The 121,896-nt window shown below is 38.1% G+C and overlaps 4 protein-coding genes across 4 annotated transcripts; 2 read left to right on the top strand and 2 right to left on the bottom strand.

Moving 5' to 3' along the window:
* The first annotated feature begins 9,666 nt into the window (after positions 1–9,666).
* On the top strand, positions 9,667–47,627 carry LOC139743634 (uncharacterized). Its single transcript, XM_071654101.1, has 12 exons — positions 9,667–9,711; positions 34,328–34,494; positions 37,539–37,677; positions 38,623–38,780; positions 39,377–39,533; positions 40,183–40,279; positions 40,659–43,035; positions 44,289–44,338; positions 44,893–45,058; positions 45,643–45,817; positions 46,857–46,945; positions 47,534–47,627. The coding sequence occupies exons 1-12, from the start codon at positions 9,667–9,669 to the stop codon at positions 47,625–47,627; spliced, it is 3,714 nt and encodes a 1,237-aa protein (XP_071510202.1).
* Positions 47,628–51,753: 4,126 nt separating this feature from the next.
* Positions 51,754–56,842, bottom strand: LOC139743650 (uncharacterized). The gene is made up of 5 exons (XM_071654116.1): positions 56,768–56,842; positions 55,851–56,111; positions 55,164–55,341; positions 54,258–54,503; positions 51,754–51,816 (listed from the first exon to the last, which is right to left on the bottom strand). Exons 1-5 carry the CDS (start codon positions 56,794–56,796, stop codon positions 51,754–51,756), a joined length of 777 nt encoding a protein of 258 aa, XP_071510217.1. The 5' UTR covers positions 56,797–56,842.
* A 110-nt stretch (positions 56,843–56,952) lies between these two features.
* LOC139743651 (heme transporter hrg1-A-like) lies at positions 56,953–62,916 on the top strand. The gene is made up of 3 exons (XM_071654117.1): positions 56,953–57,417; positions 60,090–60,257; positions 62,189–62,916. Exons 1-3 carry the CDS (start codon positions 57,273–57,275, stop codon positions 62,332–62,334), a joined length of 459 nt encoding a protein of 152 aa, XP_071510218.1. The 5' UTR covers positions 56,953–57,272; the 3' UTR covers positions 62,335–62,916.
* A 26,187-nt stretch (positions 62,917–89,103) lies between these two features.
* On the bottom strand, positions 89,104–115,822 carry LOC139743632 (cyclin-dependent kinase 4-like). The gene is made up of 7 exons (XM_071654100.1): positions 115,593–115,822; positions 100,245–100,383; positions 96,006–96,173; positions 95,045–95,154; positions 94,032–94,082; positions 93,094–93,232; positions 89,104–90,867 (listed from the first exon to the last, which is right to left on the bottom strand). The coding sequence occupies exons 1-7, from the start codon at positions 115,820–115,822 to the stop codon at positions 90,532–90,534; spliced, it is 1,173 nt and encodes a 390-aa protein (XP_071510201.1). The 3' UTR covers positions 89,104–90,531.
* Between the last annotated feature and the right edge of the window lie 6,074 nt (positions 115,823–121,896).

Here is a 121,896-nt window from a genome sequence, read left to right as displayed (position 1 = left end):
AACAAAACAAACTCTTTTTTTTTCCGAAGAGCAGGTTCATAGAAAGTGACAAAACTTGAAGAATTATTTCATTTTTACACTAAAAGAATAGTTTTTAGAAACTATAGTAATAGTAGAGATATTCAATCATAAAAGAAAGAGGAAGCGTTAAAGAAGACATTAGAGAACACTCGTCTTCGTATAGATAGAGCTGATCTTGGGAATCATACCATGAAGATTTATCCAGAGCCATCAGTGATGATCAGTGATGATATATATATATATATATATATATATATATATATATATATGATATATACATACACACACACACACACATATATATATATATATATATATATATATATTATATACAATGTATATGCATATATATATATATATATATATATATATATATATACTGTATATATACAGAGAGAAAGGTAGAGAGAGAGAGAACGAGAGAGAGAGGGGGAGGGAGAGAGAGAGAAGCAAACAGTTTTATCATCTCCTGTATGCATGTCCAGAGAAAAAAGAATAAGGAAATAAGGGGGAGACATTGATATACAAATACATAGAATATGATTAATGCAACATACATTACAGACACATATTAAAGTAGGAGTCCATGTATATATATATATATATATATATATATATACACATATAGTGTAATCTACTTGTTTATTTTTCCTTAATTCCTCTATTTTCGTGTATTCATTCAATGATTTATAATTTGATTCATTAGTTCTTTATTCATCATGATGGTTAATTCATAGTAAAGCAACAATTTATCCTCTTCCTGTGAATTTAGTTGCTAGAGAAGGAGAGAAAAAATATGCCGAAGACAGGCCATGCTGTCCAAATTAAACAAGCATAAACCTGTTGGACTTCTCCGACGTATGGCCGCACGCTTAGGAAGTCTCCCGTACCATCCATGTCGGAAGACATCTAAAAAACGCGGGAAATTCCTCTGGACTCATGTGGGCTGTCCTTGTCTACATCTGGGCTATATTTAGCCGCCTCCTGACTCCTGCTAGCTTCCTTGAGAGAATACACCGGACAATCCCAAAATTAGACAGATTCCACCGAGTAAAGTGACCAATGTAAGGAGAACGCATAATTTATATAAGATTGTGCCTCACAATATCACAAATTATAAGTGCATACATAATTTGTAATACGACACAATAAATACCAGCTTCCGAAACTGGAGTTATCTGTACATGTGTGACATTGATTTAAAAACTTCTCAGACTTCAGCGTCAGTCAAGCATGTATGCACATAGGGTGATAATGGGCAAAAAAAAAACCCAAAAAGAAGGGTGTCTATGCGGGTGTCTATGTTGTTTTGAAACACCTTGTTGTTGCCTTGGTTTGTTTGTTTGTTTGTTTATTTGTTTGTTTTTTCGGGTTTTCGCTTTATGATGTGAACATATACTGATATAATAGAAATTAATCAAATGTGCACTGTACGGATTTGGTATGATATTTGCTCTGTCTCCTTTACAAGGATGAGAGCTGATAGCGACGAGAGTGATCATAGTATTACTAGGAATGTGTACCAGGGAAATTTGTATTTTGATTTTTTGTAAATGTTATGTTCTGAAATGTAAATGAATGAATGAGTTGGGTGTGTCATCACGCCGTAATGCTGCTATACAGCCATAGTTCAATTTATACAGTTAGAATTTAATGTACAAGTGTATGTAAGCCTAATTGTGAATAATGATTATGCTAATTAGGATTACATAAGTTTGATTACAAATAGCCATATTTTGTCAGTGCCTAAGAAGTACTTTGAATTTCATTTCTTTTTTATATTCCACTACGAAATACAATACTTGCCATTTTTGGACAAAGGGGTATAATTAAAAGAACCATCAAAATAACAATACTAAGCGCAAAATTTTACATGTAAAGTAGATGCATTACAGGACTGGACAGTATAAACATGATGAAGAGAATAGTTCATGGATAGACAAATAACCCAAGGCTTATTTCGTAATGACAGAACCAATGTTTTATGGAGAACGAACCCTAATGATATATGGATTGGGGAAATGCAGCAGTAGTAGAAAAAACATCAGAGAATTTTGAGGAAAATCGAACAATCTGTTCCAAAGTTATGAATCTTTAAAGTTTCGGTGCCGCCTTCGCTGAATCACACAGTGGGCATGTACAAATGTATGAAAACTACACATTCTCTAGATTCGTTATTGACATTCTAAGGGTAGTATCATTATAACCTGCTTTCTGAAAGAGGTAAATCAAGTGCTCTTTCAAAAGTGACAATATATGTTAATTCCTTTTTCTTTACATTTTCGCTATATCGTTGCACATCCATGACGTCATGAGCCTTAGTAGTCTTCTCATCCAGCGATATCAGCACTGAAACTTCAAACATTCATAACTTTCGAACCGATCGATTGTGCGATTTTCCTCAAACTTCGCTGACGTGTTCTATCAATATTGCTGCATTCGCTCAATCCACACACATTCTGTATTTAGGCTGCATTCACTTTAGTCCACACACACAGAGAGAGAGAGAGAGAGAGAGAGAGAGACTAGAGAGAGAGAGAGAGAGAGCAACTGTGAAACATCAAGTAAAAGCAGCAATGGAGGACAACCTTAAATCCCATCAGAAAAACAAATTCTAGACAAGTATGCATAAAGAAAATTCAGATATTACAACAAAAAGAAAAAAAGGAAGTATAAGATTAAACAGATATTTTGTTTACCTAACTGTAGTAAGCACGTTTGTGATCAAGGATTGAGAAAAAATAATACATAGACATGCAAATTTCAACTTAATCTGAATGAACACCAAAGAATGAAAAGAATGAAGAATAAAAAGTGTTTCTTTATTAACGATGTTGATTTAGACATGAAGCACATGAAATCTATATCTGACTTGCGTTTTTTACTATACAGATTTTAACTCATTTTTGTGAAATAGCATGTGGCGGGAATTGCTGAAGGTGACTTTGTATTAAGGAGGCAATCCCAGATTTGAAGTCCATTATACGTGATTGTTTTTGGGTAAAGGCTATTCTTACCAATGATAATTCAACTGGCTTTTATTTTTGGTTCAATAAGATGTCGTTTCTTCTGAAAAGCGCACTGTTTGTGCGTTTTATTACTGTGTGTTAAAGCCATCACTGTCAGAAGACTGCGATATCATACTATTAGATTTCCCTTAACACTGCAAAATCTGAAGTAACAAAAACGTATTACCTGATGCAGTTTTTAACTCGAAGGAATAATTCAACTGAGGATAGATACGATGCTCTCAAGCCAGTCTTGCCTGCACAGATGGCTTCCCCTCTACATGCAGGATGTGCGGTTAGTTTAATAACCAAGTTCATCATGTCTGCACAGGCTAACCCTGTACCCACCCCTTGTTGCTCCCAACCAGGTGCTTCCGAAACAGAATGGATGAGGGATAAATATTACTCCTTTTTGACAAAACAGCATCACCCTTCGGAATTTTTCCCCCTTTCAACCCATCTTCCCCTCCAACAAAACCTGCAGCACGATTTCTGTTTTGCTTCTTGTGCATAGTCTCCACTTTCTTCTCTCTTCCTCTTCATCCGCTTCTTCCGCTTCTTGTTCTTCTTTGATCTTGTAGTATAATGGTCAGGATACTATAATTATACGAATCGAGCAGAAGAATTCGTGTTCAATACCCATCAGTCTGTTGGTGCTTGGTGCAACTGTGTCAGCCAGCAAAACTTGTGAGCTACGCGTCTGCCCTCCATCAGGGATTCTCAATAGGTTCTCCAAATAAATCATTACAACGAGTTTTCTTTACTTTGTTGCTCCATATCGCCAGCCAGGAATGGGACGCTTCAAGAACAGGGAAATTGTTCAATAAGTTACATGGCAGTCATGATGGCTGTAATTATTCGATTCTGATTGCTCAATGCGTGAATGAAGCGCCATAGAAGAGCAATCCAGTGCCATTATTGTTACATCATCACAGGTGTTTGACATTTTGATGGGCAGGACCTACTTTTTCATTCTGCCTGAATGCATATCAGAGTGGAAGACTTGGTGAAGATCTGCCTTGCAAAGGTGCTGTAGGTGGGGGGACCGATGTAGGTGACCGATAACTGATGTTCTCGGGAACCCTTATAAGATTTGAAACTCTAACTTTCTATTTCTCAGTCCGATTCCAATAAAATGTATTTCATTTACCATATCTATTAAAGTCAATTTGATATTTGAGACTGAGTCTATTTGAGACTAAATTAACTTGCGGACAACCCTATTACACGCAACAACCTCATTCTTGATTTACAAACAGCCAGTGGCTCAACTCTAAGTTCTTGGAGCTTTCTGCTACCCCTTGGCCTGCAGGGAAAAATGATAAAACATACTTCATCATCAGTTATTCTAATGTATCTGTACATGTGAAATGTATATGCATTCTTCGCAAATTTGTATTCATGTTTAAAAGGGGAAAAAAGGGGAGAAAGATATATCGAAACCAAAGAATTTCCACGAAATATTCTTAAAGGTCATTGCTCCCTTCAGCTCGCATTCCAGGTCTCTAATTCGCCAGAAGGATCAATGGTATCTGTCACCATAAAAAGTTCTTTAACCTTTAGAACAGATGTGACACCAAAGAGCCAAGTTTGAAATAAAGCCACGGACATATGTGATAGGCAGGCGAGAGGGACAAAAACAAAAGGTCAACCCAATTCTCAAGTTCGCTGCTGTCATGAAACAATTCACAAATTTAACACACATCTCCAAGACTATTACCTTTGAGTTTGTATGCAATGCTAAGAATTGGAGATCGTTTATTTTGATTATAATAAAGAACGGTTTAACTTTACCGCACTGTGAATTATACAGTCGAATTTTATGTAGTCTTTAACCGTTTAGTTCAGAAGTTGATTTCCTTTACACATTATTTTGGTGAGTTTTGTGAAGTAGCCAATTGTTGTTATTGTTGTTGTTGTTGTGATTGAACAAGAAGTGAGAGTTTGCCATGGCCGTCTTGATACATATCATTTGGGGCATAAAACTTTTTTTTTAACCTGAGAAAAACTCCAGTTAATTTTCAATAGAATTTTTCCTGTGTAAATTCCATGGCGGAATCATACTAACCTGATTTTTTTTTTCAAGTTCCTTCCAGAGTTTTCCTCAGGTTAAGCGTTTTATGCAACAAACGCCACTCTGTGTTGCAATACCTCGATCTACAAAAGTGGGTTCACTACTGACCAAATAGTTCACTTACTGTCTTCGAAGGGAGACTTACAAAAAAGAACAACTATAAACCGAATGTATCGAAATACGATGAAAGAGAGACTCGGAGAGAATAAGAAGTATGGGTCGACGACTTGTGAGCCTGCCTCGTTCGCCGTGATGTCAACGGAGCAACACCTGTTGTCTTAGCGTGACTCACCGGCTTGTTTCTTGGAGCGGCCCCGTCTGGCACGTTTGCTATCAACAAAACAGCGCGCCCTTTGATTAACAAGCTATACCATCGAGGTCACTGTCAAGTGTACAACCATGACAAGTTAAAGTCACTCGGGTGGCTCTTGTCGCTGATGTTGCTCCAATACCTAACAAATTTTGTGGCGTCATTGCATAAAATGAACGATCATGCTTTGGCATTATTGTATCATCAAGGACATTATTTGTCACAATTTTCGCTTCTACGTATATAGGCCTACTCAAATATGCATCTTTTTCAAAATTCCGTCGTTTATAGCTAACACGCATATCAAAAACACCCAAAACAAAAACAAAAACATTATTCAGTGGGATGGGTGAATGCAGTAAAAAAAAAAATGTAGCATTAAGAGTACTCTTTTGGGTCCCACCCAATTCATACATCTGAGGACGTCAGAAGACGACAGAATACCAGGCCTTCAAAGTCGGACCAAAATTTCGTTTAATTTTTGTACAATGGAATCTAGGTTTAAAGTATTACACTTCATTACTACAAATGCACACTGAAGAAAGTCCGGTGTTAAATATGAAATACCAAGCTGGTGTTGAATTTCCGGTTCTCATTTATGGTGTTAGATTAACACCTCCGGGTGTCATTTCAAAATATAAAACTGTTCTTTGAATAGTTTCTTAGTTACTGCACTTATTGTTGATTTTGAACTTCAACAAGACGATCAAGAATTTTCCGATAAAGTACTTGATTTTTGAAGAAAAAAATGTGTAAACACATTTACACCACGGTAACACCAGTTGATGTGGTCTCCTGTTGAAGCTGGACGGGTGTTATACCATTGACATTACCACCAGCAATATCAAATCAACACCATGCGGTGTCATTATTGAATTAACACGAGCGCAGTGTCAAAAATATCACCAGATACAGTGTCAAATTAACACCACGGAGTGCCAGGTGAACACTTTTTCAACACCGTCACAATACATTTCTACACCTGTGGGTGTGGTCCTCTATTGACACTTGATCGGTGTTAGATTTAACACCCATGATGTTAAATCTAACACCGATGTTTTTACAGTGCATGCAAAGGCTAAATGTTTATTTAAGATCTATTATTTAATCTTAATGCATAAGGTTTTAGGCTTAATGTTAATTGAAGATCTAAGGTTTTATCGTTCCTCTAGATGTTACGAAATGATAATTAGTAATCCGGAATAAAATCTTACTAAATTATTCTGGTATTCAAGGTGACATTTATGAGACTATATTTCTTTTCAAGGGATTATATGCCTCGTTAATTGGCGAAAGGCGGCATTTTGCTTTAAAGGGTGCGTCGCGGGAGAGGCTTGTTTGACTTCGTTAGCGGGATACATAGTTGACATGGTAACCGCATCCTGCGTCCTGAAGCCAGTTACATCAGAGGGTATAAACGCGGATAGCTCAAATGAGTATAGCAAAGATCCACTACTTGCATTACACACGGCCCCCACTCCCACCCCTCACAATCTTTACACACCACACCCATTTCACCAATATACACCCCCAAAAAAGAAAAATCAAACAAAACAACAGCAGCAGCAAACCAACGATAAACAATAAACGATAAAAGTCAAGGAAATTTACCAGTCCATGTTAAACATGTTCTTTGCCGATATAAAACCGAGCAATCAACTTTAATAGCAAGCTTTAGCTCTGCGACGTGAACGCTATAGGACGACACAGTATCTAGGGTTGAACAATAGAAACAGCTATCTTGCGCATGTGCAGAACCCCATTTTTAGCCTAACAGCGTCGTCCTTGGCGTTCGCGTCGCAGATCTAAAGCTCGCTATTATCTTTGAAGGAACTGCCGCCTTGGCATTTACAAATGTGATCACATAATTTTTCACAATGCTTAAGTATATTTTCTTCGTAATTATCTCTTTTGTAATTGTTTAGTAATAAAATTATAGTTCGATAAAGGTTAAGTACAGGATGGTGATATTATGAACTTTTGATGAACAGCTGGTGTTTCTCAGTGGTTCTTTAAATCTTTGGATACCCATCGTTGTATACCAAATTGTACAGCCTGCATGGATACACATCTGTTTGAACCATCTGAAGTATCGCACGTGATTGATTACCTGTCCCTCTTCGCTTGACATTGGCACCCCTTGCACAAGCACAAAATGCATGGACTCGCCCAGCAGACCTTTGTATACATAATAAAGGCAAAATCAACCATATTAGCTGTCATGTGTTTGTTTGTTGTTATTGTTTTTATGTTTTAATCCATTCCGAACGGGAATCTGGTGGGTCCTAGACTTTATTAGGGAATCGAGAATATTGATGCATGGAGGTTAATCTCTGAAGGTAACGAGGACATCGACTTGATCTCTAAGGATGTCTGTTGTTGAAGAGCTTGGATTCCATTCAAGTTTGTCCCCGTCAACCTGTCCAGGGACCTAATAATTGTACGATGGCACCGAGAACGAATGAGAGCAAGAGAGGTAATAGAGTGAAGGCGGGTGGGTATGGGGTTCGAGGGGAGAACTTCTGCGATCATAAAGCGCGCATATCATGATGATGAAGAAATACACTTACAGAGAAGAGAGAGAGATGATGGCAACAGAAAGGAATGCCGTGACGATTAGACTTTTATCTAGAACAGTACGGTATTTTACTCAGTAATCCCAGAAATGACAGTTGTTGTAGATTTGGATGCCGTTCAAAATTTTTCTTAATCCTTTCTGACCAGAGACTTCTTGTTACGTAATTATTTCGATATCACTGAGAACTAAGTACATAACTATTTTCTTTCAGTTTCAGCAGTAATATTAATTGAGCAACTGAGAAGACTACAAGAAACAGGATGACTATGCAGAGGACCAGACGAGGTGGACATTAAAAAAAAAAAAAAGAGTTGAAAGAAAATGACAATATATCAAGTCATGATAATTTTGTGAAATCTAATTTCGCAAAAAAAAACAACTTAATGGATTAAGTTAAGAACACAATCAAGGAAGAAACAAAAAAGAGAGAAATGAAATGAACGGATAAAGGACAAAGGGGACTCCATATCATGTTTACAGCTATAACATACAGAAAACTTGAATGAGATCTGCATGATACATACAAACATATCTGTACATGCAAACAACGTTATTTTTTTGCGACAAGGTTGGCCAATATTGTTATGCAAATGTTCTCTTCACAGTCGCCCTGCAGTTAGAAAGTGATCTTCATTAAAAAGAAATCGGCAATGCTCATAAATATCATAATCAACAACAAATTCCTTAATAAGAGCGAATGAATGGTGTCAGAAATGTACCTACTTATTAGTAAAGTAATCAAAGAAATCAAATTAGAATACAACATTTTACCATCGTCTTTAAAGTACGTCTATCTGTGTACTTTTGTGTGTTGCTACTAGAACGTTAATAATTATGGAGTTACGAGGAAAATATTGGTAAATGCGTTGATACATAATGATTCTCATTAACATCGAAAATATCATTGTACAAACAAAATTAGTAAAACTTAGTAGCAGTGCATTTTCCCATCCCTGAAGTTCAACCCTAAATTCACTGTCTTAAAAGCATATATGTATCTTTGATACTATCTGAGACATCCCTTTCAAATGAGCACTCGATATAGGATTATTCGACAGTTAGAATTAGCCCCCTTTAAGCAGTGAGTCCATTCAATGACTTTCATATGACCGCTTGGACGGCTCGTTGACATTACGGCAGGAGCACAACCTGACCCCCTCACTCGCTTGATTCCGTTAGGCTTATTGGCATTTCCTCCCCCCCCCCCCCCCCCTCACCGCTCGGGAAAGTAGCCGCTCTGCAATCGATCCCCCAAAACGCTAGCCTTCAATTGTGACGTATCCAAGAGCGCGCAACTCGGAAAGGGCGAGAATTGCGTTCGTCTGGTGAGAGGACTTCGGAGGATTTCTTATGACGCGCGGCGCGGAGGCAATTTTTGCATGGGCGAACTTTCCAAAGTTTGACAAAGAAGAAGCAGAAGAAGAACTAAAAGGACAAAAGCAAAGCAGAGTGACGAAAGCAAAGGAGAAGGAAAAGTTGGATACTTTTATGTTTATAATCGTTCCAGGGACACGTCGAATTATGACTACCTTTCAGCGTTGACTTTGCCTCTAGTTTTTCAGTGGGACTTTAACCTATCTGAAAAAGAGTTGAATTCTTTCTGTCCATAAAGTTGTGGTACGAAGTTTCATCATCCTATTGCCTGCAAAAATACTCCGATATGATGTTGCACGGAATGGCAAGTGTGAAGATCCTATCGTTTTTTCTCCTCCTCATTCAGGTAAGAAGATATATGTCTGCAAACAGTCAATTGACAGATCCTTAAGTACTCAAGATACTTAAGGATTACATTCTAAAAGATTTCAAAAGTTGTTGTTTGTTTGTTTGTTTGGGGTGTTTTTTTTTTTTTTTTGGTCGATTGGACCTATATCACAGAAAGCTATAGAGTAAAAACATTAATGCATAGACGAGGCTTTAGTAAAAAATGCTGTTAGCTGTAATAAATACGTAACTTTAGTTGATCAGTATTTTCATCGTATCTATCTATGTGTGTATGGACGTATGGTCATATGCCTCTGCCGAACAATGCAGAAATGTGCAAATGCTATAAACCAAACTACTCAGTTGGTAGTGACCTAGTATTTCGGGATCAAGCCTCACTTTGATGCTGAATAGAAGTGTTTCAAAGATCCCTTGCTTAGCAAAACCTTTTCGGGCTCCACGACCCGATATTCTATCTCTTTGTAACTCTCACATACTTTTTTTTTTTATCTCTTCTCGATCATGATAATGTGTAAAAGATGGTCAATACGTGTATTCGATATTCTAGTGTCAATTTATATTTTAAAAAATGTCTTTACACAATGTCAAAAGGAGGGAAAAGGAATAGATGAAGTTAATAGCAGATACAATAGTTGCTAGGTATTGTCCGTGCAGGGTCTGCTGATGAGCGTTATTCGTGACAAAGTCAAGATGGGACCATCCTACACTAAAACCTGGTAATAAATAGTCACAGCAAAACATGTCAGAAAACCTATAACAAGTTTAAACACAACCCTATTACAAAAGTGTCGAGACCTGGACTCTTGCGTGATATGGTTGCGTCATTGATGTAAACAAGAGACCTGCTAAGAACCTCATTATTTTCTCAATTGTTGCGGAATTAAAACTATAACTAAATCCTAAAATGTATGACAAACCTCAGCTGCCCTTTAATGAATGCTCATCTTTTTCGCCCTTTGTGATGGGAAAATTAACTCGTAGATTTATCTCATATTGTAAACACTGTCAAAAGGCAGTGCATGAAAGCGGAATACAGAATTTTCAGCTGTAATTGCAATCGGAACTTGGCCAAAGCGTTTTTTTTTTTCGAAGTGATTTCAGGCGGGAAATTAGTCAGTAGATAAGGCCATCAAACTAAAGTGTTAGTCTGTGCCTGATGCCTGACAAGACAAGTCTTTTTTTTTTCTCTCACTGTCTCTCTCTCTCCCTATTTGTATCGTGTCTGTTATAGGCACAAGATCCAGGCTATTTGTTTTCTTTTTTTTTTGTTCCTTCATTTTTATTTCTTAATTACTCTTGCTTTCTTCCCATGATAATTCCTGCCTGTTATAGCTAAGATTTTCACACAAATGTTGCGTTTTATTAGGAACATTATCATTCGAAAACATAGCTCTTTTTTGTGATTCGTCATTGAATACCAGCCACATCCTTCTGTAATCATACGTTTATACACTTAATTTTGATTTTTTTTTTTTAATTATAACTTTTGTGGTGTGTATTGCACACACTATATATACGAATGTTTTGTATTCATGTATGCCGGTTTCTGACACAGAATATCGTACTGCAGATCAATCATTTTAACATACATAATGCTAATCCGCTGACTGACTTTGCTTTATTTATTTATTTTATTTATTTCACATATTTTGAAAGGGTTGCTTGCTCAGCAATGTCTGGTTTTCAGCAATGCCCTTTTTAAAAACAACACATAAAATGTACGATACAGAAAATTAAAATTACATGAATAATATACACATTTAGCTGTAAAATGTTACAGAATATATAAATCATTAAACAACAATTAAAATTAAATACAACAATTCAATGGACATTATTAGACATCATAGATGAACTGTAAAATCATCAATATATATATACATATGTAACTGCAATGAAATAACACAATTTCAATTCAATTAAAAAGACAAGTGAAATTACAAATCTGCGAATCCTATGGTAATGTACTGAAGAGTTACGATCATGTAGATGTTGTTTGTGTATGTGTGTGTATGTACAAATAATGCACATTGTTCATTGTTTTAAAACGTATCCCACTTGACGAATATATCCTTTCAATGCCAGCTGTTTTATGACGTCATCACAATTCACAACTTTGTTTGATGCTGCCATGATTCTAAACACGAATTTACAGCGTAGGCCTAATATTAGCCCAACCCATGTTCAGTTGGTTTTTTTTTTTAAACTAATGAATAGAATGAAATGAAATAAACAGATTAGAAATATATTATCAAATTTGACACAAAAATAAGGAAGGTATAATAGGGTCTCTGAAAGTTTCGTAACGAAATAGGCCATGCGACACTTGGCGCTCCATACAAATTGTCCATGGTTTAAACAATGGTTTCAATATTGTACCACGTTCGTGAATTCGGGCCATGTTTCTTTGGACCTTATCGGTAAATGACAGAACCCCTATGGTGTCTTGATTGCCTAATGCATGACACACAGCTTCCCTCCTTGCATAGACGTCACACGCACACATCCCAACCCAATGACATCAAAAGTTGTTGATGGTATGGTGTAAAAAGAAACTTTTGTTTCGTTCTGTCGTGTGGAATTTTGTTTGTTGTTTGTTTCTAACACGTACGTATTAAGATCCTTTGAAAATTCGAGAAAAGCATAAAAATGTGTGTTATTGTTTTTACGTTATCATAAATATGTAAAGGCAAGATCTGTAAATTTTTCTCCTTGTGTGTGTGTGTGGGGGGGGGGGGGGGACATTTTAGATAAATAATGATCTAGCTCACTTTCCGAAGTAAAACACAAGTGCATCGTCTTTGATTCAAATCTTATGAAATAGTATTATGTTGCGTTATGCCTACATCAGATGTGGTTATAGGAGGATGCATCGTGGTATTGCGTAGATGAATGAAATATAAATGTTTATTGCCCAATATCTTGGCAATGTCTTTGACAATGGGAATTGTGTCAGGAACCTTTGTAGATTTGGACTGCGTTTCTACGGCAGCTGTTGACAATTTCGGGCGGAAAATCGGGCATCTCCGAAAATGTAGCTCCCAAAAGTGACTCAACACTTTCTTCCAAGGAATCCATCCAGTGCCTACAACTGATTTGACGGTTTCGACTGATTTGCACCCACCCATGTCAACTTAGATAAGCTTGTAAAGTTGGACAATGTTTTTGTACAGCAGGAAGGAGTGGTTTCAGGAGACGCTTTGGTTTATTAAATTGACTCGACTTCATAAACTGCCAATACTTCGTGCCATCTTTCTAAATGTCAGCATTTAAAGGACAAGTCCACCTTCATAAACATGTGGATGGGGTGAATGCAGCAATATTAGTAAAACACATCAGCGAACGTTTGGGGAAAATCGGACAATCTGTCCAAAAGTTATGAATTTTTAAAGTATCTGCGCAGTCACTGTTGGATGAGAAGACTACTACAGTGTATGATGTCACATGCGTAGAACGATAAAAGGAAAATATAAAGAGAATTTCAAAAAAGGAAAAAGAAAAAAGTGCACATTTCCTCGATTTGTCAATGACGTATGTTAAGGGTATTATTATCCTGCCTTCTGAAAGAGACAAGTCAGGTGTTCGCTTATTATTCGAGAAAAGTGAAAATATGTGGACATTTCTTTATATTTTCTTTATATCGTTTTACACTTGTGACATCACAAGCTGTATAGTAGTCTTCTCATCTAGCGATGGCAACATTGAAACTTCAAAAATTCAAAACTTTTGAACAGATTGTCTGATTTTCCTCAAACTTTCAGTGATGTCTTCTACTAATATTGTTGCATTCTCTTAGTCCTTATGTATATGAAGGTGGAATTGACCTAAGATATGATTCTACTACACACACACGCGCGCGCACACACAAACACACATAATAACTCCGCCTTAATCAAACTACCGTCACTCTTTACCATCACTTTTTTTAAAGCAAAATGATTTGATAATCAAGGGTTATTCTGATATTCATTGACCGAAAACTTCTAAGTGAAAATGAGAGTAATCTGTTTAGGCATACATGAGTGAGCACATATTAAATACAAAATGACGACTTTTCAGAAGCCGCTAAAGTCATTTCGGTAGGTCTGTGGGTCATTCTGCTTCTGGCGAATGCCTAAGTGTTGCTGTTGTTTTATAATCCTGTGTTTGACCCCCCCCCCCTTATGCAATGTTAACAGTACATTTATGCATTTCTTGCTCCTTGATTTTTTTTTTTAAGGGCGCTTACTAAATTACGACACACAACTCTCATTAATGTAATGTTCACATAATTAATGTGCCCTTACGTGTTGGTACCAATATCTGATGTCAATTCTTTCAAAAAAAATGAATGGATTTTGCAGTTTTGTGATGGCTGAACATAGCTTTTCCCCCTAAAAACTGTGATTATCCAACCGTAAAAAAAAGACATAATAGGTTTCACATGTTTGAAGGAGTTGAACGATGGACGACAAAACAACATCACTCAAACATGTGAAATGTTTCATAGACACCCCCCCCCCCTTGTGACTCTTGTGACATTTGAAGAGTACTTCTTAGTAACTGTTTTTCTTTCATGTACGCTTACCCACGCGCAACTGAAGAGGTCTTTTTCATTTTTACACAGAAGCTAGTCAATAAGTGTAGAAATAACGCTGCGAAACTGTTTTGCTCAAAACGTTTTTCTTTGCAAAGTTACGCCATTTTGATTAGGGAAACACTTTTTTTGTTGTGCAACATTTTTGGGTCGTTTCTATATTTTAAAATGCCGTTCTCCATGGCGTAGTATGCAAATGAGATCCTCTTTTTGCCCGCCCAAACTTACTGCAGACTATCCAGTGGCATTTTTCAAGACTTGAATTCTACTCACAAAGACACAAGCATTACTTTGAGGTTATGCAGCTAGATAACTTCTTATTAAACGCGGCAGTGCGAAGAGTCGTGTAATAGCTCGCACTTGTAAAGGATCTCTCAGCAAGCGCACCTGTTTGGGTGCCTCATGATCTGTATCTTTCGAGGGACTGACCACGTAACTGTCACGAAGGATGACACTCCGTCCATCTCATCCAACGACAGCAAGTGGGGAAAATCCCGTGACCCATAATGCAACCCTGACGGACATCAACTTCACGTTATCTATCGACGGGAGACATCTTATCCAGTACGCCATCTGGTTAGATGATATCACCCCTCTTCACCAATCCCTTTCTACTTTTTTTTTGGAGAATCAAACACACAGACCAATACTTAAATGACTTCTTAAAAATCTGTCTTGCGAAAATTTTTCAAAATGTTTAAGCGACATTCCTATTTACATGTCTTAAAAATGATCGCCATGTCATATTTAGTATTTCAACGTCAATTTGCCATGACTTCATCCAGAAAGGAGGGATTGTTTGCAGTCGACTTCGATAAATCGTTGTTTCCCTTCGAACAACAAGCAGGCCATTGCTAAAGCTTATCTCGACTCACAATCCAATCCCTTCGGAAGGAAGCGCAATCCCTCGATGAACTTCGGGGAATTTCTCGCTTGCGTTCCCGCAGTTTATTATACTCTTTCGCTGAGCACTGGAGGGAAGCAGCCGAAAAGAACTAGCTCAAGACCTCGAGAGGCGTAGAGGCAAAACGTCTTCATGCAGATCCAAGAGTTGCGAATGCAAACCAATCTAGGAAATTATCTAACCCGAGTCAGAAACCATTAGTAGTTAGAGTATAGGAAAAAATGATTACATACAGAGCAGTTTTGTTAATATCCAAAAGATTTGAATGCCATAAACACATTGCTTAGCACATAATCATTATAGCAAGTGAAAATACTGACAAAATCAGCAAGCTATATGTGTAGTAGACATAGTTAGCAAGATTGTGATCACATATTTTGGAGGAATCTGTGCGTTTCTTTTCCTGACAGTGTAGCTTGATACCCCCGTGAGAAGGAAGTTGCGTCTCAAAGCAGACACGGCACCTCAGCTCCAAAATCAGACTGAGCACTTCTGACGAGAAGCACCCTTGCTTATCTCCAGTCTGCAATTGATAGTCATCGACGAAAGTAACATACATTGAAAGTTTTTAGATGTCGTGCGCGCTTTTTTAGGGCCTTACTGCGAATGATTCTCAAAGATAAAAGGCTATATTCAAACCCAGACCTAATATTATAACATCACATTAAAAATGTGTTAAATGTTCAATGTAAGAACTCATGATGCAATGGAATTAAATCTGTATATTACTCTGCGTAGTAGCCGTTTTCTATTAATTACCAAGAGTACTATAATCACTCGTTGTCATGAGAGGTTTAAACGTACCACTATTATCGTCTGCTTGGCTTAGATAAGTTTAACTGTGTCAGAACCGCTGTTTCAGTACTCCATTGTAATTTTCAATGGAAAGGTATGTAAAGTATGGAAAGGGTTAAGCTGCAATGGAGACAGGGAAGTGTGGTTAACCCGCCCTAACGATTAAGGGCTGGCCGATCTTCTCTTCTCCCCACATCACACATCGAAGACAGCAACTATCGGAAGTAAACATTTGAGGCTTGCCAACCTTAAAGAGAAACTTCGATCCACGATGAAGTTGATCGTCACGAACCGTAGCAGATGGAGCAAACATTGCAGTGGATATTGGCACTGACATTATTTGACCAAAGCTTCGAAAAATCACACATTCCAGTTTCCAAGGTAGCGATGTTGTCATAATTACGTAATATGCAAATCCTTTCCGCCACTGATGTCATGGCTTCCCACCTTTTCGTCAGATGATTATAAGGGTAAGAAAATGGCGCCTTTTTTCAATCTAGTATGATTTTGAAATACATCTCCCCTCAAATGTCATAGTTGTTGGTATTGAAACAAAACTTCTCTAGAATGTCTTGATGCCAGCATGGCTAATGATATAATTTCTTCCGTTTGAATCCATTACTCTGTGAAAGAGGAAACTAAGGGAAGATTTATGTGCTGTTGATTGATTTTATTAGGGTGCCCAGAAGCAAATGCCGCCACTTCGTCCGTAAGTTGACTCGCCCGTGGTGGATGCGGAAGGCATCGACCGGCGATGCGTGACAAGTGAGAAAGGCCCATGGCCATGGTTAGCGTTGCCCAAACAGGGTCAACCCGTCTGTACACTGTCACCGATCCTCATCTGTATTTGCCCAAGCAAGTTTCTAAACTCTTGATTCTTTTTTTTTTCTCTTCTCCTCTCCAGTAACCTGACTTGAGGCAAATCCGTCGAAGCGTGCACCATATTCTGTAAACATGCATGACCAACCCCAAACCAAATAAATATCGGCGAGACTTACAGTATCACAAACCGTGACATTTGCGGGGCAAGTGAGACATGACATTAAAGGGATCCTCCCCCCCCCCCCCCCAAAAAAAAAAGATCTGCGTTAAAGATGTTCATTTGAAAAGTGAAGATGAAGTGATGCGCGTTCTGAGTTCCTTTGACGGGTTTTAGCTGTTTAGCTGTCATTGTATGTTTCTATACTACAGTGAACAGATTCGTCTCTATCATCATGATCATCACTAACATTGTTCTTATATGATCGCAGGCAAAGACCTATTATTTCATCTATCATCTAACAAGCGGCATTCCTTTCTGTACGAGGTAAAAGCTCTCAACTTTATTAATTCCCTTAAAAGTTGTATAGATTATTTTTAGTCCCCGTCAGTCGCTACTGTATCTTTCACTCGATTCATAAACTTCATCTATTCTATTCACCAACAACATTTATTCACATAGATTTATTTTTTAAAGTACAGTATTCACGAACTGAAATTTACTTCAAGATACTTTACAAGTGTATTGTACCCAGCTAATTCCTGATGTAGGAAGTTCCTAACTACGGGGGAGGGGGGGGGGTGGAAAAATATCAGGCTTACATGCTGGGTAATTACATATTCTCATGAAGCCATCATTTGAACAGTTTACTTTCATCAGGTATAACACGGATATTTGAGGGAAATAGACCAATGGGATTTCTGTTCCTAGCCAGAGGTATAACTTGTCTGTCACATTAGAAAAAAAAAATGATTCTGCCAAATTCTAAAGATAAAGTGGTTCATACGAAAACCACATATTTGAGCCAATCAAGGAAAATGATATCACGTCTGCCATCTGTAAAACATACAATGATCTTTAGCTGCTTTGTGATCAATTACATTGAAATATGAGCGATTGATATGAATAACCACAGCGCACAGTTTTATAATGTGTAGACGATTCTCGAGCAATTAGCTACCTGTCCTTTCGACAGGTTGCAATATAAAAATCTTGGATGATTTCCAGGCATGTCCATGGAAACCGCGCGATGGCTGGCACGCACAGATATATTACAGGCTTGACATGCCTATACCTCCAGGTTTTTTGTCGTAATCTGTAATTCTTTCACTGTAAATGTATTCTAATTCCATATTCTACATGGTTAGTGACATTTTTTTTAATGGCACCAAGACAAGTACGATGATCATTTGGGTCCCTCATAGTCCGATAACAGTGTTATCACAACCTATATGATGGGGCCAGGAATGTAAAATTTATTGCCAAGTTAAGGGTCAGTTGGAGCAGGGGGCAATAAGTAATAGCAGCTAAAAATGAATACCATGAATAAAACGCATAAAATGTATTTCATTCATTGCTGTCCACGAACACTCATTAGTTGATACATTTGATTATATAAAGATAAAAAACAAATGTTTTTGGTACATGTATTCATGGATCTGGTAACTTCTGATTACTGTCATATTTTGGGGGTAAAAATAGGAACGGAACCCCCCCCCCCCCATATCCCCCATTCATCAAATAAACTTTGAATTCCTCTTAGAATTGTATGCTCTTTAACATTTCATAAAATGGTTTCTAAGTATCTCGAAAAAAAAAAAGTTAAAAAGTGGATCCTCATCTCAACCAATACTATACCATCCCTTTAAAAGCTACGTCAAAGAAATATGACTTTTCTTCTTCCTTTTTTTTTCTTAATTATTGCTAATCGATCGAGCCAAATCTTGGATAGAGAACTAGTAACCGTTTTGTTTAATTTATGAATACTTTTGCTTTCTTCGATATTCTACCTTGTACTAGCAACTGACAAAAGCGCTTTGACTTAAGCATGTCAATCTCGTTCCCTTTGTATCAAAACGCAACCATGCAAGAACGCAGTGTCATTTGTCACCTTCAAGTAGCTCGGCAGGTGGCATACCTCGGTCGGACTACCTCTGTCTCTCCCCGAATTTCCCATGCCCGCGAACCGGAAGCATGTAATTTTGATGACCCATAATGCCTCTTGAGGGACAGTTCGGTGTCGTCTGGAAGACAAAGGAATCCTTAATGTCACGTTCTCTCATAGCAGGAGGTTTTTAGAAAAAAAAAATTAAGATCTAGGACTTTGGCATGAGCACTCATCCATCGCTCGTTATTGAGTATGAGAGCAGAGGGATTAAAAGTCGATAATAACTATATCGATAGTCAAATCAATGTTTAACCTTTCATTACATTTAAGCATTTAAAACTGACCTGTAAAGACAATACGCTGTATGCTACTCATCATGATATTTCGCATGACACTCCCTCCGTTGTACAGCAGGTGGAGTCCTCTGACACCGATTAGCAATCTATTGCAGCCGGAAATATCAAATGAGTTGTCTAAATGCCTGGTCCTAATTAGCCGTATTGGTCAGGTGGTGCTGAGCATTATTCAACTCCCATACATAGCCGCCAAATGGCTTCCCACGAAATCTTGTTTCAAGCGATTAAATATAAAGGGCAATAATAGTGCGCCTTGTCCAATGTACAGCAACTGCATAGTTGCATTATGAGCAAATATTAAACTCCTGCTGAACTGCATAAGTTCAATTATCTTTTGTGCAAGAGCATAATAGTATTGCGTATTTAATTAAGGCAAATTGTCAACAATGTACAGTATCTTATTATTATGAATATCACTACATTATGTTCGAGTTTGGACTGTTATTTAGGGCATCAAGTCACTAATTCAGCAACGCTGCACACAATTTGGTCGTTTAGAGCCATGCATCCGGGAAAGATTAACGTGAAATAAGTGTGCGAGATGAACGTGATTATTCCCTTTTTTAAGTTAAGTTTTAAAATAGGCTTTTCTGCATCCGTTTTATTAAGAAAATAATGGTTGTATATCTCAAGATGCTGCGGAGTAGAACACGGAAGTGTTACCACAAATTTCGAGAGATTTCACTGAAACGTTCTAACTTCGTTCTTTTTATGATTTATATTCCCTTCGAATTCAGCAAACTGATGGCACTCTATATAGCTTATGCTCCTCAACACGGTTCCATGACATTTGCTCCTGCAACAAGAATATTTCTCCCATGAAATATCTGCACGCCAAGACAAACATATATTCTAACCACTAACGTAACCCTAACCCTAATCCTAACTCTCACATCAAACTAAACCTAAAATTCTATCATAACCCTAGCCCTAACCCTAAGTCCTTAGAGAAAATAAAACCGGAACAATAATTTTCGCAGGAGCAAAATGTCGTGTCACCCCTCAACTTACACGGGAATACAGTCATGGTTTACGTAAGGATTTCGTTAGAGGAAAGGGAAGTCTTATTACATCTTTTCAAGAGATTTCCTCGGATTAGGCTTGATTTTTAAACCACTGCTTAAACGGGAACGGGAACGGGAACCGGATCGGGAACCGGTGGTGTCACGAATCAATCATATGCGGAGATTTACAATACATCTCTATGGCAACGGGTAAGGACAATTTCCATTCTGCTGTCAATCAAAATAGTGAGAACCTTCTGCTCTGTAACCTTGAAACGTTAACTCTAACCGAGTCTCCTCGTTTGCTCTCCAATCTTGCCTTATTACCGCGGAGCGTACACCCGTTGGATTTTTGTTACACGCTCATCATGCTCAAAGCATGAAGCTATAATAGGAGCTGCTCCCAGCTCTTAGTCAGAAAGCGGCAATTGGGGACTAACCTTAAAATTAACCGCTGATGGGCAGATCACGGATGCGGCCCAACTGGCTTAAATTCAATTAGACATCATTTCTTCTTTCGCACAGGTGTTTCAACATATCTTATGAATATCCGCTTCAATATTTTCTCATTTTGTTTGATTCTATAGTGATGGTAACTAACTTTCAGGTGTAAAATTCTTCCTTCTCAGTTTTTCTATTGGAGTATCATATCAAATGAAACATGATGGGTCTTCCACGCGGACATACGGATTTTGGGTGTGCTTTCTGTTTTTTCATGATAAATGAAATTTGATAATGAAGTGAATACAGTTTAAAGTATATGAAAACGTCGTACCTTTGAACAAGTGTGTGTGTGTGTGTGTGTGTGTGTGTGTGTGTGTGTGTATGTGTGCGTGCGTGTCCATGTGGGGAGGGGGAGGGCGTGGACTTGCATAAGTCTGCGCCCTAGCATAGTGGCATGATATTATACAATACTATTCTCACCCTGAATGACAATGCCAGTGATAGCAAAGAACGAATTAAGGGCGATGGACTGATGGCTAAGCTTTGACAATAGAGCCAAGCCAATGCGCCAAGACCCATTGTACCCTATATGATTTTATGATATTCTGTCCCTCGTCCATCGACAGAAACCTTACACACACACACACACACACACACACACACACACACGCACGCACGCACGCACGCACGCACAAAATTTCATAATGACATAATGGTTTGATTGGCCAATGCAAAGCAGAGACACTTTTGCATATTACATCATCCGTCACACTGGGAGTGTGAAATGGACTTCATCTGATACATGAGTAATGTTGAAGACCGGGATACAATGCATTGTCTTTGGTCATTGCTATGAGATCAATGGAGAGCGCAAAATCTCAGATATATTCTGTTTATAACCTTCCAATATATTTATAGCTATCCTCAGACTCATGTTTTGCTGAGCGTGTAACTGCTTTTGTTGTTTTTTAATTATTCATTTTCCACAAGAATGACAGATGTGAAATAGTGTTGAAGACGTTAAGAATACTGCATGACTTTGGTCGTTGCTATGAGATTAATGGAGAGCGCAGAATCACAGACATCTGTATATAATCTTTTAACTATGTCCTCAGACTCAAATTTGCTGAGCGTGTTACAGCTTTTGTTGCTTTTGAATTTTTGTTTTCCACAAGAATGGCCAGATATAATTATAAAAACCATTTAAAGTATTTTTCCTGTACGTTTTTTTAGGGTTTTAATTTTTTGTTGTAGTTTTTTGTTTGTTTGTTTGTTTGTTTGTTTGTATTTCTTTGAGAGAACGAATCAATCTCACACAGCGATATAGCTGTTGTACCAGAGGATATCTGACTGAATTTTATGATCTATTTAGGGTCTATTTGTGAAATTTCGATGAAAGAGGCAATGCATCTCGCGCTAATTTATTACCCATGGTTCTCTTATCTTTTCCGCTTACTTGATGACGAATCGGCTTTGAGCGCAGTGTCATATTTATAGAACCACTCTCCGTGCTTCAATAGCTGCGCTCGGTACACAATAGGCCCTATAGGGAAGCCATCTTTGACCCATGCAGATTATGGACATTGATGATAGCAGTCAGACATGTTCTCTGTCATTATCATTACATTTTTATTTGTTTGTCATTGTATTAGGTTTTATTTTTCAATAAGTTCTTTTCACTCTGTGAGTGACGAGGATGACGAAAACTAGGAGATGACAATCGTTGTGGCTTAGGTCTAATTGATGTCTAAGGACTGCTCGTCTGTTTTTTGGCAAAACTGACGCAGTACAATAATCATTTTGTGCATGCCTGTTGGCCAGCGTGTTAATAAATCTGCGTCAATATCATAATCGGATGGAGGGTTTCAATACATCTGAAGCCTTGCCATTTTTCATGACCAGGATTGCTTCAATTATCAGCAAATTCTGTAAAAAGGCAATCATACTCTCAGATAATTACAATTACAATCAATTAGTGTGGCTTCATTAAAAAGCTTGTCTCCACGAATCATGAGCAATTTTAGCTGTCCATCTCGATGCTGACGCCAGTCCATCTCGATGCTGCTAAAGGTCGTCAATGGGAGTACAATCTTGTAATCTAGGGTATAGGTCCTAATCATTAGAATGAATAATTGAACGCGAGTGCGTCATGTATATAGTATTCAGCAAATATGCTTTCCTTTAGTTCAATCTTTCTTATGTCTCATCTGGGGGCATTTCATGAATCATTTTGTCAGATATTTTTTCTGACAACTGTTATAACATAAGCTACTGAAATCCTTACATCTGATTGACCAAGAGCAAATTCGTCCGACAAAGTTGTCGGACAAAACGCTTCATTGATTAATGCTCCCCTGGAGTGATCATTAGAATGAATTACTGAATGTGAGTGCAACCAGTTCAGCAAATCCTTTCCTTCATCAGGGCAATCCTTTTCATGTTTCACCGATCAATTTCCATACTGAAAATTATAAGGTGCAATGTCGACAACTTTGAGGAATTTAAAAAAAAAAAATCAATTTCGCCGTTCGGGGAGGTTCACGGTCAGTCAATAGTCACGGTCAGGTGTGTAATAGTTTTACCATTAGCACCTCCACGTAGGTGGTGACGATATCATACGGTTAGTATCACGCCTACTTTTTTAGACTGGGATGAACGTCGTCTAACAGGATGTAAAACGCAGAGTTCCGGGGATCAGGTATTGTTTCATTTCATCTGTGGTCGTCTGTGCTTTCCTCGCGGCAAAGATGAGGTCCAGTTTTCGGATTCACTGTACAGAGTCATCCAGCCGTTTGGAATATTGACTCGCTTATGGAATTAAGAAAGTGTTAGTCATTCATATTTTTCACAACGTCATTGCTCTGTCTTGATGATAGCAATTTCTTATGACATATGTTCCCAGTTCTTCACTTTTCCCAAGGATTTATCTTTCGAAAAGATAGAAAGGGTTTCCATGATATGTGTTGGTTTGCAGGTGTGTGTGTGTGTGTGTGTGTGTGTGTGTGTGCGGGTGTGTGTGTTCCTCCAGTGTTATGCACTTGGCAGTGAATAGCAGCACACAACTATAGCTCAGCCGATCGCTGGGGTGTTTATTAAATTCTCATAATCTAATCACAATCGTGAGTAACCCTCACGTCCCATGCTAGTCGAGACGAGAGACACTTTCCTTGGGTATAAATCTAGTTGAAAAAATCCCAGCCCGATTTCGGCCTGAAAATTTGATTGGTCTAGACTTCAAATAAAGCCTGTCCTTACTCATCACTGGACCCGGTTACTGGGTGCTCCCCACAGTCTCCCGATCATATCGCCATGGAAACACTGCACCTGTGACAGACGGTTTGATGGGGAATGACCTAGTGCGTTCTAATAAAGCAAATGGGCGTTCTTAAGGGATCATTCATTACTTTGACTCTGTCACCTGGACAACCGGGCCATCCCTGGAGAAAGTCCGAAAATTAATCATAGCTTTTTGCTTAACTCGAGGAAATTGTGTCCCTCAACTTTTGCGGATTCCTAAGCACATTCATCTATCATGTCTTATTAAATGTGACGTATAGGCCTACAGGTACATTGTATCACAATTCTTCCACACTCGTTGCAACTTTCAAGATTACATCAGCAGCACCAGTATGACAAACCACTCCCAACAACTACACACACTCTTTCTCGTAAACACAAACTAGCAAGCATTAACATACAATTTTGTATCCCGAAGCGCACAGGGGTGACCGCAGTCCATGAAGCCCACCCACTCCCCCCCCCCCCCCTCCATAATGATGATGATAGTTATGATGATAATGATTTGAAGAAAAAAAATTGAGCAATCAAGCAACAGGCTAACAAACACAAGAACGTCAACGTTACCGTGTGTTGATGAAATATCATGGTTATTTAATTAGTATCACGTTAATGTGGAAGTTATCCATATATTGGCGTCGAATATAACATGAAAAAGTTTCACACGTTTTCGTGAAAAAATGAATATCGGGAGTTTACACATAATCATAACATTTTGATGTAGGTGATAATGTTATCATGTCACAAGTATATCCTATTCACCTGCACTCTAATCTTCCTACATATCTTCTTCTCTTTTTTTATGAAAGGAAAATAAACAAGCAGAGTCTCTTCAATTCAATTCAATTCAATTCAATTTATTCGGCACAAAATAAATCAAAAGTACATTATGTACACAGTAAAAACAAAAACAATGTGTATAAACATACATGCACATATTTTGGAAATTAATGCCGGGACCCCTCTTGCATCAAATTACTGTCGTATAGTAACACCTTTGTAATTATAACTTTGAAGGGAGAGGAGTTGTAACTGCTATAAATTATACACCATCAATTAAAGCACGATATCTACAACACTTTTGTGTACATACCAATCGCAGACAGAGTTGAGACGCGATAAGTTTCTATAAATACCATCTTCTGATTTGCATCGTGTGGTTTTGACAAGTATCTGTTGCTTGGAACATTTAATACTTACTTTCAGAATTTGAGTCCGGCTTTCAATGAAAATAGCTTACTGTTCTGTTCGTTCAGTTTTATCATAATCATTAAATTTCATTTCTGCATGATTCGGCATTGCAATGTGAGGGTAGCATTGACCACTTGGAAAAATTAATGCAGGCGTGCTATAGAGCGCATGGGGAGTATCAGAACGGGTGCTGTTCGTTATTTCGAAGGTTCGCTATTCCGAATGTTCGTTATTCCGAAGGGTCGTTAATCCGAAACACGCAAATTCGCTATACCTAGAGGTTCGTCAATCCGAAAATGAAAAAAGGTTCGTTAATCCGAAAATGTGTGGCGTTATTCCTAAGGTTCGTTATTCCGAAGATTGGTTTATCCGAAAATGAAATTCGGAATAATGAACATTCGGAATAAGGAATCTTAGGAATAAAGAGCCTTCGGAATAACGAACCTTCGGAATAACGAGCTGTAACCATCAGAACAACCCCGTCTGAAGGAGGATCACTATTTTAAAGGGGTGTTTTCTTCGAGCGACCACACGATCGTGTGCACTCTTGCCAAGATCCAAAGGTTAGGTTCGCCAGCACAAGTTGCGATGCGACGTGCACTCTCGAAGGAAATGGGCGTAAGGAGCCTTTTAACTCTTTTAACTGGATGAGAACTTCGGTTGGTTTGAATCACTGTCACGTCTGTCGCTGATGATGGAAAAAAGAACCAAACTGGAAATGGGATGAACTTGATGGCGAAAATCATGTATGGGGTCAATTAGCTTATCAGCAACCTTGATCTGATGTTCCTATGGAACTCATTACCAATGCCTGAAATGTAATCCATTGGTTTGATGATGGTTGACTGTCAGCGTGACGTTCGAGTCTTCCGTTCAACGAGTACTCCTCTTGGAATTGTCTTCTTTCAATGATGTGCCATCTTGCCCCTTCCTTCTTCTTTTTTTAAAGGCAAATCGTAGTTTTTATGCGCCTGCAGAAACTGTTGAATTTTACTCTAAAATGGAGACAAACGCATCTGAAATGTGTGAAGTAACGCTATGATAACATGATTTCAGTTGGGTAACGACGATGCAAAATATTAACAAACTAGAGAGGGGCCGTCAAAGGCGGCAGACCCACGCCTAAGTACAAAGTCGGGGTAAACATAATGTGCATTCGGTCATCTACCAGAATTCGGCCACTTAATTGCCAGTGTGCTTTATCACCAGCCAGTGAGTTCTACCAAAGATCGTACACTGAAGTGTACGATCTTTGGTTCTACAGTCACATCACACGCAAATCACATCATTACACATACGGTATTAACACTCATTCACGTACAGGAAAGTCCTTAAGTCTCCTCCAAAAATCCATCGAAAATCCCAAATTCCACCGTCAAAAGTGCAGAATCGGAACTTTTCCAAGCGCGCGCGAATTAAGTCCAGTTTTAAGAGTATTGTCTACACGACGGGTCGCGGAAAAAGCGCTAAAAATCGAGAAATACGCCGTTTTCTTACGGGATATTTTGATTATAGCAAGCCGAGAGTGTGATGATATCAAAGGTCGTATGAGTGTACGATCTTTGATGGTATCCACAAAAGCAAAAAAGAAAAACAAAATTTACGTACCCCCTAGGCAATTACCCCTCTATGAAATAGTGTCTACGGGAATTATTCAATGCAAGGGTTGAATGCAAATGTCTACTGCACCAGTATTCGGCCACCAACGAGCGCCGCAACGTCCCCGGTGCAATTTTGCACCAACAGTGTAGAGCGCGATGCATTTTCAGCGGCCTTGCACACGGATTGACATTGAGCACGCATATCGTGCAGTGTGACTGCGACCGAGCAAAATGCTCCTCTAACGAAAAAAACAATCAATGTTAATTTGAAAAATCATCAAATATCAAAGGTCGTATGAGTGTACGATTTTTGATGGTATCCACAAAAGCAAAAAAGAAAAACAAAATTTACGTACCCCCTAGGCAATTACCCCTATGAAATAGTGTCTACGGGAATTATTCAATGCAAGGGTTGAATGCAAATGTCTACTGCACCAGTATTCGGCCACCAACGAGCGCCGCAACGTCCCCGGTGCAATTTTGCACCAACAGTGTAGAGCGCGATGCATTTTCAGCGGCCTTGCACACGCATTGACATTGAGCACGCATATCGTGCAGTGTGACTGCGACCGAGCAAAATGCTCCTCCAACGAAAAAAACAATCAATGTTAATTTGAAAAATCATCAAATATCAAAGGTCGTATGAGTGTACGATCTTTGATGGTATCCACAAAAGCAAAAAAGAAAAACAAAATTTACGTACCCCCTAGGCAATTACCCCTATGATTAGTGTCTACGGGAATTATTCAATGCAAGGGTTGAATGCAAATGTCTACTGCACCAGTATTCGGCTACCAACGAGCGCCGCAACGTCCCCGGTGCAATTTTGCACCAACAGTGTAGAGCGCGATGCATTTTCAGCGGCCTTGCACACGCATTGACATTGAGCACGCATATCGTGCAGTGTGACTGCGACCGAGCAAAATGCTCCTCTAACGAAAAAAACAATCAATGTTAATTTGAAAAATCATCAAAATACGGGCCAGTTTGTGATGACGGAGAACGAACTTTCATAAATCTAGAAGGACATAGTCCCTCAAATAGGCCTAAACGTAAATTTCGGAATTCTTACGAACATTTGAGCAGCGAAGTCGGATCGTTGGGGAGTTTATGTGTTCGTATGGTAGCGGAAAATCGCAAAGTGAGAAACGGGAAATTTTCGGAATGGTCACTATACCATGGGGTCAAAACTTCAAGGTCACACAGAATTTGCAAGGGTCAACCGATTATCACCAAAATCTAATCGATTCTTTCCTGTCATTATCCAAACATTCCCTGAACATTTCGTGCAAATCCGTTTACCCGTTCTCTTGTTATCTTGTACACAAACAAACAAACAAACAAACAAACAAACAAACAAACATACAAACAAACAAACAAACAAACAAACAAACAAACAAACAAAAAAAAAACAAAAAAACAAACAAACAAACAAACAAACAAACAAACATACGGAACCCTTTACATAACCCCCTGCCGATTTTCATCGGCGTGGGTAAAGATACGCCGGATTTCCGGAAGTATACTGCGGTCTCGGAGAGTACCCGATCGGGGTTGCTGCGTGATCTATATATCGGGCCATAAACTTATGGCACTACATCCATCGCGTGAGAGTGAATCCCATGCAGCAACTTGATAGCTGCATCATGGGATTGAATATTACTGGTCGCGCACGATTACATGATTATACGACCATCACGCTTCAGGAATAAAAGTGTACTACGATCGAAACTATTTTACTTTTTTTTTAAATCTCAAAATACTCCAAAACAACTCATGATCATGGCAAATCGCCCCAACCAGACAAGTTTCTTGGTAAAGCCTTTTGATATATTATTTTGCAAGCAAGTTCCAACAATGGTGGAATATGAATTTTGAGCCCTTCTGAAACTTTTTTTTTTAATGTTTTAGCTTTCATGCAAACCAAGAAAGCCCACATTGCAAATTCAACTATCTAAATGGATACAATAAAGTGTACTCTCGTGGAGAAAAGTCACACTGATGTAACAAAGAAGAGGAAAGTCGTTCACATAGTCATTTTTTCAAACGTACAAGGAATGAGGAACCTACAAGTCAATTCTAAACGTATCTCTTAATATTAGGATTAGAAAAGTCGTTCACATAGTCATTTTTTCAAACGTATAATAAGGAATGAGGAACCTACAAGTCAATTCTAAACGTATCTTTTAGTGTTGTTTGTTATAATACTTTCCTCATGATGTTGTTGTTGTTGTTGTTGTTGTTGTTGTTTGGGCGGCTTTTCTTTTTCTTGGAGAGAGAGGGAGTGGGATTGCTAAGTGTTCGTCTCAGTATCTGACACTGGATAGATATGATCTCAGTAAAATCAGGATATTGCTTATCTTGAACTGACACCTTTGATGGTTTGAGAAATGTTTATGCAAGGGAATGCCGGTAATGGTAATGCCGGACTATTTTTGCAGCCACACATCAGCTCTGTATTACCTGAGAGTTATATCTCCTTGGCATGTCAGGGTAGAGTTGATAAAGTCGAAAAAGTATGCATGCCAGGGTACAGTTGGTAAAGTCGAAAAGGCTTTTACATTATCCAGGGCTCGAAAATAACTTTTTTCCCTTCTGGTGGCCCATTCTAGCCACTCCATCGGGCCACAACAATCTTTGAATATGAAATCTTGGTGGCCCGAAATAAAAAAGCAATATAACAATGCATTTTGAATTTTCGCTGCTCAATCGGTCCTCCCAAAGAAAAATCGGGTGGCCCGACATCAAATTTCAGTGGCCCAGGGCTACCGCAAATGTCGAAGTCTGTATTACTCATAGTATAATGGGGTAGCTATACCGTCATAATGATGGGGATGTTTTTTTTTTTCCCCTCGCACTGATCTACTGAAATGCATGCAGTAACTTCATGTGCAAGATGAACCGACTTTTAATTTTATTTTATCTTAATCACACAAGATGACCAGGGGTCCCTTTCTTCCTGAAATGCAGTGTTTGGGAAGTAACTCTCGATGAATAGTGAACTTTATTCTTGCCACGCAAGACTGCAGCTTATATCATCCATTTGTTAAGAACAGCTCATGCATACCCAAGGCTATACATCATGACTACTGTACTAGTATTTGAATATGAAATAGATGCGTGAACATCGCACCCGTTTTATCATAGATATACACGTATAAACACTGCACTGTAAGACTGGGCGGCTTCTGTGGAATCCAGGGGTCCGTTTTGCTTTGTGAAGATCTTTTCAAGAATTGATAAATCGCAATAACGATTGTTGCTACAGCAACGACATAAAATGGTTGACAGTTGATTGGTTGTTTCCTGGCTGTTTCTACAGCAACCGCCAGTCAACGACTGCAATCATCTCCTGGAGTTGTCACGGGATCGAGACTGCTCCTTGACCAGTTGACCGGTCATCGTGGTCATCCAGGACGAACTGTGATCTGTGGCTTCCTCCTATTAGTTCCCGATATGCAACTTTTTTTCCCCAAACTTTTCTAGCCCTCCATGGACTATTTCATTATCTCCATGACAACATAATACAAGTTCAAAACATTCAACCATAATCTTTTTTTTCTTAACATTTCTCTCGTAAACATTTACACAAACAAATGTTGGAGTGACTGCCACTTTAAACTGAACTTGTTGAGTGTACCCGATACAGAATAAATATATCTCTCATCTGCATAATATTCAATAATTTTTTTCTTCATTGAGTTAAACCTTGGGACTTTGTTTTGTAACTTTTGTACAAACAGTTGTTGCCTAATCAGAATCACAACACAATTTAGAGCATCGTTTCTCTTTTCTATAAAACCAAAAATAATATTTTTCAGACTAAATTTTATCTGTGCTCTAGAACCTTCATTTATCCATTGTTCAGTTTTATTCCAGATTGACTTACTAGTTTCACATTCATAAAAGAAATGTACAATATCTTCCAACTCTTTTTTTACAAAACGAACATTTATCGCTACTGACTTTTTTCATCTTATACAGTTGCTTATCTAAAAACAAAATCCTATTTACTCTTTTATACTGCGATATACTACGATATGCAACTTAACCCTTTGGGTGCTTTGAGAACTGATTGGCACAGAAAACCCATTAATGTTGTACACACTGTAAGTCCCTGGCACACAACGGGTTAATCAGTGGCTCGCTGGCTTGGCAGATCCTGAAATGAATAGCGGTTCCTCGAACCTTGTAACAACATTTCAGAAAGTTGCGATGCCATCAAACTGAATGAATGCAGCGTCTCATTGTTGCGTAATTTCTTCTAGAACTATTGGAAAACGCACAAAACTTTTGATATGGCGTAGAAAGAAATACAAAGAAAAACACTACTTTGCTATTTGCTATTCTTACACAAATAAACATACATACATCATACACTAGCGCAAACAACCTCAAACATACCAACAACATCCATTATACAATTTGTCTAATGCAAACATAAGGAATTTGATACCTATTCAAATGGTTATTGTTATTTTTTTTTTACTTTATAGTCTGGTATCTTTGACCAGTATATCATACACGGTGAGTCATGACGTAGGCCTATACTATGGAGTAAACGAAGCATAGACTCTCGTCCAGTTCATCATCACCTGATACTAGTATAGTATATAGTTGGAGTCACGTGACACCATGCACCCTGCGTTCAGCCCGTTTCGCTCCACGCCAGCACAAATACGACAAATGAGCTTGGCGAATGCAGAGCTGTCAACAGCAACCAGTGGCGTATCTAGGGGGGGGGGGCAAGGGGGGCACGTGCCCCGGGCGCCACTCCTTGGGGCGCAAAAAACGAGAAAAAAAAAGAAGAAGAAAAAGAAAAAAAAAGAAGAAGAAGAAAAAAGAAAAAAGAAAAGAAGAGAGAAAAAAAAAACTCGCCCGTATAAGGGGGGAGGGGGGGGGGCAGAAAACCAAATCAAACAAGATAAAAACAAAACATGATGATGACGTGGACAAAATGACAATGTTTATTGTCTTCACACAAGAATTCCATGTTCTGTCAGCTGAAATACAAAAAATTTCGGCTCGCTCGCTGCGTTTGCTCGCCAAAATTTATATAAATAAAGAAGGTAAGAACAAAACGTGATGATGACGCGGACAAAATGACAATGTCTATTGTGTTCACACATGTCATATATTTAGCAAGCAAAATGTTTCACGGAGCAGCAACTGCAATTTCTTTCGTTCTGAAGCGATCGCCAATTGGATAAAAAAATGCGCCAACGGTTTCAAACATACTGGGGGGGGGGGGGCGCAAAAAAAATCAAGCAAGATAAGAACAAAACGTAATGATGACGAGGAAATATGCTAATTTCGGCTCACTCGCTCGTACAATTTAGAGTATTTTTTTTCAAGTCCACAGTTTGTTGGTATAAATCGTTATCTATAAGGCCGTCACTATTATCTTGATTAGGATTGTAATATTAAATAAGCAAAAAATGACAAGAATTCAATGTTTTGTAAGCTGAAATACGAAAATTTTCGGCTCGCTCGCCAAAATTTATCAAAAAAAGAAAAGAAAAGAAGAAGATAAGAACAAAACGTGACGATGACGCGCACAAAGTGACAATGTCTATTGTGTTCATACATGTCATTTTATATCAAGCAGGAAAATGTTACACGGAGCAGCGGCTGCAATTTCATTCGTTCTGAAGCAATCGCCGATTGGATCAAGAGAGGACGCCAACGGTTTCGAACATGGGGGGGGGGGCAAAAAAAAAAACAAATCAAAAAAGATAAGAACAAAACGTAATGATGACGCGGAAATATGCAAATTTCGGCTCACTCGCTCGTACTAATTTTAGACTACTAGTATTCAAGTCCTCAGTTTGTTGGTATAAATCGTTATCTATAAGGTCGTCACTATATCTTGATTAGAATTGTAAGATTTAATAAGCAAAAAAGGACAAGAATTCCATGTTTTGTAAGCTGAAATACAAAAATTTTCGGCTCGCTCGCTGCGCTCGCTCGCCAAAATTTATCAAAAAAGAAAAGAAAAAAGAGATAAGAACAACACGTGATGATGACGTGGAAATATACAAATTTCGGCTAACTCGCGCGTACTACTTTAGAGTACTTTTGAAATTCCTCATGCAGTTTGTTGGTATAAATCGTTATCTATAAGGCCGTCACTATATCTTGATTGGAATTGTAAGATTTGATTAGCAAAAAATGACAAGAATTCCATGTTTTGTAAGCTGAAATACCAAAGTTTTCGGCTCGCTCGCTGCGCTCGCTCGCCAAAATTTATCAAAATTCATTACATTTAAATCACCCTCAAAAAGACTCCTTTAAAGTGCTTGAAAAAACATATCATGTAGACTTTGTTTAAAGTCCCTAGACCGGGATGGAGTCGGGGTTGAACACTTTTTGAGAAATTAGGGGCGCAATTTTCGCGCTTGCCCCGGGCGCCGTTTTCCCTAGATACGCCACTGACAGCAACATAGACTACGACATGATTGATACGATACAGGGCCTATATTGTCATTAGCACAGAGTCATGGGACGGATTGTTACATCTATCATTTTGAGGGCCTTTCGAAGTACATACGTGAATGATTTGTTGATCATGCCTTCCGACAAAACAAAACAAAGAATCGATAAGATGCGTTCCGATAAGAGCATCTAAGTGTTGAGATGTAGACGAGGTCATCATGTGCGTGTTGAGACGTAGATAAGGTGAAAAAGAGATTGATAGCCAGTACATAAATAGTACAGAAACCAGAAGAGACTTATCAAGCGGGTCATTCTGATGTCACCATGAAGAACATACACGTCCTTTTTTTATGTTCTTCAAGACAACACAACAAACTCGACAAGAACATGCTTGTCTAAACCACGGACTTGCTAATCACGCATAATTCGTTTCGATTAATTGTTTCTCCCCACTACGTGTAATGCAATAAGTGGTACATGTGTATGTTGTTTTCACCGCGCGTCGCACCCAATTTCTTTCAAAGTGCTTAATCATAAAAATGAGTGTCATTAATAGTCTAAAATTATCTCAGTGTTATTATACCGTAATTTGGCACCTTCTGCACTTGTGACTCCAAGTAAAAGGTAATGCACGTTATTTGACCTAATCTCCCTTTCTTAGCTCATATCTAATCTCCATTCAATCTTACAACACAAGTAATACATGGAGACACTATACCACTACCGCAATATGTATAGACACAATTGAACATGTAGTATTTAAAGGTTAACTTACAGAATCGCCCTTTAATTGAGTTAATTTTTTTAAACAAATAAACGTCTGTATGAATGGTTTGTTGTGGTTGTTATACTTTTCTCTGTATACGCTATAGTAATATCGGGAAATTGGCAATTTTTTTTTCATTGGGAGTTTTGAATCGAGATCACTACCAAACAAAATCTAGCCCTCTCATACGAAAAACGCATTCCCACTGCCATGAATGGGCAATTACGCAACAATGATGAAGTGTATAAACTGCAAGAGAAGGCGTTGTTCTTTCGTTTTCAAATTTCAACCGAACACGTAACGACCATCTGAATGACACAGGATTTAGTCATATTATCTACCATTTTGAATTTCTGTCCTCTCTTCTCTCACCGTCAGGGTGTCCTGTACTCTCGCTCGGAGGTCACGGTGTCCTTCCGACTGGTCAACTACCTCAACGAACTCAGCCGGCTCCTCGACGGCCAGTGCTGCGACAACGCGCCCGACCAGCCCTGCACTGACAGATGCGACAACCGATTCGACGTTTGCTTCGGGCCTCCCGGACGGTAAGAAGAGGGAGATGTCAGAATCAGGAGATACCATCTAGGCAACCCTTCATTCTTTGCCCCCAAGAATAATATCAAGCAGTATAACTTTGTAATACCGTTTTATTCTCGATTGTTGGTGTTTTACACCGCAATGTATTGTTGGTAGATATTGTACCGTCATTTATTACATTTCAATTAAAAGGGCCTTATCATTCAAGATTATCTCAAATTACATCTAAGGGGGTGTTGCAAGAAAGTCGAGTTGCAGTCAATTGCAAATATCTATTGCAAATTTGGCAAATTTGGCAAATTTGGCAATAGACAGATCAATTGCAACTTGGAATCAATTGCAGGATTTGCAATTGATTTCAGGGAGTTGCAATTGATTGCAACTTTCTTGCAACACCCCCTAAGTCTATGATTATCAAGCTAATCAGTTTTGGAGATGCCTTTTTCACACATAGATATTGGTTGTTCCAACAAGTAATTGTATTCAATTTCCCCATGGTTGTGCAATGTATAGATCATGTTGTTTATATAACAGCCCCGTGAGCATCATTTTTTTTTTGTCGGACTTCCAGCGCTTCATAAGAGGTCACTAATATTTTATTCATCTATTATTCATTGTTGATCTTCAGCAGTCACAATAACCGTTGTCTGGTTATGATTATCTGACTCCTGTGAGTTTTAGAATTGGATGTAACGAAGAGGACAAACGAAGGCCAGAGAGCAGCGTTCTCGTCCAGCGGCAAAAACGCATGTCATGCTCCTGCATTGCATTCATGCCTACAAGCGGCGAACTCGAAAATACTTTATGATGATTTTATCTCACAAAAACCTTCTGAGAAACAACCTATATATGGCGCACCAAAGTTCAAACGCTAATACACATCGCTTGTAGGGCTATGGGCCGATGTGGCTATATATATTGTACGTGATAACCTGGAACTTTTTTCTTGGGGAGGGGGGGCATCAGCCGCTACTGATGTGTAGACAGACGAGGGCGTGTCCTGCCCATTCGGCCAACTGATCGAGCCGATAGGGTTCCCTGCAAAGAGAACGAGAGATGGGACACCCTTCGGTTCGAACACGCTTTTAAGAGGAAATCCACCCCAAAAGATATAGTTCAAATGAAAGAGATACCCTCACAATTTTTCATGTATGTTATATATGAAATTCGGAATTATTGTTATTTTTAGCTGATACAAGTCAAAGCATGTTCTCATACCAAGATACATCAAAGTTAACATTTGTTCTTTTTTATTTTGAATGATTTTAAGGTAAGTCCTCCACTCTAAAAACATCCGGGTCAGAACTAACCCGGAAAGGGTCCGTTGGGGTCACACTCCGTTCCGGGTCAGAAATGACAAGGAATGGGGTCAGATATGACCCCATTCAGAGTCATGAATTGGGTCAGGGTGACCCCATTCCGGGTCTTCATGACCAAATTCCAAGTAATTTTTGACCCGGAACGGGGTGTGACCCCAACGGACCCTTTCCAGGTCAGTTCTGACCCGGATGTTTTTAGGGTATACATTTATACGACTGAAATATGAGATTTTGTCATTTTTGTATATGAAATGAATAAGAAATTGTGAGAGCATGACATCGTCAACTTGCTTGCTTGAATATTCATAAGTACTAATGAAGATTCTTTTTTTAAAGATGAGATTTCAAAGTGTCATATCTTCCTTGTTTCTCATCCAATTTTTGTAATTTGTGTATCGTTCTGTAGTGAATATTTTTCTTTTTCTTCTAAAGTTAATTTGTTTTTGGGGTGGATTTCCTCTTTATCAGTAGACAATTCATCTCCATGGAGCTTTGCTACTTGCCACAACCAGATTCTTCGAATGTTGCATAATACACCTTGTATTAATGTGGTGACGCGGTCTGCATAGGCTGAACTGTGCGCTATATACGCAGATTTCTTATACGTTTGAGATCCTGGCCCTCAGTCCGGCACAAATTGCACTCAATATCTTCTACGTCCACGTCCCACACAAAACTTTAATCTTTGGAGTAAGGATTAAAGCGATGTTGGTTATTCTAAGTTGAAGATCATAGGGACATACTGATAATGGTGATGATCATAGATTGTAGTGGTACAAGTATTAATATAATGATGTAAACAATCACAATGCTAATCAGTGCCCATGAATAACGTCGCCTCTCTCGTATAAGTGCATTATGAGAATAAGAATAAGAGAGAATTAACTGTATAACTAGGAGTGATAAAGCTACAAAATTCTGTTGTGTTACATACAGGCATTGAATGACCTGTAGACAAAAAAAAAAACGGACTTCATGTTTAAACGTTAAAGACTTTAGCGTTTCTAAAGGAACCTGATAAATGATTCCAAAAGCATTGCGAAACAGCTCCGAAAATGACAATGATCCTTCAGCCACAAGTAGGTTCTTACATCTAGGAGAAATACTACACGAAAGTTCATAATTATTCAGAACTGGGATTTTCACGGCATGATGTGAACCAGGGAGATGGAAAGAAACACTTATCAGTGTAAATGATCATGTAACACCTACCAAGTATCCAACAGTATCATAACTCTCTGACTGAAGAAGCCAGTGAAGTCTCGGAATCATTGGTTTGATATGGTTTCTATGTAGTTTCGTAGGAGCATATATATCATTACCTGTATCTTTACATTAATGCCTCATATTCAAGATGAAATTCCTCAGTAAAGTTGCAGTATTCAGGTTCTGATGTATCTTGAATCTCACACCTTTATCTTGAACCAATTAAAAAAAAAAGAAGAAGCAGAAAGGACGTTGATGATTGATTCGGGTAAAAAAAAAATCGAAAAAACCCCACCTAGCAGGTTCCTGTCGGGTGGTAGCATCAAACAGGTTGTGTGTTCTGAGTAGGGTGACTGTATTAGAACAAGACTCCAATACATTTGTACAAGTAAACGGATTAACATAGTTAAAAAAAGAATGAAAAAAAAAACCAAATAACAACAACACCTGCATCTCCTCCGAAGGACTCTCATCACGATCTTTCTCTCTCACACACATATTTATCATCTCTGTATATCTCTCTATAGCGATGTAGACATCGCGAACTGCCCGTATGGCCGCTTGCGGACGGGACCCATCTTCGACAATCAGGATAGTTTTTCATTCCCGGAAATCCTCTCTGGAAACATCCCCAACCCGATGCTGGTGAAGGTCCGAGAGTGGGAGGTGAGCCAACGAGACGACGGATTTCTCTATCAGCGACAGATGAAGAGAATAGACAGTCGGGGGAGACGGGATTAAAATAAGAAAATTGACCGTGGGCACGTGGTATCGACGAGTAGCCGTAAATATTCAAGCTGGCATTATTGGCATTATAACAAGAAATAATAATTTCTGGTCATCCTCTTTGGCCATTACGAGGGGAAAATTCGCCGTTCCCCTACCATTCTGAAGTTTTGTTACATGAGAAGGGAAGACAACCTGGCCTTGGACCAGGAGATGAAAATACAAGATGAATTTATTGTTCGTTTCATGTTTTGATAAAACAATTCAAACTATCATTCCAAAGTGTGGAGATAAATACCAATGTCATCATTTATTCAAACCTCTCTGCTAGGACAACAAACAGGAATGAGGTCTTTAAGCATTCAATTTTGCTATTCCGAGCAAATGGTATCTACCATTCACGAGTTCTTTCTAGATTGATAACTAGGCCTCCCTATGGCACCTTCGCCTCATCCATTAACAAAGCTCTGGCATCAGGAAATGCAAAACGAAAATAACTCTTAAACATTGTCACAGACGTCATTAATGTCATGTGTATACTACTTCTAAAAATATTGAATACCCCACTTTACATTCTTAACAACCAAAACATATTAAATAGTAAATGCTGAACAGAAAGATGATTTTTCTTCGTTTACTTCGTTCACGTTTGCCCATTGGTTTTTGCGATGAAACTATCAATGAATTAAATGCAGATACAAAATGTCATATTAAAGGTCTCGCATAATTGGTGTCGTGTCTGAACCGTTATTATCGGTCCCCGAACTATATCTCGCAAAGAGACAACTGGTTGATATCACACTAATTTGATAGTAGAATTCATAACAAGTAATGCAGTTCTCAAACACCCAATGTCTCCTACTCTGTGCTCTTTGCTCCATGCAGAGGGGTATCCGTGTAAAGGTTGGAGTGTGGGATGTTGATCTGGGGCACGAAGGAAGCGAAGTGGACTTCTACACGAGGAATTTCGTCATCCGACCGGAGGCTAACTTATTCGAAGCACCTATCTACAGATATACACTTACAGGAGAAGGATCTACTGAGTAAGTTGAATACACATTCGCCAAGATGTTATCTATACCGTTTAAAATGCATCCCTCGTCATGCTTGTAGCAGAGTATGCAAGGGTTCTGGAAGAGTATATGAATACAAGAAATACAAAATTTTCCATTCAATGCATATTTGTCATCCGAAATTGCAAAAGGCTCAGCATTAGGCTCCGTTTGTTTGAAACCACCATGGCAAGACATTTAGTCTTAAGTGTAGTTTTATTGTTTCACTTATAACTGCCATATGTATTGAATGCTTGTACATTTATTCCGTGTTCTTTATGTTTTGGTATAATATGTTACATTTTTAAATGAAGCAGAATACAGTTCAAATTTTAAAAAAATACGGTTTATTCTTGGCAGTAGTGAAAATAAGGTGTTTCATCGTACAATGTATGAAGGATGATATGTGAATAGAATACCTATAGATGAAATGGAATACAAAATATGAATATAAATATATCTATATATACATACAATATATATTTTTTTTTTTTAAATATACATTATACAATGTGTATCATTATATAGGCCTATATATTGTACTCAGCTTGGCAACACTGTCATTCATGAACATGATTTCTATACAGAACCAAAATTGAAATCCGGGTGTACTGTTCGGATGGCTTCTACGGCGAGAACTGCGACGTCTACTGCAACCCGGGAGAGCTGGATCACTACAGCTGCCACGCCTGGACTGGGGCCAAGGAGTGTTTCCCGGGCTGGGAGGGGCCTCTGTGTGATGTGGTAGGTCTCACAACAGCAAACGTGGGAACTGATGTCAATATTAATCTGTCTTTCATGAGCACTGGGGAGGGAACGTCGCGTGAGACGTTCTATCGTGACAGAAGACACATTTAGCAGACATCAGTCTGTGACGTACGAAATACATTGAAAATAAATTGGAAACACAAAAATAATCCTAAACGAATGGTCAATGAAATACCAAAACATATCCAACCAGTGCCGACTTGGGATATGAAATCGCTGCTTAGATTCTGCGTTTCATGAATTCTGAATTGTGTCTGCAATGCGTAGCAATCAATATCAGCAGAGAGTGAAAGAAAATACGCAGGGCGATGGCAGACATACCTTTGTTAAGAAGAGTCTTCTTAATTTCTTTCCTAAAGATAAAAAGCGATAAGACCTAGTTTCACCTCTCCATGTGAGATCCTGCCCGCGGATTTTTCAGCTTCATCATCCATTCATTCATCATCTCATCTTCATTTTATTTTCATTTCAAACAAGGCATAAAGGTATGTCTCAACTTAGGTCTTGTTCATATTAAAGAATACACGAAATACATTAATGAAGAGAACAAGAAGACAACATACGCAATACTCATGTACGCATTTCTCTCTCTCTCTCTCTCTCTTCTTTATTTCGTTAAACCCAGAACATTAATGAGTGCGTTTCGGACCCGTGTATGAATGGTGGTTCGTGTATTGACATGGAGAACCAATATCGATGTGACTGCGTCGACGGAACTTTCGGTAAGATCCCAAGTGATTCAAGTCTACGATATATCAAATGAAGTGTACAATGTGACCTGGTTAATTGCGAATGAAATTGTAAAGACTTTCAGCAGCATCTGTTGAATAGGTCCCTACATTTGCTACGACTCTAAGACCATATAATTCTACATATCTGATAAAACTAGGATAAAGTACTCATGCAATTGTGAAATCCCCCGTATATCAAAGTTTGAGTCTCGCCTTGAATAAAATGCAACTTCTTGAGAGGGCAGCAAAGTAAACATCAAGAATTATCATTCTCATTTTTGATTTACTCCAAAACTTGATTTAATTTTCCCAAGAAAGGCAAACAGCATTGGCCATTTGGTGATCTAGTCTCCTTGTCTTCTCATCTCAGGGGCAAACTGTGACTTGAACCCAGATGACTGCAAAGATGTGACCTGTCAACATGGTGGTAGGTGTGTTGACGGTTACGCGACCTTCACGTGTACGTGCTCGACGGGCTATATCGGTCGGTTTTGCCACCTCAACGTCGACGACTGTTCCTCCTCTCCGTGCATGAACGGGGCCCGATGCCGCGACCAGGTCAATGGCTACACCTGCGACTGTCGACCAGGGTACTTCGGCACCCACTGCCAGCACGAGATCGATGAATGTCAAGTGTACAGACCCTGCAAGAACGGAGGTACCTGTTACGACCGAGTGGCATCGTACGTCTGTAGGTGTATGCACGGATTCGGCGGAGTGAACTGCACTGAAAACATCGACGAATGCCAGAGCAATCCGTGCGAAAATGGTGCTCGGTGCATTGATTCGGTCGCGGGATACATTTGCCACTGCAGACGTGGTTTTAGAGGGCTGCACTGCGAGGAAAACATCAACGAATGCAGCAGTAACCCATGCCAGAATGGTGGGATCTGTGTCGATATGGTAAACCATTACCAGTGTCAATGCATTAGTGGATATATTGGTAAGGACTGCCAAATCGAGGTAAATGAGTGTTCCAGCAATCCCTGTGGCAACGGTGGAGAGTGTCTGGACGAAGTTGACGGTTATAAGTGTAGATGTCCTTTGGGCTTTGGCGGATTCAGATGCGAAATCAACATTGATGAATGCGAAAGTTTGCCATGTTTCAATAACGGCACGTGTATCGATACTGTAGATGGCTTCCACTGTGAATGCGTGGCTGGTTTTACAGGTACAACATGTCTAGTTAACACGAATGAATGCATGAGTGGACCATGTCAGAACGGAGGCGAATGCGTTGATGGTGTCAATGGCTATGCCTGTCAGTGCAGACCTGGTTTCTTCGGCCGAAACTGTGAAAGCGAGTTCGACGAATGTCGCAGTGACCCATGCAAGAATGGCGCACGTTGTCATAATTTGGTGAATGGTTATTCTTGCCAGTGCTCGGTGGGATTCGACGGAGTCCATTGTGAAACCAACCGGGACGAGTGTGCGAGCAGTCCCTGTCAGAACCGAGGCACGTGTATTGACCAGATTAATGGGTATTTCTGCAAGTGTAGGGCTGGGTTTGCCGGTCAGCACTGTGAAATCAATGCAAATGAGTGCTCGACAGAACCCTGCATGAATGGAGGCAGGTGTATTGATGCTGTTAATGGATTCTTCTGCCGATGTCGGCCAGGTTTTCGGGGACATCGCTGTCAAATCAACAACGACGAATGTGCCAGCAACCCTTGTGTGAACGGGATGTGTCTGGATGGTATCAACCGATATACCTGTTTCTGTATCCAAGGATTCACTGGCAGCCAGTGTGAGATCAACATAAACGAATGCAGATCTCGCCCTTGCACAAACGGAGGTGTGTGTCGGGATGGGGTTCATAGCTACACCTGCTTGTGCCCAACCGGATACGGGGGCAAAAACTGCGAAATAAATATCAATGAATGTTCCGCAGGAGCCTGCAAGAATGGTGCTACTTGCATTGACGGAATCGACGAATTCCGATGTGTTTGCGCGCCAGGGTTTGAAGGAAGATTCTGCGATGTCAACGTAGACGAATGTGCCAGCAACCCGTGCCTCAACCGGGCAAGCTGCGTTGATGGTATCAATGAATACAGTTGCGTTTGTCTGTTGGGTTTCGAAGGTACCCACTGCGAGACGAACATCAATGAGTGTGCTTCCAACCCTTGCATCGGGTTGTCCACATGTGTTGATATGATCAACGCCTTCCGATGCGACTGCGTTGACGGGTACCGAGGAAGACACTGCGAAACAGAGGTCAATGAGTGCATTAGTAACCCGTGTCTGAACGATGGGGAATGCATCAACCGCCTAAACGGCTACCGGTGCCAGTGTAAGGCTGGATACGACGGTCCCCACTGCGAAATAAATGTGAACGAGTGTAGTCAACAGACGTGTCTGAACAATGGCCGCTGCATCGACGGCATTGATAATTTCTTCTGCTACTGCCGGTCTGGGTTCAGAGGAAAACATTGCGAGGAGAACGTGGATGAATGCATCCAGAACAAATGCAAGAATGGTGCCAACTGCAGGGATGCGGTAAACGGATACTCCTGCATCTGCGCTGAGGGATTCACAGGGATATTCTGCGACGAAGACATCGATGAATGCAGCATAATGTACGAGCCTTGTCCTGTGAGCGCTCCATACTGCAAGAATGTGTTCGGAACCTTCGAATGCACGGACATCGCTCCGACAACACTTCCACCACCTACCACAACCGAGGACCCATGCACAGCGATGCCATGCCAGAACGGAGCAACGTGTGAAAGGAAGCAAAGCGGAAAGAAGTGAGAACTAGTTTGTTTTTTTCAAAAATTCGAAAGTCTCCGCTTCAAGAACTCATGCTGTAGGTTCATTACCAGAATGCAGAACTAGTAAATTCGTTCATAGAAAAGGGTTTTCTGGCAAGACTGATTACATATTTTTCCAAACAATTTGAGATCAAACACTATATAGGTCTGTCTGTGAATGTTCTCAGTCATCCAGGTAAAGTATCACATGAACTATATCGGTAAATCTAGTCAACTGGACTTACTTGTAATTTGGAGTAGCGACGTTTCGCGTCCGCTCCGGGACGCTTCATCAGGCCGACTGATCTTTGCCGGCAATTGGTTGTTGACCCGTTACAGGGTCCTCGGCGCTTTCCGAAATTCCACGACCCTGTTACGGGTCAACAACCAATTGCCGCCAAAGATCAGTCGGCCTGATGAAGCGTCCCGGAGTGGACGCGAAACGTCGCTACTCCAAATTACAAGTAAGTCCAGTTGACTAGATTTACCGATATAGTTCACTATATAGGTCAATAGAAGATATCAGGTTATCCTACACTTTTCCTTTCCAAAGTAATAGACGATGGCATAGTCGAAAGTAACAATGCAAGACAAATTATGTCCAGCCCATGCTCTTTAAAGCAAAAAAGCACATGACCAACTTCTCATTGCCATCAACGCTCGGCGCCATCCCCTCAACTTCTTACAAGCAACTACACTATGTGACGATGATGATGAAATAGCCAGACTCTATATACCTTGAAAACAAAATCAACTGAAAGGTGAGAGCAGAATTTTGACTTCCATCTTTAGGAAGAAGATCATGTCGAACCAAACCTGGTTTCAACAAATGCCTAACTGGTTCACTTTCAATAGCGTTACAAACTTTACAAACAATAGGTTGCAAATTTTCTGGCTTTGTACAGTGTAAGTTTCGTCAGTGAAGTACCTTTCACTATCTGATGTCGTGGAGATGCTAACTGATTATGATATCTTTTCTTGGTTCAAAAATGCTCCCAAATTCTTAAGTTTGATCTGAATGAATGAAAATGTAGTACATGTACAGATGAATCTATGGGTTAGGATTTGGTATGGTACGGTACGGAACGGGAGAAATAATGAGGAAGGCTGTGTACCTTAGGATGTACTGGCTCGTTTGGATATAAGTGGTTACAGGGATCAGGAATGTTACATGGTTTTATAGCTTGAAGATATAGTCGTTATAATATGTCGCACTGTGTTGTTTCGTGCTTTTTTCCCTCACCTTTCAGATGTATCTGTCCTTCCGGATTCATCGGAGAACTCTGCGAAATACCTCTCGGTGAGAAGATACTCGTACCTCATTTTCAAGGTCCTCAATTCAGTGCACTTATCATAGCATCTTCTAAAACACGTTGGTTGCAATAGAGTTTGTGTACAAGTTTGTTTGCACCTTTCCCATTTACAGAGAATTTTATCCCTCCCCCCCCCCAAAAAAAAAAACAAAAACAAAAACCAACAACAACAACAACACACAAAAAAACAACACACACACACATACACAAACACACAAAACAAAACAAGCCAGAGCAGTTCTTTTAAATTTGAATTAAACTGAACGCACAACACAACGGCACAAAGACATGAGAAGTCTTGACGATATTTGTTATCACAGTCTGTAACACTTTGAAATCGTTACTCTTTAAAACATGCTCTTAATTATTATTCACTTTAGAAGGAATTTAAGTTTCTAAATCGTGGAAGGCGTTTTATTATATTACATAGCAAACAGCTACACTTTGGTGTGTCCTGCATAGCCAATTGGTGAGTGATAATGGCTCGATACTTCAAAACCTTTCATTTACTTCCCTTTCTTTGCCTTTTCTCCACCTACAGTAAAAAGTGTGGCGGAGATTTCTCTAGAAAATCACATCGATCCAAGTTTTCCCGGCCTGCAGAAACGTCTGGCAGAACTTATCTTCACAGCGACTGGGAAGGACTCTAGTACCCTTATTGAAATCGACATAATCTACGCAGCCAACGAATCTTCAACCATAACAGGGTAGATTGATTTTCTTCCTTTTCCTTTCTCATTACAAATATATTAGTGTCCCACAGATATAATCATTATTGCTATGTTCTAGTTCTAAGAAAATGTCAAACTCCTTACACCATCCTGTATTTACCATCAATCTTGACGAGAGGCTAACATCCTCGTGGACTTTTTCATGGGCCCCACAGGGTTTCATCGGTACAGCACCAACGACGAATGGCATTCATGGATAACATGGGGGCTGATCACGTTGGTCTTCTTGAACACACTGAGGAAATCAATTTCGTCCACTCATCCTGCCATTCATGGCTTTAGCATTCAAATGCGCGCACTCCTAAATTTTAAATCACGAGAAGATGCAAACAGTTCACCCTCAATGTTCACAGGTGGTTCAATTGTTGCCAATTAGTTCCCTCAAGAAAATCACAATCATTGATACGCGATTATTGTGCACTGCTTTCCGAAGCCGGGTGATATGAACGTAAGATGCCTTTGAACTCATTACATTTTTATCCTTTTCGATGAGTTTCAGAGTACATGAAACTTGTGTCTGTGTGTGATTATGATTATGCTTATGATACTCTGATACACAGCCTCCCATTCACAATAATCGCATTCAACACGAGCATCCTAAACTCGACGCTAAAAGAGGAGGCAGTCAAAGAGGCGCTGGCTTCGATGTCGGAGACGGAAAAGAACGCCATACTCAGCCCATACAAGGTGTACGTCGACACCCCCGTGGTGGTCGAACTGACAAGGAGAGATAAGGTAAAGTCATCTTGCCTGCCTTTTAAGCTCCGCCAGAAGGCATGGGATGTTTGTTACACTCCCTCCCTCGTCTTACTCCTGTCATTCCGTTTAAAAACCAAAATGCTGGGTTATGTCGAAGCAATATTTCATGACAGTTCTTGGCATGGCAGTAAATGTCGAACAATCACAGTCAAACCTGTCTTAGCGGCCACCTGGCGCATACGACCATCAAATACCCCCCCCCCCCCAGAAAAAAGCCATATCAAGGAAATCTGTCTAGAGCGATAACCTGTCTATAACGACCCTTTTTCCGTCTCCCTTGGGGCCGCTATATACAGGCTTGACTGTATCATGGTCTAGTGGACGATTGCTCACAGCCCTTTAGACGAGAGGGTTCAGTGTTCGAGTTTTGCTGCGGTGCCAGTGTCCTTGAGCAGGACACTCCCTCTTTCAAGTTAAATATCTATTATACAATAAGCTAAACATTAATGTGGGAAGTGCTAGTATGGTTGTGTGTGTCTGACAATGGCAGCCTACTCGAATACTCCCATTTGAGTGACAAGGTTCATAATTATGTTGTAAAGCGCTTTAACACTCACAACATGAAGGGGACGACCTAGATAATAAGATAACTGTGCTTAAAGTAGTAATCATTGTTATCGACTTCTTGGAGTTGTCTGTTATATGGGTTTCTTATAAATTCAGATCGAATTCCACATAAAAGATTCCCATTTCATCTCCTCATGCACCGTAAAAATTTGAGTTGCTTGGAACATTATATCAGTAGTTCGCACCATAAGAATTTGATAATTTTTAACGCTGACATTAATAATGCCGAATTAAGACATGACGATGTCTCCCAAACCACAACTCTACCCCTACAAAGGCAGAAGTATTGTACGGATACTTCTCACAGTCACCATCTGACCGAGAATGGCTATCATTCTAGTTGGTGATGTGGAGGTTTTGTTGGTTTTTCTTGTTTATACATTTGTTTGATTTTTTTTTTCCAAGCAATAACTCATGTTTTAACGACTTGTTCGTTTCAACATTGCAGACTTGGTCGGAGAGAAATTGGTTCGTTATCTTCCTACTATTCGTGCTCCTTATATCAGCGGCAGTCTTTGGTATTTGGTTCCTTGATAAGTAAGTAGACTTAATAGTGCTATTCAACTAAATGCAAGAAATCCTTAGTTTCTGTTTCCTATAAATCAAAACCGTTTTGGTATCTCTAAGATCTTGGGACTTGGGTTTTGGTGCAATTGTAAAGTGGTTGCTGGTGTTGCACTACAAAAATTAATGCATTGCCAAGATATTTTTTGGCGTCTATGTTTCGTTTGACACGAAACCTCAGAAATGCATTCGCATGTAAAATCTAAATCATGGGGCATCTGAAATTCCTAAGCGATGAGTCACGAGCAAATATACTCATACCATATCGAATGGTCCAAGCCTGCTACTGTATTGGTACTATCGTACGTATAACAGTAAAATATGATGCAGGTTTAGAATTTTTGGTCATGAAAATGTCATTGTGTCAATGGCAACGGCGCACAGGAGACTAGCCTTTGTGCTTTTAATCATTCTTTGATACTATTATGCAACGATACCCTCTTAAAATAAAGTAATAAGAACCGACGTATACAGGAAAATTAGGTAAATATTTCTGTAATTTATCCTTAAATAATTATGTCTGTTGAGGTTTCTCTGATATATATGTAATTTTTTTTTCAGGAAATATCCCTCTTGTGACGGTGAAGACAAGATAACAAAATGGAAGAGACTGCTCAAGATTCAACAAACACAAGCAGAAAAGCAATCTACATAGGCGGGTTCAGCTAATCTTATTGCATTTTAATGATATGTGTTTTTATGTTACTGTATAATGTGATCATCAGAATGTAATCAATACACCTTCCCGTCAAAATGAAAACTAACTTTTCATGTTTTGATTATAGGTATTACGTGATGAGTTTGTACAAGACACACTTGTTTAATTTAGTACAACAAATTATCCTGAGAGTAGAGTTAACTGAAAAGAGAACAAAGAAAAAGCCACTCCGTCTCATGGGATAGTGTGAAGAAGATCTGAAGCTGTTTGTTTTGTTTTTTTCTCAGTGCATTCTTTTTGGATAATCTAGACCCCTTATCTATTGTGTAACTCTGCTCAATTCAACAGAAAATGCACTGTGCTAATCTTGTAAGTTTATACGGAATGTAAAAGTGAGAGATTTATATGTTAGTTTAACAACGCACGGGGAAATAGTGTAGATTGCTAGGCAATATTGTTCATGGATTCAAATCAATTGCACAATAATTGATTGGTACTTTGCTGAATTTAATAGTCAATATATTTCAGCTCTTAACTGACAGATAAAACAAATCCATGCAACTTCCACTGAAATGATATGACAAATAAAAAAGAAATACAATATGTAACAATCCACCAAGTTCTACAAAAATGATTTACAAAATAACAGAAATTCAATATTCGTGATGGAGCTTTCATTTACAGTTGGTGTGCCTATTTTGATAATGCTTTCAGCTAACACTTGCAATAAGATATATATACGTATTATTTGTATGCATGTGCAAGTTTCTATTTTTAGAGCTATGACATAGCCGAGGATGAAAAAATACCATCTGAAATTTGTTCAAAATAGATGATTGATTCTATGCAGTTGTGAGCATAAATAAAACTTCAAGGAACTGGTAAAAAGTATGTAAACTTCATTACATGTATATTGTATATAATGAATCTATACAAATTTGTTTCCCACAAGGTTAGTCCTTAGGGATCTTTATACATTGGTGTGCAGAAGAACATCTTGAGAAAATCTTAAAGGTGTGCTTTAGATTATGCTGTAACAGAACACTTCTCAACTCTTCTTGGAAGGGTTTCCTAACCAACAAGTTCTAATACATGGACTTTATTAAAGCTAAAAAGCAGAATTGTGAGTGCAATGAGTACAAGATATTGTAGGTATAGCTTTGTTGCCTATTAGTTAGTGTAAGGCTCGATAAGTGTACAATTTCACTAAGTAATGTCAGTGTGTATATTCCTTAACATTTTTGTACATGTTGAATCTATTGTAACTTTGCAAATTCCTGCAGTGTAAGAGCACCTTTTTGCGACTTAGGAAATCGTGCCTCTCTGTAACTATGACTGCACTGCGATTATACTGTACTCTTTGTGGGGTATGAGGCCTTATCACTTATGTGTGTATTTTGTGTGATTATCATTTAATGTACAGTGTGATCCTACAGTATGAGATAGGGACTGAATGTAATTATTAGATTAGTGATAAAAAGGAAAACTATGTATGGCAAGTGCATGGAAATAGCATCTTGTGAATTACTTCATACTGTATTAGATGGTCCATCACAGCCTCGACTGTGAAACAGAGGTAAAGTTTGTAAGGCTTTCAAAATGTGACAGTTGCAATAATGAATGCTCATTATGATGGTGATCTGAAAGTTTTTAATAAAATAAAGTCATATTTTTACAATACAAATGTTAGGCCAGTGTCCCATCAACCTACTTTGTCATTTCTACTATATGCTTCTCACTATTAAAGTTATCTCTCCGTGACAATGTACACACTTTAAAAGATAATCTCCATACATATATTAGTAGATAACAGTCTGCTGTATCAAAATGTCACACAAGCAAGAGTTATAAAAAACAACATCAATCAAATCAATGATTTCTAGCTGTAGCACTGCACATTACCTAACATCACATTACCTAGGGAGGCCCTCTAAAAATATCAAGCATCAGCAACAAAATCTTAAACACAATTGCACACCAAAGATACATGTAGGTCAAGCATCAATTTGCACATACCTTTCACAAAGGACCTGCTGAAGACATGGTGACCATTCACATACAGCAGGAAGAAAATGGTAAACCCAATTAGAAAGCGAATCATGATCATAAAATTCGATAAAAATGCAATTTTTGTACTGGTGTAGCATTCATATTGATACATCATAATACAAACCCCCCTCCCCCCCCCCCCCAAAAAAAAGAGAGCAAATAATCACATACAGCTGTATAAACAATCACAATGTTTCATTTATATAAAATTGACTGGCCCTGAGGGAGGTACCAGAAAATATTGCCCAAACTGAAAGCATATTGCCCGAGTCGAAGACGAGGGCAATATGTTTTCAGTGCGGGCAATATTTATCTGGTACCTCCCGAAAGAAAGGCCAGTCAATATCATAATTATTACCTATCCCCTAGGTAAATTAAGAAAATATGTGAATACGGCTATACACTATGATACAGATCAAGCCACATTTGACTACCTGTAGACCATCAACATGTTGAATAATTGCAAAATTGTTCATCAATGTATATCATTCAACTCCAACTTCAAAGATACATATGTAGTTGTAACAGGCAAAACTTCAAACATCTGAACGCTCTTACACTTTATTTTTACTTCTCTTTTTAAAGTTGGAGGGTTGTAAAACTAATGGTCACTGTGCAATGAGCACAAATGGACTAGTCATTGTTTGACGCCTAGTGCTGCTGCCAAGTGGTCGACCTTGTATGAGTTGATTTATCAGCGTTCTTCTGTGGTGCGTGTAACTGACACCCTGGACGTCCTGGAATGTTTTCTTTTTGTGGTCGATCGGAATGTTTGCGTTTAAAGCAGGTAGGTGGGGAGAGAGATTCCACGCTTTCTCTTCCCACCTCCCTGTTTTACAGTGCACTCCTATTATAACGACCACGGTTATAACAAAATTCTGGTTATAACGAAGTAAAAATTTGAGCTGCAATGTCATCCACTATATGTATTTCTATTGTTTATTTGTTCAGTTACAACAACATTCCGATCTAACGAAAGAAAACTGCCGGTCCCGAGGATTTCGTTATAACAGGAGTCCACTGTATATGTAAAACCCCCCCCCGGATGCTCGTGATATGCTCTAATGTCGCCTGCTGAACTCCCGACCCTGCAAAATACCAACTGTAATTGCCTCGCAAAACTACCTCGTATAGGTAATAATAGGCAATGTTTCATTAGGCACTTCCTTTCTCAGGTCATGATTCATATTATGAAATGAATCAAGACACACTGGGGAGAAATAAAATACACATAAATCCGGAGATACAATCTCTTTAGGTTTGTTTATCACTAGTTTAGGTATCTACAGTTCAAACTGATGATTAATTTCTATCAATCTTGAACTCACTTCACAAGAATTTGCAAGCAGTGTCAATGGATACAGTCCAGCTGTGCCACATAACGATTCTTTAAGATCAACATACTAGCAATGGGTGTATAGTCATAAATGTAGGTTAAAAATATAACCACTTCCAAGTCTGCACTTGCTTTGTTACAGCGTTAAGGTCTTTAAAAATGAGAAAAAAATTCTCATCAGGACCATCAGGGCCATTGTATTTCATGGACATGATTCATCAAGTACTATTTAGGAGTTAGAGCCACCAGGCAATATACTCATTCATACACTTGAAGTTGGTATGTCTTGTCACTGTGTATTAATTCCACTATTTCACTGACATGAAGTGAGATTGCTACCATGAGCACAAGTTGTGCCTCTCCAACACATACAACCACGGTTGTTATGTTGTACTGAATGTCCGTTCCAAGGACAGACAGTGTGGCTTCTTTGAGAAGAGGAAAAGGCTCACTCACATAACACAACATCCGACAGCTATGAGTTCCTCTGGCATTCCAGCCGGGAAGGTGAGCTGTGAGTGTCTTGATAATGAACGGCGCCATCCATCTCATTTGATTGCCTCACCTCATTTTCACCCTTCCCCTCATTCAGACTGCTCCAGAGTGTTCCACTGTGTCCCTTCTCGATGGTTGTCATGGCAGTACATCCTACACACAGGTGTGTAGCACCACATGACCTACGCTTTCTCTTGTCCACATGTTGCTGATTTACTCCCTGAATGTAGCCAGACTAGTCCATCAGAACATATTGTTGACTTGGACACCAGCTCTGATGAGCTTTCCTATCATGACGGCATTCACCTGATTTTAATAACAGAAAACAAAAAGGAGTAAATAACTATGAAATCTACTGGACATGCATAATACATTTTTTTTTAATAATGTTTCTGTACATAATTATATGTGAGATATATCCACTGCCTACTGGACATCCCAGTCAAACTATTCATAGCTTATAACAATCCACACAAAATGTATAATGACATATTCCATGTACAAACTATGTGTATATTTGTGTGTTATATGCATTTTGTGAATAAATCAAATCAAATCAAATCAAAATCAAACAAGGGAATAGATGCTGTTAACTGACATATCAGTAATGGATTATTACACACTTTGTAACTAATAGGCCTACAGGTGATTCCCATTATAATGAAATCTCAGGAACCCATAGCTGTCCAAAGATATACATATATATATAGATAATAAGTTTAGAACCTGAATTCCTACTTCATTGTTACAAAATTATGTAATATCTGCATTTAACTTGTTATAACGAGAGTGTACTGTACAATGTTTATAACAACAACAAAAAATCTTCTAAAATCCATTTCAAATATACAATGGATGAAGAGTGTACGATACAAAACACAATGCAGCATGAAACAAAGGCATTAAGTGTTCTTTGCCATTCTTGCCTTCATCATATCTTGCCAAATCTATGATTAGTTTATGCATTGTACCAGTTCTGTCATTACTTTGTACGCAGCAAAATGTTTAAGGGAAACCAAAACCCAAAGAGAAATAAGGATTGAGTGAAAGCAGCAGCATTAGTAGAACATATCAGTGAAAGTGTAAGGAAAATTGGACAATCGATGCAAAAGTTATGAATTTTTAAACTTTTGGTATTGGAACCACTGGATAAGGAGACTACTTATGTGTGGACAACAACATAAAGAAAATATAAAGAAAATTCAACATGCTTTCACTTTTCTACAGTAATGAAAGAGCACTTGACTAACTGCTTTCAGAAAGCAGGAGGAATAATTACTACCCTTTAACATATGTCCTTATCAAATTGATGGAATGTGTAATTTTCATGAAAAATGAATTTTTGTAGAATTCTCTTTCTTGTTGTCCACACATGACGTCATGAACACTAGTAGTCTCCTTATTCAGTGATTACAACACCAAACTTAAAGAATTAATAACTTTTGCATTGATTGTCCAATTTTCTTCAAACTTTCAATTAATGTGCTCTACTAATGTTGCTAATTTCACTCAACCCACATTGCTCTCTGGGTTTCGGTTTCCTTTAACTGCGACCTTGACCTTTCATCCTGACAAATTCATGCACAAATCTATCTAGTAGATCTTATGGTACATACATATATACATATGTAGCAAGTAACATAGACTGATGTCTGATGTTCCTTGAATGATACTGAATAGAGAAAACTCTGATAAATATGTACACACCAACTTGTAACCTCTAACTTACATATATGTATAGCAGACTTTGTCAAATACAAAATGAACAAACCCCTTTGGTTTGCTGTGACCATGTGTGCAATCGATCAAAAAATGTTCCTGCTTTATTGCATGAAGATGAAATTGCAAAATTTGAACATATACTTTTTTCTCAATTTAGTCATGCTTCTTTTACCACAACTTTGCTTTATCGCTAAAGATCCAACAGTTACAGCTAAAACATTAGTTTCACAATCATAATTCTCAAACTTGCTCAAAATGCTCAAAAGTCATATTCCATCATTTTGCTTGCAATATATCAAAAGGCTCTACCATGAAACTTGTCTGGCTGTTGCAATATGCCAGGATAATGAGCTGTTTTGGAGTATTTTGAGATCAAAAGCGTGGAATAATTAAAGTCGGTGTACCCGACTTACCATTGCAAACCAGAAGCACCCTCTCAGTTCAGTAGTGGGTTGGTAGAACATTACTAGCACATGATGAAAGAAATGTGCCCTAATTAGTAGTGAATTGCATGCAGCTATTTAACAAGCTGCACATGCAATCCACTCTCACACAATTGATACTCCTATGGTATTACTGATTTTAATCGAGGTTATCAATCATAAAAAAATCACATACATTGTAGCAACTACGATCAGGTATGTTCTTTTAAAGATTGCAATACTTACGGCATACCCTTTTGGGTAAAATCTTGCATTTTCGTTGGTATGCAACAGAAATTGTATCATCACAGCATTATTTCAGACATTTCTTATGCGTATGTCTCCATTTTACTGCAAGAACTGACAGTTTCTGCAGACATATGCAAACTATGTTTTACTTTAAAGATGTTAAATACTATCCTATTCCTACAAATATAATAGTCTAGACGGACTGATGGACAGATAAACAGGTGAATGGAAAGAAAAAGATAAGAAGCAATGCCTCTTGCAAACGTGTAGAGAGGGCACCAACATGACTGCTATCATGTGTCTAGAGCAGAGGCTCTGTGCTATGTGGTGATAGTGTGTCCCTACTACACCCACCTTGTGGCAGTTCTTTATCCTGAGGTGCTTAAGCGATGGACATCCCCCGTCGTTCTCGACAAGGAATGCCTGGAGGCCAGCATTGCTGACTCGATGGCAGTAACTAACATCGAGGAGTTCCAGCGATGGACATTTGTACGCAAGCTGACTGACACCATAGTCGGTCACTCCGTAAACACTCCCCACGTAGAGTTCTTTTAGTGATGCAGCCTCCTCTGCCAGTCCACACATGGCTTCGTCAGTAATCTTTAGAAGAGAAGACAGCATCAATTGAGAAAAACAGCAAGAATGGATGTATCTATGTTTCAAAACTGGTATATGGTCACATCGCCTACTGAGATAATCTATGCTATTATCATAGAATTATCATCATCATCTTCATCCTAACAATAATCACATTGCCTTTATCATAATTGTCATCATTATTAGCAATATCATAGAATCAATTCTGGCATCTCACACTATAGAGTATGTTTCAGCTATGCAAAAGACATTTGCAGAAGAACCAAACCTACACACACTGTTAGCACACACCTGCAAGGTTTATATATCATATTTTAAAGTATTACAAACATCTAATTTGCTTCAATATCAATAATGGCTTTAAAAGGCCTAATTTACAAACAAAGGTAGGTGAAATACAAAAGGAGCCCCAAAAAACAAATAAACAAACAAACAAAACACAGTATGGTTGATGGATGTGACACTGAATATACACTTGACAGCCAGCACTGCATAGAGTCAAGCAAGTAAAGATAGACTTTGATATAGATAGCCAGAAGTATAGATTAATACATATCATATATAATGATAAGGTATTCGTTGCGTGTATTAGAACATTTAAAAAAAAATAAATAGATGAATCGAATACACATAGCACATTGTACAACCAGACTGATGGCCTACCCCAAAACAGCTACTGAGGTCTAGCTCTTCCAGATGCTTCCAGCATTTGGCCATCTTTACAACTGCCTTCTCCGTCAACTTCCCACACTTCAAGAAAGATGCACTGCGAACCTCCCGGCATCTCTCGGCTGCAGTACTCATTGTGTCATCTGTTACAGCCTTCCAGCAATTATCCAGTCTGCACAGAACAATGTGAAATGCATAAACATGTCTGGAAAGTCTTTTTGAACCTGATTTCATCTCACAGAACCTGTCTCATGTAGATACCAAGAGATGAGAAAATTGATGACAATGGTAATGATAATAATACAAGGGTAATGTAACCACTACTACTACTAATAATAATAATGATAACAATAAAAATTATAACAATACTGATAGTGATAATGATGATGATGATGGTGATGATGATGTTGATGGTGATCATGAGATGATGATGATGATGATTATTATTATTACTACCTTTTACTCTACATGGGGCCTTTCAAAAGTGTTGTCATCCTCATAGCACTTTCAGACTCTTCAGTGAATGGAAGTGGAACAGAGACAAGGATGAAGAAGTGAAAAGAACTATGGAGGACAGGGAGCATTAGAGGTTGTCATACAAAATGTAAGAGGACTTGCCTCATTAAAGGCAGCCAGCAAAACACTGTGGAGACATTCTGTATATAGAATCCTTAAACTCACCTTAAATCTCTAAGTGTAGATGCTTGCTCTAGAATGCACTGAAGAAATTCTGGCGTGATGAGGACATTCCAGGGAGTGAGATCAAGAATCTTGAGACGAGCAAAGTAGGCATTGACCAGAGAATGCCACTCCCTACACACAGCCCTCACTGTGCACAAGTCAGGCATCGGTAGCATGGGGATGATGATGTACAAAAAGATTTCATCTGGTAGTTGACCTATATGTGGGTGACCTTTCCCAGCAATTGCATCTTCTTCCATTCTTTTTGAATGACACATGAAAGGAAGAAGACAAAGACAAGCAAACAAACAGGTAATCATGTAGAAATGCACACCAAACAAACATGTTAGGACATAAAATTAGAGTATAAAACTAAAAAAGCAGACAATAATTCTATGCACGAAAATTTCAAATGTCAAATGAAAAATGTTTCTGAAACATGTCTGACAATATGAAAATAGAACCCTGTGATTAATACTCTAATGGACAATATGGATAGTGTATGTACCGTACCTAGAATTCAGACGCTGAATCGAAATTGACTTTACTACCAAAACCAAAACACAACATAAAACACACATTTTTCCTGCTAATTTAGTCTCTTTACAGTCAGTGCAAGCTTTCATGAATGATATGTAATTGTAAAACTGACGCTGATTTAGATGATGTCATGATACAACAAATTGTGTATGAGGTAAAATTTACCGGTACTACTACGTATCCGAATGAATGCTACAAATGCACAATTTGATGCAATATCCTGTAACTAACCAAAATATGAATACGCGGGACTGAACTAGAAAAATGAAATCGCGTAGATGCAGGTCCACGTCAGTCAGCATGAATAATCACTGTCAATATCAAATAATGATAGCCAAATGGCCGACCATACAAATTCATACGAACTGGGTACTTACGAATTCAAATTGAATTTCAAAAATATCATCTAAAGATCATAATTCTCGCTGCAGAAAGCAATCGTAGACTACACGATTTGGAGCTGGACGTTAGAGGGCGTGTTTACTTCATAGATGTATTTATTGTTTTTGTTTTATTGATATTTCTATTTTTCTCCGACAACCGTGTCTCATGTTACCACATCACGATACAGACTTTTTCTACGGCACTTGATTTGGTCTCAGCGAAAGGATCTATGAATGTATTTTAACCGGCAGCATTAAATCAGGAAGAGGGTTCTTTCTTTGTTCTACAATACACGAGCACAATTGCCTTACATTTACTGATAGACCGTGATCCTACAAGTATCTTGTGACTTGTGCCGGATGAACTTCGCAGTGCAGTGATTGCGGCTCAACACTGTGCACTGCCGTCCCTATTCGTTTGGACGTGTGCGTGTGTTTCTATGTGCTGTGCGTGAAGGATTCTCTGTCATCAACGCAAGCGGCCGATTGCATAATAATAATGGATGATCCGGGAATGAAATGGATGAGGTGTCGAATTGCCTTCGCTGCTACTGGAGTCATCGTCGGGCTAGCCGTATTCATCTGCTTCATTGCTGTTGCCGAGTTCTTCAATTTACACATCGCTCTCTGGGGTTTAGCTAGTGGTAAATGACATGCCGGAAAAAAAAAAATGTATGCCCAAAATTAAAGTCAGCTCAGCCTCAGCCAAACAAACATATTCTACATCCCATCTGGTCTAACGGTTACATATATTAGTAGTTTACTTCCTTGTCATTGATCCGGCACACACAGAGATCCCTAATAATAAACCTTGTACTTGCCCAAGCAATTCCCGACCTGTGGTGTGTGTTACTAGATATGCTTAAATTTACTAGTTCTTTTCTAGACCTTATAGCTTGCGCTCTCTACAAAAACGTGAGAGAGGTTCTTTTAAACTTGGTTCAAATATCTTGTCATTTGGTAACATTTATAGTTTTCAGTGTCCTATATGAATATTTAAGTTAACTTGTTTGTTAAGCTCTTGTGTGTCGGAAGTAAACATCTATCTAAAACAAATGCATAAAGTAGAAAAGCACTCTGAGAGTGCAGACCTCCGCCAAGCATGAAGCTTATTTCGACCATTACACTGATCTTGTTCTTCCATAGAGATATCATTCGTACACACAACATCAGTGCTAAAAGTCGCCAGATTTCCAAATATAGAAGCCTTTGTTACGTCATAAGCCTTCAGCTGCACGGCGCGCCTCCCCCCAGCAGATACTAGAGCACGCACTTTAGTGCGCGCAGGCAAACCTGAAATACGTGCAGCCTGAACTCCCAAGTTCATTGACCCTACCTGCCAAAAAAAAAAAAGATCCTTCATAAATTCCCCAAAAATGCTCGGATCATTACCAAAAGTTAATCGTTTGTTACTTGTGTCATTCTCAACCTTTCCTTCAAGTTTCATCCCAATCCGTTAACTGCTTTTTGAGTTATTTTGCACACGGACAAAATAACGAACTAAGGAACAAACCAACGGTAACAAAAACATAACCTCCTCCCTTGGCGGAGATAAAAACAGAAAAACAGCACCAAGGTTTGACCTCTTTTGATACCTTACCAAAGATACTGGAAGATTTTTGATGGCCTTTATGGTCAAATTATGGGCGGCTTATGTTACTGATTTTTTTTTAATTTAATAATAATGTCATGATGTTCAAATTCATCAAATTCACTACTTTGGATAATTACGCAGTACATATGTACCTGCTGCATGCTACAAACATAAGGATTAGAACCAGCACAACTGCACTGGCTAGTTGTTGGGTGGAAGCTTGGTGATCTAGCTAGGGTAGTGGATAAGATACCAATCCAGTCATCTGGAGGTGATGGGTTCAAATCCTGCTGGAGTTATGTAGGGCCTAATTAGCTGTATGTGCATGAGTTCTTTTGTCATTGCTTCACCCCACTAAAAAATAAAAATTAAAAAAAATGAACCCTCCCCCCCCCTCGAAAAAAACAAAAAAACAACAACAACAATCGATTCAGTGTTTATGTAGGGTGATTTGTCGAGCAATTTGCAAAAGACGTCACAATGTCTTTTAGCAGCCTGTTGCTGATCTGGCATATCATGCTCGTTGAAGTAAGGTACGTGTTGGTTATTAACTATAAGGTCCCCTAAACTTGTACCTGGCTCACAAATGATAATGAAAAACATTCACCCTATTCACGTAGCATTTTAATGGCCTACAGTATTGAGGGCCCATAAGACATTGCTGCCAAATTTAGATACCATATATACCGTAGATATTTGATAGAGGTTCTAATTCCTGGTAAAAACATATCCTAGAGTCAAGACATTTGATCCTGATCACGACTTTTCCATGCAAACTTATATTACAGTCCTGAACGTAGCCAGGTATAGTACTGGAATGTGTAAAACTATAGATGTACTGTCTACAGTTCCTAGAAATTTTGTGTGTTGTGTTCCTTTAAATTAATGTTCATCCACACAACTTTCCACAGTCTATACATATCTTGTTTAATAGTACAAAAAACCTCAACAAGTTGCTGAAAACTGTATGCTTATCCAAAACTTGCAAGCCAGTGGAGTAAAATAGAGTTTGAAAAAAGACTGATTTTTTAAAAAACTGTGATTTTTGCTCTTGCTTGTTGACAGTAAAAACCTTGTGATTCCAAGCATTAATTCTTCTTGACATTATACCTCAACATGATGTATTGCTGATTAATATTTATATGAGTACTATGAGTACTATTTACTACAGTACCTTGTCCCAGACAGCTCCTAGAGTAAGATGAAAATGAAACCATGAATTGGTTTCAATTAGTGACTCTCCACCCATACATTTCATGAGAGGGCTGCCTGACATTGAGATGGTATATTAATGTCATAGTGAAATACCAGTCTGTAAGTGTTACATCATTTATCCTAACCCCAGCCAATAAAAGACAAATTTTTGTACCAATAGAATGTCCTCATTGTCATGAGCATTCATGTCAAATTAAGTAAGAATTATTGCTAGACTCTAAAACTATATACATGTATTCTCTGTCACAATGTTTTGTTGGGGATATCACAGACTTGGTAGTAAACATCAGATTTGTATTTCAAGTTCCTCAAACTGCACAGGTCCGTAGACCTTGTCCATCTGTGAAAACAAAACAAAAAACCAAAAGAAAAAAATGGTACCATTCAACCTCTAAGCAGCCTGCAGAATGATCGGCCATGGTTATTATTCGAATGCTCATCTTATGTATACTTGGTCACCTTTCTCTCTCTCTCTCTCTTTTGCTCCACTCTCTCACTCTCTATCAGGATTTTTTGCCTTCCTGACGTTAGCCGTACACATTCAACATCTGCGAGGGCAGCGTGACCTCTGGGTATACCGCCTTAAGTTCTTTATCATCCTCGGCTTCACAGTGCAGTTTGGCGCCCTCATTGCTCTGGTGACGTACGTAGTTCTGGGTGCAGTCAGAGGTCAAGGTAAAGCTCCATGTACTAGGATGCACATCCACTGATCACTTGGTGATGAATATATCTGCAGTGCATTCAATATATACAAAAATTCTCATGAACCATGCTTTTGCTTTTAGTTCAGTGGTAATTACAGTTGTTAAATGATGAAGCAGATCGTAATCGCATGATTAGTTGAGAGCGTAAACATGACCAGGCATTTATTTTGCCTAACATATACTTTTGCCTGTGACCGGTCATCCGTAAAAGCATGATGACCGGTCATTAAATACACGTAGCACTTTCATGTCGTAATGGTGACTGAGCAAGATTTCATTGTTTTTAATATTTACATACATAAATGGCTGCCGCAGAACTTATTATGCCTACATGTGAAATAATTTTGATGACAAGGATGTGCTGTATCATTTCATAAAATACCGGTATACTACATATCATTTTCTTCAGTCATTAGTATATTAACCCACACTATGTGCCTTTGTAACAGTCCAAATGCCCTCAGCTATCACCTCTGGCGTGTTAGACTGTTCCACAGGTACAATATCTTGTGTCGATGATTTTTACCAATGCCTTACTGATCTGTTGGATGATGTGTATTATTTGTATGATATCCTGTGCTCTGTTCCCTATCCTCATATCTTCCTGATTTCAAATATCAGGTACAAATGTGTAGGTACACTGTACAATGTATATTCAGTGCAGACCCCTGTTACACACGAAAGGTGGCCTGAGGCCAACCTTAGGCTGCTTTGAGAACTGTTTACACATGAACTTCAGGCCGGCTCGAGCAACAGCACTTCTCATGGACCCTGTTTACAACATTAGCAGCCCTCGCGTCACCTTTCTAGCCTCTGCCGTAGGAGCGCCCTGTCAGTATTAACAATCATTTCGGCCGGTATTTAGTTTTGACATAATACTATTGAGTGCATAACCACTGCAGAAGATCATAAGACCAGTCAATCACAGCTCTGAAAGCCAACCTCGCGCCTTGTACAAGCAGGGCTGGCCTCAGACCACCTCCACAGATGGCCTAAAGTGGAGTCAGCCCAAGTTTTGTGTGACTGCTTAATACACATAACTAGGGTCGGCCTTGGGTCAGCTTTATCGTATGTGTAACAGGGGTCTTACAGGAAATGCTTATACAAATTGTATAACAAGGAATATTAATATTTTGATTTAGAAAGCATTAAACCTTGTCAGGAATGACAAGCTAGTGTCTGAATGTCTGTCAGTTTGCGAATAGTTGCTGTACATACCAATCCCATGGTACATGTTCTATTCAAAGCCAAAACAGTTCTCAGAAGGACTCTGCCTCAAAATTCATTTTCCACCATTCGGAATTGGCTTGCAATGCGTCAAAAGGGTCTACCTAGACATTTGTCTGGCTGATGCACTTTGCCCTGGGATATTGAGTTGTTTTGAAATATTTTGAGATCAAATGTGAAAAATAAGTTTGATTGTAGCACACAATGTATATTCTTGCAGCACCTTCCCAGTTCAGTTGTAGGTAGGGAGAACATTATGTATGATCAGTCGTGCCCCGCCAATCATTTTTTCGAACAAGCTGCAATTGATTCACTGTAGATTGGTGGATACTGCTGTGACTTCATTTGTCAATTATCGATAATCCGTTATAAAAAATGTCTTTTGATAGCAACCATGATCAGGTAAGCTCTGGGATTGTTGTACTTCCGGTAAACATTTTTGATTAACATTTCACATTTTCTTTGTTACCCAACTGAAATCATGTTATTAATGCATTATTCCTCACATTTCTTTATATGCATAGATGTGTTCATAATTAGAGCCAAAATCTGGTTATGCAGGCATACGAAAACTTTGTTATCACTGTAAAAATCAATGTCACAATGGTATGAAGTGGTACTCTTGTGCCAGCACTAATTATACGCTCACCATCAAAGTTTTGTTTCTCTCTCTAGATCTGATGCCGGTGAAAGGCAACGACAAGGGATACTACCTGGCCGCAGTGTGGGTCTTCATGACCTGGAAGTGGTCGTTTGCACTGTTCATCTACTCGAGGTCGTATCGCCGAAGCTATGTCACCAGGTACGACACCATCCCCTAGGGCACCTACAGTGTAGCTCCATTTTCGCGTAACTCGTAGTGTGTTGAGTTGATCGGGAGGCCTCCTCTATCTTGTAGCATACTACAAAATCGCTGGTAGTTTCTGTCACTGTCACACGTCGACAAAATAGAAAGATTGTAGACAAAATGCAAGTCCTTGCTATAGAGAACAAAATTCATTGCACACAGCGCAGACTAGACATAGTTATTCTTTACATTGCATGAATACAAAGTTCTATACTATCAGTGGTAAATGACAACACAGAGTCACGATGTTAATCAGGTGTGTGTAGAGAAAATTTTATTTTTCCGATCTTATTTCCGTTCTGGTGTACTATGTATATATTGCTGATGATAGTCAGGGAAAGATGGGTTTGTAATATGACATTAGAATCTATGTTTATCATGATAGAGTATCTACAATGCTTCTCACTGCAAAACTTTCTGCATTTATCAGTCTTTCCTAATATACATCTCAAGAAGATCATGCCTAGGCTGCCTACGCAGTAGAATGACATCAAGATAAAAATAACAAATGCGGTATTCATTCAGACTGTCTTTGAATGGTTGACAGCAAAAACATTATTGAAACTTCGTGTAACTTCTGACAGGAAATTATTGTTTAATTATTTATTTTTTGTTACAGCCAGCTTTGTTTGTGGTAGTTTCTTCATTTTGTTTGATATGTTTTGTGGAATCTTAGGAGGAGTTTGTTCATTTACTTCTAGGTTTTAGCCTTGTTTAACTTTTTCTTTGTGGGCTGGTAATGACTTTAAGTTATTCCGTACTGTGACCAAAATCAAACTTGTTTTTGCCACCAAAGTGTTATTTTTTGTGGAGTGCACTGCCAATGTGTAATCATCTGAGATTTCATGTTCATTTTTTGTTTGTTTGTTTTTTATATTGAGGGTTCACAGAGTTTGAATCCCGTCTATGAGGATGTGGAATTCTCATTGACATATTTACATGCTGTGTTTTTCAGTACCAGTAGACATGCGTACTGTGCAGTGAATTTATCTTTTTTTCTTTTTTTAAGGCAAGCATACAATGAACCGTACAGGTTTGTACATGTAGTTCAGTGAATTGTATCCCATTAGAGTAAGTGCAGTACTGAATACACCTAATATAGTACTGTTGTATATTCTATTAAAACAAAATGAAAGTATGTGGTAGTCAAATTGTCGGAATAGAAAATCTTTGTAAAGAGTGTTTCCTGTATGTCGTAAGGGAAATGCAATTATTCAGGAAAAGGTGTGAAGCAAACCGCGAGAGCTGTACACTTGTGTTGTTCGTGTACTTGGTACTTTTTTGATACATACATCTATTATAGACTAACGTGCTTGGATGTCATGATTGTAAAGAAATTTTTAGATGAAGTGAGGGGAAGAAATGATTCAGTACCTGGACAGATTTATTTTAGTACAGATATGTTTTTTATTTGTAGGGCCAAGCTACAATTTTGTTTCTCTCACAAAGATTTAGGAAACTCTGAAAATAATATGCAGATGAATTTGTATTTTGTAGTCACTTCTATGTCTAAATTGAAAAACAATCAAATTTCAACCCAGGTTAAATATACACATACAGTTGCAGTCATTTGTAGTTTAATTAGAAGTTAATTCCTCACTGCCCCCACCTCAAAGGGAAATCACCTTTAGATGGACTGGTAAAGATTCAGTATGTATCAACAATATCCAGACTATAGAGGAGAGAGGGGAAGGGAAGCTGTGTAACACAGCTAATATCTCACCTGCTAAAACAGTTCTTTGTGTAATTCATGTTATGATAAGATCTCTCCCTCTCTTTTCTTTTCTTGTGTTTAATTAAAGATGTATTTGTTCACATGCTATCTGCATCTTACATGAAAGATCGTTGAATATTCTGAATCACGCAGAGTTACCTTCAGATGTGATTCATAATCAGTGATACGGTAGTAAAAGAGTACTACTAGGCTTCTACAAACATAAACTCCATGCATGTAATCTTCTTTTTTTTTAACATAGATTTGTTGTGGACAGTAACTGTCAAATCAATAGTGATGAATGATCGTAACAGCTTTGTCTATTTTTTTTGTACTATAGTTAGTTGTATTACCTGATATGTGTGCTGTACCTGTGTTCGTAGATTTTCTGCCATTTGACCAGTTTATTGCAGGACACAGAGATGTGCAATAGATTTGTTTTTCATGCATTCTTAGAAGAAATTTTTGATACAAAATCCATTGAAAAATGAAAATTTCATACGATTTGTACTTTTCTTTTTACTTTTGTATTTTTTGCTATTTTGTGTCATGAATTAAAGGGCATCGTAGATGGAAGCCTGTCTTCTCACTTCAAAACCTCACATGCAAAGAGTTAGAAACATCCATTGTAAATGTCCCTTGCACAGTATGTGGAAATGTGTTCCATGCAATGTACAAGCTGCCTAGATGTATTGTTTTAAATGAAATGTCTGTGGCTTGATAGTTCCTCTCAGTTGTGGAAATGTGAATTTTTATTTTGATAGCGACCTAAATATTTAATTCTGGCCTTAAATCGTTACCTGAGAAATATAATAATTCCCGAGAAACTGGATGTGTGATACTCCAGGTTACTGTTAGCAATGGGTTAATCTAGACCCTGGTGACTGAAATGGAAACTGTGATGCTTATACACTTCTATAATACCGCATAAAAACTGCTCAGCATTTGTATTGTTAGTATTGCTAAGTACTGTCAATGGTAATTACTGCCAATATTAGCTGTGCTTGTGTTGCATTATTCAAGAGAAGATTTCTCTTTTTGTTTTGTTGCGTTTGCAACTGATGATTTACAGTGTTTACAATATTATGATAATTGCAGTATCTTTATGAAAGAGAGTTGTGAAGGTACTAATGTCTGTGTTGAGTGGCCATTTTACCACACAGTATGCCCCAATGTTATTTCAGAGTTTGTTTCCCTTTAGTTGCTACGATATGTTCACATCTTTCTTAATGCTTACTCAACACTAACATTTCCTTCATATACTGTAAAAGTTGACATTTTCGCGGATTTCGCGTAACCAGAAGCTAGCGCGAAAATAAAAGCACGCGAATATTTTTGCGTGCCATATGTTCCAGTAGCTGATGTCTTGATTTCGCGAAATCAAAAACATGCGAAACTCTTCTTACCTGGCCAAGCGCGAAAAATTAGTCACGCGAAAATATCCACTTTTACAGTACAAGACTCTCTTTTTTTAATATATCCCTTTAATACAGGTCACAATAATATGGGGGGAAGATGAGTTTTATTCTTATGGAGCATTCCTTGAGCTCAAGCAGTAAGAAAACTGGCGAATTTGATTTTATTCTGGATTTTGACAGTAATTTGCACAATATGTCATGCTTGTTTTTGTTGGTATGCTTTTTACAGCAGACACAGTCTCTTGGTGTAGAGGACAGGAGTGTTGAATCTCCGTGGCAAATCGGTAAAGATGTTTAGTGATACATCATGTCCACTTGTCATATATATCAACCCACTGCAGCAAATATGCCCTGGTCATTGATAAAGTTCGTGTTCACATGCTTTGTTGTAAAAGTATCTGTTTCTCATTCACATGGAAAAAGTTGTGACTTGCTCACCCCTCACAAAAGGCGAAAAATTGAAGGATAACTAACAGTCTTCTTTAACATACGTTGCTTTTCACTGCAGTTTACTCAAGGTGTAATGAACCTGGTCGAGATAATTAATTAGTGACCTGGTGTTATTGATTAGATTATGAACGCATGCTAGGAGACATAAAAGGCATTTTTCAGTTGGTACACTTGGCTTACTGTTCATCTGAAAAGCCTACCTTTCTGGTAAAAACAGTTCTGGGTGTTCATCTGGACTTTGGCATTCTGAAAACAGGGTAAGTATAAAAATTATTGGTGATAAAAACATAGACCGCAAGTACTAGTATTCCGTTTTCTGTGTCTCAGATACACCAACCCAAGGCTTGTCAATATCCATGTTTCTCATTAACGTGTCATGTATCTGTCCCCATCAGCATTTGTAATCCTTTCTCAAATTTTGTATAAGTCTTGAAAAAAAGAAAGCAAATATTCATCAAAAACAGATTATGCTGCAATATGACTTTTCTGGATATTTTTCCCCGTATTTTTCAAGAATCTTGTGATTGAAGTAGTAGTCACAGCCTTCAGCTCAGTTCACATAACATCATTCATGACAGCTTTGACAAGACAGTAAGTTCCTGATATCAGATTGTGTAGCCCATCATCACGTAATCTTTACAAGGTCACAGGCACTGAAGCTTATAGAATGGACAGTATGAGATAATTTTGATATTCTAATAATACTAAAGAAATTTCACAGATCAAAAATCATATGTATGAATGCTTAACCCGTTGAGGACGAGTCCCGAGTATACTTGGGCAGGTGTCTGTGGGAAATGCGTGTTGTTGCAAAATCAAGTACATCCTTTACAAATTTGAAAGTCTCAAATTGTTTGGAAGTACAAAACAGTGCAAGGTTATTCTGAATGTCTGATGTGTAAGAGGGATTGGATAATATCCTGTATGCTTGACCCGACATAAACTTTTATTCCAAATATTTGTTCAGAAGTCTCCAGAAAATAGTGGCCAGCTTATTTGATTAATTTTGTGGTATGCTGCTCAATTCTAAATCAAGTGGCACACATTGGTATTGTTCATCATATGGAAGTCTGGAAAAGTGTGAAGTGCTGAGACCAGAAAGTCAAGTTTTTGGCATAGATCATGAAATCAGGCATCTGTGATGACAGGTCACCATCATAATTATTATGTCCGGAATGCATCACACACATGCAGGGTAATGCACAAAGTAACACTTTTCATCGTACATGCTACAAGCCAAGTATATAGCTATTGTAGAAGACAACTCAACAGCTGAGATACATTGTAATTCACCAAAGAGCAACAAGAGTAACATGTGTATTAGGAAAGAATGAACATCAAAGAGTTGTACTTAAAAGTATTGGTATGAGAGCCATAGATGAATATATTTCATGCTCTCCATGCAGATACTATTAATTAAAGTTAGTTTTAGATAATATCCTACTTTCCACAATTAGAAATATAAAGTACTGTACCTATTTATACTAACTACAAGCTTTCTTCTGGTTCAGGATGAGTTAGAGGTCTGCAGCAACTGCATGTATGGTTCTTGTCACCCCTCCCACCACGCTATCACACCTCCCCCCCCCCCCCCAACTCATGGCATCCATTTAGCATCCATTTGCCATCCTGTATATCATTACATACCTTTAAAGGTGCATAGTCCCGGTAATGTAGAGGGCGCTGTTGATGGTACTGCCGATCACTGTTAGCATTGATACGAAGATTACCGAAGTTGAGCTGTCATCAAGAGTAAAGTGCGTTGGTGTTGCTAAGTAACATTGCCTTCGTTGTCTTCTCTGTGCATCGCGCAGTCTGTAGTAATGCCAGGGTGCGTGCATAATGTGCTTCTTATTATGACATCACAAAAGAAGTTTGCTAAAGCAGTCATCCCTCTCAGCGGAATCATGAGTCGAACTGTGATCGGACCACTGACTACAGTGGATCAGACTTCTTCGGACTCAGGAAGTGGGCCACGGCGTAAGCGCTAAAGAGGAATCAATAGCGTAGGTCTCTATAGGAAACTTGCGCCGTATGCCCGCGTATGCATTTGACTAAACCATCGGGACTATGCGCCTTTAAAGGGTAGAGATGTGATAAGATGTGTCAAGTTGGAATAATTTTTTGTCTTTGCCTTTTCATATATTGAAAAAAAAATGATAATCTAGCACCTTGACTTTAATTTGTGAATTCAAAAAGGTCTTTTGATTCAAGTGGTCATTTAATTTATGAAAATTGAAATAGTACTGATCTATCACCAAAGTCGTGTTAGAAATAATTAAACAAATTTTAATATGCTTATAAGTTTGGCTTTTCAGGTTTTGCCTGAGTAAATGGTCATGTGAGAAGTTAGCAATCATCAAAACAGTAATGTTTGTAACTGGTAGCATGCAATGTAATTGTACACATACACTGTACATGTAATCGTAAACTCATGGTCCTGTAGCATCTGTAAATCAGAAATATTCTGATCCTGTGAAGCCAGTTAGTTCAAAATTTATAGAAAAGAAATTTTGTAAGAGTGATTTCTAAGGTCATGTTTTCTACTGCAAGTATTTTGAGTGCCAAATATTATGTTAAGTTGATTGTGAAGTGGTGCAGTCTTCTTGAAGGAGGTTCACAAATGAAATGCAAAAATTAAGCCTATTTCTGGGCGTGAGGAGTCAATGAAATGTTATCCAGTAATGAAATACGTGTAAGAGTATACTGACACCAAATAAATGAAGAAAAAGGAGAGAAAAGCACTTTTAAAGGACAAGTTCACCTTAATAAACATAAGGATTGAGAGAATGCAGCAATATTAGTAGAACGCATCAGTGAAAGTTTGAGGAAAATTGGACAATCGATGCAAAAGTTATGAATTTTTAAAATTTTTGTGTTGGAATCGCTGGATAAGGAGACTACTACAGCTTGTGAGTAATTATGCGTACAACAGTATAAAGAAAATGTAAAGAAAATTCAACATATTTTCACTTTTTTCGCATAATAAAGGAGCACTTGACTTGTCTCTTTCTACAGGCAGGGGGAATAATATTACCCATAACATATTTTGTCGGTAACGAGTCAGGGAATGTGTACTTTTTTCAAAAGATAAAATTTTGTGAAATTCTCTTTATATTTTCCTTATATTGTTGTACGCATGTGACATCTAAGTTATTCATACACTGCTGTAGTCTTCTCATCCAGCGGTTACTGCACAAAAACTTCAAAAATTCATAACTTTTGAACGGATTGTCCGATTTTCCTCAAACTTTCAATGATGTGTTATACTAATATTGCTACATTCTCTCAATCCTTATGTTTATGAAGGTGAACTTGTCCTTTAAGTGTTAATGGCGTACACCCATAAAACAATTAAAACATTTGATGGTATGTTTCATCTACCAATTGGATCAAAATGTGGGAGCTTGGTAGTTTACGCAGTAAATATCTAAGAACTGTGCTGGGTGTATCATTGTAAAATTGTGAATGAGTTACACTGCATTATCTTGTCTTTGATAGCAGTGGAAATGTGAACTGCCTAATTGTAAATGAATACAGGTAATGAACTATTTGAAGTACACTAGCCATTAGGAAGATTGCTTTGAAGGGTACACTCTGTCAGCTAAGATGAGGTGGGCTGTTCATGTCAGTGAAATGGTGAATTGCGGTTTATAAGAATTGTTTGCTGGTACGGTATATTTCACTATCATGTGGGTGCACTTTTATGGACACATGTTCTGCTTTGGTTCAGTAGCCATCCTACGACTGTAAAATATGACGGTCAAATGTGTCATCAGTTCAAAGTATTAATTGAACGTCGGAAGCAATGTCTGCTGCATGGCAGTCATATACGGGTCATCGTTCTCTGTGCAACTTGCAGTCCTAAGTACTGTAGTTGCCGTGGTTTCATGATAATAATGAAATGCAAACTAGCCACCATACATTAGATTGCTTTTTCTCAAGGCAAAAACAAATCGTGTAATTTGCTGTTCACATGTGCTCTAGAAATACAATGTATGCAGGGCTCTTTCTCCTTCAGTCACACACTGTTCTTTTTCCTGTACCTGTCTTTTCCTTTTTCATCACTTAAAGGACAAATTCACCCCCATGTACATGTGGATTGAGTGAATGCAACAATAATAGTAGAACACATCAGTGAAAGTTTGAGGAAAATCCGACAATCCGTTCAAAAGTTATGAATTTTTTAAGTATCTGCGCAATTACTGCTGGATAAGAAGACTACTACAGTGTGTGATGTCACATGCGTACAACGATATAATGAAAATAAAAAGAGAATTTCACAAAATTTTACTTTTTGAATAAAGTGCACACTTCTTGGACTTGTTACCGATGTGTGTTAAGGATATTATTCCCCTTGCCTTCTGAAAGAGAGAAGTCGAGTGTTCTTTTGTTATGCGAGAGAAATGGAAATATGTTTGAATTTTCTTTATTCTTTCTTTATATCGTTGTACTCCTGTGACATCACAAGCTATAGTAGTCTTTTCATCCAGCCGTGACTGAGCAGAAACTTCAAAAATTCATAACTTTTTAACGGATTGTCGGATTTTTCTCAAACTCTCACTGATGTGTTCTATTAATATTGCTGCATTCATTCAACTCACATGTCTATGAAGGTGAACTTGTCCTTAAAGTAAGATTCTGGATGATTGTATGTAGATGTAGACTGGCAGAGACAGTCGAGAGGTGGACACTGAATGTGTTTGCATACAGTTGTACATGCTGAGTTTGTACTTTGTCCTTGTTCACATGATTAGCTGATGTGTTTATCAAATTGGCCTTTGGTATGGAGGCCAACAAACTCAGAACTTTTTTGAGCACTTTAAAGTAGAGTGAGCACGGATAAAAGAGGCAGATCCACCTTGGCCCCTCATCACCTTGCGGATACACGTTGTGGTATCAAAGGGCAAGACAGGTTTTGACGAGTCAAACTAATGGAAGGAAGTTTCATGATTTTTGTCTTTTTCGTCATCTGAAACTCCTGATCAAGAAAAATACCGATAGATAATATAAATTTACTAAACTGTGTAATGTACATGTGTAGCTCAAGACTGAGAGAAAAATTGCTTTAAAAATCAACACAGCTGTTATTTAACTCTGTAAGGGCCATGGTGTAAACTCCCTGTGCATACATGTGGGCCACGTTATTCTGCAACAGCAGTGAAAAACATTCTGTTTTTCAAATCTATGTAACTTTTAGATTTTTATTACCCGGGCATGTACGTGGTAAAGAGCAAAGTTGTAGAGAAAATGCCAAGCTTTACTTTGATGTAAATTGTATGACAAATGTATGAAATCTTGTTTTTCTTTCAAATGAACAGTAGCTACATTATTGTAGAGGCATGACTTTTGCACACAAAACAGTAACTGAAACTTTGAATTTACTTGCAAACTCAGTAGGGAACACCGCTTGATAGTCAATCACCACATAAAGTGCAAGTTATACATGTGTCAGGAATGAAATTGCTAGAAATGCTTTCATTGTACTGTGGTATTTGGCAATTTATCGATCGGTTTGGGCGGGATTGTATGTTTTAGCAGAATATACAAACTTGGCACGCTGTCGACTGACTCGGGCATGTGAACGTGGCGTATAAAGAGTTAAAAGAATGGTTGCATTGGCTATCTAGTATTTAAAGGGGATGGCCGCCCTTTTAGAATGTAATCTGTGACTGCCACAATGTGATTTGTATTATATCTGGTGAATGACATGTTGATCAATTGCAGAAAGGATGCAGAGTTTTGTCACGGTAACATCTTGAAGACCCTTAGAAAGAAAGGGAAACTTATGTTTGAAAGAGTTGATGTGATGATACGGCAGTGTCGAAAACCCACCATATGTGTTTGTGCAGTGAGTCTCCAGCTCAAACTAATGGGGAAAGTAATGGGGACAGTTTTTGCAAATGTGAACCATAGCATCAAATGATCAAGCAAATAGGATACGAATTTGAACTTCCCCAAGTTTTTAGTGTAAGGTCATATAGTCAGTAGTGAGCTGAAACTAGTTGCAGTATGTGCTAATCAATATGGCATTGAAAAGTAGCTGGTGTGTTGTAGTCATGTTTTTCCATGCAGTACAATGATGTACTTTTACAATCAGGCCTGTTTGTGCCATCAAATATCATCACCCCACGAGGAAACTGGAAGGAAATTCTTTTGAGGAACGACAAACTTCTGACCTGAATGTTGAAAGAAAGAAAAATCCTATCAGATGCAATAGTTGTATCATGATGGACATGCAGTTGTACTTCTGTATGAATTTTAATTGACCAGTTTCACTCAAATTCTGCTAATAATGATGATAATTAGAAAAAACTATATCAGCTGTCATGTGATCAAGGCAAGTCACATTCAGGACTCTCTTTCTTATCTACCCCCCCCCCCCCCCCTTGTCTGTCTTTACTGGAAAATCAATGTTGATATTCCACCACTATACATGTATTTAAGTAGCAATCTGAGTCAATATTTGCTTGAAAGTAGGCTTTCATTTTACATGTACACTGTTTGTTACAGTTTATCCATATGTGAAATTTGATTTTTTTTTTTCTTGTGAAACAAAAATATATTATCAGAACAAACAGCAAACTTCTGCTTGTCCGATTAAAAATAAAACAATACTTTGTACTGTGAAATGGCGACTGATCCATTTCTGTGAATGAGCTCAAGTGCTGGAAATGAAAATGAAATGTGTTTGTGATGTTCTTTGCCGAGTCGGTCTGTGGCTGTGATTGGATGTTTTGTGTGTGACGTTTGGCTTGTTTATCTCCAACGTGCCGTCGCTCTCTCAGTTTCACTGTGTTGTTATCGTCACTTTGTTGCAAAGTTTCATTTCCCCGTCAAGCCATCCCCTCCCCTTGTTATTGTTGTTTCCCCCCTTTATCATATCCTGTCATGCATCCTTGTTTGCACAAAATCTTGCCAAGGGGACATCTCCCCTGTACTCTCTCTGAATCTAGCTACACATTTGATAACCACGCACGCAGTTTCCAGACTGTTCCATACTTTTCATATATCAATTATATCCCCCAAGGCGGGCAGCTAGTGGGAGATTTGCATGCTTTAAATGCATCATTTCGTCATTATGCTAAATATTACATTCTGACATCACATCCTATTGTTACCAAGGTATTTGCCCACGCTTCATGTGCGGGCACACGTTGCTTGATGCCATTATATGTTTGTTTTGCTCCTCTTTGCAGTGATCATGAAAACAATGTATTATTCAGTAATAAAGGTTTCCACTACATTACTAATCTTTAAAGGACAAGTCCACCTTCATACATAAGGATTGAGAGAATGCAGCAATATTAGTAGAACACATCAGTGAAAGTTTGAGGAAAATTGACCAATCCGTTCAAAAGTTACGAATATTTTAAGTATCTGCGCAGTCACTGCTGGAAGAGAAGACTACTACAGTGTATGATGTCACATGCGTACAACTATATAAGGAAAATAAAAAGAGAATTTCACAAAACTTTACTTTTTGAATAAAGTGCACATTTCTTCGACTTGCTACTGACGTATGTTAAGGGTAATATTATTCCCCCTGCCTTCTGAAAGAGAGAAGTCGAGTGTTCTTTTGTTATGCGAGAAAAATGGAAATATATGTTTGAATTTTCTTTATTCTTTCTTTATATCGTTGTATTCATGTGACATCACAAGCTATAGTAGTCTTTTCATCCAGCCGTGACTCAGCAGAAACTTCAAAAATTCATAACTTTTGAACGGATTGTCCGATTTTGCTCAAACTCTCACTGATGTGTTCTACTAATATTGCTGCATTCACTCAACCCACATGTCTATGAAGGTGAACTTGTCCTTTAAGAGAAAACTTCAGTAATTAGCTTGTAGTGTAGCCCCACATAGGTGGACTCAGAAGTTAGCAATATTTAAAGATTAGTTGTAGGTCAAAACTACAAGATTTCAATGGTTTATGCTCTATCCACAAGGCATAAGGGGTCCCCACTTGTAGTTTTGAGTTGTGTGGACATGATAATCAACAAACTCGTTTGCATGACCTCTCTATGAACCCCAACCTCATTAGTTTCCGTGTCAACATCCAGAATGTAAATACAGTCCACATGTGTGCGGTACACAACTGTATCATCACACAATATCGGGTGTATCGCCAGCGCTGCGTGTATTTCTTCAAGTTCTGTGGATTAGTCATTGAGTGGGACTCTCACCCGAAAGTTAACTCGTAAAGATTAGGTGTCATGTGGACGATTGCCGCAAATTAACTATCATTGGTGATTAGCCTCCGTATGAATGTACCTAATATCTCAAAGGGCATTTATCAGTATCATCTGGTTACAATATTGTGTATCATGTTACAAGGCTGTCCCAGCCAGTGATGGTATTGGTAGGATACAACATGTCACAAACATTTCCTTGATACTGTTGAGGGTATTCCCATAGTATCGGGTGCAATGCTGATCAAGATGAAGCTCCTTCGAATAAATAAAACAAAAATAAACAAGAAGCACTCACAACTCATCCAGAGGTATGCATTACAGTATGGTCACAGCATGAATTTCATGTTGGTTATTTTCAGACCAAACATTCAGAGATGTCACAGTCCAAGGAAAGCCACAGAACACTTCCAAATCTAACCGCAAGTCATTCAGTAGTGTGAGCTCACAATCAACAGATGATACATATCAAATACTGCCTCCAGATGAAGTGGTTAACTTGTGTAAGACAGTTATCACTGCTGTCATTGTTTGAGCATGGAAAGTAAGAGCATAGTCTTACAAAGGAAGAGGATTTATATAAAAAGAATATGAAAACTATAATGACTGATGATACATTAGCAGTAATTGTATGTTTGTGTGATTGCTGTGTCATGAAGCAAAATCTTGACTATGTGTGTGTGTGGGAGTTGGGAAGGGGAGTTGGTGGGGGTAGTGGGTAGTGGGAAAGGTTGGGGGAGGGGTATTACTCAACACCAGAAGTCAGTGTGTGAAGTATAGATGAGTACCGGTAGTCATACTGGAGGGCATGTATCCACAAATATCACTTACACTGAATGTGCACTTGAGAATGGGAGGAAGATTAGCATTTTTTTTCTCCTATTGGACACAGGCGGAAGGGGAAGAATGGGGCAGAACAAATGCTTGGTTTGTATTTTAGTGATTCGATGTTCAATAAATGGACTTTGGGATGCATGTGTGTCCAACTGTAGGGCCTACATTTGAGATCAGTAACATCCCATTGAGAATGAGTCCCGAGTGTACTCTGGCAAGGGTCAATGGGAAATGTATGTTGTAGCAAAATCAGCCCGTCCTTAACAGGTTAAATTGCACCGTAATAGACTTTTTCGCCAATACAATCAAACCTGTCTTAGCGGCCACCTGTCTATAGCGACCACCTGCTTATAGTGACTACTAAAAAATCCCCCGCACTAAACTGCTGTATTATAGACCCTTTATATAGCGGTCACCTGCCTAACGGGGCCAGTGGCCACTCGTTTTGTATCCTGTGGTGAATGTCTAACTAAAAATCTAGCTGAACCGTGAAATCAGCTGTGAATAATGTTGGCTTTTACGCTCACTGCTTGAATTCTACAGAGTCCTAGCTCAGTCGCGACAATAAATTCTACTGAGTCCTAGCTCAGTCACAATCACACAGACATGAGTGACAAATGCAGCTCTTCCCCACTAAGAGACATCTTAGTACTAACTTGACTAGATCTAGGCTTCAGTAATGTCGCCCTGAATAGATGCTACAAAGAAAGGCAAAGACAGCTCCTACAATGCAATAACATCTTAGAATTTTAACAGAATGCTGACTAATAAGTGATTGAAATCCTCTTAAATAAGGACAATGGCACACTTGTTTGGGTATTGCTTGTTGTTTACGCCAGCTTCATGCCTTATTGATCTCCTCGAATTCGCTTGTGAACCCCATTCATGCAAAACCGTTATGAACCAGTTCCTCAGGCTTGAAATGTTATTTTGAAGACTTAACAAATCTTCAAAAAAGATTAAAGACATAAAAAATTAATTCTAAGATATTTCATGAGTAAATATATCTTTATCAATCAATATAGTAATGCCTTTATCTTTTTTAATGGTTTTGAGACACCAAATTTTTTTGTAAGTGATCGAAACTGTCGTGCCCCGAGGTGAATAATGTCAGTGTTCGCACTTCAGTCAATCGCTAGGGACCAGCTATTGTCTTCCAATACAATGCAAGTGTTGAAATTAAAAATGGCCACCAACATGTCTTTAGTGGCCACCTGTCTGTTGTGGTCGCTTTTTTCGTTTCCCTTATTGGATGGTCGCTATAGACAGGTTTGACTGTGTATGACATGCAGTAAGAGTATAGTTGGCAATAAGATCTGATGGGGACAAGAGGATTTCTGCAGCAGTCTTTATGAAATTTAAAACAAACAAAAAGTTTATTTGTTGAATCCAATATATAGGAAAGTGCAATGACCCGACACTGACACAGACCCACAAAAAAAAATTTTGTCATGTAGTGGCTATGAAATTCTCTTTAGTGGTAGCTTAAGACTTAAGAGTCTACTTCTACAATGTACAACCATATCAAATTTGCTTACACTCGTCTAATTTAAAGTAATAATAATAATAATAATAATAATAATAATAATAATAATAATAATAATAATAATAATAGTAAAAGTAATACTACTACTACTACTAATAATAATAATAATAATAATAATGATAATGATGGTAATAATAATAATAATAATAATAATGATAATAATGGTAATAATGAAATAGATGCAGGAAGTGATATACCCAAGGAGAAATTTTGGAGGTCAAAAGGGAAGGCTGAAGAGAACAAATCAATAAGTCTTTGTTTTGTAATTATGAGCACGTGTCGATACTGTTGAAATCTTTGCACTGAGAAAAAAAAAAGGAGAAGTAGAACTCAAAAGCAATATGAAAACAGCCATATCGAAACAGTAGCTAGACTCGTCAGAAGCATGGTAATGTGGAAGGAAAACAAGTGGCAAACCACTGCTGTAGAGCATCTCGCTCCCGGCTGCCAAACTGAGCGTCCAAAGGCCGTCCGTTCGTAATTACATCACAGCGTATGAAACAAAGCTGCAGTATTGCATGTATTGCGTTGTCAGTACTACCACGTATTGCATCATGTTGTAAAAATCTATCCTCCTGACCGGAGCATCTACTTAGTAACTTCACCGAAATATCCAGTGCAAATATAGTGCTATGTTTTTCACCCAACGAGGATATGCTGAGTGTGGATACCTGGAAGAGTCATCATGGTTCAAAATATCCTTTTTAATTACCAGCAAAGAGAAAACTCATCTAGCGCTGGGAATACCCAGTTGAGAAAACAAAAATAAGGACAAGTTAAGAGTAAGATACGCCTCTGTATCTTGTGTGTTCTTTTGTAATCAGGTGTGCTACATGTAGTAAGGTCTATTTAAAGAAACAAAAACAAAACCTTTTCATGCGCAGAAACACTAAACCAAGTTTATGTCTGTGAGATTTATATTCAGTGTAAGAAACAAAATTTCTTTAAATTCTATTTAAGGAAACAAAAACAAAACCTCTTCATAAGCACAAACACCAGACCAAGTTTATTTTTGTGAGATTTATACTCGGTGTATTTAAGTTTTCTTCGTGGAAATTGGTACCATGAGCTTCTGAAAGGACAGTGATATATTCTGTTCATTACGTTCACCACAGCAAAGACGCAGCTGGCAGTGTGCTTTTTTTTTTTTTTAAAGTGCCCATGCCAGAGCATGTACACGTAATCAGATACAATGTATTTACTTTTTATCAGCCCAGATTTTGATACATTAAAGGACAAGTTCACCCTCATAAACATAAGGATTGAGAGAATGTAGCAATATTAGGAGAACACGTCATTGAAAGTTTGAGGAAAATCGGACAACCCGTTCAAAAGTTATGAATTTTTGAAGTTTTTGTGTTGTAACCGCTGGATGAGAAGACTACTGCAGTGTATGAATAACTTAGATGTCACATGCGTACAACAATATAAGGAAAATATAAAGAGAATTTCACAAAATTCCATCTTTTGGAAAAAGTACATATTCCCTTGACTCGTTACCGACATATGTAAGGGGTAATATTATTCCCCCTGCTTTTAGAAAGAGACAAGTCAAGTGCTCTTTTATTATGCGAAAAAAGTGAAAATATGTTGAATTTTCTTTACATTTTCTTTATCCTGTTGTACGCATATGACTCACAAGCTGTAGTAGTCTCCTCATCCAGCGGTTCCAACACAAAAATTTTAAAAATTCATAACTTTTGCATCGATTGTCCAATTTTCCTCAAACTTTCACTGATGTGTTCTACTAATATTGTTGCATTTTCTCAATCCTTATGTTTATGAAGGTGAACTTGTCCTTTAAGCAAGGCCTCAGCACTCGCTATACCTTTCTAGCATTTCACACTTTCTGAACAGTGATGGCATCATGAACGATTAACAGGGCAAATGATAATGTCCCGTGTCCAAATGCTCTAATTTATCATGACGTGCGTGAAGAGGAGAAATGCACACCAGTATTAAACACTATTCTTTCTCATAAGAGTAGTGAATGTGACTTAATCATTATATTGTTAACTGACCATTTTCTGGCTTTTTTTTCATACTGTATGACCTGAAATTCTAGTGTGGATATTTTTGCGAATTTTTACTTGTTAGACATAATATGTGTATGTTGTTACTTTCACAGTTGCAGAGTCGGCAATCATTACTTCACCTTTCAAGCACAAAATGAATAAGAAAGAGTAGCGAGCAACAATACTATTCACCGAATGTTTTTACTGGGTGATTCCCTGGGTAGTAACAATTCTATAGCGTGTTTTACATTGGAAGTACTGTACAAGCATGTTATTATGCCCCAGATATCGCTATGCCATGGCCCACACAATGCTTTACGTATACCTACAGTAGTTACTAGATTTTTTTTTTTTAGAAATATTTTTACACGCTTCTATGTTTACCCATCATTCTAGCATTTCAAAGGCGATTCATAAAATTTGCACAAGTAAAACCAACGCTATTCTGCTCGTACAGTTTCATACTGGACACATTTTTGGAAGGACCAAGATGTAGTAGTGGAGAATTAAGATGGCATATTTAAATGTGTCTCTGTGTCTGTGAAATGACTGCAATCTCTCCTGCCTGTCTGTCTGTCCCTCTGTCTCTGTATCTCTCTCTTTCTATATAATAAGTATATATATATACAGCTGTATATGTATATATATATATATATATATATATATATATATATATATTATATGTATATACATATATATGTATATATATATATATATATACATATATTTATATTATATAGATATCCATAGCTCCCTCTCTCTACAGACATATATGTAGAGAGTGAGAGAGATGGATGGAGAGAGACAGATAGCGATGAATTATCTCGCCAAAGAGCCCCAATAAACAAATGCAGTAGCAGCTTGCAATTACAATATGTACTGCCATTGCCATGGAAATGATGCTTATGTTAATTCTACAGCCACTTCTGCTCTTGCAAATATTTTCACATATACAATCACAGTTCACATGCATTCATTCACATGCATCCGTGCCCAAAATCTGTCAGAGCTGACAAAATCTAACAAAAAATAGCCATAATTCTTCATTACTTTTTTTTGCACCTTTAATACAAGTTTACAACAAAATACATACATGTATGTAGCAACTGTATGAAAATGACCAGACACATAGTGAAAATATTACATTACTCAAGATGCGTGATGTACAGTGCAAAGGAATACAGCCCATGTCTCTTTCGAGTATAAATACAGGCAATGATTCGCAGTTTCATGACTGAACTGATTGTTGATTTTACAAGATATAAACAAGAATGATGAAAAATACTTCAAACAACTGATGAGTTTGCAATTAAAAAAAGAAGAAATGCCTCTGCCAATGCAGTTCAACAAAACAACATGAGGCTGCTGCTTTCCTCCCATGAAAGCTAACCCTTCATATGACAAAGATGCATTTGTGTTTTAAAATCATGTCCTCCAAATCCATTATCATGAAGTGTTGATCATTTGCATTTACCAGTCACAACTGAAGCAAATTCTGCATCTGAAAATGATGTCCACAATGAATAATGAACAACGGAGATTAAAAAGAGGAATCAATACACAAAAAAGCTGTCCAATGGAATGCATAATCTGTCATCAACAACCTGCTTTCAAAATTCAGTTTGATACAAAATTGCTTCAACATAAACTTCTTTTTTCGGTCTTCATTCAAGAATGTGTTTCCTTGGTTTCCATTCCTTGGGTTTGCCCCTTGATATGTTCAATTCACTCAACATGATACAATGCTAAGCAGCCACTTATATATGCAACACTATTACCAACATTTATTGGTGTAAAATTAATTATAAGACACTGGCTAAAATGCAATTAAGCCTCAGAATACCAGAATGCAAGTACATGTACAGGTATGTTGCAGTATACGCAGTGACTTCTTATCATCAAACTCAAACTTCCTCCATTAATCAATTTTCAATTCTTGTAAAAGGATATGACAATGTACAAGTCATTAATTGTTGTACAGACCAGTATGAAATTTTGCACAAAAAAAAAAAAAATTGCTCATTATTCAAATACTTTTTCAAGGTGGTAGTCTTATTAAAACCAACTTATTTTGACTTTAATGCCAACCGTTCTCACAAGGTAATACTGACTCCATGTATTTAGTACTGTTGATCAAGTTTTTGAGCTCAAGTGGTAATTTTGACATATTTTCCACAATTTAATATGGGTACAAAAAATACGCATTATTGGCATATTGCTATCAAAAGATACTGTGTTCCTAAGAGATATAAGGTAACGGATGACCAAGTCATATAAAATAAGTTATGAAACTTCCAGTATATGTATATACTGCTTCCATCCAGAAGTACTGAGTAAGTGTAGACTTCCAATTCGGAATGATACAATAGTTCATGATTATTATAAATATAACGTGTAGTGTTCACACAGCCAGTACCAACATACAGAGCGGTTAAAACTTGATTATTGAAGTGTTGGACAGGAAGCTCAATGTTAAAATAATGTGCCAGTACTGTATTATCATCAATCCTGCCAGCACAAGTTCATGAAGCAGTATTCAAAAAAAAATTAAGTGCACTGTATATCAAACTTGTGTTTTTTTCTACAGGTAACAGCTGGTATTCAAATTTGGTCAAATTTTAGCTCAAGGTGCCAACGCATTTTGCATTTTTGCCATTTTCATCCAAACTGGTGACTTTCATTTGTACATACAAAAATACACTCTTTTAATGGACCAATCAATCAATAAATCAATCAATCAATCTGTGCATGAATGAACATGAGAAGAGATATGAATGGATACAAAGATAATGAAAAAATGCAACAAAAAAATGATAAACACTACAATAATGAGTGATGAGGAGTATTGAAATAAATGAATAAACATAAATACTGTATTTCAAATACATGGCACTAACTTAACCCGTTCTCTACGGGAACCTGGTTACATGTGTGTTAAGTCTATGGAGATTTAAGAATTCAGTATTGAACAGGTTAATGACCAAACTGTAAGATAATGGAAGAGCCTAATTCATAAAAAAAAGAAGAAGAAAAGAATCAATTTAAATATTTAGTAATTATCCACATTTATCATTTGCCTCCAGCTGAGACGACAATCTAAAAAGTTGAACCAAGTTATCATTTATCCTCTGGAGGCACGGCCACAAATGCAGCTGAAGTACACAGTGTGACACACACCCATACAACTATACAGTACTTAGAGTCACTTCTTTCCATTTCTCAAATGAGAATGTTTGCGAAAAAGACACAAACCACAACCAAACGACTTGGTAGACATCTTTCACAGAAGGTCTTGATGTCACTCAGCACAGCAAGTTGTGTGTCATTAATTGTCTACTTGTACGCCTCGGAATAGTACCAGTGACCAAAGGAGAGAGGTTTTATGTGCAATCTTTCCCACAACCATTCCCCTTCAAACAAACACAAAGAATGGAGTATTTTTGTCCAATAAGAGTTGACTGGCAGATGCAGCCTGTCTCAACACTCTTTCAGTTCCATGCAGGTTCTTGTCTCATCTACCCAAGTGTAGCGAGAAAAAACAAACAAACAAATGAACCTCCATACAAAACTGAAATCCATTCCCCGTGTGAGTCTGACATCCCCGTAGACTCTATACATGACCCGCATGGTTCATGTATGCAAAAGGTTAAACATACATAAAAGATTATCACCTGTAGACATGCATTATTGTCAATTTTTTTTGCATACCTGAAAACCAAACTTGTCTTTTCACAGCTTTACTATGTTTGCAGTGATCAGTGTCTGGCCAGTGTGCTCTAGCTAGTAGCAATGCAGCAAAAATGATTTTTTTCTCCAATTGTCGCTCAGAAGGAAAGATGATAACGGAAAGGCAATTGCATATCAACACGTGACATGGTAATGGCAGTTTTGTACCAAGTGTCGATAAACACCAGTGACTGAAAAAGTAGGCAGGAGAGTTCAGACGAGTCACAAAATTTCTTCCCCTAACCCTGATTGAAAAAAAAACATATAGTGTAATATTTTGACACAATAAAGCAAATGGGAAAATGAATTAATAATCATGTCAATTCTCAGTTTGTCAGGAATAATAAACGGCATCAAAATATATTTAACCCGTTGAGGACGGGCTGATTTCGCCACAACACACATATCTCATAGACACATGCCCGAGTATACTCGGGACTTGTCCTCAATGGGTTAAGAAACACACCAACAGCAAGGCTTTGGGAGGTTTCACTTCTACACAAAGATGTAATGTTCTGCATAATATTCAAAGTGAGCAGCATTCACCACATTTTTCTTTCCAATAAAGAACATAATGGCAATGCTTGCACTGTTACTGACAACACAGAATACTTGTAACCACATTTAAAGGAAGGGAACACGATGAAGAAACGTTCATTTGATTTGCACTTTTCATCATCATTCCATCCATTACAAGGCAGTTAACGATTCATTCCCAGCAAGAGGAGTTTGCAAAATTTTCAATGAATAAATGATTCTCACAGGTGCTCATGAGCATAGGCAGACAAGTGGGGAAAATGACAGTAGAGAATTACCCATATGGAAACCCTATTATAACAAGGTCACTGGAACTAACGATTTATACCTCTTAACAACCGATATCGCGTTGCCAATGTGCAAAATATTCCCAGCTACACACAGAAATGGAAAATTGAGACTGCTGAAGTCACCTCAAAAGCGGTACCTTGTTGTACGTGAGCTCTGTATAACTGGGTTTTCCTGCATATGATTCTATGAAACTGTTCTCTGGGGTTTTTGAAGAGAAACTGTTCTCTGTTTTTAGTGATGTTAAAGAGATGCAGAGAGTTGCAAGGGTCAGAACTGGATGCAGACAACACAATTTACTGGTCACGATTCATGCATGATAACATTTCCTTAATTTACGTATGTACTGTTTCTATGGCAGGTACTTGTAACAAAGTTGAGACTTAACATTAGCCACTTCAATGCTATGGTGTTTCTCTTTGTTTCGGCACATCATGTGAAAAAAAAAAGTTAATTGTAGACAATCACTATAAATGGTTCCATAAAAATACAAATGCATTCCATCGGCTCCATTCACAAGATCGAGGAAAAAACAACAACACTTTCAACAACCCTTTGTTTTTGTTTTTCTCTGATGGCATCCAGCATGAATACCAAACGCTTCCACTTAAATGGCGCCAAAATCTGTTCAGTACACACTACAGCCAAAAAAAAAAAAAAAAAATGTGTTGAAGCCATCTTATCCACATGTGGCGTGTCATGCCCCATTCCTGGTTGTGCATTATCTCTCCAACTCGACAAAGTAAAAAGGAACACGTGTCATGGTGGTGGCAGAAGCACCCTCTCTTTGCTCCTTACATCTCCTCAAAGAGTCATCCACAGACTGATTTCTTTTCTTTCTTTCTTTCTTTCTTCTATGTTAAAAAACATACAATTGGAAGTAATAGAAAAAGAGCACCACCACTGTTTATTTTCGACTACATGTACATTAAGCCCTGAGATCTATTCCCTTTTCCCTATCTATTCCTGTTTTGTATTACGCCACAGGCTGCACAAGCCCCATCAGTGGTGGCCACTAATTGATGACTGGCGATTCATCTACCATGCACAAGGGATTGTCTGGAATGATTGCTATACATTTTTTATCTCTTTACCCCAGATTAAGGATTTGTGTGACTACATGTCCAGATACAAATGCAACGATTCATAGATGGTTCAAATACACTTAGCCAACTACAATATCAATTCAACAATTAAAAGATGGTTCAAATACACTTACAGTAGCCAATCAAAGTATTACACTGTCCAACTAAAAAAAAATCACCTATTTGTAGGAACACAACATAATATCATTTGCATGATTACCATGTTTAAGCACCCTGTGACTATTAGTAATTTCAAGATATAAATCAGCCCTATCTTCAATACCCTGCTTTAGATTTCTCTTCCCCCTCCCCCCCCCCCAAAAAAAAATGATTAAATATTTTCATGAGAAAGCCTTTACCTCAAACTGCTCATGAAACAATCACAAGTTTTTGTCATGGAGGAAACTTTCGATTCAGTTATCTATCCACATGTTACAATCATCAAGGACTAGTTTTCCTTCAATAATATCTTCACAACCGTGTTATGATGCATTTGCCAGACTAAACATTTTTTGATGAAAAAAAGGGGGGAAATCTATTGTAATTTTTTTTACATGAAACTGTACTTTAATAACATTGCTTAAAAGAAACACTCCTCAATACAAAGTTTTCATAGGAATACCATAACTTCGCAAAATAGTTGTAAAAACAAAACACCATTTCAAGTTTTCACAGACAAGCTTTTTCACAATTCTTCTCAAAATAAATTCCCAAAATTAAAGCTTCCATGGAAGAATCTCCCCTTCAAAAACTCTTTTAAAAAAAAGTTGTGTTCACTTTCAAGTTTTTTTCCCTTTTTTTTTATGGGAGACCTTACTCCTCAGCCTCAAGAAAACCACAAATTTTATGCTTTTCATGGACAAACTCTACTGACGTACCTCTGCTCAAAATGTGAATCATAGATGTACAAGCTTTCAAGGACTGAGCCATTACTTGACAACTCTCCACGAACTGTGCTATTCAATGTCAAGTTTCCCCTGCCATTCTGTTATACAAAAAAACAAATCAAATTCAACTATTAGTATCTCATGGCAGAAACTTGGAACTTTTCAAAATGCTCAGTTCCCCACAGCATTGGTACCAGTTTTGAACTAAAAAAGAAGGAAGAAAAAACACTTATAAACCGTAAGAAAACTTTGTAGCACAGAGGCAAATCAACTCTTCATTTCCTTTGCACTTTGGATGAAAACTCCACATTACTTTGCAAAAATCAAAACCAGATGAACAAGCACAGCTGTGGTGGGGGAAAATGCAAATTTTACAATACAGCATATTATGTAAAAAAAAAAAAAGCTGATTGAGTCACCCTCTACATAGACAACTCCTTGGTATCTTTCATTCGGTGATCCAAGTATCCTCTCGTTAATTCTTGTATTTGTTTTTATCAATGTCCTTTTACACATTGTCTCTACATTTTGGCACACATAAAATTATTTTTAAAATTACAATACAATGTACTTGAGTCTCTGAAGGCACATACCCACCCATAGACATCACTCACAGTTATCTCTCTCTCTCTCACACATACACACACATACACACAAACACGCACACACACACACAAGTAGTCTATGAAGTACTTGTGTATGCTCTAAAACCAGAAATTTTCATGCGCATTTTGATTTCGTGAATTTTGCAAGAGCCAATATTTTCAAAATTAAAATGCATGCAAAAGTTCCTACCTGCACTATTTGCATTGAATGCCAGTGTCAATTCACAAAGAGCTTTGTTCTGCCAATATTTCTGGATTTACAGTATGCTGCATTTATAGGATCTTCGCGATTTGATTTACTATCATAGTCATAAGAAGTTCATGACTTACAAGCCAAATTTTTAGTGGAATCTCCTATTTCCATCTTGAGCCACTTGTAACTTACATTATAGTTTGTCATTATATTTATTTTCACATCATGGCAAAAATATTGTATTTTGTTTGTCTTTTGCATATCGTTTTGTTATACATGTGTAAAAGACTATTAAAAATTAATGTACTTTGTTGATGGAAATGCAGTTCAATTCAATTTGCATAATCAATTCTATTTCACATTACAGTAACACCTCTACAAATTTGGTTCAAGGAAGGCAGTACATTATGAATGAAACTATGATTTTTATGGTAAAATGCATTTTCTCCCTGATTTGGTACATTCTCTTCTTATATATGTGACCCTGCACCTCAAAACAAATAAAAAGTCGCCAGACATGAATTTTTAGTTAAGACCATATTCTGAAAGAGCAGACTTTAAGCTTTAGAATGATGTATAACTCAAATCAAATGGACTCTCCTAACCTATCTAAATATTGGAAAGAAAGCACAAACTCAGGAAAAGTGTGAACTGAGAAAAGAGGCTCTGAAGTGTCTATTCAAGCGCTTAATCTTTACCAAACCGTGCTGGCTGTGCGATGAATGGGACTAAAAACAGGAAGTAAACCACCAGAGTAACAACAATGAAGGGATTATCAGATTAAACTGAAATTAAGCATGCCTCCTTAACACATTCTGTCCATGATTAATGCCAACTTTCAAAGCAGTAGCACTATCCTTTCAAAAGTTATTAGAGTTGAATTGTGAAGAGTGTGGACAAGGTTTTTCAGAAATGAGAAAGGGATTCTAAAGACACACCTTATCACACTATTCTACCTAAAATGTTCAAGATAAACTGCAAAAAAAAAAACACTTTCCTGCCCATTTTATGATATCAAATTTTAGCATAATGTAAAAGAAGAGCCACTCTTTCAGAAAATATGAAAAAGTCAAGTTCGGCTAGGTTGACCCATTTCACTTATTTTCAGTCCTCACGCAAAATCAGTGTGTGCGACTTTATGTTCATTTTGAGGTGCACGGTCACATATGTAACAAGCAGACATTAGTCTGGATACCAGACTCGTGTATATCACTAAAAGTGACAGTGCTGCTGACACCACTCCTTGTAATGATTCAGCAAAGACTTCGACACATGACTTGGCAATGTGATACCAAAGCCAACAGATCTACCGGTACATACTTCACAGATCTACCTACATGTGTTACCTCTAATATTGCTGCAGCTGCTGGAAATAATTGGGCAGCTTTGTATCAAAAGTTTGAAAGGTGAGTGGCTGAAAGAATTCCAATGGTGAGGTTCATAGGACAAGGTATCCATTAGTGTACACACCACTGGGTCCATCTCTGTTTCACAAGCTCTTTTGGCACATGAACACCATTTGGTTGATCATGACGTCATGTTAGTTCAGTGGGTGCATCCTCAGTGGTTTAATACATGAACACATCCACTCATCCACATACCACGGCACACACACACACTAACACACTATTAAAACACATACATATGCATACACAAAAATACTGTATGTACAGAATAGACAATGCTACAGTAATTTGTGCAAAGTGTTTGGTTGGTTCAGAAGCATACAGCTGCATGGCATGAGTTCCAATCCAAACAAAGACCAAATTAATAATACTAACACCTGCTATTTCAATTACATTCAGACAGGACACTGTTAAATGTTGTGTCATCTTTCTCCTACATGAATGCTACTCATGTTTAAAACTTAACTACTCTTCGATCAATTTAATTGTTTAATTTTCTGTCTGTTTATTGAGATCTTCTCCAGTAGCAAAATCCAACATGAAAAACTAGACTTTACACAAGGCTGCACACTGGCACCGGTCCAACAGTCCAGACCTGTAAAGATCACTGTCGGACCAGTGACTTTTTTTACAGATGGACCTGTAAAAAAATTGAAAAAACTTGGTACCTACTGGTCCAACAGCGAAAGGGCAGACCTATAAAAAAAATGTGTTAGTGACGGCCCTGCTTTACATATCCAAACATGTTCCAATGAAACGAAGAACCCCTTTCTTCCCCTCCACAGCAAGACATGAAAAGAACGTGACTGCATGCCCATTTCTATCTAATTTTGTTGTTGTGAGAGAAACGACTGTTTTCCTTGGCAAAGAGAAGATAAACATCCAGCCTGGGATATCAAATTTAAAAACTAAGTGAGATACCATCACCGCATCCTGGCAAATTTTTAGTACACAGTGAAGTCACGAAGGAAACATCTGTAGGTGGGGGAAAATCGCTGTGGGTGTCAAAAAAGGAAAAGAGTTAAAAGTAAGGGGGTGGATCTCTAGTCCAAGGACTTTTCTGTACCCATGACATGATGCAATGCCAGCATTAAAGGGGGAAAAAAATCCTTTTGATTTTGCCCAATTTTTGTCTTGTGTTTTTACCAGTCATAAACTAGACATTGTGAGTTGGCTACACTAGATTTGTATCAGCATATTAAAGCTTCTTGTCATCTAGTGGATAACTCCTCAAAAATATCTTTCAAGGATTACAGTACCTTATTTTTTCATCATTATTACAACTCAGAAAAGGAAGAAAATGGGAGAAAAGGTACATAAAATTTTGAAATCATTATAACAAAAACACAACATAAGCGTTCTGCGTTTAGAGAGACAACCTTGACATTTGCTGAAAAATAGTACACAGCACAATATCCAAGACAGCAAGATAAATTTTACAGTTGGCTCTTCCTCCGCACATATGAAAGAATCTAGGATAGGCAAAGAATGGAACTTTGCAGTGCAAAAAGGTGTGAAGTATTCCAAATTACTGTATCTGGCATATATTTCGAGGGGTTATTATATTCATGAATTTTGCAAGTTGGGGTTGGGGAATTTGAGTGAATGGGAATGTGACATCCAAGCATATACATGAACTAGTACTCAGCACACAGCACATGAACAAAGTTTGTGATATAACTGTACTCTACAATCGCGAATTTAACCACTTGCGAGATCGTCGGGAAGTCCTGACACACTACAAATTAGTGTCGCTGAATATATGACATACACAGTACTGTTGCGTAACTCTATGGGCTTAAGGGAATTTACCCTACCTGGGCCCTGCGGAAAGAAGCACACTACAAAATCATTGCAGGGAGTAATGGGCAAAGGCACACATAGGCACAACACACCAGCCGCAGAGGCATGGCAGAAAGGGGATCCCACTGGCAGAAAATCCATCACTATCACTTTTATGTCAAACTCCGGTACTGTACCGCTCTATTCTAGGGGTCTTTTCTTTGTAGGGGAGGGGAAGGGGGAATCTCGAATCAAATGATCCTCCCTTTTTGTCCACAGTCCTGGATGTGGCATCTTTAATTCTCTTGGCAGTCCATACAGAGATCAACATCCTTGGATCATAGAGAAGGACCAGTAGCAATCTCAACTTCAACTCATGGTGAAAAACCAGGAGACAGCAACCTAAATTGTTGCTGATTTTTCCCCCACTGGACCCCCCTCCCCCGAGGGTCAAATACACCAAATATTTAAGTTTGACACCACAGCAAAGAACTTTCAATGGCACTGCACAGACAGTACTTGTAGTGAGCCGTGAATGCTTTTGTACAGTATATACATGTAGCAGCAGACTACAGCAGCAGTGACATACATAGGTATGACCGTAATGCCATGTCCACCAGAAAATGGTCATTATCTCTGGGAAAAAGCAGAGCTTCGAGAAATGGTGTTCTTCCAACACGAACATCCTCCATGGCATTGAATACACACTCTGGCTGCATTGTCATTAATGCACCTTCTTTATAATTTAATCATGAATATTCTGAATGACAATATAACCCTGATCTGCACTGTGGTCACCAAAACTTACAGTAAAATCTAACTCAAAAAATGAGCAGCCTCCACAGACAAATAGAAAAAAAGAGAAGAAAATTGATATCAATTCAATACACGTATTCAATTCAATTAATACTTTACAGAAAAGAACTCAAATGCATGTACACACTGCATCCATCAAAACTCCATACAGTCTAGTTCAACACATAATGACCAAGAAAGCTTACTTACGTTTACATTGTGCTCTTCTGGTCTCTATCAAAAAAACAGAGAAGACAATAATGATAAAGACAGAAAGAGTAAACTTCTGCTCAACAAAAAACCTTGGCAGATTGAATCAGCTGCATTAGCATCCACTGAAGTCCCCTTCAAGCACATAAAATGCTGGGGCAGTGAACACGCGACTCAGTTGGACCATGAACCAAACACAAATAAGGCCACATCGACAGTCAGTCAATTTGCGATCACTGTCCACCGAACCACGTCCATCTGTCCATCGCAACGAGAGTACTTTGACCGCTGCTTCACTGAAACACCTGTCCTCTCTACCCCTGTGCGGCCACGCCCTAGAGGCTGCTAATAAACAAAGGCTGGGCTGGCTATGCAATGGCACACATTAATTGGGAGCTAATGATGGTTTGGTGCATTGAAACCTTATTCAGCTTCACCATTTTTTTTTTCTTTCGTTGTCTAGACAAAAAGTCACCCATCATCCCACTTCACCGCTCCGGCATGCTGCTTGGCTGACTGCTCATGTAGGAGGTTGGGCTGCCATCCGGCTGTGACCACGATTTGCTCGGGGAAACACCGCACGCACTCGCAGCAGCCTCAGGCTGCCTACAGCTGTCCTTTTCTCCTGCCTCTTCTTTTCCATCCTCCTTATCATCATCACTACCCTCTTCTAACTCATCCTCATCCTCTTCCTCCTCCTGATCGTCATCATCATCATCATCCTCATCATCGTCGTCGTCATCCTTGTCAACTCTGGAGAAGTAGCTGTGGCTCAAACTTTGCTCAGCCGTAATGCGGTGATCAGGGTTGAATGCAAGCATGCTCTACAGACAAAAAAACAAACAAACAAATCTTTTTCTATCTCTAAGTCTATCTTTAAATCCTCTTATCTCCCTTTTTATGAAACTGCATGTTGTGAATCTCTCTCATTTTAATCACTTTTTGAATAGGTTTATAAATAGGATGGTTCAATTGTTACAAATTATCATTATAGAGCTTAGAGGATACTATTTCAATCTATGTAGAAATGTGGAAATTCACTTGACCTACTTTTTGTGGGTTTTGAGCTTGGTAGTAACATATGTATGACCATCAGCCTTTAAAGAAAATCCTCTGAAGTCAAAAACTTGAAGTTTTTATTTTCCTTGTCTTAAAAAGAATCAAATTCATTTTTAAAGTGATATTTTGCTCGTCTTATTTGGAGGACCTTGTAGAGCCATTCAATAAAGCCCTTTCTTAAACCAAATAAAAAAGAGGAAGTACATCAAAACGGTGAAAGATTGCAAAGTGCTGATAATCCATGTTTGTGACTTTCTGAGTTTCATGTTGTGTGTTCTCACACAGGCAACTCAATATATTATCATTGTACATACAAAACAAAAGCTCAGCAACAATCACTCAGACTCTACAAGATTTCAGTTGTTGCTATGGTAACAGAAATCATTGCATTTTACAATATGACATATCTTGGTGAGTCAACACACATGTATCACTAATGATACTTGACAGAGTTACATGTATGCATTTCAATGATTACAATATGAATGAAGGTCTTACAGAATTGAAAGGAAACTGATGTAAACTTTCATTTCCTGTCAAAATATTTCACATCAAGACTGAAGAGGAAGTTTGTTTCTCATTCGACAAATGTCATCTCACATCAATAAGTCATGGAAAATCAGGAAAGCTTGTAAAACAGAGCTACAGTACGACCAAACATAAACACACAAGATTTTGAAATCAATAAGAAACATTCTACAGGACCAATCAGGTTTCAGAATACATGGATTTATGCAGAACACAGACATCTCTTTTTATGTCAGGACATCACAATGTTCTCATCTACTGGCCATCAAGTGATAAAAGTCATCAGTCTGGCATTTATCAATTCACTAAGTTCCACACATATTCCTTTTCTAGGCAAATGAAATGTTACTCTCCTCAGTTTTGAATAGAAACATTTTAACAGCTGCTAAATAGATACTTTACACCATCAACACATTCATTGACTTTAGCTGCTACAGTCATCAATACTTTTCATGTTGCCAGGACATATCATTGCATATCATCTACAATGCATTTATATAATTTTTTTTTTCATACAAATACATAAAAAAGTTTAAAGGGATGGTACAGTATTGGTGGAGATGAGAATTGGGCTTTTAACTTTTTGTGAGATACCAAGAGAACACTTATGATATAGTACAGAGCATACCATCTTAAGAGGAATTCAAAGTTTATTTGATGAAAATCGGGTTAGGAATGACTGAAACATCCAAAGTAAAACAAAGCGATCGTAATAAAGTGTGGGTTCCACACTTTTATTAGAATCGCTCTGTTTTGGACATCTCAGCCATTTTCAAAACCAATTTTCATCAAACAAACGTTGAATTCCTCATAAAATTACACGCTCTTTCATATTTCATAAGAGGTTTCTCATAATCTCACAAAAAAATGTTAGAAACCTGAAATTAGGTCTCAACCAAAACTATACGATCCCTTTAAATGGAAAAAAAAAGGATATATCCATTTTCATCAACTTCAGATATTTGAGAGTAAAGCTGTTGGAAACACACAAAATAATTCAAATATGTGAAAATTTAGTGTCTTCAGTTCACTGATATTTGTTTTCATGTAACATGTGCAGCATCAGTGAAAAGATCTAATATTTCTCTACTTGATGCTGACCTTACTTTTTCATTCAAATTCTCCATATATAATCGGGTTCAAAACTAACTTTTTTAGTCTGGTGGTCCACTCATGATCAGGCCAACTAAAAATATCTTAATATGAAACTTTACTGGGCCAGAGAATGAAATATATTGGCCTGAAATAGAAGGAAACATAACAATCAACTTTGCATATTTGTTGCCCGATTGGGCCACCAGAAGATATCCTTTTTGGAAATCTGTTGGCCCAGGCCACTGCTAATGTTAAGCTCTGCATAAACATATCCGGTACATACAATTGTACATACATGCACACACGCAATACACACACATATACTGGAGGTACAGTTATAACAAGCCAGAAATATTGAAGGAACTCACCTCTAACAGAGCCAGAGCATGGTGACTGTGACTGATCTCTGGGACCAGGTCTGACAATGGTCGCTGACCGGTAGACCGAAAAGAGTTCCAGGACAATGCCACATCTGGCCACTGGTCCTCTGGGGGCAGTCCTATCACTCTGTGGGGAGGGTTGGGGGGATAAAGATGAGTTGAGATTGGGTTACTGATAGACTTGACCTGTATACCTGCTCCATGGTCATATGGGGAATATGATAGATTCTGCTCAATATTTTTGAAATATTACAGAGGGAAGATTGAAAATTCCAAGATGTGGCTAATAAAGAGAATCAACTATTTCAACCCTTCACATTCTGACACAAAGGTAGAATTTCTGCTGAAGGCAAAGCACATGTTGATATCTACATTTTGATTCACTCTTTATTACAAACAGAGATGAAAGCAACATCAAAGTACTTGCACCAATTCTTCTCCAGAAGTACAGAAAACTGTAAACTATAATCATGTGAATCTGTGTATGGTCAATTTGGTTATGATATGATTCAGTGTATGTATTTATTTTTTAATACCTCACTAAACAATGGCTCATTTATTCTTTCAAAAAGCCAGAATTTCAAAGGACTAAAACCTACAAAAATGGTGACAAAAAAAAAAATTAAAGAAAGAGCATCACATTTATATACAACCACATGATATCAGTAATGAAAGCTCCTCATTTACACGTGTAGTACCATGGCCGAACATGTGTCCAAAATGACAAATACAATACATACATATTTGTATCAACCAACTATTAAAGTGTGCCATGATAAACTTCTTCATCAATTACTTGTCTTTAATAGAATCTTGTTTTTTTTCAAATGACCTGATACAAACAACAACACACAATCAGGAACATTAATCAAAGAAAAAAACACACAACAACAATAACAGGAAAAGTGGGAGAAAGAAACACTTACTCAAATATTTTCCGCAGCTGATCATTGTCAGATTGTCCCCTGAACAATGGCCTGTAAGACACACACACACATAAAAAGAAGAGAACTTCATCAAAAAGTAGTCAAGGCCACACACGTTTGTCAGAGATCACCGCAGCATTGTATCACCATTGTCATTAAACTTGTTAATTGAAGTAGTGTTTTTCTTAGATTCCAGAGAGATATCAATGTGGTGCAACATTTCAGAGATTGAGATAGTCATAATAGGTCTCAACATTGAGCTTTGAAGAGATTTTTTCTTTAGAAAAATAACTACACAAACAATCTGCAAGACAAATGCAGTTATTAAAAAAGACTCATACAATGACACGAAATTTAAAATGAACAAACATTGTTACTATTAAAAAAAAAAGCAAACTAAAATCAAACAAAATCCAAAGTGAATGAATGAAGGACCAATTGAATGGATGACTGAATAAATGAAAGGCAAAGAAAGAAAAAACAAACAGAAAAGGCAACAATGAACAATTGATTATCATTTTCAACAGAGCACAGTCTCACAAGTTCAATGGAATTGGCATTAGGAATCCATCTAGCATGTTCATGTTCAATCAATTCAATCTATGCCTGAAAATGTCATCGAGATACATGTACAACAGTGCCCCCCCCCCACAACTCCTGACGGTAATCTTTGAATACACAATACATTGCTTGGCAAATGATGTTCACTGAAGTTGCAAAGCATTCTGTCATTAACAAAAAGCTTTTCCAATGCCTGCACTTGGGTTATGGAATCAGCATTTCAGCTTATATTTGTTAAAAATCAATGGGCACTATTAAAACAGTCCTTCTGTTTTGCTTTTTCTTGGGACTGCAACTCTTTTGCTCTTAATTTTGTTATTCTTATTTGCATTGATGTTGTTTTTGTCCAGGCACTTATATCGAAACCATCATGACGACACATTAAACTATGAATCTTCAGGCTTTATTGGGAAGACATGATGTGGAGATCCCAGGGACCGCCGCGTGCGTACCTTTTGCGATACAGCTCAGCAAATATGCACCCCACACTCCATATGTCGACAGGTGTGGCATAGCTGGCTTGGAGGAGAACCTCGGGAGCACGGTACCACATGGTGACCACCTGACGATGCGGATAGGGAGATAGGGTCATACGTGTATATGAATATTGCACGAACAATATCTCTTTTAACATAGGATACAACCCCCAAATGCTGATACTCATAAACATGACTAGGGAAATACAATTGTATATCTAGAAAATTTCATTGGCTGAAGGCATTTTTTTTTCTCTTTTATCTCACCACATTCTCTTTAGGTAGTTCTGAGATGTTCAGCAAAAGTGTTTAATAATTGATGGCTATAACGCTAATATAGGGCTGCCAACATTCACACATCAAATTCAGGGAAACATTTGTATGTTATATGCATCTCACTGGGAAAAAATAAATACCCAAATCAGGGAGATATTTATACCCGGACATGAAGACATACTTTTTTGTTTTCAACGAAGCCTCCTGCAGGAGCAGAAGCAGGGAGACTTGGCAGTTCTGCTGATATCTGACCAAATTTTGACATTTAGACTGTCTCTGACCCAATTCTTACATTTAGATTTTCTCTGATTTATTTTCAACACTGTGGCCCAAATTCACGAAGATGGTACAATTGAAACCACGGTTTAAACCATGGACAATTTGTATGGAGCGCCAAGTGTCGCATGGCCTATTTCGTTACGAAATCAGTCATTTCGTCGATGAAATGATCATTCCATTAACGAAATGGTCATGTAGTCGACAACATGACTGATTTTGTAATGAAATAGGCCACGCGAAGCTTGGCGCTCCAACATTTGTCCATGATTTAAACCATGGTTTCAATTGTACCACCTTCATGAATTCAGGCCTTAGACTCTAAGCATATTTCCCTCCTTATAAGGCTCACATACAGTCGAAAAGAAAAGAAAAGAAATCTGACCACGGGGGTGAGTGCCATCTGAAAGCTGTAGATGCGCGAGAGACCGAAGTCGGTCAGCTTGAGCTTGTTGTCGCTGGTGATGAGGATGTTCTGTGGCTTGAGGTCCCGGTGAGTGATGCGGTGAGAGTGGAGGTACTCCACACCACTCAGCATCTGACTCATTAGACACTACCAGGAGCAAGACGTGGGGATGAGGAGGCAGAGCAGGAGCAGGAGGATTAGAGAAAAAAAGGAGGGGATATGAATATGAATACAGTATATGTGACCCTGCAACACAAAACCAACAAAAAGTCGCCAGAGACAGATTTTTAGTTAAGAGCAGATTCTGAAAAACAGACTCTCAGCTTTAAAATGATGTATAGCTCAACTCAAATGGACTCTCCTAACCTATCTAAATATTGGAAAGAAAGCACACACTCTGGAAAAGTGTGAGCCTAGAAAAGAGGCTCTGAAGTACAGGGTCTATTCAAGCGCTTAATCTTCACCAAACCGTGCTAGATGTGCGATGAATGTGACAAAGACAGAGTGTAAACCACCGGAGCCACAACAATGAAGAGATTATCAAATTATTGCTGAAATTAAATATGCTCAATTAACACATTCTATCCATGATTAATACCAACTTTCAAAGCAGTAGCTTTATCCCTACACACTTTACTAGACTTGAAAGTGAAGAGTGTGCAAAGGGTTTTCATGAAATGAAGAGGGGCCTCTGAGACATACCTCATCTCACTACTCTCCAAAAAAAAAAGGGTTGTAGAAAAACTGCTGAAAATGCACTTTCCCATTAATTTTATGATCCCAAACTTAAGAATAATGTAGGGTAGCTCTTTCAGAAAATATGAAAAACTCAATACTGACTTGGTTGACCCGTTTCTCCTTTTTAGAGTCTTCATGTAAAATCAAGGAATGCAACTTTTTGTTCGTTGTGATGCAAGGTCACATATATAATGCTATAAGGCACTTCCATCTTAACCCGTTGAGGACGGTTTGATTTTGCTACAACACGCATTTCCCATAGACGCTTGCCCGAGTATACTCGGGACTCGTCCTCAACAGGTTAAGATGAGATAAGGAGTTTTTCAGTCATTACTGACAAGAATTTCATGTAAGAAGAGTTTGATAGCCATGCTTTGCCCTTTTGATCTGCTCTAAGAACTCCACAACATTGTACACACTATCCAAAGACCATGGCATTGAGGGAGTCAAATGTTTCCTCACACCTACACATATACACAAGAATTGGCAATAGTCCCAAAGCACACTAGTACGCCGGGACGGAATGGTCGTAGGAGACTTGCTCAATTTGCCATCTCGTCTGGGCGGCATGACTACCAGTAATTGGAGCCCTTAAAAGGGCTTATTGTATAATTCATAGTCAGCAAATCGAGAAAGAATACACAAAATATGAATTTCAAGGGTTAGAAATATGCTTATTAACAATCATTAAATTGACATTATAATCAAGTTGAATCTTTAAAAGGATATTATCTCAACTGTCCGAGAACTGCTGGGGAGATCTGAAATGCAAAGCGCCGGCAGAAGAAAGAGGAAGCACGTGTGCGTGCACAGTCTTATATACCGTGCAAGAGCAGGCTCCCGAGTGGTTGCCAGGGCAACTGGGGTTCAAAGAACTTTTTAACCCGTTGACGACGGGCTGATTTTGCTATAACACGCATTTCCCATAGACCCCTGGCCGAGTATACTCGGTTAAGCTACCAAGCTTGATTCTAGCTGGCATTAGAATGGCAAATGTGAAATGTATAGATTGCTGATCAGCAATAAAGCAAGATGAAGTAGACAATGTTCGTTGATGTTTGAGGTGCTTTATAAAAGAAACAGTGTATCGTCTTTACTCATGCAATGGAACAAGATTTCGCACTCGCTGAAAGATGAGACATTCACTCGTCTTCCACTTCTAGTGAAATCTCGTACCATGGCCCTCATGACCATGCACTATTCGTATGCTAATCACCTGACTTGATTGCTCTACTTGGCACGATACTCCGATACCATGTTGTCTATAAATCTTTGCCAAGGTGAGGGCACTGGGGATTTGTGTAAAACGTGGGAATTTTTGGAAGGCTAAATGTTGCTGTTATTTTAGCTGCTGCTTTTGCTTCTGTGGTTGTGGTTATTTTGGGGTGTTTTTTTTTTTTTTTTTTTTTTTTTTTGGGGGGTGGTACATAAAAGCATTAAATATATCATCACAGCAGTATAATGACATCTTGTTGTTAACAAGAAACTTTCTGCTGCCAAGAATCCGCCAGGATATTCACTTGCACACCTTGCCGGGACACTCCCTCATCTTTCACCTCATGGGAAATCTGGTACCATGGCACTCGTGACCATGATGCACTATTTGTATACTAATCGCCAACTTAAGTGCTCCACTTGGCATGATAATCCGATATCATATTGTCTTAAAATCTTCACCAAGGTGAGGGCACTGGAGATTTGTGTATCAATGAGATTTGTGTATCAATGCAGGCATTTTGGGAGTGCTGCATGCTGTTTTTGTTTTTGCTGCTGCTTCTGCTTGTGTTGTTGTGGTTGTTATTGCTGTTGTTTTGGTGGTGGTATATCAAGCAGTTAATACATCATCTCAGCAGTGCAATGACATCTTGCCATTAGCAACCAGAGGTTTTCTGTTGCAAAGAATCCACCAGGATATTCCCTTCCACTCCTTGCTGTGTACTTTCCTGTTTACATGATGGTCAAGCACTTTGGACCACTCACAGTGCTTAAAGGGATGAAGCACTTTGGACAACTCACAGTGCTTAAAGAGATGGTATAGCTTTGGTTGAGATAGGGATTTAGATTCTAACTTTTTGTGAGATGATTAAAAACCACTTTGAATATAAAATACACTGTAAAAGCACACATTTCTAAAATTATTTAAAGGTTATTTGATGAAAATTGGTTTTTAAATGGCTGAGATATATAAAATAAGGAAGACAAAGCGGTACCGGTACTAATAATAGGTGAGTCCCACCATTTTTAGGGACCTCTTTGTTTTCGGATGTCTCAGCCATTTTAATACCAATTTGAATCAAATAAACTTTTAATTCCTTTTTATATGTAAGCTCTTTCATAATTCATATGACATTTATCATTATCTCACAAAAAAATAAGTTGGAAACCTGAAGCCCCATGTCAATCACAACTACATGATTTGTTTAACGGCCATATGTTTCACAAGGTTTCCAGTCTACAAGAACGAAGAAAAAAAAAACAATCATACAGCAACATGGTCGAACATTCCACCAGTGTTTCCGATATTGGACACAAATGAAGTTGAAAATGATTTTTAAAAAATAAAATGTGTTGAAAAAGAACAGTAAGTACTTTTGCTTATTTTGTCACAAATCCAAAATCAACATCATTTTGGTGCAAATGTGAAACTTCATAACGAAATCACTGACACATTCTGAACCAGTTAGAAGATCTTTCCAGAAATGCTCCAAAGATACTGCAATGACAGTCAAGTGATATCGAAATGTTATTTCCACTTAAAATCTGAATGGCAAGATACTATCGAGCACTACTTGTCAATATAGTTTTTTTATTTCTTTAACTCTTTATGTGCCATGGTGGGAACCCCCTGTGTGCCACATTATTCTGAGACAACAATGCTGTCATGCTCTGAGACAAGGTTCTGTTTTTCCAGTCTATGTAACTTCTATAGATTTCTGTTGTGCATGGACAAATAGTGAGTAAAGTTGGGGAGAAAATGCCAAGCTTTGCTTTGATGTATTACGTATGACAAATCTATGACTGTTTTTCTTTCACATGACCAGTAGTTACGTTACTGTAAAGGCATGACTTTTGCACACAAAATAGTGACAGAAACTTTCAATTTACACGCAAATCCAGTAGAGAACACAGCTTCATATTCAATCACCACATAAAATGTTAGCTATATATTAGAGGAACAGAAACGCTTTCATTGTACATCGGCATTTGGCGATTTATCGATCAGATTGGGCGGGTTTGTGCGTTTATTTTGAGCAGAATATGCGAAGTTGGCACGCCGTTGACCGAGTCAGACGTGCGAACATGGCACATAAAGAGTTAATGATTTATATTTCACGTTGTACATGTTGAAAAATAACTGCAACATGAATTCACAAACTACTGATCAACCTCACATACTCAAAGGAATGACGAGTTAAATCATAATTTTGTGAGTGTCTCATGGTTGAGACTGACTAACGTTGATGGTCGAGACTGACTAACCTTGACGGTCGCATGACCAAGGCCGGGGGGTGGACACCTGTCCAGGTACTGGGCGAGATCTTGGTCTATCAGCTCAAAGACCAACGTCAGCATCATCTCTGCTCTTCCAACATCCAGGCCGTCGCACACATCAAGCAGCCTATTGAAAGGAACGGAAGAAAGATGGAGAAAAACATGAGAACTGTAACGAATATTTGGACTATGACAGGTGCGATTATTCAATTACGTTGATGATCTACAATGGTGCTTTGCATATTAGCGGTAACCCAAATTTTAGACACTCAGGCCGCAGCCAGGTAAAGCAGTATATACCAAAGCAGCTGTTTGCGGGCACGCTAGGCTAAATGCGATTTATGCAAATTTATACAGCAGGCCCATGCAGGGGTGCACGTCATGAGACTGACACCCATGTGTCATGCAGCCCATAAGTCATACAGCCCACAAGTCATACAGCCCATGAGTTCAACACTAAGCTAACAAGGCCCACGAGACCAACACATTAAGTCCCGTGTTGTATCTGTCGAACTCCTGGGCTGTTTTATCCTAGTGTCGAACTCATGGGCTTTATTTGCCTAGTGTCGAACTCATGGGCTGTATGACTCGTGGACCTGTTTTCAATGACAAACTCGTGGGCTGTATGACTCGTGGTTGTCGGTCTCATGGGATGACCCCCATGCAGCAGAGAAGGACAGACCTGAGAATGGACAGGTGAATGGATGGAAGAGGACAGACAGGCAAACATCAAATAATGTAGGTAGTTAAAGAAAACAACTGGTCGACTGGTGGAAAGACAGATAATGAGACAATAAAAACACAAATATTTTCCATGTCAACAACTCAAAGGTCAACTGCTATTTCAACTTTTACACAAATCAATGAAACTGAGCTTTCGAGGAAGAGCTCCTGTTACACATTTAATCTTTAGCTGCAATGCAATATTCAATCCTTGGAAACAATTACAAAAATTTTGACACATTTTTGGTCACATCTTTAAAATCAGTTTCAAATGGCTATTAACCACCTTGAGTATTTCAGGTAAACCTATGGAAAGCTTTTCATACAAGGTTGCACTGTTTATTCAAATTAACCTCTGAGCTTCAACCTGTACCCATGGATGATTTGTAATCCCCACTGGAATTTTGAAGAGTTATAACTATACAAAGAATCCAAATTTGTCCATTTTCACAATATGGTGCCGTCCAGAACAAATGGTTCATTAATGTTGCTGATTTCAAGAAAATGTGACAATTAAGTAAAATTCCTCTAAAGTACTCTCCCCATTGTACAGACAGTCATGGTCATGACAGTGGATCAAACATTTATCAGAAGCTCTCCAAACTTTGACAACTTTTGTCAGCTGATTGCTGTACAGCTTACAGTAAACTTGAGTACAAATATCTGCTTGTTTGATGTAATCATTGGCTAGTTTGATATCATGAATATCTGCCTGTTCTGCTTGCAGAGGCATTTCTTGTCCTTTAAAGGGATTGTATACAAAATGTAGTATTGGTTGAGATGAGGATTCAGCTTTTAACTTTTTGGGAGATACTTAGAAATCACTTTACCTAATGTTAAAGAGCGTACAATTCTAAAAGGAATTCAAAGTTGATTTTATGAAAAGCGGTTTTGAAATGGCTGAGATATGTCGAAAAACTAAGTAAAACAAAGCAATCCTAATAAAAGGTGGGCCCCATGATCCTAATAAAAGGTGGGTCCCATCTTTATCAAGATTACTTTGTTTTGGATATCTCAGCCATTTCAAAAACAATTTTCATCAAATCAGCATTGAATTCTTTTTAGAATTAAATGCTCTTTCATATTTCTAAAAGCATTTCACATTATCTCACAAAAAAACAACAACTTAGAAACCTGAAGCCAAGTCTCAAGCAAAAGTATACCATCCCTTTAAAGGGTATGTACAGCTCTGGTTGAGGTGAGGATTTAGCATTTAATGTTTAGCGAGATATTCAGAAACCACTCCATGAGATGTCAAAGAGCATGCAATTCTAAGGGGTATCAAAAGTTTATTTGATGAAAATCTGTTTTCAAATGGCTGAGATATCCAAAAACAAGGTGAAACAAAGAGATCTAAAAGGCGTGGCCTGTCGCCTTTCATTATTATCATTTTTTTTTGGATATCTCAGCCATTTGAAAACCAATTTTCATCAAATAAATGTTGAATCCTTCTTAAAATTACATGCTCCTCCATATTTCATAAGAGGTTTCTCATTATCTCACTTAGGAATGTTAAAAACATGAATCCCCACCTAAACCACTACTGTACAGTCCCTTTAATGTGGCAAGTACCTTCCACCTGCTGGTTGGAGAAGAGAGAATGAAAGCAGCCACACAGAAGCATGTGCCCTCACACACACACACACACACACATATATAACTCACAGGCACATCTACACATACACACAAAAGGGAACACTTGAAAACTCGGGTCGATTATTTAGTCCTTTTGATGCCTGGGTTCAAAGTACATTTTTGAAAAGTTTTCAAAAACGAAAGGTGACCGCAATCACCTAAGAGGCCCGCTGCTATGCAAGACATTTCGACCGCTTCCGATTTGATTACCGTGTGACATTGATAAAGCATAAAAGGTGGCCACAAAGGTTTACTTTATATAGCTGGTGGGCTCACTTGTGCTCTTATTACCATGCATGCCTCAGTGCTCCCTTGTCTATTCCCCAAGTTCTTTTTTTTTTTTGGGGGGGGGGGGGGGGGGGGCCGGGGGAGGGGGGTCCTTTGGTGCTGTAAGTGCCCCCTAAACTCTTTGGCGAGACAGCACATCATCATTCTTTGTCATCTCTTCAGCTCTTAAGCAGCAGACTCCCACAAAGACCCCATGCGTGATGCATCAAAGAGAATTTTACCCTTGTAGAAGTAAGGGCAAGACTCTTAAATAATAGAAAATATGTTATTGTTTTTTCTTTATTCTACAAGCCATTAAACACCATTGTGTTGTCTATATTTTGGTGCAACGCTTTCTGAAAGTACTGCAATTGACAGGCATGAGGTGCCACATACAGTGTGTGTACCGTACGTGGGATTCCTTTGGCACACATGAGTATAAAACTTCTCCTCACCTACAGGTACACAGTACAAGTATGAAATAACATACGACTGTACGCACAGGGTAAAAAGCAGGTGAAGAACACATGCTGTAAAACTTTCACAGTGAAACAAGTTATGGGATACTGACATACCATTTCCAGTAGAAGTACCAGTGGTGGAGGTGGAGGAAAACAGATAGCCACTGGCCTACAAAAGGTCACCTCCCCCTTCCCATGTCCAAAGATTTGGATTTAGCGCAGATAGACTCTGCCCCTAGCAACGAGGGAGTGATCTTAATTGATCAGTGCGTGGTATCCTGGTTACTTATTGGTCGTGCGTAGACTGTTGGTGCTAAGCTTGAATGAACATGGCAGAAGTTGCTAGGAGTATCCCTTCTATCGTCAAGAGGTGAAAACTGTCTTGTCTCCCCTTGATCATGATAGCGTCGGAAGGAAAACTTTAAAGCCGGTTTTCTCGCACACATGCTGATTTCCTAATCTACTCGACATGCGCTTAATATAATCATCGATATTTCCGCAACTGAGTACTTTTATGAGTCATGTTATATGAAATTAAAGTGGAAGAGTAAGGGAATAATGTCATGTCGTTTTCAAAAATCATCCTCACCTGACTTTTGGATCCTTTTGCTGTTGCAGGTCACATTTACTATCCACATTTAATCCAAAGACAAAAGTTGGTAATGGAGCAGCTTGTGTCAATTTTTTGAATGAATGCAGTATCCCCTGCTGCAAGTTGGATAAGAATCATCTCTGGCTATGGAGAAGAAGCTCAGTATAGTCTACAGGATTTGGTAACTGATGTCTATCAATCAGGAGGTCGTGGGTTCAAATCCCACCCGAGTATGTATGCCTATTTTTCATCATGCCTATTACTCTTAACACCACTGAATAATCGGTGTTTATTTACTTTGATAAAGGGCACTTTGTCAATCAGTTCCAATTAAAAACAACTCAATGCAATAATAATCAATTTGAAATTTGAAATGCCAACAGGCCATGAGAGATCAGATGGAAGTCTCAGATCAGGATCCCTAAAGCTACTTTTGAAAACCTCAAGCATTCAAGAGCTTGGCAAGCATCAATGGATCAAAAGGTCACGCATCAGAAGCCAGGCATTCATGACAGCCAAAAAAATTAAAATGCGGCAGTACTCTAGTACAAATGTATGTCACACCTCATTGAGTATTTGACATCATTTACTATTCTAATCTTCAGTGAGCGTGTTACTGAACATCTTGCACATATTATGTGTAGCTGCTATTTCTCTCTGGTTCCCACACTTTAGCCAGTCCAATAATCTTTTCTATTCAGTAGTACAAATTATTGACGCGGGCAGGAGTTTGTGAAATCACACACTGTATCCCCGCATAAGAACCTCAAATCAAAGTAGCATTAGGCCTTCAAAGACAGACTCAAGGCTACAAAATAACAGATAACATGTATGCCACAGCTCTGAGGATGAAAGATAAACAGAATTAATATTCTTCTTTTCTTTATCTAAATCAGCACTGCATGGATGATTAGTTTGGATATATAGCAACTAGGTATCTGTTGCTCTAAAACAAGATCCCCCATTTTCTTTTTTCTTTCTTTTTTTTACTAGCCTCTACAGCTTTTTCACGGTATTTGTGAATTGTAATAATTAAGTGAACATAGTGAGGGTGTAGCAATTTTATAGAGGATCGCACAAGGCAAAGACCAAAAGCTGGTAGCAAAATTTGGTGATTCAAAGGTGGAAGTTAGCAAATTTAGATGATGGGATTCAAAAGGCCCTCTCCCAGGTACGGTACGTGCCTCGCGCTGGTGGCTTGTCTTTGCCTCACCTGACGACTTTCTGCTCGCTCCTCTCACAATTTTACTAGAGTAAGCCTTGGACAAAAGGCTACTCTATGTTACTTGTTGACTGCAGAGCATTTCTGTATCCAAATGCACAGAGAGGGATATATCATAGAGCATTGCCCATCCACTACAAATAACATCATTGCTTTTTTTTTTTTTTTTTTTTTTTGGGGGGGGGGGAATACAACCTTTCAAAAAACAATAATGCCCAGAATCTATCAACACTGGCCAGCATAATTATGCCACATTGCATCTTCTGTTATGACTTTAACATTACCTGGCTTGAATATACTTCCCCTTTGAGCCTAAAGCAAGTTAATACTTCTATGTGATTTGTACCGTTTTCATTTTAATCAATGCTGTCCGCTGCTCAACTGATACATGAAAACCAAAACTAGCGTGCAAGCGATCATTAACACTAACGTTTGGTCATTCTTTCACAACAGTCGCGACACTTTATTTACATGAAAGTTCATTCCCAGCTGCAGATAATGTTGAAGTGCCTGGCGTCGGCATCGCAGTGCTACTTCCGGAAGCTGAGCTGTGTAGCGATCTTCCCGTCCCAGTCTTTCACACTCTTTAGAAGGACCACAAGCTCTACTGTGAATTTCTGTTGGCCCTATGGGCTTCCATGTGGAATATTATCTTGGAATAAATCTCACTGCAATGTGCGTAAAACGGCAGAGGAGTAGTACCACATCAAACTCTCTCTTTTCTCCAAGAGCTCGGGTAAGTTTTATGGCTTTGTTTGCTAAAAGAAAAGGCCAAGTTAATGGGATTGTGTAAGGGGAGTTATATAGCAAAGAGCCATGCATGCAATCATGTGCGGCGTACAGCATAATGAGAAAAGCACCGTGCAACAAATTCAAACTCTGAACCGTGACTCCTCAGTGGACGGCAGGTAGCAAATGGTATGGAACTGCAGTTACTGGGTCATATATTCAAACACCAGGCACTATTCCACAGGGTAGAGAGCTATGTATGACTTTGGACAACAAGCCTACATATAATTTGTGGACAGTCATTGCATGACAGGCTGATAATCGGTGGACGGAAATACCCCTGCCGGGGTGGTGGAATCAGGATTCACCATTACGGAGTCTGTCGGCATAAAATTTTATGACACTTCAAGGACAGGAAATGATAGACCTGAATCTGCAGCGACGAAATAAATGGAGGATGTGAGCCAAGTCATGGAATACAAACCCTGCACAAAATACCATGCTTTATTTCTGCTCTTGAACACCAGAAGGACAGTGGTAAAAGATAATGTATATACATAGCTCAAAGTCCCCATTTTTTTTTTTTTTTTTGCTCTACATCAACATTGATTTCACTTTGAGTATTTATTTTACCACTGTGCTATTAAATGAACAAGACCACAGTATGCTGACAGTCTAATGTATAGGGCAGTTCCGCCTGTATGACATTTCTATATATGCACAGCATCAGTCAAAGCATGGAGCTACTGTAGCCCCATGATCAAGGTTAGAATAGCTTGAAGTTTTTCTGTCGTTCCCTCTTGCAATATACTTGTTTTATCATTCATTTTTCCTTCTATCTTTCTCTCATCCTGTTCTTTGGTCACAATCACAGTGATACCCCTTTCAGGTAATCGCGGTTCAATTATCCGCATCCAAATAATGCGGATGAAGTAATCAAAATCGCGTTCATATATCCCATGAAGTGCGCACTACTTTTACGAGCGCCCATTCATATAACGGTGCGAAAGACGGGAGTATTTGTCATGGTTACTGTGCAGGCCTCTATAATGACGTCATGTTTCCGGTGATATATACTCACGTGTATGCACAGCTCTCGCACAAGCCAGGGAGGTGTACTCTCTCACACCTCCCTGCTCAAGCTCAGCAATCAGCGGTTGTGCGGGAAATCGAGTGACCTTTGACCGAACTGTGGAATGTTAGTGCGCATAAGTCGTAAAACGCGTTCATGTATTCTCGATCAACTCCTCATGCTGCAATAATGCGGATAATAGCAGCATCAAAATAATGCGCACTTTTTTACTCCTCTCCCGTTCATGTAATCAAAATTTTACAACTTAGTGCTCCTATTATCTGCATCCACGATTACCTGAAAGGGGTATGAGATGTCAATCTGAAAAAAAAAAAGAAAAAAAAAAAAAGAACCGACTTTGATAGGGGACAATAAAACAAATAACTACCGGTACTACCTTTAACTCTAAGGACAGCATTAGAGAGTTTGCAAGATAATTAGAAACTATTACATAAAATATTTAAGGACAAGTTCAATATACATGTGGATTGAGTGAATATAACAATATCAGTAGAATGAATAAGAGAAAGTTTTAGGAAAATCAGCAATCCATCCAAAAGTTCTGAATTTCTAAACTTTCTGTACAGTCATTGCTGGATGAGAAGACTACTACAGATTGTGATGTTACTTGATACCCCTTCTCATCATTTCATTTTGATCTATTTCACAGTTGTGACATCTTCTACTGTATTGATTCTATCTCTCTCTCTCATTTTTTTTTCTTTGTGTCTGTATGTGTTATGTCTCCCCCAGTAGCACTACAGTTGTATGTTCAAGTAGCATTTAACATACCACCTTTGGTCATATTGCCCACTGAAATATATATCTCTCTGCAAATGTCATTAAATTGGCTCTAATATTTCCTGGCAGTATTGTTATCATTTCAAAGAAATTGATAACGTGATATAACTATAGCCAACGAGGGCAAGGCACCTGCACAAAAAAAGAGGGGTATAACATTAGGAATATTAATGTGAATAGCTGCCCCTATAGCTACAGCACTGTGTTTTGTGTCTGTTTCACTATCACAATATTACTTGCAGAATGTATGTCATCAGGTCAGTGAGAAAAACAAAAACAAAGAAGAATGTGAACTTTTCCATTAAACTAACCTGCTTGTTTTTCGACTCTGTAACACGTCCAATTTGGGGAAAAGTTGTTGAAATTGCGATGAATGGGAATGGATATGCACATTGCTCAAATAAATGTGCACTTCTGCTTGTTCAGCCTAATTCAAATAGCAGGATAACCCATACTGAAGACCACATTTGGCAAGAAAACAAAAACAAAACAAACTAGAACTACATGTATCAATGAAAGTGATTAATACCCCCTGCTCAAGCAGCTCAGACTCTTATGAAACAGAATTGAACCAGGATTTGTCAAGTACAAATGCAAAAGGGCATTTTGTACAAATACACAGGTCTATAGATCTTCATATATACACATCAAATTTGACCTTAAAGGAAAACAAAACCCAAAGAGCAATGTGGATTGAGTGAAAGCAGCAATAATATCAGAACAAATCAGTGAAAGTTTGAGGAAAATCGGACAATCGATGCAAAGTTAAGAATTTTTAGAGTTTTGGTGTTGTAATGACTGGATAAGGAGACTACTCCAGTTTATGACATCATGTGTGGACAACAATATAAAGAAAATATAAAGAAAATTCAACATACTTTCACTTTTCCAGCTTAATGAAAGAGCACTTGATTATTAGACCTCTTTCAGAAAGCAGGGGCAATGATCCATGTATTACCCTTAAAATATAACAAGTTGATGAAATGCATAATTTTCATGAAAAATGAAATTTTGCAGAATTCTTCAAAAAAAATTACTTGAATATTTACTTCAATCATTTCATTATTTGAATTAACCATGTTCATTATTAAAGGAGTGCACTGGACACATTTCTTGCACTGCTTTGTCTCCTGCCTCATCAGCTGTGGAGTGGATGCAAATTTGCTGCCACTTCCATAACTTCTCTGGTTACTAAATACCCCTGGCAATTGAACTGCACAAGATGGACCACCCATCCATCCATACCTGAGCTCTGCATGCTGTATAAGAGAAAGCTACCTCGCTAGGTTCTTTCACATTACAATATCTTCTGAATCAGCGACGTAATAGGCCATAACAAAACTTGGAGGCAGTCCACTGTGACCATAGTGGTGGTTTGGTCTACTATCAGATGGTCTACTTCCCAGTTCGTCTAACATCACTCCGGCTAAACTCACACTGGTCTAGCTACTATCGATTTTGTCTAATGCCTGTTTAGTCTACTTCTCACTTAGGCTAATGCCCAGAATGGCTACTTATCATTTCGTCTAATGACTAGATGGTCTAATTGCAGTTTTGTCCTCTGAACCTTTTTCCCATTTTGTCTAATAAACTGTTAGTTAATAGTGGGTATTATATGAAGTGGGCATAGCCCATCTGGAAGTAGACCAACTGGTAATGAGGCTAAGTGGCAATTGGACTTAATGGTCATAATAGATGAACTGGTTGTAGACAAAACAGGATTAGACCATGGATTGAGACTAAATGGCTATTAGACGAAGTGAGAGTAGACCAAGTGACAGATCACCTATTACTGGGACCGATCGGAAAATATTATGTAGTCTAACCTGACCAGACACCATGAGAACAGCGTCTGATAGCTACTACTTGTTCAACGAGGGGGGACTGGAACAAAAAAGACTAGAATATGGAGTGATAAAAACAAAAAACAAAACAAAACTAGAAATGTCGCTATGGCGACTGATATGCCGCCGCCATAATGCATGGTTCTCCTATTAAATAGGCCTAGAGTACAATGTCTTGACAATGTGTGGGACAGTTTCACATAATTGACAAAATATTAAAATCACAGGACTGTTACAAATGTGTTAAATGATCACTTCCCTTGAACTAGGTTTAATTGGATGAATGGCTATATTGTCTAGTTCAAGAGTGCAGGTATTTGGGGATTTGAGGATTTGTACTTGACTATTGACCCTTTTATAAGTTTAAGGAAGAAGTGAAATTTAGCACTTTCACTTGACCTATAATAGGTAAAAAAAAAATTCCAAGAGAATGTCTATTGGATAATATCCATACACAAGTTTCCAGAAAAATCCTGAAGACATTGCATAGATAAGAGGGAAATAAGCCGCATTTACACTTACTAACATCGCGATTTTAAAAATCGCGATATTTTGGTTCCACCGTTTACACTTGCGCAAAAGCATGCGAAGTTTGAGCTTCACGAAACATCGCGATTTTTTGGTCAGTAGTGCGCATGCGTAATTTACCTCTTTTCAACACGGTAGCTGAGTGGAAGCGCGCGCTATTCTGTTCGTTTTCACTGCAGTCCAGTATATTTTGATCACAATAGCTGGTTTAACGTTGAGCCAGGGCTTTTTATCAGTCAGTCAATGCACACATAAATTTGTGCTTCTCGAGACTGTTATACTTACGGTAAAACTATATAGCTTGCTATCAGATCACATACGTAGTAGGTGTGTAAAACTTCATCTACAGCAGCATTCAGGAGGATCATGAAATTTCACCGATATGACGAAAGTGAGAAGTAGGACTTGGAAGTTAGGACTGGTATTTTATCAGGCGACAGCAAGAACTCACACTTGTTACGTACTCCTGTACTAGTATTCCACAAATGGCGTATATCGAGAGCAGTACGGGCTCTCTCACAATCTGAATCAACGCATTTCTGGGAGAACATTATTTTGTTAAGTCGTCTTGGGGTGATGATACGTGGTTGGAGAACTTCAGGTTTGCTACTAGTAGTAGTTTTCACGTACTAGTTTCATCAGGGAGAGGGAGGTGAGAGACTACGAGCCGATCGAGGATCGGCCGTTCAGACCTGTACACAGCTGTCTATACCGTGTACTAGTACTCTGGCCAGTGACCGACGTACTCTCTACACGTTCCAAAGAGGGATCGGGAGCGCGCGTAAACTCCCTGTGCAATCCGAGACCGAAAGTCACGTGATGAAAAATCGCGATATTTCTGCAGCTTGGGTTTACACTCGCTAACTTCGCCTCAAACTTCGCGATGTTTCTAAAAATCGCACTCCGGCTGGCGATTTTTCTGGCGATGTTTCGAGGGCGTTTGGGTGTAGTTGCTTAGCAACTTACACCCAAATGTCGCGATTTTAGAAAAATCGCGATTTTTCCAAGCAAGTGTAAATGGGCCTATAGTGAAATTTTGAGGAGTTGGCCTTGACCTTTGACCCATGACCCCTAACTTACATAGATAATCACTGTTGGTCAGTACATGCATATGTACTAAGTTCCATTAAGATACCTCAAACCATTTGTGAGATATGGAGAAAAAAGTGAAATTTTAACATTTTCACTCGACCTTTAACCTTTGACCTCACGACCTGAGACTCTCTGTAGAAAATCTTTGGTTGGTAGTTCATGTATGCACTAAGTTTCAAGAAAATGCTTTCAGGCATTGCATAGATATGGGGGAAATAGTGACATTTTGAGCATTTGACCTTGACCTTTTGACCTTTGACCTTAAGCATGTGCACCCTAAAATTGATAGGCACAACTTCGCCCACTCATACATATACATGCCAAGTTTCATTAGGATACCTCACACAGTTTTTTAGTTACGCTGTCCACAAAATTGATTACGGATGGACGGACAACCCGAAAACATAATGCCTCCGGGGACACTTCATGGCGGAGGCATAACAAAACATGAAAATACTCAACCTACCCACTGTGCACTACGGTTCGGGCAAGCATGGCTGCCATGGCAACTGGAAACACGGTGTAAATGTAGTATTAGAATCACATGTTTTGGTTGCAACCACATGCAAAGTATTTGATTGTTTTTTGTGAAGCAGCAGCATCCTCACCATCACACAGGCTTGTTAACACAAAAATGTTATAAAAATCATGTCTTTGGTTCATTTCAAACTCAGCAATCTATAATCCTTAATATCACTTTCTATAATGAGTTCACTTTGTTAGGCAGAAATCATTTAGGGGTCAAATTTTAGGCAGTGCAGTAAAAAAAAAGTATACAATTTAAATACTGAAGATCACATGACCAGGATGGCTACATCAAACATCTGTACAACAATGGAAAGGTTGTGATATTTGTATCATTCCATTAATGTTACTCATAATTATACCATGCTGCTGTTGCTTTTGTGATAGTTTTTTTTCCCTACAAGAAATTACTTCTATATTATTGAAATAATTGTGCAAGGCACTTCCAATTCCAGACCTCTATATAGGTGTCTACTACTCTTACATGTTTTGTTTTGTTTTGTTTTGGGTTTTTTTGTTTTTTTGCTCAGATTGTGTGCATTTATTGTAAGATTTGATACATGTCATGAATGTACACTGCAATCAATCTAAAAAACAGAATGGGTCACTGAAAGTATGAAACTATTTCTTCTCCACCACCCCCCTCCCCAAAGGAAAAAGTTTTTACAAACATGGGATTTTCCATTACAATTACATTCCTACATGGATCTACCAAACAATTTTGCCTACTTTGTATCATACTTAGGCCCAGTTTCTCTGCTACCTCATGAACATTTGCTACCCCAGTTAACATTCCTACTGGTACTTTCTGGGTTTCATATTTCCCTTGTAGCCCATCTGAGCAAAATATTCTTGACATCAAAAGTTAGATAAATAAATAAAACCACTTTCCTAATACACTGGTCACAAGAAGTATTGAATGAAAGTTATTAGTTATTAAAGGACAAGTTCACTTACATGTGGATTGAGTGAATGCAGCAATATTAGTAGAACACATCAGTGAGAGTTTGAGGAAAATGTGACGATCTGTTCAAAAGCCATGAATCTTTATATTAATCTGCGCAGTCACTGCTGGATGAGATGACTACTACAGTGTGTGATGTCACACGTGTAGAACAATATTCAAAAGGAAAATACAGAGAATTTCACAAAATTTATTGTTTGAAAAAAAAACACACAAATTTCCGCGACTTGTCACTGATGTATGTTATGGGTAACATTATTCCTCCCTGCCTTCTGAAAGAGGGAAGTCCAGTGTTCTTTTATTTTGCAAGAAAATTGAAAATATGTTACATTTTCTTTATATTTTCTTTATATCATTCTACACATGTGACATCAAAAGCTGCAGTAGTCTTCTCATCCAGCAGTGACTGAGCATAAACTTCAAAAATTTTTCTACTGTCCTTATCAGAAATAAACACAATAAATAATGTACAGAAATTTGAATACATTGGGAACCCGAAAGAGTACAGCACAGGGACCTTTTTGAAGTAGCCCAAATTGGTGCAAGTCAAAGCAGACAGCAGCATACTGAAGCTGAGAAGGCAAGGATTACAGCTTACGATTTGTGCGCTTTCATTTTCTACCCAATTTTACTCCCCATCCCTCTCTGGGTGATGTTGATTATTCTGAAGGTTCTTTAATCAGAAAAGGGGAAAAGGTTCATTATTCTGAAGGTTTAGTTACCAAAAAAATGAAATACAGTTTGTTGATCTGAAAATGAAAAGAAGATGCATACTAATGAACCTTCGGAATTACGAACCCTATTTCATTTATTTTCAGATTCAAAAATCTTTGGAATATCAAATGCTCTTTCATTTTCAGATTAATGAACCTTTGGAATAACAAACCATCTGAGTGAAAAAAAGAAATTCTGATTCAAATAAAGGAACCTTCAGAATTGCAAACCTTGGGAATATTGGAATAACGAACCCTTGGAATAACAAGCCTTTGCAAGAGCAAACCTTATTTGACTTTTGGATTAACACATCTTCAGCATAACGAACTGTAACCCCCTCCCCCCCCCCCCCCTCTCTCTCTCTCTCTCTCTCTCTCTCTCTCTCTCTCCTGCTCTAACACAAGTGAGCACATTTTTCCATCATCTCCTCATATCTCTCTATTATAGTCCAGTGATGTCAAGGAAGAAGGTGTTTAACATCGAAATACAAATCTTTCATACAATTATTAAATCCCCTGTCATAAATGTCCTTTTACTGTGATACGAGTCACAACATTGTGTAAACTGTAAACAATACGTTTCTATTTTTTAGACTTACATGAGCATATTCCCTGGAGATTACAACCTGTGAATTGGGAAGCACTAACTGAAATCACTTTTTTTTCTTTTTTTAATCCTCACAGACCCCAAATGATAGACAGTTCATTAAATACAAGTTATCAAACTACATGTACCATCAACATTTGCAGCAGTCATTAAGCTACTTTATCTTACATTGCTGGTACTAGTAGATCAAAAGTTGTGCACCAACCTGCAAACTTGACAAATGGATATAGTTTTCTTCTTTCTTTCTTTTTTAAATTTGAGCAGTAACATTAATTGCATCATGCAGCGTCACGATGTGATAATTAAAACTATGAGATGAATACCCTCATAATGATCACCCATTCTGAGCAAACATTTCATCCACTTGTTCTAAAAATACTACAAATTGTTCATCTCATTACAAATTTGACCTCCAGAGCAAAGTTGTTTTGAAAATAAAAATATGTATAGAAATGGCTCAACAAATACAATTACATGCCCTCTAGGCATCTTTACTAATATTATTGATGGAGAAAATGTGCCCAAAAAGGAAATATATTCTTTGTTAGCAGTTTCTTTCTGGAACAATTGAAAACAGCAACAATGCACCAACACTAAAGTTAATCAACATGTATTTTTTTAAATGAATTTTTCAGTCCCAGAAACAGATTTAAAATCCATGAAGTTTCCAGCTTTCTAATATCTTGAGAATCCATCTATCACTATTGTTCTGTTTTCATACTTCAGCAATGGAAACAAGTCTGTTTCACATACAGACTTCTTACATTGAGACACGAATGAAGTCATCATCACTCAAACAACACAAGAAAAACACAAAACAAAAACAGCTCAGTAATCTAACCAAAGTGAACAACAAAACTTCTTCTAAAATAAGCAAGCAGTCATCATACTTTCTATGAACAGAAAGGATCATTCACTTGGATGGAAAAGGTATTAATACATGTAGGCCTATGTCATAGCCAGAGAAGTTTGAGCAGAAAATGGCGTGGTAAAAGCGCCAACACCTGCGCACTTTAGTCTAGGAGTTATTAAAGACACAAGATATTTCAACACAGCTTGCCCCCTCCGATCCATCTACTCCAAGTTAACAATTCTTTTTAGCTTTTCTCTCTCTCTCTCTCTCTCTCTCTCTTTGACTTGAAATTTTGAGATCTTTTCAGAAACATTCTATGTACAAGTTGCTTTCTCTGCTACTTTGGGGGAAAAAAAAGAAAAGATGGTCAAATGTTCATTTGATTGTTGCACTGCTTCTATGGAAACTGCAAACAAGTTTCAAGCTATTGGTGCTGGACCATTGTTGAGAGCTTTATGAAACTGGAGTCATGACACAAAGTCAAGCAATCCATCCTCCCCCCCCTTCCCATCCAATTGGTTGATAAATGTCTCTATTTTCTTATCACCTCCTTCTTTTAATGTATTTTATGATATTCTCAAGACTTGTTGGCACCATGTGTTTCAAAATGTGTCCCCATTTTGACAGAATACCAGGCAAGACATGTGTTAGGGCAAGCAGTCTGGACACCTCAAATTTGTTACAGTCTACGTCATTTACAAGACTTACTTCACAATGTTTGGATGATCCAGCTGGCACAGGTGTCGGAGGAGTGCGATCTCTCGGATGGTGTAGAGCGGCATGCCTTCCTCGTTGCCCTGGGGGATGCGTATACTCTTCAGCGCCACAAAGTGGCCCGTCTCCCGGTCACGGGCCCTGAACACAGTGCCATAGGCCCCGCTCCCAATCTGTTCGGCCCGGACGTAGCGATTTTCGAGATCCCGACTGGCAGATTCCATGATGCCCTTGCTCGGATAAGCCGTCTGGGGTGGTGAATAAACCTTGTCCTGTTTGCGTCACGTTCTTGTCGCTGGCGTACCAGCCATCATCGTGGAGGTGGGGTCCTCGACAGCAGCATGACCAAAATGCGGGCACAGCACGCTAGATATTTGGATTGTGAATTTCAACAAAATGAAATTTTACTTGTAAAACACACACACACACAGCCTGTAAAGCTATTAGCAAATATGTCGGGTCAGAGTCACAATAATTGAATCAAGACAGAAATGTATGTATCTGATGGAGCCCTCTTCCGTTAATGTTTCCAACAAGTTTGGGATGAAAGAGAGGTTTCAAGCCAAGCATATACAGAACCTGTCTCAACGGAGGATTTCAAGTGACTGGGAATGTTTCATCTTGCCTCGTCAACTTAAGACAGCTTCTCCTTTTTCTCTGTCCCCTCCCACACACTCCAGTTTCTGACTAAACCAATCCAGAAATATAACCATCGCTTCATCTGGAGTCATTCCAATGGGACATACCCAAGCAGCCAGCCCAACAGGATCTTCACGAGATCATGGTCTCCCTGGAACTGGGAGGTTTGCAGTCAATGAGGAAAAGTATCTGGTATGCTATTTGAAACATGTTCAGTAAAGTGCAAGTGAGACGAAGAGAGAAACTGCTGGAAATACTTCACAGGGTGTAGCAAATATAACATCCATTTTCTTGTAATGTTATCAATATCATATGATAGCTACACATACAATATCAAAGAGAGCATCAAGCGTACATGGCATTCATCATCAAATCACTTCCAAAAAAAAACAGAACTCCTCCACATGATAAAATTGCTAAGGTACCAAACAGCAGTATTTAGAAGTAAATAAGTTTTTATTGAAGTAAATGGTTATCATGAAGTTTTTCTTTATCTGATTTACAAATGCTGAACTTGCAATTAAGCACATTATCAATGTCCTTTATCAGCAAAGAAATGTAACTTTGCAAACTTGTATTTGGCAAAACGATGTCATTTATAAATGATGTCTTGACATGATGGCAAGTTGGGGGACAAGTATATTACTCCACCACTTGTCCAAGTAAGATGTTGGAAAATGCTTCAATAATCACTACAGTCAAAAATTCAAATATTGAGTGCTCTTCCACTCATCTCCACATCACCAATTTGAAAACCTTGATAGCACATTGTTATTTCAGAGCATCAATCTTGAGTTTTTGAACAAAGGTTAGACAAGTAATCTTCAAAAGACAACCAGCAAATTTCCTCAATGTCATCAAGCTTTACAAAATTTTTAAATGGCCTTTGTATCCATCTCCAGACCATTCACAGAGAAATTTTACTACAATTCAAACTATGTTTGCAATAGAGTTACTGCATTTTTTCAGGGTTCAAATACTCTCATGAATCCCAAATAATTATGGCTTCAGAAAAGATGGACACTCCCAATCTCCTTCAACACTAGAATTTATAAAAAAATATAATTTAAAAATCATATATGATTCTGTACTTTATCTGTTTTCATCAACCTGTCAAAGCCTTGGACTCCATCGATTACTGAATTTCATTGTATAACATAGTATTTGAGGTATGCCATTGAAATAGGTTTGAAAGTTATTAAAACAATCACTAGCAATAAACTGCAATAGAAGGATTCAAATCAGATAAGATGGTGGAGATGTAGAGTGCCTCAGGGTTCCATTCTTGGCCCTCTACTTTTTGACACTGATTTGCCAAATTGTTCTCAATCACTGCATCATAACTATTTTGTTTGCTGATGACACAAACTTCTATGTCTAGCAATGATTTACCATATATGATAGCATATACTCAAAATTGAAGGAATCTGATGTACATGGATGCAGGCAAATAAGTTAATTTTGAATGCAGGAAAGACTGAAACTAATGATATGTAGAACTTATGAGCATAATGATAATTTCTTTTCTTATTACATAAAAGTAAAAACATATAAAGTATAACTTTTGGGGGTGTTACCTTCATGACAAACTGTCTTAGTCACATCAGTCTGCTCTTCAATACACAATTAAGAAGCATAATTGGCATAATTTGAAAAATGCAATTTCTAACCTTTAGAAACATGTGTTGAAATAATATCAGTCTCTCATTTCACCTCATTTGAGTTAAGTGCTATTCATCTAAAGAAAGTGAAATGTATTCATTTGTTGCAAACAAAAAGAAGCTATTCATATAATAACCAGCACACATTATCTATTTCCAACTTCTGCACTATCAAAAAGAAATAAAAACAATATCAATTCAAGTTTGAAATTTCTCATCAAACAGGAATTTTTCTACAACAAAATTTGCATGGCCAGAATTTTTCTACAACAAAATTTGCATAGCGAAAATTGTTTTCATCTCAACAGGTAGTATTAATTCTTGTAATAGAAATCTGCAAAACTTTCACCCTCCCCTTTACTGAACTGATTTAGCAAAGTCAACAATTTTCTTATCAAAGTCCTGGTGGAATAATAAATACCATACAAACTGAAAAAACTCCAAGTCATTCAAGCAGTTTAGAGATAACTTAACTTCATTTGCACTTTCTGTAACTAGCACCTTATAACATGTATTTTCTGCCAGTGCTGCATCCTTTTCCTTCTCTACCCCTCATTGCTTGTGTACCATTTGCAATTCATATATTTTGTACCCCTATTTTAAGTTTTTAAAGTCTTGTAATTTGGGTTCTTTACCCGTCAAGCTTAATAGGCTTTTATTGGTCCCCCACAAAGAATATATATATTATGACTTGAAACTATAACAATTTTTGTTTTATAATGTAGAAATAAATTAAATGTATAAAATAATCAGATTAGAATATGATGTCGTTTCTAGAAAGTCTCCTTCTAGCTTGCATACAAACTCTCAAGAAGTTTTTTTTTTCTTTTTATTGAGTTCCATAATATCACATGCCATGTGCTTCATAATTCTATGGTGATTTAGAGGTAGGGACTTTTAAATATGAACTTGTTACTCTTTACACTGCCAACTTCCATTATCAACATACATGTTTTCAATATATTTTGATTCCAACAACAAAGTTCAAGGTGGTAAAGAGGTGTAATCAGTGACTAATATCACTACTCTGTAAAAATATAAGGAAGTTTGATATTCATTTCATTTTTCTTTTTTTTTTTAGTCTGAATGAAACTTTCACTGTTCTGTTTTTGTCTGTGCTCTTTTTATCAAGGGGAGTTAGATCATAGAGTGCAAACTGGGTTATAAAGGGGTACTGCATATACAATTGTACATGCCAAAAGATTGGGGGGGGGGGGTGGGGGTGCAAAGTCCTAATTTAACCTTTGTATACCCAGGCATCAATTTTTGCATGTTAAGTACAACTGAACTTGTCAAGCTTTTCATTAGCATTCAGTCACCCATCCAAATTTTGACGTAATAAAGTAAGCAAAGCCCACTCAGGTGAAGGTGTGTGACTCTGTCAAACAGAAAGATCTTGGTGACACAATAATGATAGGGATTAGGGATTAGAGAGATTAGGAAATCTCTATTCACTGATGATTGGTTTCCAGACATACTGTGCCAATCTGTGAAGAAAGTGGGCAAGAGTTAAACGACGTGAGATTCCTGGTATCGTATTGTGGATGATTGTTTTGCAAAAATAAAGCGTTACAAAAAGCGAGACAAAAAATGAGCACGATGGCAATTTTGCTGAAGTGAGCTGTATGGTCATATTTTGAACCATTTCGTCCTAAACATCAAGTTAAATACCAACAGAACACAAGGGAGGTCATAATATGCAAAGGACTGTGATACCTGTATGAATAGCCCACTAACATACAGTGCAACTTGGGATGATGTAAAAACTTTTCTTCTTTTTTAAAGCAGTCACAATTGTCTTGTCACAAGAATTTGAGTGATCTTGCTCAGGATTTCTTGAGCTGATTTCATTGAACAGCTTTCAGGCAATGCATCTTCTATTTCACATTATCTTTCCTTTTGAAATTGCAACTCTCAGTGTACTTATCCACATCAAGACTGGCATCTTTTTTTATTGATTAAAACTGGAGAAACAAGGCGGCAAATCAAATGTCAACACAATGTCTTTGTATTTGAATTCAGAGTTGAAGGGATCGGTTACTTCTATTGCCATCAGAGTAAATGTACATGTAGCTCTACATAAAAAAGGAGTACAAAACAGAAAGATGAACACTGACTACATTTATGGGACATACTGTACCCATCTCTAACAAAAGAACAGACCACTTTTTCCAAGAGTCATTTTTTTTTTAATATCTCATCCACCTTTTTATATGGAAAAGAAACAAAGTGTTTAGCCTCTGAAGAATAGTTGAATGCAATTACCTTCGTAGTTTTCCCTGACGTCGTTTGCTCAAATTCTTGGGGAAAATGGCTCAACAGGAAATCACATGGAATGGGTGGGGTGAGCCTAGTGGCAACCTTATTGTTCAACATCAAATGTCTTTTATCTTCTGAGGAAATACAGTATAAAACCCACACAATTGAGTTATAGTATCAGTCATCTATATTGGAGCAGGTTTTTTTTTTTTTTTTGGGGGGGGGGGTGGAGGTGGAGAGGGGGTTCTGCAAGTGTCTTTGGATGGAGCACATAATAGTGATGATTAAGCTAGCGGTTAATGAGCGAAAATGCATTGTAGTTAATATGGAGAGGTGGTTGTCCTCAACATCTACAAAATTCACTTGAACAAATACTTGGAAGTGAAAACATGTTTCCATTAATCGATTTTATGCTGATTTTCTGTATCTTTTTTTTTTTTTTTTTTGTTAGATTGATTCCCTTAGAGCCATCAATAATGCTGAGAATTGAGTGGCATCTGACCTTTTTGAGTTGTACTTGTAGAGAGGTGTAGAGGGCATCTCAGTTCTTGGCAAAACCTCAGCCCTATTAAAAATGTGAGTGCCAAGAGCTGAAATTTCAACTACCTCAGAAAAGAAAAACAAAACACAAAAACAAAACAAAAACAAAAATATCATGAAGTGGAGATATTTTGAAAGGCTCCTACTAAAAAAAAAAGTAAATAAACTGCCAACATCTCCCCCAAGGAAAGCATATTCTATTAAAAGATGATGATGCACTTTGTATTTATAAATAGTTGTGGAATCTGAAATGATCATGTTTATGATGCATTAATGATGTATTTGTTGTAGATGAGTAGAGAACTGGTGGAGACCACAGCAGAAGTATTGGCCTCCACAGCAGGTAACAAGAACATTGCAATCTGTTCATTTGGGCTTTGGTTACCCATGACAATCGAACAACCATGACATTTCTTGTACTGTGATATTCTTTAATCAAAGAAATTTCTGATAACAGCAAGGGCTAAGAAACCTTGAATTTCTTGCAAACTGATTTTTCCTTTTCAATCACATTCCTGTTTTCCATTTGTATTTCTTAATGCTGTCATTTAACATAAAAGATGATACCATACAAACTTTTACTTTGTCTCTTTAATCAAACAGATTCCGATAACAGCTGGGCTAAGCACTTTGAAGTTTCTTCTGTAAATGCAAATTGATTTTTTTCTTTTTCGATCATATAATTTTGATTTTCCTTTTTTGTCTTTTTCAACCTCACTTAAAATAAAAACAGATTATACCTTACATTTTGTCTCTTTTAAGTTTTATATTTATGATGAGAACAACCTGCAATTACACACACTTTACTGTGTTTAAACACTGCAAATTAACCACAGAGAGACCGGTCTTCTTTTAATCTATCAAAGTAATTATCAATAATCTTTCTAAATCTTCTCGCGCAATACTGCCAGCTCTATTACAAAGCTCCATTTCAAAATTTATTTACACTGAACAGCCATCCCCCTGACTATATGAAGTCTATGACCATGCTTTCTTGCAATCTGAAATCACTATTTTGGTAACAACTGGCTGAGGTTGTTTCATATCCTGTTGTTCTCAGGAATTACCATGCTCTGTTTATGCATCAGCTGGATTTTTTAAAATTCTTCTCCATATCATACTCTCTTAATCAATTAAAATGTCCCTGGGTATTTCTGATTAAAGAAGTAATTCGTGGATGCCAGCCAATTCCCTAAAAT

This window comes from Diadema antillarum, unplaced genomic scaffold (assembly GCF_040938485.1).
Source record: "Diadema antillarum isolate AM-2024a unplaced genomic scaffold, OU_Dant_1.0 seq00001099_RagTag, whole genome shotgun sequence".
NCBI classification, from domain to species: Eukaryota; Metazoa; Echinodermata; class Echinoidea; order Diadematoida; family Diadematidae; genus Diadema; species Diadema antillarum.
Note: the sequence above shows the minus strand (reverse complement) of the source record. Positions and strands in the feature narration are given on the sequence as shown.

Bases quoted from the DNA above. Each gene is read 5' to 3' on its own strand.
- LOC139743634 (XM_071654101.1), top strand. From the start codon at position 9,667: ATGGCAAGTGTGAAGATCCTATCGTTTTTTCTCCTCCTCATTCAG. The intron at 38,781-39,376 runs GTAAGTTGAATA...ATTTCTATACAG, and splicing joins ACAGGAGAAGGATCTACTGA to AACCAAAATTGAAATCCGGG. The intron at 45,818-46,856 runs GTAAAGTCATCT...TCAACATTGCAG, and splicing joins AACTGACAAGGAGAGATAAG to ACTTGGTCGGAGAGAAATTG.
- LOC139743650 (XM_071654116.1), bottom strand. From the start codon at position 56,796: ATGATATTTTTGAAATTCAATTTGAATTC. The intron at 56,112-56,767 runs GTAAGTACCCAG...TCATTCAAAAAG, and splicing joins TTGAAATTCAATTTGAATTC to AATGGAAGAAGATGCAATTG. The intron at 51,817-54,257 runs GTGGGTGTAGTA...TATTAAAATCAG, and splicing joins GGATAAAGAACTGCCACAAG to GTGAATGCCGTCATGATAGG.
- LOC139743651 (XM_071654117.1), top strand. From the start codon at position 57,273: ATGGATGATCCGGGAATGAAATGGATGAGGTGTCGAATTGCCTTCGCT. The intron at 57,418-60,089 runs GTAAATGACATG...ACTCTCTATCAG, and splicing joins TCTCTGGGGTTTAGCTAGTG to GATTTTTTGCCTTCCTGACG. The intron at 60,258-62,188 runs GTAAAGCTCCAT...TTCTCTCTCTAG, and splicing joins GGGTGCAGTCAGAGGTCAAG to ATCTGATGCCGGTGAAAGGC.
- LOC139743632 (XM_071654100.1), bottom strand. From the start codon at position 115,822: ATGGAATCTGCCAGTCGGGATCTCGAAAATCGCTACGTCCGGGCCGAA. The intron at 96,174-100,244 runs GTTAGTCAGTCT...TGCTCCTGGTAG, and splicing joins TTGGTCATGCGACCGTCAAG to TGTCTAATGAGTCAGATGCT. The intron at 93,233-94,031 runs GTAAGTGTTTCT...CCCTCCCCACAG, and splicing joins CAGCTGCGGAAAATATTTGA to AGTGATAGGACTGCCCCCAG.